The sequence below is a fragment of the Heptranchias perlo genome, chromosome 9 (genome assembly GCF_035084215.1).
Source record: "Heptranchias perlo isolate sHepPer1 chromosome 9, sHepPer1.hap1, whole genome shotgun sequence".
Classification (NCBI taxonomy): domain Eukaryota; kingdom Metazoa; phylum Chordata; class Chondrichthyes; order Hexanchiformes; family Hexanchidae; genus Heptranchias; species Heptranchias perlo.
In genome coordinates, this window is record NC_090333.1 from 36,852,222 (window position 1) to 36,964,732 (window position 112,511).

The 112,511-nt window shown below is 42.0% G+C and overlaps 1 protein-coding gene across 3 annotated transcripts; it reads left to right on the forward strand.

Moving 5' to 3' along the window:
- Window positions 1-17,774: 17,774 nt before the first annotated feature.
- On the forward strand, window positions 17,775-98,760 carry tut4 (terminal uridylyl transferase 4). 3 transcript variants are annotated; one of them, XM_067990199.1, is made up of 31 exons: window positions 17,775-17,862; window positions 25,294-25,443; window positions 26,915-27,681; window positions 34,661-34,824; window positions 37,170-37,286; window positions 37,559-37,736; window positions 38,598-38,686; window positions 39,478-39,529; window positions 41,574-41,643; window positions 43,314-43,440; window positions 53,051-53,170; window positions 53,487-53,717; window positions 54,677-54,851; window positions 56,595-57,418; window positions 62,361-62,511; window positions 65,310-65,390; window positions 74,613-74,716; window positions 77,524-77,581; window positions 77,866-77,969; window positions 78,197-78,286; window positions 80,567-80,680; window positions 82,142-82,219; window positions 85,201-85,378; window positions 86,638-86,685; window positions 86,777-86,859; window positions 89,083-89,198; window positions 90,173-90,333; window positions 91,888-92,003; window positions 92,441-92,948; window positions 95,171-95,338; window positions 98,228-98,760. In XM_067990199.1, the coding sequence occupies exons 3-31, from the start codon at window positions 27,054-27,056 to the stop codon at window positions 98,308-98,310; spliced, it is 5,016 nt and encodes a 1,671-aa protein (XP_067846300.1). In that variant the 5' UTR covers window positions 17,775-17,862; window positions 25,294-25,443; window positions 26,915-27,053; the 3' UTR covers window positions 98,311-98,760. The 3 variants fall into 3 exon arrangements, with proteins under 3 accessions (XP_067846300.1, XP_067846302.1, XP_067846301.1); XM_067990201.1 differs by having other exon boundaries at window positions 95,171-95,398; window positions 98,228-98,313; XM_067990200.1 differs by lacking the exon at window positions 25,294-25,443.
- The last annotated feature ends 13,751 nt before the right edge of the window (window positions 98,761-112,511 follow it).

Here is a 112,511-nt window from a genome sequence, read left to right on the forward strand (position 1 = left end):
TTCGATTCCCAAGTCGAAATCATTAATGTAAATTGTGAACAACGGTCCCAGCACCGATCCCTATGGAACACCACTTCCCACCTTTTGCCAGTCTGAGTAACTACCCTTAACCCCTACTCTCTGTTTTCTGTTTTGTAGTCATCTTGCTATCCATTCTGCTACCTGTCCCCTGACTCCACATTCTCTGACTTTAGCCATGAATCTACAATGCAGTACTTTATCGAAGGCCTTTTGAAAATCCAAATATATTATACCTACTACATTACCCATGTCTACTCTTTCTGTTACTTCTTCAAAGAATTCAGTAAGGTTGGTGAAGCAAGACTTCCCCTTTTGAAATCTGTGCTGACTACACTTTATTATATTTTCGGTTTCTAGATGTTTTTCTATTACATCTTTGAGTAAAGATTCCATTTTCTTTCCTACCACTGACGTTAAGCTAACTGGTCTATAATTCCCTGAACTTGTTCTATCTGCCTTTTTAAATATAGGAATAACATTAGCTGCCCGCCAGTCCTCTGGCAATATTCCCTTTTCTAATGAATTTTTATATATATGTAATAGTGCCTCTGCTATCTCTTCCTTAACTTCTTTTAATATACGTGGATGTAATCGGACAAACTGAGTCGTATCTCCTGGATTCTGAACAAGCTCAAGAGGATTAACCTTTTGTCAGTCTTTAAGTACCTCAACGTATTTGTAACACATAAAATCTTTGAGGTAACCTTAACATTTGACTTCAATAGAAAGGAAAATCAAGAGAGGTGTATAACGGGCGGCTGATCCGATATTGCTCGTTTTACACTATCGACAAAAATTAAAATTACCCCTAGCCCTTTACAGGAAATTCCTCTCCTTTCCATATGTACACCAACCTAAACTATTGGAACAATTTCTCTACAAGGGGGACAGAAAACAACATAAAGGTGAATGTGCTCCCCCTGCCTCTGCTACATGTTGCAGATGCTACCCAGAAAGTGGGCAAGAGTATGCCAGAGATGGCTCCAATTCCCACAAAAAAGTATGGGATAGAGTTTCCATTTTGGGCACAATCAGGAATTTGCATCCAAAATGCACCTGAAATTGCACTCATTAGGTTAGGCCTCATGTTTCTGCTAAAATTCATTTGCATAATCACAAACATAAAATGTTCCATGAACCAGCACAATCAGGCAGTGAAATAGAATGTAATTGTTTCTATTTTTTTCTCTCCATTAAAAAGTTTTCCTTGATGTATTTAAGAGTGGTAACCTGTTGCAGTATCATTAATACAACTGAAAATGGGTTTATCAGCAAAAATAAGCATTTTTAATAAGGGTGTCCAGTCCTCCACCTGTGAGTGACCTGATTTAAAATCAATGAAAATGACTTTTTAAAAAAACTCTATTGCACCATTTAAAAGTTTCATTGGTGCACACTAATCAGTTTCTTAGTAAATTAAATATTTGTTGATATGAATTTTTTTTTAAATGTGCCTACTAGTACCTAAGAAAATAAGTGCAATTTGAAAAGCATTCCCGAACTAGCGGAATCTCGCAATTTCGACATGGGGGTGCAGCCAGTTTTGTGGGCTGGGCCTGATTTGGGTTCATTGAATTTTGAACCAGCATAAGAGATCGGGGAAAACACAAGCGTAAGTGATTTTGGGCATTTTTTTAGTGAACCTAGGTCCCTAGTATAGTTAACATTTTCTAATTTCAACGTAATTTAAAAGGGGTAACTAAGCTAAGGCAAGAAGAAGCCCTTCAGTGACTACCAGGAGGAAAAGCATCCAGCAGAGGAGACAGAGGGGTATTCTGGGAGAAGTCGGCTCAGTCACCTCCACTGAACAGTGGGTAGCAGAAGAACTGGTGTCGACCAACAGGTAAGTGATTGGCTGGTGACTGGTAAGTAGTTTTTCTTTCCTTTTTTTTGACATTGTAGTTGTTGTTAAGCTAACTTAAGGGTTAAGTCATGGCAGGAGATCCCAGACCCGTGTCATGTTCCTCTTGTGGGATGTGGGAATTCAGGGATCCTTCCTGTGTCCCTGGTTCCTTCACCTGCGGGAAGTGTGTCCAGCTGCAGCTTTGACCGCTTGACGGCTCTGGAGCTGCGGATGGACTCACTTTGGGGCATCCGCGATGCTGAGGAAGTCGTGGATAGCACGTTCAGTGAGTTGGTCACACCACAGATAAAAATTACTGAGGGAGATAGTGAATGGGTGACCAACAGACAGAGGAAGAGTAGGAAGGCAGTGCAGGGGTCCCCTGCGGTCATCTCCCTCCAAAACAGGTATACCGTTTTGGATACTGTTAGGGGAGATGGCTCACCAGGGGAAGGTGACAGCGGCCAGGTTCATGGCACCGTGGCTGGCTCTGCTGCACAGGAGGGCAGGAAAAAGAGTGGCAGAGCTATAGTGATAGGGGACTCGATTGTAAGGGGAATAGACAGGCGTTTCTGCGGACGCAACCGAGACTCCAGGATGGTATGTTGCCTCCCTGGTGCAAGGGTCAGGGATGTCTCGGAGCGGCTGCAGGACATTCTGGAGGGGGAGGGTGAACAGCCAGTTGTCGTGGTGCATATAGGTACCAATGATATAGGTAAAAAACGGGATGCGGTCCTACAAGCTGAATTTAGGGAGTTAGGAGTTAAACTAAAAAGTAGGACCTCAAAGGTAGTAATCTCAGGATTGCTACCAGTGCCACGGGCTAGTCAGAGTAGGAATGACAGGATAGCTAGGATGAATATGTGGCTTGAGAGATGGTGCAAGAGGGAGGGATTCAAATTCCTGGGCCATTGGAACCAGTTCTGGGGGAGGTGGGACCAGTACAAATTGGACGGTCTGCATCTGGGCAGGATTGGAACCAATGTCCTAGGGGGAGTGTCTGCTAGTGCTGTTGGGGAGGGTTTAAACTAATGTGGCAGGGGGATGGGAACCGATGCAGGAAGTCAGTGGGAAGTAAAGTGGTGACAGAAACAAAAGGCAGTAAGGGAGAGTTTACAAAACATGACCGGACAGATGGTCTGAGAAAGCAGGGCAAAGACCAAGGGAAGTCTAGATTAAACTGCATTTATTTCAATGCAAGAAGTCTGATGGGCAAGGCAGATGAACTCAGGGCCTGGATGGGTACATGGGACTGGGATGTTGTAGCTATTACTGAAACATGGATAAGGGAGGGGCAGGACTGGCAGCTCAATGTTCCAGGGTACAGATGCTATAGGAAAGATAGAGCAGGAGGTAAGAGAGGAGGGGGAGTTGCGTTCTTGATTAGGGAGAACATCACGGCAGTAGTGAGAGGGGATATATCCGAGGGTTCGCCCACTGAGACTATATGGGTAGAACTGAAAAATAAGAAGGGAGAGATCACTTTGATAGGATTGTACGACAGACCCCCAAATAGTCAACGGGAAATTGAGGAGCAAATAAGTAAGGAGATTACAGACAGCTGCAAGAAAAATAGGGTGGTAATAGTTGGGGACTTTAACTTTCCCAACATTGACTGGGACAGCCATAGCATTAGGGGCTTGGATGGAAAGAAATTTGTTGAGTGTATTCAGGAGGAATTTCTCATTCAGTATGTGGATGGCCTGACTAGAGAGGGGGCAAAACTTGACCTCCTCTTGGGAAATAAGGAAGGGCAGGTGACAGAAGTGTTAGTGAGGGATCACTTTGGGACCAGTGATCATAATTCCATTAGTTTTAAGATAGCTATGGAGAATAATAGGTCTGGCCCAAAAGTTAAAATTCTAAATTGGGGAAAGGCCAATTTTGATGGTATTAGACAGGAACTTTCAGAAGTTGATTGGGAGAGTCTGTTGGCAGGCAAAGGGACGTCTGGTAAGTGGGAGGCTTTCAAAAGTGTGTTAACCAGGGTTCAGGGTAAGCGCATTCCTTATAAAGTGAAGGGCAAGGCTGGTAGAAGTAGGGAACCTTGGATGACTCGGGAGATTGTGGCCCTAGTCAAAAAGAAGAAGGAGGCATATGACATGCATAGGCAGCTGGGATCAAATGGATCCCTTGAAGAGTATAGAGATTGCCGGAGTAGAGTTAAGAGAGAAATCAGGAGGGCAAAAAGGGGACATGAGATTGCTTTGGCAGATAAGGCAAAGGAGAATCCAAAGAGCTTCTACAAATACATAAAGGGCAAAAGAGTAACTAGGGAGAGAGTAGGGCCTCTTAAGGATCAACAAGGTCATCTATGTGCGGAACCACAAGAGATGGGTGAGATCCTAAATGAATATTTCACATCGGTATTTACGGTTGAGAAAGGCATGGATGTTAGGGAACTTGGGGAAATAAATAGTGATGTCTTGAGGAGTGTACATATTACAGAGAGGGAGGTGCTGGAAGTCTTAACGCGCATCAAGGTAGATAAATCTCCGGGACCTGATGAAATGTATCCCAGGACGTTATGGGAGGTTAGGGAGGAAATTGCGGGTCCCCTAGCAGAGATATTTGAATCGTCGACAGCTACAGGTGAGGTGCCTGAAGATTGGAGGGTAGCAAATGTTGTGCCTTTGTTTAAGAAGGGCGGCAGGGAAAAGCCTGGGAACTACAGACCGGTGAGCCTGACATCTGTAGTGGGTAAGTTGTTAGAGGGTATTCTGAGAGACAGGATCTACGGGCATTTGGAGAGGCAGGGACTGATTAGGAACAGTCAGCATGGTTTTGTGAGAGGAAAATCATGTCTCACGAATTTGATTGAGTTTTTTGAAGGGGTAACCAAGAAGATCGATGAGGGCTGTGCAGTAGACGTGGTCTACATGGACTTTAGCAAAGCCTTTGACAAGGTACCGCATGGTAGGTTGTTACATAAGGTTAAATCTCACGGGATCCAAGGTGAGGTAGCCAATTGGATACAAAATTGGATTGACGACAGAAGACAGAGGGTGTTTGTAGAGGGTTGTTTTTCAAACTGGAGGCCTGTGACCAGCGGTGTGCCTCAGGGATCGGTGCTGGGTCCGCTGTTATTTGTTATTTATATTAATGATTTGGATGAGAATTCAGGAGGCATGGTTAGTAAGTTTGCAGATGACACCAAGATTGGTGGCATTGTGGACAGTGAAGAAGGTTATCTAGGATTGCAACGGGATCTTGATAAATTGGGCCAGTGGGCCGATGAATGGCAGATGGAGTTTAATTTAGATAAATGTGAGGTGATGCATTTTGGGAGATCGAATTGGGCCAGGACCTACTCCGTTAATGGTAGGGCGTTGGGGAGAGTTATAGAACAAAGAGATCTAGGAGTACAGGTTCATAGCTCCTTGAAAGTGGAGTCACAGGTGGATAGGGTGGTGAAGAAGGCATTCAGCATGCTTGGTTTCGTTGGTCAGAACATTGAATACAGGAGTTGGGATGTCTTGTTGAAGTTGTACAAGACATTAGTAAAGCCACACTTGGAATACTGTGTACAGTTCTGGTCACCCTATTATAGAAAGGATATTATTAAACTAGAAAGAGTGCAGAAAAGATTTACTAGGATGCTACCGGGACTTGATGGTTTGACTTATAGGGAGAGGTTGGATAGACTGAGACTTTTTTCCCTGGAGAGTAGGAGGTTTAGGGATGATCTTATAGAAGTCTATAAAATAATGAGGCATAGATAAGATAGAAAGTCAAAATCTTTTCCCAAAGGTAGGGGAGTCTATAATGAGGGGGCATAGATTTAAGGTGAGAGGGGAGAGATACAAAAGGGTCCAGAGGGGCAATTTTTTCACTCAAAGGGTGGTGAGTGTCTGGAACGAGCTGCCAGAGGCAGTAGTAGAGGCGGGTATAATTTTGTCTTTTAAAAAGCATTTGGACAGTTACATGGGTAAGATGGGTATAGAGGGATATGGGCCAAGTGCAGGCAATTGGGACTAGCTTAGTGGTATAAACTGGGCGACATGGACATGTTGGGCCGAAGGGCCTGTTTCCATGTTGTAAACTTCTATGATTCTATAACTCACTTACGTTTTAAATTCCTCGATCTTTTGCGCTGGTTCAGCTGATTCCGCTCAGATTGCGCTGGAATCATATATATGCACCAAATTTCTAAATAGCAGGTGAGGCGCCAGGATGCAATATGATTTATCTTTCCCTCATGTTACTATCAGTCACTTATTTATGATGTGGAGATGCCAGTGACGGTGATGTCTGCCTGGTGTTGTAAGATTCCTTACTTATTTATGAGTTTTTGCATCAGTTCATTCGTGGGACATAAGTCAAATACTTACAATGTATCCTGTACGTATATCACAAACAGTAAAATAAAGTCCATAAGGTACTAGAACATAAGAACATAAGAAATAGAAGCAGGAGTAGGCCATATGGCCCCTCGAGCCTGCTCCACCATTCAATAAGATCATGGTTGATCTTCTACCTCAACTCCACTTTTTTGCTCTATCCCCACATCCCTTGATTCCCTTAGTGTCCAAAAATCTATTGATCTCAGTCTTGAATATACTGAACGACTCAGCATCCACAAGCCCCAGGGGTAGAGAATTCCAAAGATTCACAACCACTGAGTGAAGAAATTTTTCCTCATCTCGGTCCTAAATGGCCGACCCTTTATCTTAAGACTATAACCCCTAATTCTAGACTCTCCAGTCACGGGAAACAGTCTCTCAGCATCTACACTGTCCAGCCCTCAAAGAATTTTATACGTTTCAGTGAGATCACCTCTCATTCTTCTAAACTCCAGAGAATATAGGCCCATTCTACTCAATCTCTCCTCTTAGGACAACCCTATCATCCCAGGAATCAATCTAGTGAACCTTTGTTGCAACCCCTCTAAGGCAAGGAGACCAAAACGGTACACAGTCTTCCAGGTGTTGTCTTACCAGAGCCCTATATAATTGCAGCAAGACCGCCTTACTCCTGTACTCCAACCCCCTTGCAAAAAAGGCTAACATACCTGCATGTTAATTTTCTGTGATTCATGTACAAAGACATCCAAATCCCTCTGACTACCAACATTTCATAGAAACAGAGAAACATAGAAAATAGGGGCAAGAGGAGATCATTCGGCCCTTCGAGTCTGCTCCGCCATTCAATATGATTATGGCTGATCCTCTATCTCAATACCATATTCCCGCTCTCTCCCCATACCACTTGATGCCTTCTGTGTCTAGAAATCTATCTATCTCCTTCTTAAATATATTCAGTGACTTGGCCTCCACAGCCATCTGTGGTAGACAATTCCACAGGTTCACCACCCTCTGAGTGAAGAAATTTCTCCTCATCTCAGTCCTAAATGTCCTAACCCATATCCTGAGACTGTGACCCCCTCGTTCTGGATACCCCAGCCAGGGGAAACATCTTCCCTGCATCCAGTCTGTCTAGCCCTGCCAGAATTTTATACATTTCAAATTTCTCCTAAACTCTAGTGTATACATGTAAGGAATCTTACAACACCAGGTTATAGTCCAACAAATTTATTTTAAAATCACAAGCTTTCGGAGATTATCTCCTTCGTCAGATGAATGAATGAAAAGGTTCTCAAATCGCATATCTTATACTATGTTGGGACAGCATCACACCCGGGGGAAAAATTTATATGTTTTTTAAAATTCTCTCTCTCTCTCTGCCATTTTGAGTTTCTTTCTGCCTGCCTGTGTAATAGACACAATGTATATCGAGTGTACTGGGACGTGCTGTTCTCCGTGACTGGCCTGTTTGAATAACAACGACACCTTTTGATTGGTGTGATGCTGTCCCAACATAGTATAAGATATGCGATTTGAGAACCTTTTCATTCATTCATCTGACGAAGGAGATAATCTCCGAAAGCTTGTGATTTTAAAATAAATTTGTTGGACTATAACCTGGTGTTGTAAGATTCCTTACATTTGTCCACCCCAGTCCATCACCGGCATCTCCACATCATGGCTAGTGTATACAGGCCTAGTCGACCCAATCTCTCCTCACACGACAGTCCTGCCATCCCAGGAATCAGTCTGGTGAACCTTCACTGCACTCCCTCTATAGCAAGTATATCCTTTCTTAGGTAAGGAGACCAAAACTGCACACAATACTCCAGGTGTGGTCTCACCAAGACCCTGTATAACTGCAGTAAGACATCCTTGCTCCTGTACTCAAATCCTCTTGCAGTGAAGGCCAACATATCATTTGTCTTCCTAACTGCTTGCTGCACCTGCATGATTACTTTCAGTGACTGGTGTACAAGGACACCCAGGTCCCTTTGTACATCAACATTTCCCAATCTCTCACCATTTAAATAATACTCTGCCTTTCTGTTTTTCCTTCTGAAGTGGATAACTTCACATTTATCCATGTTATACTGTGTCTGCCATGTATTTGCCCACTCACTCAACTTGTCTAAATTGCCTTGAAGCCTCTTTGCATCCTCCTCACAACTCACAATCCCACCTAGTTTTGTGTCGTTAGCAAACTTAGTAATATTACATTTGTTTCCCTCATCCAAATCATTGATATATATTGTGAATAGCTGGGGCCCAAGCACTGATCCCTGCGGTACCCCACTAGTCACTGCCTGCCACCTCGAAAAAGTCCCATTTATTCCTACACTCTGTTTCCTGTCTGTTAACCAATTCTCAATCCATGCCAGTATATTACCGCCAATCCCATGTGCTTTCATTTTGCACACTAACCTATTATGTGGGACTGTATCAAAGGCCTTCTGAAAATCCAAATAAACTACATCCACTGGTTCTCCCTTATCTATTCTACCAGTTACATCCTCAAAAAACTCCAGTAGGTTCGCCAAACACGATTTCCCTTTCATAAATCCATGTTGACTTTGTCTAATCCCTTTGATATTTTCTAAGTGTTTCTATTTCTATTTCTTAGTCTCTCACTTTTTAAAAAGTACTCTGCTTTTCTATTCTTCCTACCAAAATGGATAATTTCACATTTCCCCCCGTCATATTCCAGCTGCCACCTTCTCGCCCACTCACTTAACCTGTCTATGTCCCTTTGCAGCCTCTTTGTGTCCTCACAGCTTACTTTCCCACCTAGCTTTGTATCATCAGCAAACTTGGATACATTACACTCAGTCCCCTATCTAAGTCATTGTAAACATATATTGTAAACAGCTGATGCCCAAGCACTGAACCTTGTGGCACCCCACTACTTACAACCTGCCAACCCGAAAATGACCCATTTATTCCTACCCTGTTTTCTGTCCATTAACCAATCCTCAACCTATGCTAATAAAATTACCCCCAATCCCATGACCCCTAATCTTGAGTAACAACCTCTTGTGTAACAACCTCGTGTGGCATCTTATTGAATGCCTTTTGAAAATCCAAATATACTACATCCACTGGTTCCCCCATATCTACCCTGCTAGTTACCCCTTCAAAAAATTCTAATAGATTTGTCAACGCGATTTCCCTTTTATTTTATTCATTTATGGAATGTGGGTATCGCTGGCAAGGCCAGCATGTATTGTCCATCCCTAATTGCCCTTGATAAGGTGGTGGTGAGCCGCCTTCTTGAATCGCTGCAGTCCGTGTGGTGAAGGTTCTCCCACAGTGCTGTTAGGTAGGGAGTTCCAGGATTTTGACCCAGCGACGATGAAGGATGATATAAGGAATATTTCCAAGTCAGGATGGTGAGTGACTTGGAGGGGAACATGCTGGTGTGGTGTTCCCATGCGCCTGCTGCCCTTGTCCTTCTAGGTGGTAGAGGTCGCGGGTTTGGGAGGTGCTGTCGAAGAAGCCTTAGCGAGTTGCTGCATGTGTATGAATGCATCTTGTAGATGGTATACACTGCAGCCACAGTGAGCTGGTAGGGGAGGGAGTGAAAGTTTAAGGTGGTGGATGGGGTGCCAATCAAGCGGGCTGCTTTGTCCTGGATGGTGTCGAGCTTCTTGAGTGTTGTTGGAGCTGCATTCATTCAGGCAAGTGGAGAGTATTCCATCACACTCCTGACTTGTACCTTTTTAGATGGTGGAAAGGCTTTGGGGAGTCAGGAGGTGAGTCACTTGCCACAGAATCACCAACCTCTGACCTACTCTTGTAGCCACGATATTTATGTGGCTGGTCCATTTAAGTTTCTGGTCAATGGTGACCCCCAGGATGTTCATGGTGGGGGATTGGGCGATGGTAATGCCATTGAATGTCAAGGGGAGGTGGTTAGACTCTCTTGTTGGAGATGGTCATTGCCTGGCACTTGTGTGGCACAAATGTTACTTGCCACTTAACAGCCCAAGCCTGGATGTTGTCCAGGTCTTGCTGCACACGGGCACAGACTGCTTCATTATCTGCAGGGTTGCGAATAGAACTGAACACTGTGCAATCACCAGCAAACACCCCCACTCCTGACCATATGATGGAGGGTAGGTCATAGAATCATAGAAAATAGGAGCACGAGTAGGCCATTCGGCCCTTCGGGCCTGCTCCGCCATTCAAAATGATCACGGCTGATCGTCTAACTCAGTACCCTGTTCCCGCTTTTTCCCATATGCCTTGATCCCTTTAGCATTAAGAAATATATCTATCTCCTTCTTGAATATATTTAATGACTTGGCCTCCACTGCCTTCTGTGGTAGAGAATTCCACAGGTTCACCACCCTCTGAGTGAAGAAATTTCTCCTCATCTTGTTTCTAAATGGCATACCCCGTATCTTGAGACTGTGACCCCTGGTTATGGATTCCCCAGCCATCGGGAACATCCTCCCTGCACCTAGTCTGTCCAGTCCTGTTGGAATTTTATATGTTTCGATGATATCACCTCTCATTCTTCTAAACTCTAGTGAATATAGGCCTAGTCGACCCAATCTCTCCTCATACGTCAGTCCTGCCATCCCAGGAATCGGTCTGGTAAACCTTTGTTGCACTCCCTCCATGGCAAGGACATCCTTCCTCAGATAAGGAGACCAAAACTGCACACAATACTCCAGATGTGGTCTCACCAAGGCCCTGTATAACTGCAGTAAAACATCCCTGCTCCTGTACTCAAATCCTCTTGCAATGAACGCCAACATACCATTCGCCTTCCTAACTGCTTGCTGCACCTGAATGCTTGCTTTCAGCGACTGGTGTACAAGGACACCCAGGTCTCGTTACACCTCCCCTTTTCCCAATCTATCACCATTCAAATAATAATCTGTCTTTCTGTTTTTACAACCAAAGTGGATAACCTCACATTTATCCACGTTATACTGCATCTGCCATGTTCTTGCCCACTCACACGACTTGTCTAAATCACATTGGAGCCTCTTTGCATCCTCCTCACAGCTCACATTCCACACCAGCTTCATGTCATCTGCAAACTTGGAAATGTTACATTCAGTTCCCTCATCCAAATCATTGATATATATTGTGACTAGCTGGGGCCCAAGCACTGATCCCTGCAGTACCCCACTAGTCACTGCCTGCCACCTGGAAAAAGACCCGTTTATTCTTACTCTCTGTTTCTTGTCTGTCAACCAATTCTCAATCCATGCCAGTATATTCCCCCCAATTCCATGTGCTTTAATTTTTCACTAACCTCTTGTGTGGGACCTTATCAAAAGCCTTCTGAAAATCCAAGTACACCACATCCACTGGTTCTCCCCTATTTATTCTACGAGTTACATCCTCAAAAAACTCCAGTAGATTTGTTAAGCATGATTTCCCTTTCATAAACCCATGCTGACTTTGTCCAATCCCGTTAACGCCTTCCAAGTGTTCTGTTATAATATCCTTTGTAATGGACTCTAGCATTTTCCCCACTACTGATGTTAGGCTAACTGGTCTGTAATTCCCTGTTTTTTCTCTCCCTTTTTTAAATAGTGGGATTACATTTGCCACCCTCTAATCTGTAGGAAATGTTCCAGAATCTATAGAATTTTGGAAGATGACCACCAATGCATCCACTATTTCCAGGGCCACTTCCTTTAGTACTCTGGGAATTGATGAAGCAGCTAAAGATGGTTGGGCCTAGGACACTGCCCTGAGGAACTCCTGCGGTGATGTCCTGAGGCCGAGATGCTTAGCCTCCAACAACCACTACCATCTTCCTTTGTGCTAGGTATGACTCCAGCCACGGGAGAGTTTTCCCCCTGATTCCCATTGACTTCAATTTTACTAGGGCTCCTGGATGCCACACTCTGTCAAATACTGCCTTGATGTCAAGGGCAGTCACTCTCACCTCACCTCTGGAATTCAGCTTTTTTGTCCATGTTTGGACCAAGGCTTTCATAAAACCATGTTGACTCTGCCTAATCATATTACGATTTTCAAAGTACCCTGTTACGACGTCCTTAATAACAGATTCTAGCATTTTCTCTACTACTGATGTCAGGCTAACTGGCCTATAGTTCCCTGTTTTCTCTCTGCCTCCCTTCTTTAATAGCGGGGTTACATTTGCTACCTTCCAAGCCACGGGGACAAATCTCGAATCTAGGGAATTCTTGAAGATCGAAACCAATGCATCCACTATCTCCGCAGCCACCTCTTTTAAAACCCTAGGATGTAGGCCATCAGGACCAGGGGATTTGTCGGCTTTTACTCCCATTAATTTCTCCAGTACTTTTTCTTTGCTAATCTTAATTACTTTAAATTCCTCACTTTCATTATACCCTTGGATCCCCACTATTTGTGTCTTTTACTGTGAAGACATACAAAATATTTGTTTAACATCTCTACCATTTCCTTATTCCCCATCATAATTTCTCCTGTCTCTACCTTTACTTTCGCTAGTTTTATTCTATATATATGTGGTATCACAGAATGTGATTAAACTCTAGTAACTTTATACATACCATAGAGACAATTGCATGTTAAATAACAAACATTGGGCAGGAGACTTAAACCGATCAATTTGGACTGTTCATACAGTACAACTATGAGATTGACAGAAGCAATGTGTAATTTGCTTTATTTTAGTTGCATTTTCAAAGCCCCTTTTCTTGCAGCAGAAAGGGCAGACACACATCGGGTGGGTTCTACAACAAGCAGGTGATCCGCCCTATCAGATTACAGTTCAGGCAGTGAAAGTGAAAATGACCCCACATATTACAGCTGGATGATTGTTTCCCAGGTTGGGTTGCTGCTCAGGCCAGTTTAAAGTTGTGCCCACCACGATTTACAATGCAGCCACTTTGGTATACACTGATACATAAGTTTAGTTTATGAACACCAGTAACAAGTTACATTTATATAGTACCCTCACAGTGAAGAATGCCACAGTGCACATTTGGGGGATTGTGAAGGATACCCAGCCAAAGACTGGGGAGGGGAAATTTGAATCAAACACAGCTGAATCCTCCCCAGCCAGCCATTGTCTCAGGCTGAACCAGACTGTTCACAACTTCAGTGTCCTAGCTGAGGCTGAGCTTCCTACCCATCATAATATCCTCTCCATCACTGGGGTTCATTTTTAGAGGAATAGAATTGAAAAGCAGAAAAGTTATGTTAAACTTATATAGAACCTTGTTTAGACCACAATTAGAGTACTGTGCACAGTTCTGGTCTCCATATTACAAAAAGGATATAAAGGCACTGGAGAAGGTGCAAAAAAAATTACAAGGATGATACCAGAACTGAAAGGTTTTAACTATCAGGAAAGACTGAACAGGCTGGGCCTCTTATCTCTAGAATCAGACTGCCTCCAGCTGCCCGGGAGATCGGCAATTTAAATTTCCCCCCCGCCCCACCACCACCTATCCCACCAACCACCCCCATCCCACCAACCCCCCAATCCCACCCAAGCATCCCCCCCACCCCACCCCACCCCAACCACCTATCCCTACCCCACCCCAACCACCTATCCCTCCCACCCCCCCAGAGTATTTGGGGATCTCTGAAATTGGGGGGAGTCTCTGAAATTGGGGGGGGGGGGGGGTGGAGGGTTACTCAGTTTCCCCTCTTGCCATCCCTCAGTTTCCCCTCTTGTCTTGTTCACGGGTGTCCTCCTGGTTCTTGGAACTTAGGAACATAGGAACAGGAGTAGGCCATTCAGCCCCTCGTGCCTGCTCCGACCATTTGATAAGATCATGGCTGATCTGTGATTTAGCTCCATATTCCAGCCTTTGGCCCATATCCCTTAATACCTTTGGTTGCCAAAAACCTATCTATCTCACATTTAAATTTAGCAATTGAGCTAGTAGCAATTGCCGTTTGCGGAAGAGAGTTCCAAACTTCTACCAACCTTTGTGTAGGGGATACGGTAGCATAGTGGTTATGTTACTGGACTAGTAATCCAAAGGCCTGGACTAATAATCCGGAGTTATGATTTCAAATCCTACCACGGCAGCTGGGGAATTTAAATTCAATTAACTAAATAAAATCTGGAATTAAAATACTAGTATCAGTAATGATGGCCATAAAACTACCGGATTGTCATAAAAACCCATCTGGTTCACTAATGCCCTTTAGGGAAGGAAACACTGCCGTCCTTACCCATCTGGCCTATATGTGACTCCAGACCCACAGCAATTGTGATTGATTCTTAAATGGCCTAGCAAGCCACGCAGTTGTAAAAAGTCACAATAAGAATAAAACCAGACGGACCACTAGCACCAGACACGACAAAGGCAAACCAAGCCCAGTCGACCCTGCAAAGTCCTCCTCACTAACATCTGGGGACTTGTACCAAAATTGGGAGAGCTGTCCCACAGACTAGTCAAGCAACAGCCTTAGCCAGCCATACTCACATAATCATACCTTTCAGCCAACATCCCAGACTCTTCCATCACCATCCCTGGGTATGTCCTGTCCCACCGGCAGGACAGACCTACCAGAGGTGGCGGTACAGTGATATACAGTCAGAAGGGAGTGGCCCTGGAAGTCCTCAACATTGACTCTGGACGCCATGAAATCTCATGGCATCAGGTCAAAGATGGGCAAGGAAACCTCCTGCTGATTACCACCTACCGCCCTCCCTCAGCTAATGAATCAGTCCTCCTCCACATTGAACACCACTTGGAGGAAGCACTGAGGGTAGCAAGGGCACAGAATGTACTCTGGGTGGGGGACGTCAATGTCCATCACTAAGAGTGGCTCGGTAGCACCACTGCTGACCGAGTCCTGAAGCACATAGCTGCTAGACTGGGCCTGCGGCAGGTGGTGAGCGAACCAAGACGAGGGAAAAACTTACTTGAACTCGTCCTCACCAATCTACCTGTCGCAGATGCATCTGTCATGACAGTATTAGTAGGAATTACCACCGCAGAGTCCTCTTGGAGACGAAGTCCCGTCTTCGCACTGAGGACACCATCCAACGTGTTGTGTGGCACGACCACCGTGCTAAATGGGATAGATTTAGAACAGATCTAGCAGCTCAAAACTGGGCATCCATGAGGCGCTGTGGGCCATCTGCAGCAGCAGAATTGTATTCCAGCACAATCTGTAACCTCGTGGCCTGGCATATTCCTCACTCTACCATTAGCAACAAGCCAGGGGATCAATCATGGTTCAATGAGGAGTGCAGAAGAGCATGCCAGGAGCAGCACCAGGCATACCTAAAAATGAGGTGCCAACCTGGTGAAGCTACAACTCAGGACTACATGCATGCCAAACAGCGGAAGCAACATGCTATAGACAGAGCTAAGCGATTCCACAACCAACAGATCAGATCAAAGCTCTGCAGTCCTGCCACATCCAGTCGTGAATGGTGGTGGACAATTAAACAACTAACGGGAGAAGCAGGCTCTGTAAACATCCCCATCCTCAACGATGGCGGAGTTCAGCCAAGAATTGTCGAGTGGATGATCTATCTGGGCCTCCTCCCGATATCCCCACCATCACAGAAGCCAGTCTTCAGCCAATTCGATTCACTCCACGTGATATCAAGAAACAGCTGAGTGCACTGGATACAGCAAAGGCTATGGGCCCCGACAACATCCCGGCTGCAGTGCTGAAGTCTTGTGCTCCAGAACTAGCTGCACCTCTAGCCAAGCTGTTCCAGTACATCTACAACACTGGCATCTACTCGACAATGTGGAAAATTGCCCAGGTATGTCCTGTCCACAAAAAGCAGAACAAGTCCAATCCGGCCAATTACCGCCCCATCATTCTACTCTCAATCATTAGCAAAGTGATGGAAGGTGTCGTCGACAGTGCTATCAAGCGGCACTTACTCACCAATAACCTGCTCACCGATGCTCAGTTTGGGTTCCGCCAGGACCACTCGGCTCCAGACCTCATTACAGCCTTGGTCCAAACATGGACAAAAGAGCTGAATTCCAGAGGTGAGGTGAGAGTGACTGCCCTTGACATCAAGGCAGCATTTGACTGAGTGTGGCACCAAGCAGCCCTAGTAAAATTGAAATCAATGGGTATCAGGAGGAAAACTCTCCAGTGGCTGGAGTCATACCTAGCACAAAGGAAGATGGTAGTGGCTGTTGGTGGCCAATCATCTCAGCCTCAGGACATTGCTGCAGGAGTTCCTCAAGGCAGTGTCCTGGGCCCAACCATCTTCAGCTGCTTCATCAATGACCTTCCCTCCATCATAAGGTCAGAAATGGGGATGTTCGCTGATGATAGCACAGTGTTCAGTTCCATTCGCAACCCCTCAAATAATGAAGCAGTCCGAGCCCGCATGCAGCAAGACCTGGACAACATCCAGGCTTGGGCTCATAAGTGGCAAGTAACATTCGTGCCAGGCAATGACCATTTCCAACAAGAGAGAGTCTAACCACCTCCCCTTGACATTCAACGGCATTACCATCACCGAATCTCCCATCATCAACATCCTGGGGGTCACCATTGACCAGAAACTTAACTGGACCAGCCATATAAATACTGTAGCTGCAAGAGCAGGTCAGAGCCTGGGTATTCTGCGGCGAGTGACTCACCTCCTGACTCCCCAAAGCCTTTCCACCATCTACAAGGCACAAGTCAGGAGTGTAATGGAATACTCTCCACTTGCCTGGATGAGTGCAGCTCCAACAACACTCAAGAAGCTCAACACCATCCAGGACAAAGCAGCCCGCTTGATTGGCACCCCATCCACCACCCTAAACATTCACTCCCTTCACCACCGGCGCACTGTAGCTGCAGTGTGTACCATCTACAGGATGCACTGCAGCAACTCGCCAAGGCTTCTTCGACAGCACCTCCCAAACCCGCGACCTCTACCACCTAGAAGGACAAGAGCAGCAGATATATGGGAACACCACCTGCACATTCCCCTCCAAGTCACACACCATCCCAACTTGGAAATATATCGCCGTTCCTTCATCATCGCTGGGTCAAAATCCTCGAACTCCCTTCCTAACAGCACTGTGGGAGAACTGTCACCACACGGTCTGCAGCGGTTCAAGAAGGCGGCTCACCACCACCTTCTCAAGGGCAATTAGGGATGGGCAATAAATGCCAGCCTCGCCAGCGACGCTCACATCCCATGAACAAATTTTTAAAAAGCTGCTGACAGGAAACCACTACCAAAAAATACTCAACTCCAGCGGACCCAACCTTTATAAGGTAAATGCAACAACATTTGTAGAAGTCACGTGATCAAACCTCCAAGAATGACTCCGACCAGAGTTGGCAGGACACAGTTCCCACCCGCTGAGTGTGTGGCAGCGACATCCCAGACTGATCATATTCTCACCCCACATCCACACTTGCGGCACTTTGCAGCTAGAGACCAGGAACATGAGCCCCGGGGGTCTCCCGAAGGGTCACCCCCTAAATATTGTCGCGTTGCCTGTCCTCTGCGCTGCTGAAACCACTCACTCACTCTCTTTCCTCTCCTCCCCCCCCCCGCCCCGCGCAGGCGCGGACCCGTGTGCCGCGGAGGCTCTCGGGACTTGTAGTTTTCTTTTGAAGGGAGGAAAAATTAGAATCTCCAACTGTGACGCCACCGGAAGGTGTCGCTGCGCCTGCGCGTTGTAGTTTTGTTTTGTGGACGGCCTGCTGGTGGTCGGGAGCTTACAGCCCAATAAATAGATGGTGGGACGCGCTGGGGAGCGCCGGCCGACCCTGCCGGTAAGAGTCCGAGACCGAGTCCCGGGCGTGGGGAGGGGGTGCGATAATACATTATATATATATATATATCTATAAAAAACATAATCACCGAGTCGGTCCCGTGTGCTGATCCCGGACAGGGGTTTCGGCGCTTTGGTGTTGGTCTGTTTTTTTTTAGGCCAATGACAGGTTTAAAGCGCTGGAGGGGGTGGGGGTGGTACGCACGTTATTTACTCTCACTTTATCGGCATCCCCTGGAGAAAGCGAGAGCGTTTAACTCAAACATTTGTCTCCCTGATCTAAGAGTGCCGCAGCCACCCAGTGAGCCACAAGTGTTATCGGGCCAGAGGTCGTACTTTGGCCATTTGGTAGGATATGTATTACCGCTGTACACAATATTAGCAGTCCCGCTGCTGTGTGTGGTGTGGTGTGTGTGTTTTGCGTGGAAAGGAGCTCCTTTGTAACTGCGTTGGGTCAATTTATTTTTGTGCACAACTTACTTCCTCTATAAGGAAACCCTATTGAATAATTTTGATTTTTGTGTCCCCGCGGTGGTTGTTGGCACGGTGAGTCCTATAGTAATTCTTTTAAATTTTAAGATGAGCATATTTCTAAACTTAAGTTAGATGTACGTTTAAATGGGACATTAGTATTTTTTAAAAGCAAAAAAACTGGCGATGAAACGCCATTTGAATCAGACGAATCAAAGTGAGCCTATTGGAAAATAAATGTAATTAAAGATGCAGGGTCTTCATAAATAAATCTGGCGATCGCTTATGTGCCAGATCTCTCCTGGATAAAAGGGTGAGATTGAAGTCCCCAAATACAGCAGCGCAATTTGCAAATGATATACATCTATACCTTTGGGGTTAATACTGTAATTTGTACATTCTAATAAAATGCATTATAATGTAGTTGCTCCCATAAATGAGCAACAATATAACCTGTATTTAACTTAAATATCTGGTCCTTCGACGATCAGCATCAATCCAAGGATGGAAAGCAATGCTCGTAGTATATGTATGTTGGCTGTTACACTTGAAAAATTTTGACCCCTTTCTACAGATGATGCTATGATGGGAAGATACATAACAATTATGTTTTTTTTAATCACTTATTTAGGTGTCAGGGAAGAGAGAAGATAGCCTTTTATATCTGTAATCATTGTCTTATTTACAGCAAATATGTAAATATTCTGCAACTGTGGCATATGCTTGAAATGAAATATACAAAAAATGGAAAAGGGATTGACTTTTTGAATATTGCCTGAACAGTATGGTATTTGTTCAGTAATCTAAAGTGAACACCCAAGTTATTAGCACCTCTAAATTTCAATGTCAACTAATTGTAATTAGCTTTTTTTTACTCACTTTGTCACACGCACACTATGCATTTGTGAACAACTGGTGATGCTTTCTGCAGTCAAAGAAAGACCCTCGCTCACTGTCAAGACTCACATATGAATGATGATTATTGTACTGCAATACTGGAGGGTGATTGTGAAACCGAAACTCTGCCAAAGGAGGGGAGGGGCTGTTGTTTTCACAACAGTATTATGTGGCTTGCTCAGTTTCTATATAGAACCATGTTTGCAGCCTAGAATTAAGCCATTTGGCCCCTTGTGTATGTGCTAGCTCTATGCTGGAGCAATCCAAAACTAATCCCACTGCCTCAAGCTCTCTTCGTGATCCTATTATTTTCCTCTCATTCAAATATTTATCCAGTTTTCTTTTTAAAAGATGCAATTATCTCTACCTCAACCACTCCCTATGACAAAACATTCCATTCTCTTAGCAAGCCTCTCTGTAAAGAAATGTTTCCTTAACCTTCCTTCGAGGGTAGTGGGTGTATGGAATTCGCTGCCCGAATTGGTGGTAGAGGCAACTCTTTTTAAAAAGTACCTGGACCTGCACCTAAAGTGCTATAAGCTGCAGGGCTACGGACCGGGTGCTGGAAGGTGGGATTAGAATGGGCACCTGCTTGTTCTTCGAGCCGGCATAGACACGATGTGCCGAATGGCCCCCCTTCTGTGCTGTATCTTTTCTATGGTTCTAACTGTCTTAGTAGCAATTTACTCCCCAACCAAAAGAAATAGTCTTTCCCTAGTCACCCTGCCATAATTTTAAAAACCTCCTTAAATCTTCTCTTAGCCTTCTCTGCTTCAGTAGAAATAGTCCTAGTGTCTCCAGTCTCTTCCCAACCTGGCTTCATTCTGGTGAATCTACACTATGGCTTTGATGTCCTTTCTCTACGGGCTGGACAGTACTCTGGCTTACCCAATGTTTTGTACAAATTTATCATTACTTCTTTATTCCTGTACTCTATACCCTTATTTATAAAACCTAAAATGCTGTTGGTCTTTTTATGGCTTTATCTTCCTGCATTTGCACATTCTGGGAATTATGTATTTGAACTCATAGGTCTGTCTGCTCCTCCACACCCTTCAGCATCTTTCTATTGAATGTATGCTCCCATTTCTGATTTTTTTCCTCCGAAAATATATTATCTCACATTTTTCCTCATTAAATTGCATCTGTTTACCCATTTGGTTAACCTATGGGTACACATGTTTTACCAAACTTCTTACTGTTTGCCAAACCACCTACTTTTGTGTCATCAGCAAATTTAAAGGTGGTGTTCCATCCATCCATTGTCTTCTGCCCTAGAGCAGGTCCTAATTCAAGTCTCACAAGAGGCATGACACATTCGCACGTGCCCCCAATGGACGTCAATCGTCAATCCAGTATTCAGAGCTGGTGCTCCGGTCTCCACTATCTGGAATGAGGCACACACCCAACGCTTCTGACTCAAAGATGGGAAGTGTTTCATGTACCCAATTCCACATCACTATTTACATAACAACTTGCATTTATATAGCATCTTTAACATAGTAAAACAGGAGCATTATCAAACAAAATTTGATACCGAGCCACATACGGAGATATTAGGACATGGAGCTTACTCAAAGAGTAGGTTTTAAGGAGCTTCTTAAAGGAGGAGATGGAGGTAGAGAGTCCAAGAGGTTTTGGGAAGGAATTCCAGAGCTCAGCTGAAGGCACGGCTTAGTGGAGCGATTAAAGTTGGGGATGCACAAGAGACCAGAATTGGAGGAATGCAGAGATCTTGGAGGATTTTAGGGCTGCAGGAGGTTACAGAGGTAGGGAGAAGTGAGGCCATGGAGGGATTTGAAAACAAGGATGAGAATTTTAAAATCGAGGCGTTGCTGGACCGGGAACCAATGTAGGTCAGAGAGCACAAGGGTGATGGGTGAATGGGACCTGGTGCAAGTTAGAATACAGGCAGCAGAGTTTTGGATGAGCTCAAGTTTGTGGTGGGTGGATGATGGGAGGCTGGCCAGGAGAGCATTGGAATAGTCAAGTCTAGAGGTAACAAAGGCATGGATGAGGGTTTCAGCAGCAGATAAGCTGAGACAGAGGTGGAGACAGTACAAAAGTAGATCCTGCACTGACTCCTGACCCTTCAGCATCATATGGAACATATGGTAGATTATTGCCTGAAATGGCATCTTCAGCCAAGTCCTCTCTCTTTCACTTGCAAAATGCTAGTGCCTCTCATGAACTCACGATCATTCTAAACGGTCAACTTATTAAACATGATACTCACCCTGTTTACTTGGGTACCACCCTTGAGAGGTCACTAATTTGCCAAAACCATCTACTTAAAACTGCTGAGAGTCAAAACCCGAAATAACCTAAATACCAAACATTCTGGCTATGCATGGGGAGTAAATGCTTCTACTTTACTCTCATCTGCTCTTGCACTCTGATATTCAGTTGTGGAATATTACGCTCCCATTTGGGCTCGCTTACTGCACACTAAGCTGGTGGATATTCAACTACATGCTACTATGCGTTTTGTGTCGGACACATTGCACCGTACTCCCCTCTCATGGTTACCAATCCTCTGCAATAAGGCTCCTCCACGTCTTCATCATCCAGGTGCAGTAGCAAAATTGGTGAATAGATTTCATGACAAAATCATGTTGCAATTCATTCTGATTTGTTCTATCCATCAACTTTTTAAATTACCCAATATAGGTCAACCTTTCCTGATTCCTTTGACTTTTTCTTACCAACTTGCTGGAATGAAGAGTGGACAGTAGATGCTCCTATAGATATCCGTGCCATCTCTGACCCTATAGACCGTCAACTAAGATTCAACTGGCCACATCGTATTTGGGTGCTTCTCAACTGCTTGCAAATTTGAGAGTCAGTGCACCTCAAATCTTCACCTCTGGGACCTTCGTGATGATTCGATGAATCATGCCCATTAACTAAATTATCTGGTGACCTGCACGTTTTGCATGCTGGTGATGACGGTGCTCTAAGTTAGCTGGAATTATATGCCAACTCTGCATATACTAATTATTAATTGACCCTTGGGATGCACCGCTTCCAATCCGAGCCACACCCAGTTACCCTAACTCTCTGTATCCTGTCCATCAATCAACTTTCTGTTCATGCTGCTATATTTCCTCTTATACAATACACCTGAATTCTTCTGACTCTTGAGCAACACCTTATCAAATGCCTTCTGAAAATCCATATATAAACTACATCTACTGCATTGCCTTTATCTGTCCCTTCTTCAAAAAGAAACTACTAAATTTGTCAAACGCAACTTACCATTAATAAATCCATGTTAGTTGTCCTTGATTAACTGATGCATTTCTAAATTTTATCTTGATTTATGGATTCAAAGAGTTTGCCCACAAATAATAGTACACTAACTGGTCTATAGTTACCTGGTTTATCCTTCTCTCCCTTGAACAAAGGTAGTCATGATGTGGAGATGCCGGTGATGGACTGGGGTTGACAATTGTAAACAATTTTACAACACCAAGTTATAGTCCAGCAATTTTATTTTAAATTCACAAGCTTTCGGAGGCTTCCTCCTTCGTCAGGTGAATGTTTTCACATTTCACATCATTTTCACATCGTTCACCTGACGAAGGAGGAAGCCTCCGAAAGCTTGTGAATTTAAAATAAAATTGCTGGACTATAACTTGGTGTTGTAAAATTGTTTACAATTGAACAAAGGTGTGGAGATGCCGGTCGGTGATGGACTGGGGTTGACAATTGTAAACAATTTTACAACACCAAGTTATAGTCCAGCAATTTTATTTTAAATTCACAAGCTTTCGGAGGCTTCCTCCTTCCTCAGGTGAACGTTCACCTGAGGAAGGAGGAAGCCTCCGAAAGCTTGTGAATTTAAAATAAAATTGCTGGACTATAACTTGGTGTTGTAAAATTGTTTACAATTGAACAAAGGTGTTACATTCACTACTGTCCAGCCAAAAAGCACAATTTGCACATTTATGGATTGAAGAATTGTGGCTAGAGCCTCCATTATCATCATCTGACTTTCAGCAGCCTGTCGTGCATGCTATCAGGGTTCAGTGGCTTATCTACCTTGTTCTGCTAATTTCTTTAGAACCATTCCTTTTCTACAGTTATCTCTGACAATTGTTTCATATCCTTCTAGTATGCCTACACTCTCACTTCCATCATCATTTGTAAAAACCAGTGCATCTTATTTATTTAATATCTCTACTATACCTTGATCCTCCACAGTTAGATTCCCTCCATCCCTGAGTGCTCCTACCCCCTCTTTAACTACTTTTGCTTCTTGTATGTTTAGCGAAGCCTTATCTACTTCCATATTTTCTGTTAGCTTTTTTCACACTCCCTTTTAGCACTTGTAATCTCCCTTTTCACCCCCCCACTGTGCTTTCTATATTCCTCATAATTATCTTTATTATTGTTAACCCTAATTTTTTCATATGCCTCCAATTTAAGTTTCATTTTAGTTTTATTCTCTCTACTTAGCCATACAACTGTTCTTTGATGCACTCCCTTTTCACCTTGGAGGAATGTTCCCTATCTTAAGATGAGCCTGTCTTGCCAGTGACACCCATATCCTGAAAATTACAAAACAATATTTATAGGAACATAAATAGAGGAAAGTAAAAATATTTGACATGGAATTGAAGTAAGACTAATGGGTTTATAGTTGCCTGTGTCTGTTTTGTCAACCTTTTTGAATGTGGGTACCATGTCAGCTCATTTTCAATCTATTTGTACCTCCCCAGTGTCCATTAACTCCTTCATGATGATTGCTAGTGCCTCAAAAATCTCCTTGCTCATCTCTGTCAACACTCTGAGATAAATACCATCTAACCCATGGGATTTATTTGTTTAAAGCCCTTTCAGATTGTCTAGGACTTCAGCTTCATTTATATTGGTCTTGAATTTTGAGGGAGGGTATGTTGTTTATGTCTTCCCTTGTGAATACTTTGAGGAAGTAATCATTCAGGATATTTGCCATCTTGTGCTCATCCTCAGTTTCAAGCCCACTTGCCTCTTCTCTGATAGTCCTCCGGCTATTGTATTACTGAAAGAATTTCTTATTCTTACATTTTGCCTCTGCAGCTATGCTTTTTTCTAGGTCTGTCTTCGCTCCTCTGATTACCCTTTTATATTGTTTCTACATAATCTTGTATTCACCCCGCTGTGCTCCTTCTTCTTTCTCCCTCCGGGATTGGTAGAAGTAATTTTTCCTTTTTATTTTATTTTCAATTTGTTAGTTGATCCATTTAGGATCCTTCTTGTTTAGTCTGAGCTTGTTGATCTTGGGTACGTATTTGTCCTGCATGTCCAGCATTCTTTTAAAGGTCTTCCATTTGTCTTCTATTGAAATGTTGACAAACATCTTCCAATCCATTTGTCTTAATTCATTGATGTTAAATAAAATTAAAGATAATGCTGGAGAAGTTGGACAGTGTGTGCCTGAGCTACGCTGTAATCGCTGGCGACACAGTTAACCAAGAGTTTGAGTGAGGAAATTGTGTGAGATTTAAGTTTTAATAATGTAAGTTAAAGGTGCATTGCACTGGTGTTCTAGCACACAGTGGAGTGGCAAACTGCAAGTTTGTGGCTACGGGTGAGTTCCAAATCTCGAGCATGCTGTCAGGAAGACATACAGTGCAGTGATTTTGCATTTAGGCAGGGTTAACAGATTGTAGTTGTGCACTAAGAAATGATTATGGTTTGACCCTATATATTAGTCTTTTTTTACTGTGACAGATAGCACAACACCTGCAACTCGGTTTCTTCAAGATGAAATTGATTTAGAATCATGTAGATATCAGGCATGAGGAAATATTTAGGAGTAAAAATGCTTCAGTGTCAGAGATTGAAATTACAGTGTAGAATTTCCTAAATCTGTGGTTGAGGAAACTCTGGCAGTAGACTGTCATCTGGAAGTAGGACTGTCTGGATCAGAATTGAATTTAAACAGTGTCTTAATCAAAAATAACTCAACATTAAACATGCTAAAAAAGAGATGTAGCTCACTTTTTAAAATATGAAACTGGCTCAGTTGCTGACCTTCATACACATTATTTTAGCATCTCTCTCCATTTTATTCTAGTGGTGGCGTGTAGAGGTCTCTGTGGCCCTGTGGTTCTGTAATCACAATGAATTATTTTGCTGACCCTGAGCCCAGAAAAGTTGCTGGGAGGAACTACAGTACGAAAGGTTGGCTGCTTCAAATGTATCGGAGTCAGGTTTAGTACTACTGGTAGGTTTCATTCTATTATAGTCAAACTTTTACCACTTTTTAAAATCCCACTTTTTGTTAATCTGTCTGCTGATATATCCAACGTGTCTGAAACAAACATTCACAATTGTTTTTCATAATATAAAACATCTGGTTCTGACTTCTATACTCTCGGCAGTCACAGTATAAATAAGCTTTTTGAATGTAGTTTTATTTTGACTCTGGCTGTTTTGCAACAGCAAATTAGATTACTCAACTCTGGTGTTGAATACACAAGACGAGTTGCAAAACGAAAACTATTCAGGTCAACTATCACTCAACAACCTCAATATTGTAACATTTCTTGTTTTGGGACAAATTTGATTGGATTGACAAGGTACAGCTGAATTTTGATAACTCTTACAGTTGTAAATAAAATAATCTGATTGATGCATTACAATGTTCTAATTCATAGTTTTTTTAGGTATCTCCCCTCCCTATTTTACTCTCCAGAGTATGCATCATCTATGTCCAACAGGATGGGCACAAGTGACCCACTCCCAAGCCTCTGCCAAAACCACAATAATTTGACTGTTGGGTGGTGCATAAGACAGAAACAACTCCTCCTCTGATTCCCCCCCCCCCCCCCACCTTCCTGTGAGGAAGCTTCCCACAATAACATTGCTCAGGTTGAGAAGTCATGGTTTGGAGATTATGGGTACAAATACATTTCCCATCTCTGCTTGGTGCTGCCTGTTGGTGCTACATCATTTACAGAGTTGTATTTTCATTTCCCCAATACACTGTATAATAACCTAGTAATAATGTTGCTCAACAATATTATTGTTGCCTGGAGTGGCTTTAGCAAAAAACAGCTTTTATGCTTGCTTCCAGTAGTCTTGCCTTACAAGTTATTGTTTAAATAACTGCCAATTCAGAACAAATACAGCAAAAGTGGAAAGTTTGTTTGTACCCCTTACAACAATCTATTCAATAAGGGTGTGCTTTCAGATGAAAACTTGTCAATAAGGCCTTATCCTGGAATATTCTTTAAAGTTTTGTAATTAGATTTAAGGTACTTCATAAAGAATTTTTAAATTTACTTTTGAATATCATTTTTATTATTGGTTTTGGAGTTCATGGGGTTTATTTTTAATCTCTTAGTTTAGTGATTCTCCTTAAGCTTTTTACACCATACTCATTCATCCCCTCTATTTATTAAATGAATGGTGTGGGCTGATCCAATTTTGTTTTGGGTAAATTCTTTGTTACTACTGCCTTTTTGTGATTTCGAGATGACTGAAGATGATTAGAAGTACTGATCTACTGCCAATAGTTTTGTTGGGTGCTATGATATGCCAGTTCATAACATGATTTGTAAAGGCTGTTGACCAGAATCTTTATTGCTTGTGCAATTCAAAATTTTCTGACTGGACTGATTAGCACAAGAGTACATCTATAAAAACATCCGTAATCATTACAATCCTTAACAGGTTTTTTATGTTTTTAACAGGAATCCAGCGAAAGCTGTTTGTTCCCTGGGTTATAGATCTGCATCAATCAGTAATTAAGTGACTGACTAAGAGATTTTAATTTTAAAAAGGAAGAAAGTTGGCTCTTGGCAAAAGGAAAGAATACTGAGTGCTGTAACAATGGAAGAAGCTAAAAACATTAAGGATGAAGTGCACATATCCAGAAAATCGCCTCGCCTTGTCCGTGGAGAAGGTATGGACATGAAAGTTACTGTACAAAATGACATTGAACAAAAACCTTCCAAAAATCTAATTGAGGGCACTTCTCGAGACAGTGGCAAAACTGTTTCAAACTGGAACAACAAAAAGTCAAAATGGAATGAAGAACTAATAGAAAGAAAGAACATTGAAAAAACTGCAGATGTGAAATCAGGCAGGAGTAGCAAACAAGACATGCCAAACTGTATGGCTAGTTCAAGGAATTCAGGAGCACGGAATATACATGATCAAGGTCACAGCCAAGGAAGCCGGGCATCAGGTGGGATGGCGTCAGTTGAGAAAATGAAACACAAGCAAGTTAAGACGCAGCAGCAAGCTCTGGGGAAATTTGCAAACTCTTACACTGGCAGTGGTTCAAAGGCAGTGAATGAAAAGGATTGTTTACCTGTGAAACCAAAGGTTGAGATGAAAATGGAGTGTACAGCACAGCCAAACAAGTCTCCTGTGCATACAAATGGTGATGACAGCACTTTGCCTGGGAGAACCATGCAGGATGTTAAAGAAGTAGAAAAGAAGCCAGATGTTCCTGGTAAGGGGGATTATTCTAGGATTATATTTCAAATAAAATATGTAGTTATTTACTATAAATTTATACCATAATTGATGGCATCTTACTAATGAAATTTAAAGTGATGGTTCACTGCCCATTGTGAAAAAATTCCTATCACAATTAGTCTGAGGTCACAGTAATTTCCCAGGACACTTTTTTTTTCAAAATATATTTGTGGTATAAATAGATAAGTGTGAAATACCTAGTTATATTTCACTGTGTGAATGACCTCATCACTCATTCACATTACTGCTTTGGAACAATGGCAGTATATTTAGATATTAATGTGTAATAACCTGTATCATTGGATTGAGTTCAGTGATCAAACAGAGTCCTGTTCAAATGCTGATCTTGGGAACTGGAAAATGCATGAGTTAGCACACTGTACTTTCACTTCTTACACCTGGGTTTGAATTCAGACCAGATTGAGGGGGGCAAGGGGTCTTGTCTCTGACTGTAAGGATCCTATGTGAAATGAGTGAACTGTCTTAACCCAGTTTTTAGTCGACGTGAACCCTTAATTTAGCACTATATTGACAATCTTGCAAAAAGTGGCCACAAGGATGGCTGGTTTGGGAAATGGAAATGATGCTCATACTGAAGTGGGTGTTCTTTTAAGGTTCGGATGAAGATACATTGTTGAGGCAAAGTAGAAGGAGCTTTACTGTGCATCAAAATGCTCTGTACCTGACTTAGGAATGCTTCATGTTGACATTAGGTGCCTGAAATAACTCTGTTATATTCTCTAGCACTAGCATTAATCACATTGAGCACAAATTTCAACAGAGAAAAAATTGACCAGTTGCTTATTGTAGCTAGCTACCAATAGTCATTACAAACATTTCAATGTATTTTGTGGTGAAATAGGCAACTGTGAATTCTGTAAAGCATTAAGATGGGTGTTCCCTATGCATTAACCAGCTCAAAAAGTCCCCAATTTCAACATAAAACGTATTGCAATGTTTGTTACAACTACAGTAATTGAGGAGTCACGAATGTCAGCTAGTGGCTTTGATTTTGAAAAGTGGTCATTTATTGCAAACAAAAATTGTACAGCAAATATGTTTTCACAATATATTGCACCTAAATGTATTCAGATTTCTGGATTATAATATTTACCTTACAGCTCAGTTCATAAAATAACAATATATGGTACTTTTTTAACTCTCTTAATAACACTGATTTTTGGATCAATGTACCTCCACATGGGCTGCCACAGTAAGACAGGAAGAACTAGCAAACAGTGAATCCCTTTGGGATTAGAGCCCTGCATGCCCCTTTGATTTCAAGTCCAAACTGTGATTGACAGATATCATTCCTATTTGAAATGTTTTCAAAAGTGCCCATCTCCCCATCCAAAAATGGAAAGCATGTTTAAGACCATGTTTGAGACAAAATATGATTATCCTCCTACATTTTAGGCTATTGATAAAATCAGACACGTGCAAACCTGAACACAAGCCTGCAAATAAACCATTCATTGTTTCCATGAATGCCTTTATGAAGGGGTGACCCTCATTATTCCTTCTTTGGCTGAGCATTCCTTTTTTCTTATGTCTTTTTGAAGCACATTGGGACACTTTTCTATGTTAAAGGCATTATATAAATGCAAGTTGTTTTCATCTGGCAGATATTGGAATAAAAAGTTAATGCAATCTGGGTCACCATAGCATGTGCATAACATGATTGGCTGCCACAGTAATCAATTTTAAGTGATTATTAAAATAATAGATATTAAAAATATAGTCTATTATGATTTGAAATATGACAAATGTCCCTATCAGTCACACATATCTGCATTAACTTCATAGACAAATGAAGCATTAGGAACATAGAAACATCAGAATTGCTGGACACAAAAAGACCAAGGTCCATCTAGTTCGCCTTCAACCATCCTGGTAGTTGCATGATAAGCGATAATGGACTTGTTGACTAATCATAGCAATTACTCGCTACTAATTAGTCTACAACAGACTAAGACATGACAAGAGGAAAACCCCAGTGGTGGAGAGTTTTGGGAATCATGGGCTCGATTTTAGGAGGGAGGCGGGTTGGCAGCGGGGGGGTCGACTGGGCGCGTGGGTAACGCGCCCAGTGAATTCGGGGTGCTCCGCACGCGATCACAGCCTAATTGAAGGTACTTACCTTGGCTTTCGGGTTTCACGCTGGAAAGCTGCGCAGCGGGCGGACTGCGCAGCCGCATCATAGGCTGTCAGCTGGAGGAGCCAAAATTACAGCATGGAGCAGCCCAGGGGGATGGCTGCTCCCAGGTTTAATGATGCCTCACTCCAGGTCCTACTGGATGTGGATGGGGTGAGGAGGAGGGGGAGGACAGAGATCATCCCCCCACCCCCGGCGGGCGGGAGGAAGCGGCCTGCCTCTGCCATCACGAAGGCCTGGCTCGAGGTGGCAGAGGAGGTCACCAGCACCACCAACATATCACGCACCTGCACACAGTGCAGGAGGCGCTTCAATGACCTAAATAGGTCAGCCGAAGTGAGTACACTTACTCATTCCCCTACACTCCGACTGCCATATCACCGCCCCCACCCCACATTTCCTTCTGACTGCCAACACTACTCTATCACATCACTCCTCGGACCCACTCGAACCTCATCCTCATCTTACCTGCACTTACTCACCTCGCCAGTACTCATCCCACCACTACCACTCAACCTAATCCTCATACAATCTCATGGTTCTATCTCATACTCACCCTCTCATGCATCTCTTTCACGGTCAGCCTCACCCAACCTGCCACTACCTGTGCTGCAGCCACAGGGCATGCATCACGTGTAGTAGGAAGCGTGAGGAAAACGTGCCGTGAGCATGAAGGGGATGCACAAGGGTGTTTGAGGGTTTGTCATGGTTTTTACTTATATTTGATTTCTGGTCAACTCACATAACATATATTGTCGCCACTACTGCCACGTCTTTGCAAATCTTGTCTGGTTTGTGCAATAATGCCCTTTCCTGAGGATCACCATGAAGAACCACACCTGATGCCACCCATTGTGTCACTGCAGAGTGGGCGTAGGTGGATTTGCAGGGCTGTTTTGTGCAGATGACTGAGACACACTGGCAATGTCCCCGGTGGCATCCTGGAAGGATCCGGAGGAGAAGTTGTTGAGGGCAGTGGTGACTTTGACAGCGACAGGTAAGATGATGGTGCTCGGGCCAGCCGGGAGCAGCTCGGCATGAAGGAGGCTGCAGATGTCCACGACTACATGTCGAGTGTCTCTAAGCCTCCGTGTGCATTGCTGCTCCGAGAGGTCCAGGAAGCTGAGCCTCTGTCTGTAGACCCTGTGGCGAAGGTAGTGCCTTCTGCAACGCATCTCTCTGCGGTTGCCCTCCCTCCTGCTGTGCAGGTGGATGTGTCACAGCACTGTGTTGTGGAGCTCCATGTGTCAGAGGTGGACGGCGAGGCTGGTGATGCTGTTCGTCCTCCGAGGAGGTCATAACTCCAGCTATGGCGGCCCCCATCCGGAAGATGTACATTTGAGGGGGTCCGCATGGTAGGTAAATGTGTCTGCACACCGGTGTTGAGGTTGCAAGTTTGTGAATTTTATTGTTGGGAGGAGGGTGGTGCAGGCCAAACTTTGTCCAAAGTGGCAGAGTGGCCTCCTGCAATGAGTGAGGGTCTCCCCCCTCCCCCACAACCTGTCAAATGGACCTTTGCAGCTGCCACAAGCTGGTGGCTGCGACACGTCCATTTCAACTGGGAGTGTTTCCCCCAGTACGGGAATCACACTCAGTTGAGTTGAAAATCCCACCCCTTCCAAAATATCCTACAAATCAGGTCTGCAAACGACCTGAGCTATCTAATCAATTGGTTTAAGTGGGATCCCGCCGGCAATTAAAGCCGGCGGGAGTCCTGCATTTGGGGGCTGCGTGCGCATCTAAGCACGTCACTGGGGAACCCAGAGGTGGGCGGGTTGGAGCCGGGCTCCAGACCCGCCCCGGGAATCCCCGATTTTCGGAACCCCCCCCCCCCCGCCACGATCCCGCTGTCTCAGACGTCCGAAAATCGAGCCCCATAGGTCCAAAGTCACTGTTCCGCCTAAGCTACACTTACCACATGTCATGTCTCAAATTACTCATATATTCTATACCAAAATGTTGTTTTCTGAAAGAAATCATCTAATTTGCATTTGAATGCATCAATACTAATTGTTTCCACGGTCTCCCTAGGGAGCCAGTTCCATAGATTGACCACTCGCTCTCTGAAATATTGTTTCCGCAGATTAATTTTGAATTTACCCCCCTTCAAGTGAAGGCTGTGTCCTCTGGTTCTACTGTTCTGGACAAGGTGAAATAGCTTGTCATGGTCTTCATTATCTAATCCCTTTTAAAATCCTAAAAACAGCAGTCATGTCACATCTGAACCTTCTCTTCCAGTGAGAACATGCCCAAAATTATATAATTGCTCCTCATGATCCATCCCCTCAATCATTCTGGTAGCTCTCTTCTGTATCCCTTGTATGCAATATTTGTACCATGTAATTTCAAGGCCAAAATTCCATATGAGTTATAGGTCCACTTGTTTTAAGCAGATTTTCAAAAATGTATTTGTGTATGATTGACCTCCAGACACAGTTTATTTTATGTCATTTCCCAGGTCCAGGTAGGCTATTGAATGGTGTTATTTGTAGTCATTCAGGGTGAATACTGGCTCTGACACAGAATATTACAGTGCTGCAATTGTGTAAAGAACAAAGAGGAATGTTAGTGTAACTGTAAGAAAACTACTTGCTGAGGATTCAGTGTGCCTCAGTATGAAACTTTGGAGCTCGGAAGCTCTGTACTTTTTGTGGGGGCCTGGAAGTTTAAGCTGCATGCTGGTTTAGTCATTTCTTGGCCCTTTGAGAGTTTCTGCCTTTTTTACTGGCCTGGGAAGTGGCATGTGGTAGTACAGTGCAGGGAACATATGTTGAGAGTTAGAATGCATTCTTTTATCCATTAGCTTGTGTTGGTCGAGCAGGCTATCACCTAAGTTGAATCCTTGCATATGTAATTAGAGTTTTAATGTTCTACTAAACTGAAACAGTAAAAGAGGTTCTTTTTTCTGTACAGCAACCAGTAACAAATTAGAAAGATATTTTAAAATGTCTGTTTGTTTATGTTCAGCCACAAAGCTTGAAGTTCATACTAGCTGCATGCTTCACCACTGAACTGACCAACTCTTGGCATAGATCAATTCCATGTAATTGATCTGTTTCTACATTGAGAACTATCTCCCATAATTTTTAAAGCTCTCCCTGTTCAGTTTTTGTTGAAGTAATGAGTTTGCAGTGATTCAGTGATTGAATTAAAATGTAAAGATAGATCAACAGTACAGCTGCACTGTATCACTGGTACACTATCCACTTACTTTCACTTTATTAAAATGAATAGACAAGCTCGTTGTTTACCCTTTTTTTTCCACAAATGAAAAAAGAAACAAGAATGCGGAATGAACAGAAAAAGGGAACCAGGAAACATGATTGAGTTAAGGAAACTGAGCTAAACGTAATGCAAGAAGTACCTTCTTCACTCTTGCACTCTACATTGAAAATACTGCCATAGTTACCTTTTGATATTGAAAAATGTAAAGTAATACATAAGAATATAAGAAATAGTAGCAGGAGTAGGCCATAGGGCCCCTCAAGCCTGCTCCACCATTCATTAAGGTCACGGCTGATCTTTTTCCTCAACTCCACTTTCCCGCCCAAACCCCATATCCCTTGATTCCCTTAGTGTCCAAAAATCTATCAATCTCAGCCTTGAATACACTCAATGACTGAGCATCCACAGCCCTCTGGGGTAGAGAATTCCTAAAATTCACAACTCTGAGTGAAGAAATTCCTCCTCATCTCAGTCCTATGGCCGACCCCTTATCCTGAGACTGTGCCCTCTAGTTCTAGACTCTCCAGCCAGGGGAAACAGCCTGGGAATACATTAGCATTGAAGTGCAAAATACAATTACAAATTCAATTGGTGCTTCATTAAATATGTTAGATATGGAGAAAAGATGTTAGTATGGTTGTTGATTAAGTGGTGAAAATGATGACAACGTCGGTCATAGAATTTGATTGGAGAATTGGCCCTTAATACATCCTATGTGAACTCCAAGTGACTGTAGGTGCGCATTTGAATCAGCCCCATAATGTTGGGGTGTGTAAATAGATCCACAGAATGTTTGAGGAAACAATGCACTCCAAAGCATTGGTCAGACAATTTTTTTTCCTCGTAATTTATTTGTGCTCATTAGGACCAGAGATGTTCGTACCATTTCAGCATTTATTGTTAGTATCAAACATTCACAGATCAAATGTAGCAGAGCTACAGTGACAGTTTTTTCCCATTTCCTCTATGTGAGATTGCTGATTAGTACCAAAATAGGGACAATTTTACACTATAACCCCATTCCCAATAGGAACTGGATTGAAACTGCTCAAAATCTGCTCAAGATCACAGGTCTTGGGTGAAAGGGTAACGTGTATCCCACTGCACCAACCAGTTCCTAATTTTGTGAGTAATGTTACAGCTGGGGAATGGAATCCTTTTTCCTTTGAGCACCTAGTGTTTGCAGGAGGTACTTCTATGTAAGGTATACCATGATTTGATGCAGAGTAAAGCTCTTTTAACTCTGCCTCAACAATGTACCTGAGCCATAACTTCAGAAGAGCAACCTTACTACACCAGAATAACACTCTTCAATTTTCCACACCAACCTGTGACCTTTGAGTGAGCAATTTAGTGCTGAATTAGTGAGTTATTTTGTGTTATGGTCTCGTGAATTGAAACTACCCAAACTAATTCCACAGAGGATCCTTGCAGCCATCAGGCTGGACTTGTATCCAGGCTCCAGAGATGAGAGGTTTATTTTGAATTCACTGGATATTGATCTTATTTGTCATAGCTTTCGTTTGGGGCAAAAATGCCAATGTGTTTTAAAAATACTATTATATATTTGCAGGTAAAGCAACTGCTACAAATGCGAACAAAGCACATCCTTTAGAGAAAGACAATCCAGAGAGCGCACCGGTGATTGATGAGTCTAAAATGACAGCAGAACAACAGCTTGGACTGAAACAAGCAGAGGAAAGAGTGGAGAGGGATTATATCTCTCGTCTGGAAAAAGTAGGACATGTTTGATTTGCTTTGAAAGTACAATTCAAGTTACAATGGTATTAAAGTTGAATTTAAAACCAATAATGAATAATATTGATTTTTGGACAAGTGTAAATTTTTTTTGGATTTCTGTAAAATAGAATGTATGGCAGGGTTTTTAACAGAGATGTAGTCCTTAATTTAGCATTGTTGGTAAAATAATTGTATTAATATTGTAATGTTATTAATGAACTGTCAAAATTGATTCCTTTTAGAAGAGCCAGAAGAGAGGCAAAAATAAATCTGTTCCAAAGAACTGGTATAGACATGGTGGGCCAAATGGCTTCCTTCTCTGCTGTAATCCTTGATGGTTTACATCAAGCGCCTGTGAGGAAGTGCCTGGCTTCTGCTCGACCCTTCCCCAAATGAGCAAGAATGTCTGAAATTTGGATTTCAACAAGTCAGGATCACAAGTGTCAACCCACGTCCCACAACTCTGGGACTCTGACGCAGTGCATTGCTACCCCAGTGTAGTTGCTACCTAAGATCATTATTTTCAATGGGGCAAACTGATTGGATAACAGTTACCTTTTCCCTTTAAGCCTTCAACCTAATTCTCATTTCCTAAGCAGACAAATGTGAGAGAGGTTCACTATCCCATCTGTTAGCCTGTCTAACCTTTTTGGAGTGACAAACCCAGAAGTGTCCATTCCTTCACACTTTAAAAATAAAATATAAACAAATGTTTGTGAAGAAAGCAGGTACATTATTGATAATTATTTTGATTGAGTCATCAACTTTGGTGAGGTTCTGACAGATTGGAAGCAGGCACATAATAGTTTCCATATTAAAAGAAGGTGGCTTGAACACTGTAGACCCATTAGCCTCAATCAATAATTGAAAAAAATAATGGAATTAATAATCAGAAGCAAAATGGAAGAATATCTGTATGAAATAGGCAACAGTGCTTTAGAAGGGGTAGATCTTGGTATCTTGGCCATGCTCATAGAGACAGTGGACTCCGAGGAGAAAGTCAAGATCTTATAAAAGGAGTTGCACCTGGGACCCGGGTTGATTACTAGCAAATGATGTTCAGTATGGACAAATGCAAGTAACAATAGGAGATGCATGTAAGGAAAGAAAGGACGTCGCAAAGCACTTTATAGCCAATTAAAAGACGGCACCTCTGACAGTGCAACGCCCCCTTAGTACTGCACTGGAGAGTCAGCCTAGATATTGTGCTTAAATCTTTGGAGTGGGGCTTCAACACACAACCTACTGATTTAGAGGCGAGAATGCTACCACTGAGCCACGACAGATGCATATTAGTCTTCAATTGTCTTCCATTACTATTTGAATAGCAATATAAATAGCTTTATTGTAAATCATGTCTGCGTATGGTTTGGTTGCACCATTACATGCTGCAGGAGGTGGTGGGGGAGAACGTGGGAAGTCTTTAATGATGATGCTGCAGCATTCATGAGGTGTGGGGAAGGCTTGATTGACCAGCTGGTCTTTTCCCGGTCTGTCAATTTTGTATTTTCGTATTCATTCATATGAAAAATTGGATAATATTAAGACTCTTACTATCCTGTAATATAATAAAATAAATCCCTGACTGATTATTGAATATGATTTTAGATTTTGCAATACAGTGATTCAGTAATTACATCTTTCCAACTGTGTTTGGTGTGAACCTTTTCTATGATGCCAGTATTCTTAAAAATGTGAAAAAAAGGGGAGGGAATTGAGCTAGTCAAGTGCTTTGTGTTCGTAGTGCTCTAATCTAGGTTCTAGTAGAAAAACTAAGTATTGCAATATTTTAACTGTTGCAATGCTGGTTTTGTAATTTTACCTGAAAGTTGTATCTCATTTATCCAATTTTTTTTTAGAAATTGCATGAACTTATTTTCTGTGAATATATTACATATTTCGTGCTTTATGCCAATTGTAAAAGTGGTAAAACGCACATAGGTTTTGCATTTAGTGATTTTACTGTATGGGTGTGAACGTCATTTTTATTGTCCGCAGTAATGATATTTTGCACGTGAAAATCAAAAGTGATAATTCAATCACGAGAAACAGCTGCACATAATGTTCTAGAATTTTATAAGGGTGCACTTAAGGTTAAGTTACTGTTCACATGCCCATAGAATAGCAACGGCCTCACCGATGATGGTGAGATCCAGGCTTTGTTTCTCTTGTTTGAAAGATCATTGTGACTCAGAAGTATCTGCAGCTTTCTCGTAGTTTAGATCTTTCATTTGATTGACAGAAATACTTGCCATCAAACATTCTTTATATGCTAGTAATACATTATATTATAACATTCCTAGTTGTCACTGAAGCTTTGTTACATTTTTTTTGTTTTAAAGCGTTCATCAGAATATCCTTCATGTCAGTACCTATGCAAACTTTGCCTAGTTCACATTGAAAATATCCAGGGAGCTCATAAGCATATAAAAGAAAAACGGCATAAGAAAAATATTACAGTAAGTGCTTTCATTTGTTGTATATTTGCATCTTATTCTAGAGTGTTTACTTTTTTGCTACTTGCAGTAAGTTCTGTATTAAATGCTTTTCTAAAACGAGTGACTGTTTAAGTCCTATGCATACAAGTTACCCTGTCGGATAAAGTACTTCTATCTAATATGTTGAAGGAAGAATCATATAATGATCTTTTTGATTTTTGAGCTGCGCAGAAATAGTACTGTTAGATTTCAAGGTGTGAATATTTGGTTTTTTTTTCTATCCTCTGCTTTAGGAAAAACAGGAAGAAAATGAACTTCGTAACCTAATACCGCCAACTCCTGACCATGTGGCTGCATTGAATTCTGCCGTGTTACAGGCTGCACAGCAAGAAGGGATTTCTGAGGAGGACTTCCAAGTCCGGAAAAATATCGTAAATGAGATGGAGAAAATTATTCAGCAACATTTGGCAGGTGTGAATTACTTGGTGTTGTGGTTCTCCAACTGGCCACAAACAGATAATGTGTAATAATGCCCACTATACATGAACACACGTTTTCAAATTTGAATACGCAAAGTACTGATTTGCACTGCATGTGTTTATGCTGGTCATCATGTATTGAACTAAGACATCCAAGGTAATGGACAGTTTGAAAGTTAATAGCAGCTTTGATAACTTTAGAAGCAGTGATGCAAGGGCAATAGCACTAAGGTTTGATAGGGAAGAGTGATTGTACCTTTCTGAAGGATCGAGTGAATACAAGTAAACTTCCAAAAAGAGGAATAGATGGACTGGGAATAGGAGATATTGAAAGTGGCATAGGACTGGGGTAAGTTGGCAAGCACACATCTTGAGGACCATGGAAGGGAAACCATCAGGACTAGAGGTCTTATTGGAGTCCAGGAAGCAGAGGATCTAACAGACCTGGCAGAGTTAAATTTGTTGCTGATTATAATAGAGGGAAATTGTATACTAATATTGCAAAGATTAGAGTTGAAGTAAGCCAAAAAGTCAGCTTTCTATTTAGGAATGTAAAGGAGAATCCACAGAAATTATGAGGCACAGTTTTGAACAAGGGAGCACAAGGAGTATTCACTGGAGGGGTCGGAAGAGAGTAGTGGACACAATTATGTTTTTGTTGAAACTTAGACCCGCATTGTGGTGGTCCACTTCAAGTCAATTATAGTGTCCTAATAAACTTATTGGTCATAAGTTTTGCGAGCATCCTACCAACTGAGCTATGGTGGTACTACAAACACTAGAATGTTCATCTACTTAAGATGAGACTAGGTAAATCTACGTTGATTTTTTGTTTTGCTTTTTTGTTTTACAGACTGCTCCCTGCGGTTGTATGGCTCTTGTCTTACAAGGTTTGCTTTCAAAACTAGTGACATCAACATTGATGTAAAATTCCCCTCCCATGTAAGTTGTACAAAGTGTTTTCATTAATATTTTTCAACATGTAAACATGAGTCATATGATGGATATATTTTGTTGCAGGGAGTTAATAACTTCAACCAATATTGTGGTGCCACACGTTTGTACTTTATAGGCTTCGACCTTGGCCATGAAATTATACCCTCATTTAAAATGAAACCTTTTTTTAAAGAAAATCATAATCTCTTCTTACTTCTCCCACTGCTATTTTGTAAATGTTATCTTCAGATCATTTCCCATTCACAAGAGAACATTTTCTCAGGTATTTTCTGATGCCAATCTTGACATATTTGAGAGCTCCACAGCTTGACTTCCCCTCCAAATTTCTTTCATACCCCTGGCAGAGATTGCGAATTGAATGTGTCTATTATTTTGGGGGAGACAAATGTTGTAACTCTGTGTAGCAAACAGAATGTGGAAGTAAATGAAAAGTGTGAAATTAACCTGGTCAAAGATTTGGATGTGTCAGAATCTATGGAAGCTTTTAGGAAGTCTGGATTTTGATTCAGATCCGTGATTTCTGCATCCCTGGAATGGAGTGATAAGAGTTTTTCAGGATCCACAACATAAACATCTCTTGAATGTAATCTGGAATTGATTAACACTGCAATACAATAGCACTGTAAGATACCTAGCTGTCCTATAATGTATAATACTATGAATAAAATGATACAATTTAATATTATGCCATGTACAATGGTTTCAAAATTTTCTGTATGATTCTTTCTCTCTCCATTGTGGGAATTTAGTTTTGTTTATAATTGTTTCTTTTTCAGTTAAATCAGCCAGATGTTTTGATACAAGTGCTGGACATTATTAAAAACAGTTGTAAGTTCACTGACTGCCTTTGATGATTTTATGGTTTGATTATTATAAACCATTGTGGTTTGTGAAGATAGTGGGGATATGGGGTGGAGCCACAAAGTGGTGGGCCATGGGTTCCCATTTATGATCCTCCACATGCTGAGCTCTTCTGATTACGGCCATGCAGATGTGTCAAGTGGAGGCTGAGTGCTTAAACAGTTCCTACTGACCAGTTGCAACATGGCATTGAGCAGAGGTCAATGCCCTTTGTTTTCTAAAGGGAGCCTAGTGTAAGGTGGACTTAAATGATGCAAGGAGATTTGCAATCAAGAAATGGAGCTAATTGTATGATACTAATTTGATGACATACTCATGTAACATTCAGTAATTTTTGTTAAGATCAATAAGAGTTTCCGACTACACTTACAAACAAAGTAAAACGAGCTTATATAATTTTGCTCAACAGTGCTGGCTACATTAATTCTGATTATAGGCATGTGGGAGAGGTTGGTCTATCATTTCTTTTCAGCATATATTCAGATAGTATACATCTCATACATAAAGATGGTCATGATTGTCAAACTAAATGGGCATGAACTCACTGGAAAGAGAAGGTTCAGAGGTGATATGATTGCTGTTTTCATGATTTTAAAGGGACTAGATAATGTAGACCATGACAAGCTATTTCACCTTGTCCAGAACAGAACCTGAGGACACGGCCTGCGCTTCAAGGGGGGTAAATTGAAAATGAATCTGCGGAAACAATATTTCAGTGAAAGAGTGGTCCTTCTATGGAACAGGCTCCATAGGGAGATGGTGGAAGCAGTTAGTATTGATTCATTCAAATGCAAATTAGATAGATTTCTTTCCGAAAATAACATTTTGGGATACAGTATATGAGTAATTTGAGATGTGACTCATTGTAAGTGTAGCATGCTTGGGAGGAACAGATGACTTTGGACCTGTGGTAATACAAACTAAAGGGTACAATTCTAAAAGGAGTGCAGGAACAAAGAGATCTGGGGGTATATGTGTACAAATCGTTGAAGGTGGCAGGACAGGTTGAGAAAGCGGTTAAAAAAACTTTATAAATAGAGGCATAGAGTACAAAAGCTAGGAAGTTATGATATACATTTATAAAGCACTGGTTCGGCCACGACTGAAGTACTGTGTTCAATTCTGGGCACCGCACTTTAGGAAGGATGTGACTGCTTTAGAGAGGGTTTAGAAGAGATTTACTCGAATGGTTCCGTGGATAGAATGGAGAAGCTGGGATTGCTCTCCTTAGAGCAGAGAAGGTTGAGAGGAGATTTGATAGAAATATTCAAAATCATGAAGGGTCTAGACAGAGTAGATAGAGAGAAACTGTTCTCATTGGCGGAGGGTCAAGAACCGGAGAACATAGATTTAAGGTGATTGGTAAAAGAACCAAAGGCGACATGAGGAAAAACTTTTTTACACAGCGAGTGGTTATGATCTGGAATGCACTGCCAGAGGGGGTGGTGGAGGCAGATTCAGTCGTGGCTTTCAAAAGGAAATTGGATAAGTACTTGAAGGGAAAAAACTTGCAGGGAAAGGGTGGGGGAGTGGGACTAGCTAGATTGCTCTTGCAGAGAGCTGGCATGAACTCAATGGGCAGCATGGCCTCCTTCCATGCTGTAACCATTCTATGATTCCGTGATTCCCAAAGCGCTCCACCACTGGGATTTTCTTCCTGTCATGCCTGGGTCTGTTGTAGACTAATTGATAGAGATTGATTTCTTTGATTAATTAACAACTCCATTATTGTTGTATCATTCGTCTACCAGGACGGTTGAAGGCGAACTAGAGGGACTGTGGTCTTTTTCCGTATAGCAATTCCTATGTTCCTAAATAGCCTGCAGTTTTTTTAAAATAAAATTATTTAACATTTAGATCTTATATCAGTTAAACTTTATTTTAAGCTTCCAGTACTATATCAGCTTTGACATTGGATGAATATGACATCCATTATTTAGAAGTAATTCATTAAATCATAAAGACTTTCTTCTTGCATTTGTCCTAATATATTTATAACTTTACTTTCCAGCTTTATATTCAGATGTCGAGTCTGATTTCCATGCCAAAGTTCCAATTATCTACTGCAGGGATATAAAAAGGTTTGTATAAGCTGCAACTGCAGGAACATTTTTATTTTAGCCTTTTCTGAATGTTCATGGAAACTTCTTGCATGTGAATTAGAATGTATAGAAGATACAGCATGAAAAATGGCGAGATATGGTTTATGTTCGACTCTTGGGGATGGCCGAATATGTTGAGAGCTCAGAATGACTTGTAATGGTCATCTTCCAAAGTCCATTCAGGTGAAGGTTTTTCACCTGAAGCAACTACCTGTCTTTTCTCTCTTGGCTCCTGACAAACCCATTGATCATTCTCTTGTTTTCATTGCAGATTTCCAGCATCAGTTTTTTTTTAAATCTCTAGAACATATTCCGTATCGCATAATTGTACATGCTGTATCCTCTTTATGCAGTGAGGATATAATTTATAACAACATGCCTTCAAGATGAGGCTGTTGCTTTCATTCTAATAGGTAATCATGAAGACTGCCTCTCATCTTTCTCTGAAAGTCAATGGCCAATGTTGAAAATCCAAGTTGTCATGCATGTAAATACTCCGAAGCGCCCTGAAAATGGTTGAGGAGAGGAGAATGTTATTTTTATGTTGCCACTTAAATTAAAACCTATTACGCTGAATGCACCACAAGAGCAGGCAGTTTATAAATAAATCATGTCACACCCATCCCAATGGCTTCATGGAAAGTAATTGGGAATGGCTCAGTGGAGGCTTAAAACATGAAGTGTAAACCATATATATAATGTAAACGTGTCTAAATTATACTCAATCCATACGCAGTTCATAGTAAACTTATTGGCTTGGTGGTAACACTCTCACCTCTTGAGTCAGAAGGTTTTGGCTTCAAGTCCCATTCAAAGACTTGAACACATAATCCAGGCTGACATTTGAGTACTTAGTGCAGCATTCCCTTAGTATCAGAGGTGCCTTCAGATGAGACGTTAAACCAAGGCCCTGTCTGTCCCCTCAGGTGGACGTAAAAGATCCTATGGCACTAGTCGAAGAAGGGCAAGAGAGTTCTCCCAGTGTCCTGGCCAACATTTATCCCTCAACCAAAGCAGATTATCTGATTGTGTATCTTATTGCTGTTTGTGGGAGCTTGCTGTGCGCATATTGGCTGCTGCATTTCCCTACATTCCAACAGTGACTACACTTCAAAAGCACTTCATTGATTGTAAAGTGCTTTGGGATGTCCTGAGGTCATGAAAGACATTGTATGAATGCACATCCTTTCCTTTGTACTGTCGCTCAGGTTTTTATACAGATTTAGCCCCATGCACCAAACTGCAACCCTATTGTTAGCCATGAAAACTGTTTTTCTCCTCTCCACCCATCATTGAATGCTCATGTCCAAACTGCCTGGTTCATAGAACAGAGTATGATATTCTAAGCCACAATCATTTCCACATATGCAGAACATATTGTAGCATTATTAGAGGAGGTGCAGTAAGTAGAATTTACTCTCAGGCCATTTTTCCTTTTTCTTCAAATTCTCAACCAAGTCTGGCAGACCTGTCCTCTGGAGGAATGCCCATATCCAGGACTGGGATTCAAACTTGTGTCACTGGTTAAAAATCTAACAATTGGATTTTAACTGCTAGGCCAGCTTAAAAAAAAATATCAGTTTATTCTTTTAATTGCAATATTCCGTAAAAGATGTTTTCAGACTATTTTGTATCCTCTTCATTTACAGTGGTCTGATTTGTAAAGTCAGTGCAGGGAACGATGTGGCCTGCCTTACCACTAATCTACTGGCAGCACTGGTCAAACTGGAGCCTCGACTGATCCCGCTGGTTCTAGCATTTCGGTACTGGGCAAGGGTAAGCAATTTCCTTCTGAATGAAATGTTTTGACCTTGCATAATGGAACCTTAAATTCTGATAATTTGACTTCATTGCTACATGTCTGCAGTTCAGTTTTCTGCCCTCCCTGACTGTGAGCCTGGCTTACTAGTAGCATTCCTGTCTTTGAGTCAGACGGTTAGGAATTTAAGCCCCACTCTAGCACTTGGGGACATAATCTAGATTGAAACTTCATTCCAATACTGAGAGTGCTGCATTATCAGTGGACTTTTGTAATATGTATTGTTCAGTACCACAACGTGCACTACAATTGCCTCCTCAGTAATTATGGAATCCTATTCTATTTTGTTTCTAAAAACCAGTTAGTTAATTCTCTCTGTACTTCTGTGAAATAGTGGATTTCTAATCATGATCTGCAGCTTCTCTAGCAATGGCTTCTCTTCCCACCCTCATGCTGTCACTTCAGGAGCCCCACAAACATCCATTCTTAGCTCTCTCCTCCCTCATCTACATGCTGCCCCTTGGCAACATTATCCAAAAACATTGGTTCAGCTTCCACATATACACTGATGACACCCAGATCTACCTTTCCATCATCCCTTTCGACCCCTCCACTGACTCTGCTATCAGCCTGCTTGTCTAATATCCAGTCTTGGATGAGCCATAATTTTCTCCAACTAAACATTGGAAAGACCAAAGCCCTGGCACTAACTCCACACCCTCAACATTGACTCCATCCCTGTTCCTGGCTGCTGCCTGAGGCTTGAACCTCTTTGTCCTGTTTGGCCCTGAACTGATTTTCCAACCCCATATCCTGTACATCACAAAGACCACCTATATCCACCCCCATAACATTGCCTGCCGCCGCTCCGACATCTCATTTGCTGTTGACCCATCATTCCATGACTTTTTCATCTCCGGACTCGACAATTCAATATCTCTCCTAGCTAGACTCCCCCTTCCACTCCATAAACTTCAGCTCATCCAAAACTGCTGCTCTTATCCAATTCTACACAAAATCCTATTTTCCCGTCACCTCTGACCTACGTTGGCTTCCAGTCCCAGAACACTTACATGGCAACATAGAAAATAGGAGCAAGAGAAGACCATTCGGCCCTTTAGGCCTGCTGCGCCATTCAAACTGATCATGGCTGATCGTCTAACTCGGTACCCTGTTCCTGCTTTTTCCCCATATCCCTTGATCCCTTTAGCATTAAGAAATATATCTATCTCCTTCTTGAATACATCTAATGACTTGGCCTCCACTGCCTTCTGTGGTAGAGAATTCCACAGGTTCACCACCCTCTGAGTGAAGAAATTTCTCCTCAACTCTATTCTAAATAGCATACCACGTATCCTGAAACTGTGACCCCTGGTTCTGGACTCCTCAGCCATCGGGAACATCCTCCCTGCATCTAATCTGTCTAGTCCTGTCAGAATTTTATATGTTTCGATGAGATCACCTCTCATTCTTCTAAACTCTAGTGAATATGGGCCTAGTCTACCCAATCTCTCCTCATACGTCAGTCCTGCCATCCCAGGAATCAGTCTGGTAAACCTTTGTTGCACTCCTTCCATGGCAAGGACATCCTTCCTCAGATAAGGAGACCAAAACTGCACACAGTACTCCAGATGTGGTCTCGCCAAGGCCCTGTGTAACTGCAGTAAGACGTCCCTGCTCCTGTACTCAAATCCTCTTGCAATGAAGGCCAACATTCCAGTCGCCTTCCGAACTGCCTGCTGCACCTGAATGCTCTGTACAAGGACACCCAGGTCTCGTTGTACCTTCCCTTTTCCCAATCTATCACCATTCAGATAATAATCTGTCTTTCTGTTTTTACAACCAAAGTGGATAACCTCACATTTATTCACGTTATACTGCATCTGCCATGCTCTTGCCCACTCACCCAACTTGTCCAAATCACATTGGAGCCTCTTTGCATCCTCCTCACAGCTCACATTCCACCCCAGCTTTGTGTCGTCTGCAAACTTGGAAATGTTACATTTAGTTCCCTCATCCAAATCATTGATATATATTGTGAATAGCTGGGGCCCAAGCACTGATCCCTGCGGTACCGCATTAGTCACTGCCTGCCACCCGGAAAAAGACCCGTTTATTCCTCTGTTTCCTGTCTGTCAATCAATTCTCAATCCATGCCAGTATATTGCCCCCAATCCCATGTGCTTAAATTTTGCACACTAACCTCTTGTGTGGGACCTTATCAAAAGCCTTCTGAAAATCCAAGTACACCACATCCACTGGTTCTCCCCTATCTATTCTACTAGTTACCTCCTCAAAAAACTCCAGTAGATTTGTTAAGCATGATTTCCCTTTCATAAACCCATGATGACTTTGTCCAATCCCGTTAATGCCTTCCAAGTGTTCTGTTATCGCATCTTTTATAATAGACTCTAGCATTTTCCCCACTACTGATGTTTGGCTAACTGGTCTGTAATTCCCTGTTTTTTCTCTCCCTCCTTTTTTAAATAGTGGGGTTACATTTGCCACCCTCCAATCTGTAGGAACTGTTCCAGAGTCTATAGAATTTTGGAAGATGATCACCAATACATCCACTATTTCTAGGCCACTTCCTTTAGTACTCTGGGATGTAGACTATCAAGCCCTGGGGATTTGTCAGCCTTTAGCCCCATTAATTTCCCTAGCACTTTTTTTTTACTAATACTGATTTCCTTCAGTTCCTCCCTCTCACTAGACCCTTGGTTCCCTAACATTTCTGGGAAGTTATTTGTGTCCTCCTTTGTGAAGACAGAACCAAAGTATGTGTTTAATTGTTCTGCCATTTCTTTGTTCCCCATTATAATTTCCCCCATTTCTGACTGTGAGGGACCTACATTTGTCTTCACTAATCTTTTTCTCTTGACATATTTATAGAAGCTTTTACAGTCAGTTTTTATGTTCCCTGCTAGTTTACTCTCATACTCTATGTTTCCCCTCTTATTCAAGCTCTTTGTCCTCCTTTGCTGAATTCGGAACTGCTCCCAATCCTCAGGCTTGCCGCTTTTTCTGGCAATCTTATTGGATCTAATACTATCCCTAATTTCTTTTGTAAGCCACGGTTGAGCCACCTTTCCTGTTTTATTTTTGCGCCAGACAGGAATGAATAATTGTTGTAATTCCTGCACACATTCTTTAAATATTAGCCATTGCCTATCCACTGTCATCCCTTTTAGTAAAGTTCCCCAATCTATCATAGCCAACTCGCACCTCATACTTTCGTAATTTCCTTTATTTAGATTCAGGACCCTAGTTTCGGATTCAACTACTTCACTCTCCATCTTAATGAGGAATTCTATCATGTTATGGTCGCTCTTCCCTAAGGGACTCCGCACAACAAGATTGTTAATTAATCCTTTCTCATTGCACAATACCCAGTCTAGGATCGCCTGTTCTCTAGTTGGTTCCTCAACGTATTGGTCTAGAAAACCATCACGTACAGACTCTAGGAATTCCTCCCCCACAGTATTATTGCTAATTTGGTTTGACCAATCTATATGTAGATTAAAGTCACCCATGATTATAGTTGTACCCTTCTTGCATGAGTCTCTAATTTCCTGTTTAATGCCCTCCCCTACATCTCCACTACTGCTTGGGGGCCTATAGACAACCCCCACCAACGTTTTCTGCCCCTTGGTGTTTCTTAGCTCCACCCATACAGATTCCACATTGTGATTTTCCGAGCCAATATCCTTCCTCACTATTGCATTGATTTCCTCCTTTACTAACAACGCTATCCCACCTCCTTTCTCTTTTTGCCTGTCCTTCCTAAATATTGAATACCCCTGGATGTTCAGTTCCCATCCTCGGTCACCCTGCAGCCATGTCTCCGTAATTGCAACTATATCATAACCATTAATATCTATTTGCACTGTTAATTCATCTAGCTTATTGCGAATGCTCTGCGCATTAAGACACAATGCCTTTAGATTTGTCTTTTTAAGATTGCTAGTCATCTTAGTTTTATTTTGCACTATGGCCCTATCTGTTTTTTGCCCTTGTTTTCTCTGCCTTCTACTATTGCTTCTTCCCTTTCTGTCTTTTTGTTTCTATTCTTGTTTTCCCCTCCTCTATCTCCCTGCTCAGGTTCCCATCTCCCTGCCATTCTAGTTCAACCCTTCCCCAACAGCACTAGCAAACACCCCGCGAGGATGTCGGTGTCGGTCCCGGTCCTGCTCGGGTATAACCCGTCCCGCTTGTACAGGTCCCACCTTCCCCAGAACCGTCCCAATGTCCCAGGAATCTAAATCCCTCCCTCCTACACCATCCCTGCAGCCACACATTCATCTAGTCTATTCTCCTGTTCCCATACTCACTGGCACATGGCACTGGTAGTAACCCTGAGATCACTACCTTTTGAGGTCCTGCTTTTTAATTTATCTCCTAACTCCTTAAATTCACCTTGCAGGACCTCATCCCTCTTTTTTACCTATGTCGTTGGTACTGATATGGACCACGACTACTGGCTGTTCAACCTCCCCCTCCAGAATGCCCTGCAGCCGCTCAGTGACATCCTTGACCCTAGCACCAGGCAGACAACATACCATCCTGGAGTCACATTTGCGTCCGCAGAAACACCTATCTGTTCCCCTTGCAGTTGACTCCCCTATCAATATAGCCCTGCCACTCTTATTCCTCCCCTCCTGTGCAGCAGAGCCACCCGTAGTGCCCCGAACTTGGCTCTTGCTGCTTTCCCTTGATAAGCCATCACCCCCAACAGTATCCAAAGCAGTATATCTGTTTGAGAGGGAGAAGGCCCCAGGGGACTCCTGCTCTACCTGCCTAGTCCTTTTACTCTGCCTGGCGGTCGCCCATTTCCTTTCTGCCTGCGTAATCTTTACCTGCGGTGTGACCACCTCACTGAATGTGCTATCCACGATAATCTGAGCATCGCGGATGCTCCACAGTGAATCCACCCGCAGCTCCAGCTCCGAAATGAGGTTAGCCAGTAGCTGCAGCTGGACACACTTTCTGTACACATGGTTGCCAGGGACAACTGTAGTGTCCATGATTTCCCACATAGTGCAGGAGGAGCATATTACAGGTGCGAGCTCTGCTGCCATGACTTGCCTTAGATTTACACTGCGTTCACCTCTCGGACTCTCTTCCCGCTATCGAGACTCTCCTTTTACTCTCCGCTCACCGCTCGGACTCTCCGCCCGCACTGCGCTCACCGCTCGGACTCTCCGCCCGCACTGCGCTCACCGCTCGGACTCTCCGCCCGCACTGCGCTCACCGCTCGGACTCTCCGCCCGCACTGCGCTCACCGCTCGGACTCTCCGCCCGCACTGCGCTCACCGCTCGGACTCTCCGCCCGCACTGCGCTCACCGCTCGGACTCTCCGCCCGCACTGCGCTCACCGCTCGGACTCTCCGCCCGCACTGCGCTCACCGCTCGGACTCTCCGCCCGCACTGCGCTCACCGCTCGGACTCTCCGCCCGCACTGCGCTCACCGCTCGGACTCTCCGCCCGCACTGCGCTCACCGCTCGGACTCTCCGCCCGCACTGCGCTCACCGCTCGGACTCTCCGCCCGCACTGCGCTCACCGCTCGGACTCTCCGCCCGCACTGCGCTCACCGCTCGGACTCTCCGCCCGCACTGCGCTCACCGCTCGGACTCTCCGCCCGCACTGCGCTCACCGCTCGGACTCTCCGCCCGCACTGCGCTCACCGCTCGGACTCTCCGCCCGCACTGCGCTCACCGCTCGGACTCTCCGCCCGCACTGCGCTCACCGCTCGGACTCTCCGCCCGCACTGCGCTCACCGCTCGGACTCTCCGCCCGCACTGCGCTCACCGCTCGGACTCTCCGCCCGCACTGCGCTCACCGCTCGGACTCTCCGCCCGCACTGCGCTCACCGCTCGGACTCTCCGCCCGCACTGCGCTCACCGCTCGGACTCTCCGCCCGCACTGCGCTCACCGCTCGGACTCTCCGCCCGCACTGCGCTCACCGCTCGGACTCTCCGCCCGCACTGCGCTCACCGCTCGGACTCTCCGCCCACTCTCAGAACTTCAAATTTAAAATTCTCATCCTTGTGCTTAAATCCCTCTGTGGCCCCATCCCTTCCTATTTCTGTAACGTCCTCTAGCTTTATAACCTTCCCTCGAACACACTGTTCCTCTGACCCTGGCTTTTTGTGCATCCTCCCTTCCTTTGCCCCAGCGTTGGCAAGCGTGCTTTCAGGTGCATAGGCCCCATACTGTGGAATTCTCTCCCTAAATTCCTCTGCCTCTCCACCTCCCTCTTCTTTCAGATCTAGCTTAAAACCCAACTCTTTGAATAAGTTTTTGGTCATCCCTCCCAATCTTTCCTCCTTAGGCTTGAACAAAACATAAGAAATAGGAGCAGGAGCAGGCCAATCGGCCCCTCGAGCCTGCTCCGCCATTCAATAAGATCATGGCTGATCTGATCCTAACCTCAAATCTAAATTCATGTCCAATTTCCTGCCCGCTCCCCGTAACCCCTAATTTTTTTTAAAATTCGTTCACGGGATGTGGGCGTCGCTGGCGAGGCAAGCATTTATTGCCCATCCCTAATTGCCCTCGAGAAGGTGGTGGTGAGCCGCCTTCTTGAACCGCTGCAGTCCGTGTGGTGACGGTTCTCCCACAGTGCTGTTAGGAAGGGAGTTCCAGGATTTTGACCCTTTACTTCTAGGAAACTGTCTATTTCTGTTTTAAATTTATTTAATGATATAGCTTCCACAGCTTCCTGGGGCAGCAAATTCCACAGACCTACCACCCTCTGAGTGAAGAAGGTTCTCCTCATCTCAGTTTTGAAAGAGCAGCCCCTTATTCTAAGATTATGCCCCCTAGTTCTAGTTTCACCCATCCTTGGGAACATCCTTACCGCATCCACCCGATCAAGCCCCTTCACAATCTTATATGTTTCAATAAGATCGCCTCTCATTCTTCTGAACTCCAATGAATAGAGTCCCAATCTACTCAACCTCTCCTCATATGTCCACCCCCTCATCCCCGGGATTAACTGAGTGAACCTTCTTTGTACTGCCTCGAGAACAAGTATGTCTTTTCTTAAGTATGGACACCAAAACTGTATGCAGTATTCCAGGTGCGGTCTCACCAATACCTCCCTGTTTTTATATTCTATCCCCCTAGCAATAAAAGCCAACATTCCGTTGGCCTTCTTGATCACCTGCTGCACCTGCATACTAACTTTTTGATTTTCTTGCACTAGGACCCCCAGATCCCTTTGTACTGCAGTACTTTCCAGTTTCTCGCCATTAAGATAATAACCTGCTCTCTGATTTTTCCTGCCAAAGTGCATAACCTCACATTTTCCAATATTGTATTGCATCTGCCAAATCTCCACCTACTCAGCCTGTCTATATCCCCTTGTAGGTTTTTTATGTCCTCCTCACTCTCTACTTTCCCTCCCATCTTTGTATCATCTGCAGACTTTGATATGTTACACTCGGTCCCCTCCTCCAAATTGTTAATATAGATTGTAAAGAGTTGGGGACCCAGCACCGACCCCTGCGGAACACCACTGGCTACTGGTTGCCAGTCCGAGAATGAACCATTTATCCCAACTCTCTGCTTCCTGTTAGGTAACCAATCCTCCACCCATGCCAGAATATTACCCCCAATCCAGTGATTCTTTATCTTGAGCAATAATCTTTTATGTGGCACCTTGTCGAATGCCTTCTGGAAGTCGAAATACACTACGTCCACTGGTTCCCCTTTATCCACCCTGTACGTTATGTCCTCAAAGAACTCAAGCAAATTTGTCAGACATGACTTCGCCTTCGTAAAGCCTTGCTGACTTTGTCCTATTAAATTATGTTTATCCAAATGTTCCGCTACTGTCTCCTTAATAATAGACTCCAAAATGTTACCCACCACAGATGTTAGGCCTTCTGCCTACTACCCTTTTTAAATAAGGGTGTTACATTAGCAGTTTTCCAATCTGCCGGGACCTTTGCCGAGTCCGGAGAATTTTGGAATATTATTACCAAAGCATCCACAATCCCTACTGCCACTTCCCTCAAGACCCTAGGATGTAAGCCATCAGGTCCAGGGGATTTATCCACCTTGAGTCCCATTAATTTACTGAGTACCAATTCCTTAGTGATTTTAATTGTATTTAGCTCCTCCCCCCTGCCCCGAGAGCCCCCTGTTTGTCCAGTGTTGGGATATTCTTAGTGTCCTCTACTGTAAAGACTGAAACAAAATATTTGTTCAGCATTTTTGCCATCTCCATGTTTCCCACCATTAATTTCCCGGTCTCATCCTCTAAGGGACCTACGTTTGCCTTAGCCACCCTTTTTCTTTTTATATAACTGTAGAAACTCTTGCTATCTGTTTTTATATTTTTTGCTAATTTATTTTCATAATCTATCTTCCCTTTCTTGATCAATCCTTTCATTACTTTTTGCTGTCTTTTGAAGACTTCCCAATCTTCTATCCTCCCACTAAGTTTGGCTACCTTATATGTCCTTGTTTTTAGTCAGATACTATCCTTAATTTCTTTACTTAGCCACAGATGGCTGTCATTTCTTTTACACCCTTTTTTCCTCAGTTGAATATATATTTTTTGAAAGTTGTAAAATAACTCCTTAAATGAACACCACTGCTCATGTACCGTCTTACCCTTTAATCTATTTTCCCAGTCCACTTTAATCAATTCCGCTCTCATACCATCATAGTTTCCTTCATTGAAGCTCAGTACGCTTGTTTGAGAACCAACCTTCTCACCCTCTAATTGGATATGGAATGTAACCATGTTATGGTCACTCATTCCAAGGGGATCCTTAACTCGGACATTATTAATTAATCCTGGCTCATTACACAGGACCAGGTCCAAGATTGCTTGCCCCCTTGTAGGATCAGTTACATACTGCTCAAGAAATCCATCCCTAATACACTCAATAAACTCTTCCTCAAGGCTGCCCTGCCCAATTTGATTTGTCCAGTTAATATGATAGTTAAAATCCCCCATAATTATAGCTGTTCCCTTATTACATGCCCCGACTATTTCCTGATTAATACTTCCAGCTGAGTTGCAACTATTAGGAGGCCTATATACTACGCCTGCTAGTGTTCTTTTCCCCTTATTATTCCTTATCTCTACCCAAACTGTTTCATTATCCTGATCCTTTGTCCCAATATCATTTCTCTGTATTACAGTGATTCTTTCCTTTATTAACATGGCCACCCCACCTCCCCTTCCTTCCTGCCTGGCCTTCCTGATTGTTAAATACCCTGGCATATTTAATTCCCAGTCGTTGTCACCCTGCAGCCATGTTTCTGTAATGGTCACAAGATCATACCCATACGTAGTTATTTGTGCCGTTAACTCGTCCATTTTGTTACGAATGCTACGTGCATTCAGATAAAGAACTTTCAAATATGTTTTGTGACACTTAGTTCCTGCTTTTTCCTTTTTTAACGTCTGTTTTTCCTTGCATCTCTGTGAAGCGCCTTGAAACACGTTCCGCATTAAATGTATTATAAATGTTATCGTCCACTTTCATTTTGGTTCATCAGCAGACATGAGGATTTGGAACAATTCTTCTCTGCCTGATTTTTAGAAACATTTATGTTGTAATAAGCTATATCTACAATCACCTATTTAAAATCCTTTCTCATTTTAGGTGTGTCACATCGACTGCCAAGCAGAAGGTGGCATTCCCTCCTATTCATTTACATTGATGGTAATCTTCTTTCTTCAACAAAGACAAGAGCCTCTTTTACCGGCTTACTTGGGCTCATGGGTGAGAATCATAATGTTTTTTCTATGACGAGGGCTCATTCTCCTGTTTTTCTTTGATATTCATATCTGACCCTATTTAGCTGCTTATAACAAGCATTAAAAACACAAACTCACAGCTAACGCTTTCCTAGATTTGTAGCAACACATATATTTGCACTTGCTGCATATTTACTTGGGCACCTTATCATCAGTATCTATGTTTTATTGTGCAACTAATACAACAATTATTTTTAAACCATGTACAGCAAACTGTCCTCCCAGTTTTTATTTTGAGCCACAAGAGAAAATTCACTTGTCACTATTTTTTGTAATCCTAGATTGAAGGCTTTGACTTGAAAAAAATCGATGAGTACCACCTGAAAGGAATACAGAATGATGAATATGTGTTATGGGAACACAGACCAGCAAACGCTGGGGAAACAAAAAACACAAACAATGGAGAAGGCAAAAACTCAAATAAAGCCGATCACAGGAAATCTTCAAACAAAAAGACAGAAAGCACTGAACCTAATAACCAAAGTAGTTCATTGAAGGGAAAACAAGGCAAGGTAAGTGCAGTATATTACTCTTTTTTTTATTTTTTAAAAAAGCTATACTATTATAATTTGTGTAATATTCTGTAATCTTACTAAGGTTTTTGATACTTCTTGAGCAGTTGAAGTGTAGAAGTTTAGTGTAAAATTATCTTGAATGTTATTTTGCTATAGTATTAACTATGAAGTGCTTAAGTACACAATTTAAGTGTATGATCTGGGCAAAATTGAATTGATAAATATATCCATGTATTAAAGGATTAAACTTCCAGCCCGGATGGTTAGCAGTGCAATTCCAAGTCTCAATAATATTCACACTCGTCTTCCCCACATTAGGAAACTTTTTGAAGGTTCTTGTTTGGACAGCTAGATGGAATACTGCTTCATCTCTGAAGAGGAAAGTGTAACAAAAGTAGCCTACATCATTGAAGCTCTCTATAGGTTTAAGTTCTGTATTACTGGGTGGTAGCTGTGGATAAGGCCACACTCCATCCTGCTACCTTAGGGGAAAAGTGTTTGAATGGAAGAGTGGTCAGAATGACAAATATAAATGAGAAATAAATCCAGTTAGCAGAAGTGAAAACAATGAGCATAGATAGAATATATGGCTTTGGCTTTTTACTACTCCCTGTATGTAGATATTTTTATCCAGTATCATAAACCAGTAAGTACTTAAGTTAAATTAACTTTCTAATTACCTCTATTGCAGATTGACTCACAGTTGATCCTCTGTTTAAAAAATATATATTTTTAATTCTGCATTTTTTTATTGTACGGTTTCTGAGATTTGGCCATTGTAGGGTCTAATTTGGAGTAACCTTCTGATACCAAATAATTTTGCAATGGAATTGGTTTCATTTGTTAAGTTGACTAAGCTGCCTAGTACTGAAAACTTAAACTGACTTTTTAATCACACAAAGACCTGAAGAGACTTCTTATAAATCATTTGTTGACACTTTCTCTTTCCTTCTTAGGCTGCATTGAAGTTTGGTTCATCACATCAAGTTTCTCTTGGACACCTCTGGCTAGAATTACTGAAATTTTATACTCTAGAGTTTGCATTGGAAGAATACGTCATCTGTATACGGGTAAAAGATCTTGTATCAAGAGAGCATAAAAACTGGCCGAAAAGGAGAATAGCCATTGAGGGTGAGGTGAACATATACAATATGTGTAATAAATAGAATGCTTGGTAAACTTCAATCTCCCAAATGATAAAATTTAACAAAATGTTTTTGGGGCAAGTGAGGTGAGGTATGGAAGGGTACTCATTAAGATGAGAGATGTCAGTGCCAGTGAATGGAACCTTTAATACTACTTCCAGTCCTTGTGGCACAAATATCAGCTTGGTTCAGTGGTAACACTCTCACCTCTGAGTCAGAAGGTTTTGGGTTCAAGCCTCACTCCATGACTTGAGCACATAATCTAAGTTGATACTTCAGTGCAAAACTGAGCCAGAAGGCAACAGCAACATTTTATTTGTTAATGGTGGCTTAAAATTTATTATTAAAGTCACATAAGTGAAAAATGTTTGTAAAATGGATTTCTCTCTTACTACTTCCCCTAGGAAGAGCCTCTGTCAGTAAAATGTGCTCATGTGGCTGGGGTGATAACTGTACTATCAGTGCACGCAATGTTTGTGTCACTATGCTCATCAAGATGAAAAGTAACCATTTCTGGTATATAGAAAGAAGATATGGTGCAGAGACCCTATTATTACTATATCAGTATGCTTAAACTTAATTTACTGCACCACTGGGGCATTTGTATTTCTGGGTGAGATGCTGAATTTGTACCAACTACGCTAAGCTTTAGGGTAATTTTTGAGCACTGAACTTGTAATGGATACTGATTTGCAACTGACCTATCTCCTTTCATAGCGGCACAGTGAAAGACAAAGAGAACGTTTGGGGGTGAAATTCATCTCTGGCGGTAGCGCAAAACAGGAGATGGTAAATCGGCCGCCCGATTTACACGCCGCCCAATTTACTTTTCCATGAACTTTAACGGAAAATAAAATTGGGCGGAGTGTAAAACCGGCTGCTGATTCGCTATCGCCTGCTTTGTGCTACTGCCCAAGAAAAATTTCACCCCCGCTTTGTGTCTGTGTCTGGCCTGCAATTAAAGCCTGCTCTGAGAGATATGAAGACCATGTTTACTCAGTGTGCTATCAGTGCTTAGCAGAGGAAAACATTACGTTGTTCCAAGATGGATGTCACTAAAAGCTGTTTTATTTGTATTTTTCTCCATTTAATTTTTTTAATTCTGCTATCCTACCCTTTTCAGGTTTTTCTCCCAATTCCACATGTCATTCCCTAACTTGAAAGTAATAGCAGACATGGCCATTGCTGTGCAAATCTTGTGCTGTCTGGTGGGAGTTGCATTACAGTGACAGGTTGGCACTGCCTCTGACTTTCATTTTTTTCACATCTTATGAAGAATACCCGTATCTTTGTCTTTCCTCAGTAGGTCTGGTGAGATTCAGAGCTTACCCTGTGGGAGTCGACTCGTCCTGTCCCTCCATATCACCAGAATTGTAATGTGTTGCCTTAGAAAATATACTGAGATCTCAGTAGTAAACTCTTCACACCACGTATCTCCAGCATCAAGCATAATACACAGAAGTTGAATAATTTGAACTGAAGTTTCTGCTCTTCTAGAGCGTATCTTTCTTTCCGTTTACTGTTTTTAAATAAACAGATGTTACAAAAGTTTTTAAAAAAATCCTAAACCATCTTCAGACTAAGTCACAGTGACAACCCTGCAGTAGTATCTTAAAATCTCTGAAAGCTGTGCTATAAATGCAATTGAATGTATTTTTTTTAAGTGCACTTGATGTATAAGGAAAAATGTTGGGCATATAATTGCTGTGTTAACTTTTTTTTTAAATAGACCCCTTTGCACTAAAGAGAAATATTGCTCGGAGTTTGAACAGCCAGATGGTGTTTGAGTATATTCTGGAGCGATTTAGGACTGCATATAAATATTTTGCATCTCCTCAAATGAAAGATGGGATCAAGTTAAAACCAGATGCTAGAAAAAAAGGGAAAGTCAACAATAAAAAGCCTGTAAAATCTGAAGAACGTTCAGGGAACTGTTGTTTGCCACAAAAGGGAACTGCAATAGAGAGAGATATTAAAGAATCTTCCAACGATGGAGAAATGACAAATGGAACCAGTGATTTTGGAACACTAGTATATGCTAACGCAAGTGTTGAATCTACTGAAGATGTTAAAACAGGTTTTGAGCATTTGGAATCGAAGAGTGTTTCTTGTTCCACCAGTGGCATTGCAGTGAATTTGATAAAATGCGATCTGGGGAAACCAGAGACAGGCAACTGTACAAGAGATCCCAGTGAAAGATTGCTCAGATGTGATTCAGTGGAACAATCCACTAGAAGACTGGAGGTGTCTGATTCTAAAGAGAGTTGTTCAAAGCAGGCAGAGCTGGAAGAGTTAGGACATGGGTCCAGCAATCTGGAAAATGTGATGCCACCAGCCAGGTTGCAGTTGCTTAGACATAAAGATAGTTGCAAACTAGGAGTATACTGCTCAGAAGGAACAAATTGCACTGCCAGTTGTGTTTCAACTACCTCACAGACTTGCACAACAGAAACAGAAGTTCCTGGCTACACTGTTATCGATGACACTGAGACTGCATCAGAAACAGGGGAACTACATTATGTCTTTGAGAAAAACATTCTAACAAATGGAAAGGCAAGTTATCCTTTAGATTTGCTTGAACTGAGTTATGTGTTATAGTGCATACTTTAAAAAAAAATAATAGTACAATTCTTAGAATCATCCTTGTATCTAAAAGCAGCAATGCCTCACTTCTGTAAGTTCAAGGAATGTTCTAGGATAAGACCCTATAGTGGGCTTATTTAGGAGTACACATTTATTGAGAAAATATGTCCCTGTATTTAAAAAAACAATTCACAATGGATAGGCTCCCAATTGAAACTGCAGTTGTAAGCCTCCCAAAACTTTGGACGCTTGATGTGATGTTTCTGAATTCAGTCTATTCCCCCCCTCCCCCAACTCTGGTGCTTAATTATTTTTAATAAAGAAGTGACGGTGCTGGCAACCAGCATTGAAGTATCATGCCTTGAAGGTGGGCCTCTGAAAGGCCACACAAATAACAGCTCTGGTTGGGAGGCTTAGACATTTTAAGAAGTTTTGATTAAAGTTTTGTGGTTCTACAAAATGCATTTTTTAAACAGATATATTGAAATATAAAGGTACTGCACGAATTCATATTATTTAAAAATGTGACATACCTAGACATTTAATTGATTTTCAAAATAGGTATACTTGGGGATAGCCTTGTCTTAAATTGCTTCTTAAATGTATGAAAGGATCACAACAACAAACTCCTGTTTAGATTTCCATGTCACACTTCAAAATCTGACTAGAAGGTGGATAATGATCTGTGCATATACTCTGATTGAATGCACTCTCATTAACCTTTGAGACCTTATGGTAAAGAGATGCCTTGCCAGACTGGCCACTTAGCTCGAGCACAAATTGCACATCTGTAAATGCAGTAGAAACACTAAAATAGTATGAATATATTTTAGAATATAGTACATTTACAATAGTTCAAAAATGTTGAAAGTGAAGCCTTTTTAATTTCAATGAGGTTTGCATCTCTACACTTAAATCATTTGCATGATTTTTATCAATTGCATTTAATATTCTTAGTTAATACTTTGACTACATATATAACCCAGTTTTAATTTCTTACCTTCATTTATGGTATGCAAGAAGACAGCAGCCATCATGTACTGGTTGGAGATGAGTACTGGATTGAGTGAGGGTAGGCCACCTGGATGTTTGTGTAACATGCATGGTTGAGAGACTGTGGGAGATTGGCTTAAGGAGTCTGGGTGGACAAGGTTGGAGGGATACTACAGCCTGGAGTTGATGTCTGAGAGGGAGCAAGTGGAGGGTTGAGAGAGAGAGTTGGCTAGTCTGAAGTTACGGTTTTGGAGTAAAGAGAGGGATAGAGGACTTGGGAATTCTTTGGAAAAAGGTCTGGGAGTAATTGGGGAAGGGCATTGGAGGAAAAGACCAGGGAAGCTGAGCACTCTGGGGAGGAGGGACATGCAGTCTAGGAGTTCCGGCTGGGGCTTTCGAACACCTGGGGCTCGATTTTTGGCGTCGGGTTTCCGGCGGGTTTCCAGCGGGGGGGCCCGGAAAATCCCGATATCCGGTCACGTGACCGGATCGCGACGAAATCCCGGCCACTTCCGGGTACCGCGCTGACGTGTGGGAATCCGCGCGCAAACCCCGCTGGTGGGAATCCCGCAGGCAATTAAAGTCAGCGGGGTTCCACTTGAGAGTACTTACCTTGCTTGTTGAGGTGAGTTAATGAGCTGAATCAGCTGTCAAAAGAGGAAGTGTGGGATTTTAGGTTCAAGGCAGTGAGCTTCACACACTGGGGGAAACGGTCTCTCTCCAACCAGGCGTGTTGCAGCCAGCAGCCTGTGGCAGGTGCCAAGGTGCACTCCACGGGGGACAGCCCTCACCCACGCAGGAGGCCACCGCGTCACATAGGGCAACCCCTGCCCCCCACCACCCCCCGCCAAGCCAGAGGACAGACCGACACGAAACCGCAGCCCCAGTCCGAGGAACCACCCACCTACCCTGCACAACCCCTCAGACCAACACCTGCCAGATGGGTGGTGTGTGGACACCCTCGGAGGACGAAGAGCATGACCAGCCCCAGCAGCCTCGCAGTCCACGCCGTCCGCCGCAGAGACGTGGATCCCCCCAACACAGTGTTGTTGCACGCCCACCTGCACAGCAGGAGGGAGGGCTACCGCAGAGAGAGACGCATCGCAGAGGGCACTACCCTCGCCACAGGGTCCACAGACCGAGGCGCAGCTCCCCGGACCTCTCCGAGCAGCAGTGCACAGGGAGGCGCAGATTCGCTCGACATGTAGTCGTGGAGATCTGCAGGCTCTTTCATGCCGAGCTGCTCCTGGCTGGCCCCAGCACCAACTGCTTACCTGTCGCTGTCAAAGTCACCACTGCCCTCCACACCTTCTCCTCCGCATCCGTCCAGGGTGCAGCCGGCTACACCGCCGATGTCTCTCAGTCGTCTGCGCGGACGAGCCCTGCAAATACACCTGCACCTACTCTGCAGTAACACGATGGGTGGCATCAGTGGTGGGTCCTCATAGTGATACCCAGGAGCGGGCATTATTGGACACAACGGACAGGATTCGCGGAGACATGGCAGTGGTGGTGTCAATATAATGTGTGCTGTTTGTTGCTCTGAAATTCAATATAGGTAACACCCATGACAAACCCTCAGACACCCTTGTGCACCCCCTTCATGCTCACGACACGTTTGCCTTACGTTGCCTACTGCACATATGTGATGCATGCCCTGTGGCTGCAGCACAGGTGGTGGCAGGTTGAGTGAGGCTGGCCGTGAGGGAGATGCACGAGAGGGTGAGAATGGGATGGAGCAATGAGATTGTATGAGGATTGGGTTGCGTGTTAGTGGCAGGATGAGTACTGGCGAGGTGAGTAGGTGGAGGTAAGATGAGGATGGGGTTTGAGTGGGTATGAAGGGTGATATTACAGAATAGTGTTGGCGGTGCCGAAGGAGATGTGGGGTGGGGGCAGTGTTGTGGCAGACGGTGTGTAGGGGAAAGACTTCGTGTTCTCACTGCGGCTGACCTACTGCGGTCATTGCAGCGCCTCCTGCACTGTAAGCAGGTGGGCCATATGTTGGTGGCGCAGGTGACCCCCTCTGCCACCTCGAGCCAGGCCTTCTTGGTGGCAGAGGCAGGCTGCTTCCTCCCGCCCGCCGGGTGGAAGATCTGTGTCCTCCCCCCTCCTCCTCACCCCATCTGATGATACCTGGGGTGAGGCATCATTAAACTGGGAGCTGCCTTCCCCCTGGGCTGCTCCATGCTGCAATTTGTCCCATTGGTTGCAGCATCTGTCAGTGGAGGACTGTCCCTTTAACTAGAGAGCCTCCAGCTGACAGATCGTACTGCGCATGCGAAGCCCGACCGACGCGCAGGCCAGCGCCGTGGACCCCGGAGGAGCAGGTAATTGATTCCTATTAGTGGGTTGCCTGCTACGATCGCGCGGACAACCCACTAATTTCGCCGAGCGTGTTGACCACGCTCCCGGAGGACCACGCGCTGGGAACCCGCAGGCCTGCTAAATTCGAGCCCCTGGAGTGGGGAGCAGAAAATGTTTAGCATGCGAGAGCACTTGAGGGGACTGTGAGCAATAATGTAGCAGAGCTGGAGTCAATGAGCACTCAGAAAAGGGGAAGCACTGAGTGCTTATGGGGGAGTGGGGGGGGGGGATGGCACTGCGCACTCTGAAATAGGAAAGGAGCACAGTGTGGCTGTGGGGATTGGAGTGACTGCAATGGCCGAGAGAGCAGAGCAGTAGGATTTTTGGGCTGCTGTCAGCAATGGCGAAATCCAAAATAGCAAATCTTAGAAGGAAAACCAGCGTCACATAGCAAGGGAAAAAAAGGAAAGCAAAGAAAATCTTGGGAGGATTGCCAGTACCTAAAGATTGGTATTTTATTTATATTTGGTGTTGGTTTATTGAAGTAGTTATTAGATGAGTTAGAACTCCTTGTGGAATGCCTGCTGGGGGCACACAGGAGGGAAGCCCAGTGGAAAAAAGCAAATTGCAGTAAGGAACAATGCTCAAGTCCCTAGGGAGGTGAGCTTAATGGACTTCCAACAGGCAATTTTGTGGGTAAAATTTAGCTGGCTTTTGTGAATTATGTCAATTTTATGTTTTTGTATGTTTATAATTGTTACTTGAGTGTATATGGTCAGCTGGTTGAGGAAAGCATGGCCACTAAGAGAAATCAGAAAATATTAATTTTACTTCATTTATAATCAGTAGTTTTTCCTAATTACCTCTCTATGCAAATCAGCATGGTTAACTTGACATTAGTTATTTGACCCAATCAGTGAAGGGTCTGGACATTTTGCATGTTTGACTCTTTGTAAGTCTAATAGTTAGAAGTATATTTTCTCATGTGTTATGGATGCAAACTAAAGGCAGGAACTTTATATAAACATGTTTTTGTATTAGTTTTAGAATGTGGTGTTATGCTGCAAAATGTGACAGTTACCATATATAAATACTATTGTTGCTCATGGTGAATTGAATGTTTATGCTGTTTGATAATGATGGGAGCATTGCATCATGTAATGTACAATGCGTTAAAACAAATTACCTGCAAATTTCATACAGTAAATATGATTTGCAAAGTTTTCACAAAAGACCAATGGTTATTACCTAATATAGTATGAGCTGCATTGTGATCACTTTTATCAGATAGTACTGATAATTATACCATTGAAGCACTCTGGGAGGGTTTTGGTCTGGGAGCTTAGGGTTGGAGGAGGTGCACTCTAGGGTTTGGCAGCACTCAGGTTGGGGATAACTCTCTCCCTTTTGTCTCCATCCCTGTGGGGAGGCACCTGGGTACAGCAGCACAGCTGACATTGGCAATTCAACATGTAAAGGGACCATCACTTGATGATGGAGAATATTGGTGCTTCATCTTATTTTGATGTATAAGTATAATGGCAGTCTTAAAAGGGTAATAATTTATTCTTCAGATTATATAAAGTTAGTAAATGTTTCCTGTCGTCTTCAGCCCCCCACAATTGTGTGCAGCATCTGCAAACGAGATGGACATTCAAAGAATGATTGCCCGGAGGACTTCAAGAAGATTGATTTGAAACCTTTGCCACCTATGATAGATAAATTTAAGAAAATTCTTGATCTAGTCTGTACAAAATGTTATGGTAAGTTCAGTGTCATCATATAATTAGTAACATAAGTATTGGATTGAATAATGTTCTGCACTTATAGAAAATGGTCTACCATCTTTACTTAAGTAGAGAAATATTGAGCCAGTAGTCGTGTATTACTTGATTTGTTACACTTGTGTCAGAAGTATATGATTCATATGTCACTATAACATTTGTAAATCATGTTAATTTCATGTGGATGAATCAAACCCAGTAATGTTCCATTATCAGTGCAGTATTTTCCATATACAAAGAGCTGATTGATGGACCATTACTGAGTTACTGGAAGTTTGATGGAATACAAGAAGTTGTGATACTGCAATGAGTTATGTAATGGTACTATACAAAAGCTTGTAATGTTGAGACTATTTCCTGAACTCTGAATTTGAGCTTTCTCTGCCTTTGCTGCTGCTTATGAAAGCGCATATTTCATAAAGACTGAAATTATGAGACTATTTTCTGTAGCAGAACTGGCACTAACACTCTTGTCAAAATATAGTATTCCATTCAATGCACAGGCTAAGATTAAGACTTTAATATTTTATATCTAGATGTCCTGATGATCTGTGTTTGTTGCTTTTGTAAATGAATATAGGGAAGATTAAATCCTCCAATTTTCATTATTAGCAGGTAGTAATTCTTCCTCATTTATTTATTCTCCACATATCTTAAGGGTAGGTCCCCTTGCCTTGCCTGGGGATATAGGAGGAGAGTCAGAGAGATGATCTACCTCTTAAGATTCTACTCATTGCCTCACCAGATGTGATGCTTCCCAGCCCTTGCATTCTGTAAATAACATGGTTTGTGGTTGTTCCATTGTGGAAATGTTTTAAAAATCTTTTTTCACTTTCTTTACTGGACACATTGTGAGTTCTATTCTATTAGTAGCTATAACTTCAGTAGTTATCTTAGCATCATCTTCAATTCATGTAGGTCACCAAGTACCATCATTAATGTACCTACTGTACTACAATATTTTCTTCTTTTCCATTGAAGCAGTGTTTTGGTGAAATTGAAACTTGTCTTCAGGGTATGCTTGTTCTAACTTCAAATTCAGCAAATCCTCTTGGGGAGCCTTTCAAACTGCTACTGATGGTAGTGACTTGTCCATACATTGCCTTTCCATCAAGCATAACCTGAAAGAATGTGCAACTTGTCTCAGCCTCTCAACGTATTCACTGTGGAAACAAAAATAAAAGCAATGGAATATTATTCTCAAAGGCAAGAAACTTCATTTGAACACCACATGTACAGCAGGAATGAGCCTTTGGGATCGAATTCTGAAGCCAAAGCTAAAAAGAAGCACAAGTGCTCCAGCTCAGAGAAGAACATAACTAGCAGGTAGAAAACTAGGTATGAAGACTGAATAAATACAGGCCATTAGGCTCTGTATAGTCTTGTTCAATCAGGATAAGAGCATCAGTCTTATCTGTGATTTGGGAATTTTCTAACGGAAGGTCTCGACTGTAATGCTGAGTGGTGCCAACGCAGTCTTATAGTCTTCCAATCTTAGAATGCAGACACTGTCGAGGATTCCTTCCAAATCTTCTCCAACTTCTGTCCTGGTGATTTCTATTGCGCTGAAAGCACATCCGACACCCATTGTTCCAAACAGATCCTTGATTTTGACAACTTTGTCCCTACCTTTTGTCCAAGGTTCAGCTGCATATTAAGACATACACTGCATCTAAATTGCCTCATATGCTCCAAGGGGGTCACCTGATGTTGAGGTTGGAGATCAGAAAGCTTCATTGACCAAAGTCAGGAGCTGCCCTAAAGTCAATCTTTAGGGTATCCTTATGGGGTAATTTCAACATTTTTACTAAACATTGGTGTTCTTCCATGGCCTTGTTCACAATAAGTCACAGGATACAGTATATTACAACATGCTCCTCTAACCCTGACAGCAAACATTCCTTGTCTTCCAAGCAAAGCCAGAGATGTTCCCTACCAAATAAACATTTTTATTTCCTTCCACCCCCATTATTTGCAGTCTTCCTTCCTTCCATTCCCTAGCTTGAGCTCCAGCGCTGATGAAATAAAGCGAGAAGTTTCTTTACTGTAATTTTTTTTTCAGCAGTAGTGAGTTTGAAAATATATTTTTCAAAAGTTGAGCTGAATGAACAGCTGACTTTTTACATATTTCCACAGCACTGCAGCCTGGGGAGCAGAAGTAGGACTGAGGCCCAGAACGAAGCACAAGACAAGGATAAACCTAGGCTGAGCAACAGATGACATGCACAGCTTGTGGTGGGGATGGGTGGGAATACAAACCGGATCTATTGTAGTGGCAACCACATGGAAAAAGTAGCCTTTGAATAATGTTTTTGGTAGTCATTTTGTTTCTTCCAATTCATAAAGATTGTGTGATATGTGTTAGCTGATTGGAGGCTGGGCTCTCACATTTCATGCCTTATTGGTTAACAGTAATATCAATAAAAAGTATTGGACTAATAAAATTCAAGAAAACTGACCCAGGCACGACATTCACTACAAACAGAAACCTATTATAAGGATTGACATTACATTTGGCTTCCAAAAGAAGATGGACTTCTTAGAGCACCAATCCTTAAAGGCTGGTCTTAAATCATGGACTGTGCATCTCTATATTTTTGTATTTGGAGGATAAATAAATGAGGAAGAAACATTAGCTATCATCAGTATGCATCTGTAATCGTGTTTGTAAGTAAACCCAACTAATTGTATATAAGTATGTCTCAATATTACTGACTTTTTTTAGTCGCATAAATAAAACCTGATGAATAACTAAATGGTAACACGTTTACCCTTAGATGAACTCTCACCTCTGGAGGAGCAAAATAGAGAACAAACCTTAGCAAGTTTGGAAAGATTTATTCGTAAAGAATTCGATGGTAAGTTCTAGATAACAAATGCTTCTCAGTTGATCCCATTTATTAATGCACTACTTTTGCCACGCAATGTCAGTCTTAGCCCTAGGTTAGATATAGCCAGCTTAGTTTTATAATAAAACTTACTGCAAAAGCATAAGAAATAGGAACAGGAATAGGCCATACGGCCCCTCGAGCCTGCTCCGCCATTCAATCAGATCATGGCTGATCTTCGACCTCAACTCCACTTTCATGCCCGATCCCCATATCCCTTGATTCCCTTACTGTCCAAAAACCTATCAATCTCAGCCTTGAATATACTCAACGACTGAGCATCCACAGCCCTCTGGGTTAGAGAATTCCAAAGATTCACAACCCTCCTGAGTGAAGAAATTCCTCCTCATCTCAGTCTTAAATGGCTGACCCTTTATCGTGCGACTATGCCCCCTAGTTCTAGACTCTCCAGCCTCTCAGCATCTACCCTGTCAAGCCCCTTCAGAATTTTATACTCTTCAATGATATCACCTCTCATTCTTCTAAATTCCAGAGAGTATAGGCCCATTCTATTCAACCTCTCGTCATAGGACAACCTTCTCATCCCAGGAATTAATCTAGTGAACCTTCGTTGCACCGCCTCTAAGACAAGTATATCCTTCCTTATGATAAGGAGACCAAAACTGCACACAGTACTCCAGGTGAGGTCTCACCAAAGCCCTGTACAATTGTAGTAAGACTTCCTTACTCTTGCACTCCAACCCCCTTGCAATAAAGGCCAACATGCCATTTGCTTTCCTAATTGCTTGCTGTACCAGCGTGCTAACTTTTTGTGTTTCTTGTACAAGGACACCCAAGTCTCTCTGAACACCAACATTTTCCAGTTTCTCACCATTTTAAAAAATATTCTGTTTTACTATTCTTCCTACCAAAGTGAATAACCTCACATTTCCCCACATTATACTCCATCTGCCACCTTCTTGCCACTCACTTAACCTGTCTATATCCCTTTGCAGACAGTTTGTGTCCTCCTCACAACTGACTTTCCCACCTAGCTTTCTATCATCAGCAAACGTGGATACATTACACTCAGTCCCTTCATCCAAGTCATTAATATAGATTGTAAATAGCTGAGGCCCAAGCTCCGATTCTTGCGGTACCCAACTAATTACATCCTGCCAACCTGAAAATGACCCGTTTATTCCGACTCTCTGTTTTCTGTTCGTTAACCAATCCTCTATCCATGCTAATATATTACCCCCAACCCCATGAGCCCTTATCTTGTGTAACAACCTTTTATTGTGGCACTTTATCGAATGCCTTTTGAAAATCCAAATATACTACATCCACTGGTTCCCCTTTATCTACCCTGCTAATTACATCCTCAAAAAGCTCTAATAAATTTGTCAAACACGATTTCCGTTTCATAAAACCATGTTGACTCTGCCTAATCGTATTACGATATTCTAAGTGGCCTTATACCACTTCCTTAATAATCGATTCCAGCATTTCTGATGACTGATGTCAGGCTAACTGGCCTGTAGTTCCCTGTTTTCTCTCTCCCTCCTTTCTTGAATAGCAGGGTTATATTTGCTACCTTCCAATCTGCTGGGATCATTCTAGGATCTAGGGAATTTTGGAAAATCATAACCAATGCATCCACTATCTCTGCAGCCACCTCTTTTAGAACCCTCGGATGTAGGCCATCAGGTCCAGGGGATTTATCGGCTTTCAGTCCCATAAGTTTCTCAAGTACTTTTTCTCTTCTGATATTAATTACTTTAAGTTCCTCGATCTCATTAGCCCCTTGGTTCCCCACTACTTCTGTTATGCTTTTTGTGTCTTCTACTATGAAGACAGATACAAAATATTTGTTTAACGCATCTGCCATTTCCTGATTCCCCATTATAATTTCTCCTGTCTCAACCTCTAAGGGACCAACATTCACTTTTGATACTTTCTTCCTTTTTACATACTTGTAGAAGTTCCTACAATCCGTTTTTATATTTCTTACTAGTTTACTTTCACATTCTATTTTCTCCCTTATCAATTTTTTGGTCGTCCTTTGCTGGTTTCTAAAACTCTCCCAATCCTTAGGCTTACTACTCTTCTTGACAACATTATAGGCCTCTTCTTTTAATCTGATACTACCCTTAACTTTTTTAGTTAGCCACGGATCGATCACTTTTCCCATGAAATTTTCATTCCTCAATGGAATGTGTATTTATTGAGAACATTGAAATATTTCTTTAAACAATTGGAGTATTGTGTCCAGTTCTGGGCATCACACTTTAGGAAAGATGTGAAGGCCTTAGACGGTGCTGAAGAGATTTACTAGAATAATTCCAGGGATGAGGGACTTCAGTTACATGGATAGACTGGAGAAGCTGGGGTTGTTCTCCCTGGAACAGAGACGGTTGCGAGGAGATTTAATAGAGGTATTCAAAATCATGAAGGGTCTAGACAGAATAGATAGAGAGAAACTGTTCCTATTGGCAGAAGGGTCAAGAACCAGGGGACATCGATTTAAGGTGATTGGCAAAAGAACCAAAGGTGACATGAGGAAAAACTTTTTTGCACAGCGATTTGTTATGATCTGGAATGCACTGCCTGAGGGGGTGGTGGAGGCAGATTCAATCATGGCCTTCAAAAGGGAACTGGCTAAGTACTTGAAAGGAAAAAATTTGCAGGGCTACGGGGATAGGGCAGGGGAGTGGGACTAGCTGGATTGCTCTTGCATAGAGCCGGCACGGACTCGCTGGGCCGAATGGCCTCCTTCCGTGCTGTAACCTTTCTGTGATTCTATTCTATAATGTTTGCCATTGTTTATCAACCGTCATACCCTTTAATCTAATTTTCCAATCTACCTTAACCAACTCGCCCCTCATTACCTATGTAATTGGCTTTATTTAAATTTAAGACTCTAGTTTCCTACTTAAGTACGTCACTCTCAAACTCAACGTGAAATTCTATCATCATATGATCACTCTTCCCCAGAGGATCCTTTATTGTGAGATTACTAATTAACCCTGTCTCATTACACAATACAAGATCTAAAACAGCCTGTTCCCTAGTTGGTTCACTGACGTATTGTTCTATGAAACCGTCTCAAATGCATTCCATGAACTCGTCCTCCAGGCTAACTTTGCCAATTTGATTTGCCCAGTTTATATGAAGATTAAAGTCCCCCACGATTACTGCATTATCTTTGTTACTAGCTCCAATTATTTCATGATTTATACTCTGTCCAATGGTATACCTACAATTAAGGGACCTATAAACTACTCCTACCAGTGTTTTCTGCCCCTTGTTATTTCTTTTCTCCACCCATACAGATTCTACTTCCTGATCTTCCGAGCCAAGATCCTTTCTCACCACTGTCCTTATGTCATCCTTTATTATTAGGGCTACGCCCCCTCCTTTTCCATCTGCCTGTCTTTTCTAAACGTCATGTATCCAGGAATATTTAGTTCCCAACCTTCCCAACCCGCCTCCAACCCACCCATTTCTGGTTTTCACGGGGGCGGGACGAGGGCCGGACGGCCAACCCGCTCCCAGGAGGCGGGTCGAGCCTTAAAACATTTCAAAGAGGCTTCAGGCCTCCATTTTTAACTAATTCCCCATTTCAACCCCGAGGGGCCGGGATTCCCAGGCCTTCTGTTTTACGCCTCATGAAAGGAAGTGAGAACGCTGGAGACTGCAGGTAAGTGCCTAGAAAGGAACAGCATGTGGGCCCAGAGGAGCAGGACTGCTTCCCCCAGGCCCAACAAGCCTACCTGCACCGCCACCCCCAACCCCCGACCCTCCCTCAACGATCGCTGACCCCCGATCCCTTCCCCCCACCCCGTGACTGACCCCCGATCCCATCCCCCATGACTAGCGACCCCGATGCCCACCCATGCCTCCGTCTCTTTTTCCCCCCCCCTCCCCACCATCCATGCAAACAAAGATTTACCTGAAGATGTCCTCTCCCTGGCTGGTCTCCTGTCCGACCGAGACCAGCCTGTCAATGAGCCGGTCAGTCGGACAGGAAACCAACAAAAAAAAGACGTCCTTACGTCAAAATCATGTGGATGTCTGGGAAACTCGTACTAATTGACAAATTGACCCCTCCAACCCCCTTCCCGGCTTCATTTGAAAATTGAGCCTCATGTCTCTGTAATGGCTATTAGATCAAACCCATTTATCTCTGTGCAACTAATTCGACTATATTGTTACGAATGCTCCGTGCATTCAGATAAAGAGCCTTTAGTTTTGACCTTATTATTTGTTGTTCTATTATTGGTAAACTCTCTGTCCCTTCCTGCCATACTCTGCTTATCTTTACCCAAATCACTATAATGCTCTGTGGCCTTGACTTTTCTCATTAGATTTCTAAATTTCCCTTCACCTGACCCCTCTCCCCTCCCCATAATTTTTTTTAGTATAAAGCCCTATCTACACCCCCAGTTATTCGATTCACCAGAACACTGGTCCCAGCCCTGTTTAAGTGGAACCCGTACCAACTGAACAGCTCCCTCTTTCCCCTGTACTGGTCCCAGTGCCCCATGAATCGAAACCCCTGTCTCCCACACCACTCTTTGAGCCACCCATTTAACTCTCTGATCTGTTTCCCCCAATGCCAATTTGCCCATGACTCAGGTAGTAATCCAGACATTATTACCTTTGAGGTTCTGCTTATTAATTTAGACCCCAGCGCCTCAAACTGTCTCAGCAGAACCTCATTCTTAGTTCTACCTATGTCGTTGGTTCCTACATGAACCATGACAACTGGATCCTCCCCCTCATGGTCCAAGTTCTTTTCAGCCACGAGGAGATGTCCTTAACCCTGGCACTGGTGTGAACTTGTCCACTTGGAAGTAGAGGTGAAAACTTTGGAATGAGCAGTTGCATACCATGATGTGGAACTACCGGATGGGCCAAGTAGTGTTCCTCATCTTTACTTTGTGACTTTGAGACCTAGATGTAAGATTAGACGCAACAGATTTAGGACAGATAGCAGGAAAAACATTTTTACACAAGAATTGTGAGGTTATGGAACGCACTACAAAGTTAACAATTGAGGCAGAGACCATGCCAACATTTAAGGATAGGTTAAATAGGTGGTTCAAGTAGAGTGGAATAAAGGGATATGGGAATCGGATAGGCACCTGGGATTAGGACTGTTGCTGTGTGGTAATTTGTGTCTAATTCTGTTTAATTACTACCCTAGCCCCCCCCCCCCTGCCGATGGTTTTCTGACCCTTGACTACCCCCCCATTCTCCTTTCCCACCCCTAATCACCCTCCACTCTCCTTGTCTCTGATCCCTCCCCCTTGTATTCTTCTCCCTCTGCCCCCCCACTCCAACTTCCCCTGTGCTCTTCGTCTCTATTCCTCTCCCCTCTTCCTTTCCCCGAGCCCGCTCCCTCCCCTTGCCCTTGCTCCTTCCTTTTCCTTTTTTCCATTCCCCCCACCTGTCTCATTTCAAAATGCATTAAAAAAATTCTATGCCACGCTCTGTCTATGGGAAATCCACTAAAAGTGTTAACATTTGGATCTATACCCATTACCTCTCTGATAGAGGTATTTAATTTTAGATGTTTTGCTTATGTTCTTTGTGTCCTAACATTGTGTGACTGCCTCCCCTAATATAAATGTTATCCATTGCTATTGCTGTTTAAGGGGAGCAGGCACAGTAAATGTTAGAGAAATATATTTGAAGTATTAATTTTATGCTGGGCAGGAAGATTTATAAGAAATATTTTTTAAAATTTAAAACCTTGCATACGTTTGCCTAACATGCCGACTCGATGCACCTCCCTGTCCTTCATTGAACATGAACTCTTATGCACTTCCTGTTAATAATATCCATGGGCCCCATACCTTCACTTGATTCCTTTCATTGACCATGACACTTAAATTTACTAACTTGTGCCGTGTTCCCCCATTGACACTAATATTTATTTCATTCTCAACGATCCTTCACCTATTGCAGTGGCTCCTAGCATTGATGAAGAGCACTGAATAAACTTTCCACAGGTATTCAGAATGTGTCTGTTGAACCTGCCAAGAGAACTGTTATGCAGTAAAAGTGACTATTGAATCATAAAATGGTTACAGCACAAAAAGAGGCCATTTGGCCCGTCGAGCCCATGCCGGCTTTCTGCAAGAGCAATCCAGCTAGTCCCACTCCCCCGCCCTTTCCCCGTAGCCCTGCAAATTCTCTCCCTTGAAGTACTTATCCAGTTCCCTTTTGAAAGCCACGATTGAATAATAATATCCACCCCCTTAGGCAGTGCATTTAAGATCGTAACCACTAGGTGCGTAAAAAAGTTTTTCCTCATGTTGCCTTTGGTTCTTTTGCCAATCACCTTAAATCTGTGTCCTCTGGACCCTTCTGTCAATGGGAACAGTTTCTCTCAATCTACTCAGTCTCGACCCCTCATGATTTTGAACACCTCTATCAAATCTCCTCTCAACATCCTCTGCTCTAAGGAGAACAACCCCAGCTTTTTCAGTCTATCCACGTAACTGAAGTCCTTCATCTCTGGAAATATTCTAGTAAATCTTTTCTGCACCCTCTCCAAGGCCTTCACATCTTTCCTAAAGTGCAGTGCCCAGAATTGAACACAATACTCCAGTTGTGGCCGAACCAGTGTTTTATAAAGGTTCATCATAACTTCCTTACTTTTGTACTCTATGCCTCTATTTATAAATTGTAAACAATTTTACAACACCAAGTTATAGTCCAGCAATTTTATTTTAAATTCACAAGCTTTCGGAGATTTTCTCCTTCCTCAGGCAAATGTTTCAAGATCTCCTTGAAGCCTACGCATTTATACATATCTCCGTTTCTCTGTGCAGAAAATCTCCGAAAGCTTGTGAATTTAAAATAAAATTGCTGGACTATAACTTGGTGTTGTAAAATTGTTTACAATTGTCAACCCCAGTCCATCACCGGCATCTCCACATCTATTTATAAAGCCCAGGATCCCGTATGCTTTTTAACTGCTTTCTCAACCTGCTGTGCCACCTTCAATGATTTGTGCACATATACCCCGAGATCTCTCTGTTCCTGTACCCCTTTTAGAATTGTGCCCTTTAGTTTATATTACCTCTCCTCGTTCTTCTTATGGAAATGTATCACTTCACACTTCTCTGCGTTTATATTTCATCTGCCACTTGTCCGCCCATTCCACCAGCCTGTCTATGTACTCTTGAAGTCTATCACTATCCTCCTCACTGTTCACTATATATCCAAGTTTTGTGTCATCTGCAAATTTTGAAATTGTGCCTTGTACACCCAAGTCCAAGTCATTAATATATATCAAGAAAAGCAGTGGCTCTAGTACCGACCCCTGGGGAACACCGCTGTACACCTTCCAGTCCGAAGAACAACAGTTCACCACTACTCTCTGTTTCCTGTCACTTAGCCAATTTCGTATCCATGCTGCCACCGCCCCTTTTATTCCATGGGCTTCAAGTTTGCTGACAAGCCTATTATGTGGCACTTTATCAAACACCTTTTGGAAGTCCATATACACACAACATCAACTGCATTGCCCTCATAAACCCTCTCTGTTACATAATCAAAAAACTCAATCAAGTTAGTTAAGTACGATTTGCCTTTAACAAACCATGCTGGCTTTCCCTGATTAATCCACACTTGTCCAAGAGACTGTTAATTTTGTCCCAGATTATCGTTTCTAAAAGTTTCCCCACCTCTGAGGTTAAATTGACTGGCCTGTAGTTGCTGGATTTATCCTTACACCCTTTTTTGAACAAGGGTGTAACATTTGCAATTCTCCAGTCCTCTGGCACCACCCCCGTATCCAAGGATGATCGGAAGATTATGGCCAGAACCTCTGCAATTTCCACCCTTACTTCCCTCAGTAACCTAAGATGCATCCCATCCGGACCTGGTGAATTATCTACTTTAAATACAGCCAGCCTTTCTAGTACCTCCTCCATCAATTTTTAGCTCATCCAATACCTCAACTACCTCTCCTCTTTTACTGTGACTTTGGCAGCATCATCTTCCTTGGTAAAGACAGATGCAAAGTACTCATTTAGTACCTCAGCCATGCCCTCTGCCGCCATGCATAGGTCTCCTTTTTGGTCCCTAATCGGCCCCACCCTTCCTCTTACCACCCTGTTACCATTTATATGCCTATAGAAGACTTTTGGATTCGCCTTTTATGTTAGTTGCCAGTCTATTCTCATGCTCGGTCTTTGCCCCTCTTATTTCCTTTTTCACTTCCCCTCTGAACTTTCTATATTCAGCCTGGTTCTCACTTGTATTATCAACCTGACATCTGTCATATGCCCCCTTTCTCTGCTTCATCTTGCTATCTGTGACCATACATCAATATTCTCCCACTCTCTCCTGCTGAGATCCACTAATAAGATTTCCCAGGTCCACCAGAGACTTGGTCTGCTGAAAGTTATGTCACAGTTATATAAAGCTCTGGTTAGACCCCATTTAGGGTACTGCATTCAGTTCTGGGCACTGCACCTCAGGAACTATATATTGACCTTAGAGAAGGTACCGCGCAGATTCACCAGAATGATACTGGGGCTAAAAGGGTTAAATTATGAAGACTAGGCATAGTCTATTCCCTTGAATATAGATGATTAAGGGGTGATCTGATTGAGGTGTTTAAGATGATTAAAGGAGCAGATAGTGTAAATGGAAATAAACTATTTCCTCTGGTGGGGGAGTCCAGAACAAGGGAGCATAACCTTAAAATTAAAACTAGGCCATTCAAGATTGATGTCAGGAAGCACTTCTTCGCACAAAGGGTAGTGGAAATCTGGAACTCTCTTCCCCCCCAAACAAGCTGTTGAGCGTAGGTTGAAAATTTCAAAACTGAGATTGATGGATTTTTGTTAGGCAAGGGTATTAAAGGTTACAGAAGCAAGGCAGGTGGATGGAGTTAAGATACCGATCAGCCATGACCTAATTGAATGGTGGAACAGGCTCAAGGGGCTGAATGGCCTACTTCTGTTCCTATGCTAAGTCCTAGACCCAACTGGGATATGTAGTCTGTTGATTTTCTCCCTGCCCCCATCCTTGTCCTCCTCCTCTCTGTCTTCTCCTTCCTCTTTCTCTTCCCACTCCCTCTCCCCCTCCTTTCTCCCTTGCTCTTCCCTTCCTCTCCTTTTTAACTCTCTCCAGCTCCTCTTCACCTCCCCTTTCCTTTGCAGTGTTGTTGGACAACACCAGTATCAGATATCGCTAACATTTATACATAATCTTTTTTGAGTGCAGACAAGGCCAGACTGTGTTTGTTTGGGTCGTCTAAGAATGGATTTGGGTTTCGTGATAGCGACCTGGACATATGCATGACTTTGGAAGGCCATGAGACTGCAGAGGTGAGATCTATTTTTAGGGTGGAAAAACACAATTGAATTGTGAAATGGAGAGGGGTGACCAGGGCGGACTGGCTCCCCCTAAAGGCTGCGGGTTTCTCGGGGAAAAGAAGGGGGGAACGCCAATAATACAGCACTATAGAACCATCCATGAGGGCACTCGGAATTCTCCCGATTTCCCATATGGCCAGTTCGTCCCTGAAGGTGAGCTTTCAGTTTAAAGTCGATGTTCTATACTAAAAGAATTGAGTGGGCACTTTTGAGCCAGCTGGTTATCTTTGTCATCTGTTAGCAAACCCATTGGCCACCCGTCACAACCAACCAGACAGCTAGTGAAAATAACAATTGCATTGGCGTGAATGACATTGCAAAGCAGTTTCAAAGTGCCCATTTCTTTCTGTTATGTGCTTACCAGCCTTCTCAAGTCTACCAAAAGATCAGAAGCCATTAATGAATACTAGTGTGTTTGTGGCAGGCTTCTTGAAAGATTGCATTCTTGTTCAACATAAAGCGAACAGAGGAATATTTCATTGTATTGTGAGACAATTTAATAATTCTGTACTTTTTTTTAGGTCTAGAAAGATTTAATTTTACACTGTAGTTTCCACTGCCTCATAAGTCCAAGTTGCCCAGAGATCATCGTCGCTGGGTCAAATACCTTTTTAACAGCATTGTGGGAGAACCTTCACAACACAGACTGCAGCGGTTCAAGAAGGCGGCTCACCACCACCTTCTCGAGGGCAGTTAGGGATGGGCAATAAATGCTGGCCTCGCCAGCGACACCCACATCCCATGAACAAATAAAAAATAAATAAATATATAAAGATTTCACTTTGTTGAAAGATTTTTAAAAATATATATTTTTTTAGTAAATCTTCCTTTTTAAGTCTTTTTTTAATAAAATTGCAAAACCATTTCAGATTATTTTTATTTTCTTTGCTCCAGCATGGCACGAACAATGTTTTTGTCCATTTATCCTTGATAGATTTATCAGAATAGTTCCCCACCCCTAGTCTATTATCAAACTCAGCTCTTCTTCCTCTGTCGTTTGCACATTAAAGTTGTGTACTTGGGTTTGATTATGTGCTTGTGGTTTTCCCCTAAATCAAATCAAATCAAATCAAATCAAATGTTACTTTTATTGATGCCAGCTTTTTATTTCCAGATTGTTTGTTTTTAAACTGAATTCACATTCTCAAACTGTCATGGTGGGATTTGAACTCACCTTCTCTGGATTATTAGTCCAGGCCTCTGGATTACTAGGCTATTAGCACAACCACTACATTGCGGTACTTCCTTGCACTTCAATTATAAGGGTTAATTTTAAGAATGTCGGACTGTTCTTAAGTGCAAGCAGAATTTTCTAATCAAACTGCTATTAGATCAAAATTGCCCCAGTAGAAATTCATATTTTCCCTGTTAATTGATCCAAAGTTTAATGCGTCCTGGTATCTGTTCTTAACGGGGAAATATACTCTATTGAATTTCCCCTTAAGTCCTCGATGTTAACGAGAGATGTCTTGGTGTTTTCTAGTTATCCCTTGTTAACACGTTAATCTGCCGGTTGAAAGAAATAGGGGAGCACTCATTTTCTATAGAACTTTCCGTCTTATGACACTATGGAGTGCTGCTGCCTCTGCGCAGCAGTTCTAAAGCAAACTGAACAAGGAACAGTTGAGAGAGACCAATAACAGGTTTATTTCTCTTTATAAAATTTAGGATTTTGTGACAATTCCCCTTTAAGTCGTTTGTTTTCAAGTGACCTGTAAAACTGATTCTAGTGTTGAAATATGTTTACTGTATCACAAATTGGCTCAGTTGCCCCTGCGGTTATTTCCATGGGATGGAAACTTTTGAATTCAAACCTTATCCAGTGAACGTGAGTTCATTCTTGATGCTAACACTGAAGTGTAAAGTTAAGGGGATATAATATTATTGGAAACACCATTCTTTGCATGAGTTATCTCTGCCTGTCCTGTGGACAATAAAGATTCTAAAAGGTTTTTTTCGGGGCGAGGGGGTAGTAACACCAGTGTCTTGATCTCTGTTTCCCCCAGACACTCTCCCAGACCCAACTGTAAGCCAACATTAGACTATCCTGGTGAAATATTTTGGAACTTTTAATGGGTAGTTGTCAAACAACTCAACAGGGGTATGAAATTGATGTATGCTGATTTTTAATCAGTGCGTGAAAAGGCTATCGAGCAGTTAAACAAAACATGTGCAAGTGACCAGCACATGACATACCTATCGATCATTGCACAAGGTCCCTTATTTCAATGTAAAACAATTTTGCGTTTTAATCACCTTTTAGTCCCCTATTCAAGTATATCATCTTAGATTACCATGATGCACTACATCTTGAAATAAAATCCATCCTTAAGGAAATGGGTTATTTTTAATAAGAATATAATGTGATCTAACAAAATTCTATACAGGAGTCAAACTTGCTTCTGAAATGAATTTCCTATAAATATTTGTTATTGCATTAATGATTGTATGTTACAAGAGCTTTTCCACAGAGTAAAACAAATAGTGGCATAGGAGATTCGATTTTAAACTAGTTCTAGCATCTGACCCTTAAGTCTTAATTTGCTGTATCACTAAAGCATTACACCACTGGATGATGAACCCCTCAACCATGTTAATACAATAAATGTGGTTGAACAAGCTGCATACATTTGCTGGATGGGGCCTGTTAATATTATTTTGGAACACACTGCACTCATTACAGCTGTAAATGTCACTGAAGGCTTTTCTTTTGCTTTAAACTTGTTTCTCTAATCTTAGATGCATTTGTTTTCTTACAGAAACTCAATTGCAAAGAAATAATTGAAGGTCTGGCAAAAGTTCTCAAGAAGCATCCAGGTAGGTGATTTGTTTCAGATAAGAACATTAAACTTGTGAAGAAATTATCTATATAATCTTCATTAGTGAAGTCATTAAGTTTTTACTACAGCCTGCATTTTATTTGCATGAATGATTACACTTGAGTCTGCTGCTTTTCAGTTCTTGTTTTGTTGATGGTAAATCTATATTGATCTTTATTTTACAAAACAAAATTTAGTTCATTTAGATCAATCTTCTGCAGTTAAATGAGGAAAACAATGTACCAATTCATGTTCAGCAATGAATATCTCCTATTTTGATAGGTTTGAGAAATATCTTGCCCATAACAACAGCCAAAGTGCCTATTGTAAAATTTGAACACCGGCAGAGTGGTTTGGAAGGAGATATCAGCTTGTACAACACTTTGGTAAGGAAATCTGAACACTTTCCCTACAAATATACTTGAGTCCATGTTAAGTATAGAAGTCTGTAATTTGTACAAAAGTTGAACATTATTTAGTAAGTAATTCGGTCATTAAAATTATTATAAAAAAATATGTAAACATGATTTTTATGTGTGCGTTTATCTAATGTGAAGATGGTATTCAATCTGTGATGCTGCAGTGCTGCCAGTAATAACTCTGCTTTTTACAGGCACAACATAACACAAGGATGTTGGCTACATATGCTGCTTTAGATCCTAGAGTAAAATATTTGGGATATACCATGAAGGTGTTTGCCAAGGTAAATTTACAACATAGTTTAAAAGTATTTGTCATAGATTAATCCTATCCATTGCATTTTGAACATGTATTACAGTACTTGTTCTGGGATTTTGTGTTTGTGTTCAAATTAGAATAAAAGGTAGAAGGATGATTACTAGATTGGAACACCCCTTGTGCTGTGCTGTAGCATAGGACCAGAGCTTGCACCTGTGGTTCCTCACACTGAGAATTCCTAATTGTGACGATCTCATCAGGGAGAGGCGCTGAATGGGAGTTTGGCATTGCCAAAGGGATAAAGGCAATATTGAAGAGTAAGGCAACCTGCACCACTCACATGCACCTCTTGTTGGCTAGTTACAAACTGTCAAAGGCCTGGGATCCTGTCTTGTCTTTCAGGTGTAAGGCAGAAGAAAAATAACTTTGAAATAGGGCAAAAAATAATTTCCAGTTTCACCCATTTGATTAGTAGAATAGCATTTAAATGCCACATTAAAAAAAAAATGTAGTTTTCTTTGTAACTTATGTTGAACACCAATATAATTCTGTAGTGAATTACTGTAAAGAGCAGTATGATTTATCACAGTGCTGTACGCCAGCTTTCATGATTCAGTGTTACAATGCTATTCATCAGAAGATCTGCATACGTATAAAATAGCAATGAGATCACTAGCACAGTTTAAATAATATATATTGTAGTAACAATTTCCAGCCTACTGAGGTGAGAGAAGGAGTGAGTGTGAGCTTGCAGGCTTCTAGGTATGTGGACATTTGCTTAACATATTAAAAAAATTAAAGAAATAAACAATATGACTGTTTTTGCATACAGACAGACTTGTACTCAATAGAATGCAATAAATAATGGAATTCAGCAAATGCCTTCAGCCTTCTGATCTTATTAAGTCTTAGCTTGGGGGGAGAAGAAAGGGCCTTTTGCAGACGTAGATGAGAATCTATGATTAATGATTTTAATATATTTTAAAATCTGATCATAAATAAATAATTTTTGTGGCACATGTATTAATTTGATGACTACCCAACCTCTTGACTTTAAATCAGTACATAACTGGGAAAATAAAATTGCAGTTTCAATTGTGTGAATTTTAGCTTCTATATTTATAGCTTCTGCTTTAAAGAAGATATTACAGAGCTCACCATCTATCATTTTTTTACTGCTTGGTGTCATTTTTTTCTTCATTAAAATTATTTCAAAAAGGCAATCATGAAACAGAAAAATGGCTAAACATTTAATAATTAATGGTAACGGTATAAAAAATTTTTTAAAAACAATTTGCAAAATGAAAAATGAAATGATTTTTTACATGGATGTACTGTAGTATATATTCTCAAAGTAACATTTACAGAAAGACACATTAACATTAATTACACCGTTTATGTTCATACAGCAGTTTAACATGCTTCAGGATCACTGGGTATGGGAAGGGAGGCAGAATATCCAGGTGCTCATGCACAGAAACTTGTTAATTCTAGCCATGTGATTTATATCAATTATTGTTAATTGTATTCAGGTGGTGCGTATCATTTGGGGACTCTCTTGTATCTATTTATATGAGAGCTTATCTAAGGTGTGGGTAATGTGGATCTCTGTGAATAAAGACTTGGAAGCAACTGAAGACCAGGCTCTCTAGTATTCTATCCTTCACTACCTGGCTATCCAATTTATTACAACACTATTGTACCTTTTGTAAGGGTGTTTTTGGGTAATATCACTCTTGCTACACAGCTGGAGACCATTGATGGTGTACTCCCTTGGTCTGTCTGGCATTGATTGTTCCTTTCCTCTACAGTACATTGTGTGATTTGTTAGAGAATACTTCCTGGTAAGGCATCCAGGAGGATGCTCTGGACTACATAGTACTTTCCCAGCTGTAGGCAGAAGTCATACACCACATGCTTTTATTGGGATATGTCGACAGTGCTTAATCCATGTTTGTGGTGGAAGAGCTGGGGTTTTTCTGTAACAGGAGGTGCATCTTCTCGTTGATAGGAGTGACGGTTGCACTATTCTGTGCATCTCAATGGAACATGCAGCATTGGCAACAGGACTAGTAGCCAGGGGAATGGGTCTGGGGGGAAGTCAATGCTGGTCAAAGTCCTTGCGAACTTGGATTTGAGGCAGGGCCAGAGCATGTCCACGTTCTCTCCAGTATTCATCTGATAGGGTGGTGTGAAATCTGTGGAGCATAATTTCAAAAACAAATGGAGCATTCATGAATCATAGTATCTGAGCAGTATTTTGTTTTCAGTATTCTTTCTAACTGAAAAGATGCACTTTTTGTAGCGCTGTGATATTGGTGATGCCTCAAGAGGAAGCCTGTCCTCATATGCCTACGTCCTCATGGTGCTCTACTTTCTACAGCAAAGAAAGCCACCAGTTATACCTGTTCTTCAAGAAGTGAGTATTAATGTTCTAATGTAGCAAAATTTAAATACTTTTGATGGTCTCTTGCATTGAAATTTTGTGTACAAGTGCTGCCCTGTCAGTGTCGATGAAATATGTATCTGCTGAATGAATATATATCCACTGAATTGTTGTAGTTAAAGGGAAGGGAAAATGTAGAGATTACATTTTTTTCAAAGTGCTTTTTTTTAATTAAAGGAAATTATATTAATGTACAGAATTTTTAATACAAATGTCAGTTTTAGCAGCACCATGGAGGCAATCAAATAGTCTCTCCCTCCCTGCTCGGCCATTCTAGTGGCCTTAATTATATGGGTCATTTCCAACCTGTAGTGTAGTTTTCTGGGGTTTTTAGCAGTTTTGGGACAGTCAGAAGTTCCACTCTGTGCTTTTTCCGAGAGTCACTTTGGGAGGATTCCTGTAATTGATATAATTGGAGAGAAAGGCTCTACCTGAAGTCTCTCTTTCAATGATAAATGTAATTATTTTTAATAAAAAGTCAAAGGAATATTTGACAATAATATTTTCTTCTATTTTGAAACAAAAGGCAAGTACTTTGAACAATATGTGCTCCATTCATTTTCTTCCCTTTTGATGCTTATTAGCTTGATCTAACATGCTTTTCACTATGTTCATCCACTAAGGACATTAACTGCTTGTACCATTCACTGTTAAGTCATCTTGATGCAACCACCACAGCAGAATGTTTTTGGATGAGTAGTTCCATTATCAGGAACTAGAAAATAATTTGTAAAAAAAAATGATGTTTTTCATAAGATTTTGTTTTTTCTAAGAACGTTACTGCCTAATTGTAGGGTTCTAAGCTTTTTGGATCTTCTGGCTAACTTGACTGAAAGCTTTCAGCCTGTATGGGTACACACCCACTTGATTCTTGAAAATAAATTATACAGTAAAGTTATGGGTAGTTCTATCTATGACTTTAATATTGAAGATAAGCCTTCAATACTGATTAAACATCTAGTGTTGTTGTGATCTTGGAATATGAAGAATATCTTTGTTTCAACTAGTGTAAATACTCAAAAACTATTCTGCCAATCCTCCAATACAGTTTATATTTCCAACAGAGTGCACAGTTTAATTGTAGTTTGAGAGTTGCTTATTTTAAGAGTTGGAAACTGTTCTTCGGTCCGGTGATCATAGTGGTTGATCTCTTTTGCTTCTGTTTATGGTGACACCATATTTTAGAGTGCAGCGATGGCAAGCAGTGCTGCTGTTGATGGCATTGAAGAACAGCAAAACAGCAGCCAAATTCAGTGATGGGTATAATTATGCTTTGTGAGTATCAGTGCCAGTATTCTGGAAGAAATTAGTGCGATACACAAGGTGGTGGAGGAGACTTTATCAAATTTAGCATCCAAAGCACTGGGGCTGTTATTGTGCATGTTATTTTTTCTAAACAGAACATAAAAAGCTGAAACCAATTTTTTGTTGTAGATTTTTGATGGAAAAGAGGTTCCACAGAGAATGGTAGATGGATGGAATGCCTTCTTCTTTGGTGATGTTGAAGAACTGGTAATGTAGTATTTTTGATTCATTACTATATATTTTAGCTTGAAGGTAATGTAGCTGATTACTGGGATTTAAGTTCGGGAAGTCCTTTTCAAATTGTTTAGAATCATAGAATTTTACAAGTACAGAAGAAGGCCATTCCGCGCATCGCATCTGTACTGGTTTTTTGAAAAAGGTAGGTAGTAGAGAAATTGGATGGGATAAAAATAGATAGAGGGACTAAAAAGGTTGGCAGCGCCCAAAGTAGAAAGGTCACCCGGTACAGGTGAGATGCATCCTAGGTGGTTGAGGAAAGTAAGGGTGGAAATTACGGAGGCGCTTGCCACAATCGTCCAATCCTCCTTAGATATGGGAGTGGTGCCAGAGGACTGGAGGATTGCAAATGTTACATCCCTATTCAAAAAAAGGGGAGAATGATATACCTGGCAACTACAGGCCAGTCAGCTTAACGTAGGTGGTGGGGAAACTTTGAGATATTAATCCGGGACAAAATTAATTGCCGCTTGGAAAAATATGGCTTAATAAAAGAAAGCAAGCACGGATTTGTTAAAGGCAAATCGTGTTTGACTAACTTGATTGAGTTCGTTGATGAAGGAATGGAGAGGGTTGATGAGGGTAGTGCGGTTGATGTTGTGTACATGGACTTTCAAAAGGCGTTTGATAAAATACCACATAATAGACTTGTTAGCAAAATTGAAGCCCATGGGATTAAAGGGGCAGTTGCTGCATTGATACAAAATTGGCTAAAGGACAGAAAGCAGAGAGTAGTGGTGAACGGTTGTTTTACATACTGGAGGGAAGTATACAGTGGTGTTCCCCAGGGGTCAGTATTGGGACCACTGCTCTTTTTGATATATATTAATGTCTTGGACTGCGGTATAGAGGGCATAATTTCAAAGTTTGCTGATAACATGAAACTCGAAAATGTAGTAAATAGTGAGGAGGATAGTAACAGACTTCAGGAGGACTGATGAAATGGGCAGACATACGGCAAATGAAATTTATTGCAGAGAAGCGTGAAGTGATTCATTTTGCTAGGAAGAATGAAGAGAGGCAATATAAACTAAATGGTACAATTTGAAAGGGGGTGGAGGAACAGAGAGACCTGGGAGTGTACATACACAAGTCTTTGAAGGTGGCAGGACAAGTTAGAAGGCTGTTTAAAAAAGCATACGAGATACATGGCTTTATAAATGATGGCATAGAGTACAAAAGCAAGGAAATTACGCTAAACCTTTATAAAACCCTTGTTGGAATAATGTGTCCAATTCTGGGTTACCACACTTTAGGAAGGATGTCAAGGCATTAGAGAGGATGCAGAGGAGATTTACCAGAATGGTACCAGGGATGAAAGACTTCAGTTACGTGGTGAGACTAGAGAATCTGGTGTTCTCCTTAGAGCAGAGAAGGTTATAGGGAGATTTGATAGAGGTGTTCAAAGTCATGAAGGGTTTTGATAGAGTAAATAAGGAGAAACTGCTCCCAGGGTCGGTAGAGGACACAGATTTAAGAGAATTGGCAAAAGAATCAGAGGCAACATGAGGAAAAAGCATTTTATGCAGTGAGTTTTTATGATCTGGACTGCCCTACCTGAAAGGGTGGTGGAAGCAGATTCAATAATAGCTTTTAAAAGGGAATTGGATAAATGCTTGAAGTGGAAAAATTTGCAGGGATATGGGGAAAGAACAGGGGAGTGGGACTAATTGGATAGCTCTTTCAAAGAGCTAGCACTGGCACGATGGGCCGAATGGCTTCCTTCTGTGCTGTATGATTATTCTTTGATCTGCTTAGCCCTTTCCTCATACCCTTTCAGTTTTTTCTTTTTGAAATATTTATTCACATGAATTCTCCTTCCAACACTTTTTCTGTTAGGATATTCCACGTTCTAACATTTTCCTGTATTGGAAAAAATTCTCTCCCCTTGTTCCTTTAGTAGTAATAAATTTATGCCCACAAGTTACTACCTCATTGACTAATTGATAAATTTCCTTTATCAATAAACTCTGTAATTTCCTCAAAGAACTCTATGGAATTTGTTAGACATGATTTGCCTTTTACAAATCTGTGAAATACGGCCCTTTTTAATTAACCCATGTTTTTTCTAAGTATTAATTTTATCCTGTAATAATATCTCTGGCAATGGGTAAGCTTCTAATGTCAGGTTGACCAGTCTGTATTACCTCGTTTATTCCCTTCTCCCTTCTTGGCAATCCTCCAGTTCTCTGGCACAGTTTCCATATCCAAGGATGTTTGAAAGATTGTGGCCAGAGCCTCTATTTCCTCAGTGACTTTCCTCAGTATTCTAGGCTGCATACCATCAGGGCCTAGAGCTTTTCCACTTTGAGTTCCACTAAGTTTTTCAGCACTAACTAACTTTTTTAGTGCTACTCCTTATCTACAGTTATTCTTTCTGATTGCTTCACCTTCTCTTGTACCCTTTCCCACTATCGCACCGTTTGTTAAAAACAAAGGCAGAATGCTACTTTAGCATCCTTGCCATTCCTTCAAATTCCACAAGATTTCCTTTTTCATCTCTGGTCCTACCCTTTAACTATTCTTTTATTTTTATGTATCTACAAAATCCTTTACTATTTTATTTTATTTTCCCTGCCAATCTTTTCCATATCTGGTTGAAATTTACTTTTTGCAGTCAAGTACCTTTATCTTTGATTGTTCCCTCTCCCTTTCAATTTTTATATTAAACCTAATTATATTATGGTTGCTGCTTCCTAGATATTCCACCACCGTTATATTACCTACTTGCCCCGCTTCATTTCCTAGAACTAGATCCAGAACTGCCTCTTGTTGGATTGAAAACGTACTAATCATGGTCAATCACATAAAGGTAGTGATAGGTCTTTAGATCGGGGAAATTGTACTAAATTAATTTGTTTAAGTGTCGTGTTTTACAGCTGAAAATGACGACCTTTTTTTCTTGTATTGTACTGAATACCTTTTCTAATATTTCCTGTCACTTGCCTTAGAAAAAAAGGTTGCCCGAACTTGGGAAGAACAAAGAATCAGTGGGTGAACTTTGGTTAGGCCTGTTGCGATTTTACACTGAAGAATTTGATTTCAAGGAATATGTTATCAGCATCAGACAGAAGAAGCTTTTAACAACGTTTGAAAAGCAATGGACTTCAAAATGCATCGCTATAGAAGGTATTTAACTTAATGAATTTATTCAGTTGTGGATTCTCTGTGTCATGTGATACAGTGTCACTAATTACAAAAACAGATTCTCATGCATTGTTCGAAGGACTAAAATCAATTTGGAACTTGGGAAGACTTTGCATTCCTGTCTTTATACAGAGCAGCTGTAATTGTTATTTGCAGTGACTATACAAACAGCCTAATTTTTGCTTTTGAACCCCAGCAACAACCATTATCATTATAGACCAGACTAGAGCATCGTCCCCGATTCCCTTGATTACCTTCCCCCTACCCCCTCAATTTATGGCTAATGTTCCATCCCCTGTTGCTTTCTCCTGAAGGCTCATGGCTATCACTTTGTTTTTGCATCCATCTAGGAATTGATTAACCATTTAATATATTATATGCCATAAAACTTTGGGTTTTGCAGTTGCTTTTTCTGAGCTTTTTTTTGCCCTATTTTTATGTTGAGAACATGGGTAGATGGTAGGAGCAAGAAAAGCCTAGATCTAGCTGACATATCACTTAGGTCAGCGTGTAGTATGCACGCGATAATTTTTTTCTCCTTCTTCTTGTTCTTCCAGTACAAGCTATCTTTCTTCTTTGCCTAACCTCACAAACCATATCCTGCCCAGAAGGATGGAAAGTTGTTCTATTCCTAGGCTACTGCCGGTGCTGCTCATTAGCCAGCTAGCAAGAGATGCTTAAAAGCTCCCTGAAGTAATATGCCTCCCAGCTTTCCCTTTCCTTGTAGGAAAGTGTCTGGCCTCCACTCACTGTCTCTGCTGACCAACATTGGAAACTCTTTGGAGCAGAACATGTGCTTTCACTGTCTCCTCTTAGTTGATCTTTTTGATCATTTGTAATGAAGCCACCTAACATTTTGTCAAATATTTCAGTTCCCCATAATGTAATCTTCCCTTTTTGCCCTTGCATGATAGTTAATAAACAGATAGTATTTTCTGTTAGTTATTAATTTTCTTCATCACCAATGTTGTTTGTAGCTAAAACAACCTAGTATTTTTATGTTGCTGTTGTCAACTGATCATGTATGAAATTTCACATTGGTGCATCACTATCTGAAAGAAGTACCGATGAAATGGATGAGAGTTACAAAATTATTAGAATATTCTGAGGTCTTGAAATTCAAATCTAGCCTCACCATGGGTAGTATAAATTTCTGATAATTCTGTGATAGCATATTGAAGGGAGTTAATACCATCTTAAACCCTTAACAAGATGCAGTGATGCCAGAATTTGTTTTCCAGATCCTTTTGATTTGAATCACAATCTTGGTGCTGGAGTCTCAAGGAAAAGTAAGTCCTCTTTCATTTAGGCTGATCCCAAGTTTTTTACATCAAAAGACAATGGGCTTAGTTCTGATACAGATGTTTGCTCTCTTTGCAGTGACCAACTTTATTATGAAGGCTTTCATTAACGGCCGCAAATTATTTGGTACACCTGTATATCCACAGCCTGGCATGGAAACAGTATGTGTATACAATTTTTTTTACTCGACCTTCTTTCTTGTAGATTGAATAACACATTACATATTAGTGACTATTAATATCAAATACAGCTATTAGAAAATGTATCTATGTCAGACTGTATTGTGCATAGTGTTTGTATGGATTTTACCCAGTGAAAGAAGGCTGAATTGATGATGCCATGAGGTCATCTTGTTTTTTTTTAAAAATCAAATTCTTACATGTAAAGCTCAACTAATTTTTCGATGTGGTAATTACTGACATTTTGTTGCCCATTTCAACCTATTTTTCTCACAGCTGAAGTTAGATATCCTTGAGTTGGCAATTTCAGCAAGGGTCTTGAGATCCAGATAAATGATGGGAAGGAGGGAATATCAGGGGATGGAAGTTATGGAGAAAATCATGGTCATCTAACCTCCACTACTGGAGTCCACAGTCTGGGAGGCTGCATAGATACTGATATTGGATTGAAAAGAAACAAAGTAAAAGATACTGAGAAAGAAGAAAAGGAAAACCTGGAGGAAAGAAGCAATATTGAGCAGCAACAGAAACTTGCAGCTATATAGCACCTTTTAGTGTAGAAAAACATGCCAAGGTGCTTCACAGAGGCATGAGGAAAAATGGATGCCAAAGCAAAGAATGCAAGGTTAGGAGGGATGATGAAAAACTTGGCTAAAGAGGAGGGTTTTGAAGAGGCTCTTTAAAAGGAGAAGTGGGGGGTGGAGAGGCAGAAAGGTATAGGAAAGGAATTCCAGAGTATGGGCCCTGGGCACCTGGGCTGTGGGTTCTGAGAGCCAGTACAGGTCTGCAAGGACAGAGATGATAGGCGAACAGAACTTTTTGTGGGATAGGTTACGAGAAGCTTTGGATGAGCTGAAGTTCATGGAGGGTGGAGGATGGGAGGCCGACCAGGAGAGCACTGATGCAATTGCGTCTGGAGGTGCGAAAAGCATGGATGAGGGATTCAGCAGAAATGGACTGAGGTAGGCGGGTGAAGTTACATTAGTGGAAGTAGGCAGTCTTTGTGATTTAGAGAGTATATGGGGTTGGAAACTCCGCTCAGGGTCGAATAGAATGCTGAGATTGCGAACAGTAGCTAGGGAGAGGAATGAAGTCATTGGCGAGGTCCAAAGAAAGACAATGGCTGCGGTGGAAATTGCTACTCGTTCAAGATTGGAGTTAGATAAGCAGTCTGATAGCACAGAGGCTGTGGAGGAGTAGAGGCAGTAGTGGGAGGTAGAGCCGAGTGCCATTAGCATACATGTGGAAGCTGACCCCATGTCTGTGGATATCGCATGTAGATGAGAAAGGGGGGCAAGGATGGATCTTTGGGGGACTCCAAACTGACCGGAAGAGAAGCCATTGCAGAGATGCTGTAGCTACAACTGGAGATAGGCGAGAGTGGAACCAAGCGAGGGCAGCCTCATCATTCTGGACAACAGTTTGAGGAGGATGGTGTCATTGATTGTGTTGAAATCTGCAGAGATCAAGGAGAATAAGGAACATGATGCATTACAGACATTTAGAGTATGTCATTCATGACTTTGATTAGGGCCGTTTCAGCTGAAAGAGGGTAGAGGGATATGGGTGGTGAGAAATACAAGGAAGTTGGTCGGAGATGGCCTTGTTGGTGATCGAGACAATGGGAGATGGTGAGGTCGCGGGAGTAGGAGAGCTTGTATGGAGGGAAATGTTTAGGGAGGGCAGTTAATTTGAAGGAGAGAGGACAAGGGGAGTTGAGATGGAGATTGAAGTCTTCCCCCGGTGAGGGAGAAAAGAAGGGAGGATATCTTGGGTTAGGGTTTGCGGGGAGGGGGGGTTACAGGCGAGGCGAGAGCACTGGAACAGGCTTAGGTTCTCTGAGGAGTAGGTGCCAAAAGAGTAGGAGATGCCAAAATGTGACTTGGTGATTAGAGGTAGGCGTGGAGGTTTCGTTAAGCAGAGAAAGTTTAAAAAAGGGTAGAAAAAAACACAGAATTAGAATGAAAAAAGCTAATGAGATAAAGCAAGTGAAAATTAGAGATGAAGACAACAAACTTAAGAACTGAAGAAAGCAAAACCTCTTTTTTTTAAATTTGAGATAAGTAAATTTGCTGTTTCAAACTGTTTCTATCCCTTTAGATTTCGTGTTTGTTGCTCAGTGAACAAATTCTGTTTTTTCAGGGGTTATTTATATCCATGATCATGTGATCAATAAAATTGAAATTGTGAAAATAACTTTTTTAGGATTACTTTTTCGATTCGAAAATCTTGACTGATGGGGAATTGGCACCGAATGATAGATGTTGTCGTATCTGTGGAAAAATTGGACATTACATGAAAGACTGTCCAAAGAGGAGGAGGTAAGAAATAACTTGCATTTATATACCACATATTTCATATCCTTAGACAATCTCCAAATGCTTCACAGCCAATTAATTAGTTTTGAAGTGCAGTCACTGTTATAAAGGCAAACGTGGCAGCAAGATCTCTCAAACAGAAAATGAGATAACCGATGGGTAGGAGGGAGAGGTTTAGGGAGACATGAGAGCATGGTTTTGCCTGAATGATGGAAGTTGGCCACAGGGAGAACTCCCTGTTGCTCTTCAGATAATGCTATGGTATCCCTTACATCCACTTGAACAGGCAGATTGGGCCTCAGTTTAACATCTCATCCAAAGCACGGTACCTCTGACATGTAGTGCTCCCTGAGTACTACAGTGAAGTGTCAGACTAGACAATGTGCTCTAACCCTGGAGTGGAGCTTGAACCCACACCTTTTGACTCAGGTGAGTTTGCTCCCACTGAGCCAAGCTGACACTTTGAATTGTTGAAGTTTTCAACTGGAGTATATGATCTGAGAAATGGCCTTTTCATTGCTCCTCTTTTTGCCAAATCCCAACAAACAGAAGGTGGGCCTGCGGTGGGCCAGCAGCATGGTTTTAGAACTTCTAAAAAAAATTGTATTAAGGTTTTTTTCTCTCTCTCCCTCTCCCTTTATCTCTGTATCTCTCCCTTTCTCCCCCTCCCCCTTTCCTTTCTCACTCACTCCCTCCCTGGTGATGGTAACTTAATTTTGAGTATATGGTAGTTGTCCAGCTGCTAGTTTGATTCAATTATTTTTTTATATTTTACAGTAAACCCTGCAATACTGGATGAAAAAATTCCAGACTCCTGGAAAACTATACTTTTTGCTGCCCTGTTATTTTAAATTTGTTTTTATTTAAACGACATGCTGCCAAAACTGGGACAGGTGGCAGCCCAAAATTCACCCTTTGCTTGCTACCATTTTTAATTTAAAGGATTGTAGCATTGATTGTATATATGTTGTGTTTAGAATGAAGAAGAAAGAAAACGAGAAAGATGAAGAGAAGGATTCAAAGGAGGAAGAAAAAGAACCAAGAGAAAAGCGATGCTTTATCTGTGGTGACACTGGTCATATGAGAAGGGACTGTCCAGAATACAGATCAGCCCGACCACGGAACAACATTGTGCCTGGTAATCAAACTATTTGTTTGGGGGCAAGAGATGTATCTGTATTTTGTCTTATGACTTTTTGCGCGCACTAAAGTTAGTAAGAACTGTTGTTGTTCCCTCAAAATCTCTAGAAAAAAAATTTTAAAATACAGTTTTTCAGTGATGCAATGTGTTGATACAAAGAATAACAATGCAGGTTTGTGCCTGTAATTCTTCTGCTTGCTGTGCCCAATCTTGGTAGTACTATTAAGGAAGATCAAAGGCAGATATTCTTTTTCAAGCGGGACAGAAAATTGGAGAGTGAGTCACCCCATGCTGTTTTCTCACTTCTAGGAAATTCTAAAACAAAGGCAACTTGCATATATATAGTGTCTATAAATTAGAAGACACACAGGTCACTTCACAGAAGATGGATACCAAGCAGTGGGGGAAGAGTTAGGAGAGATGACTTAAGGCATGACTGAAAAAATAGTTTTTTAAATGTGAGGGAGAGTAGTGAGGCAGAGGAGATTAGGAAATTATAGAATGGTATTGCACAGGAGTTGATGGTCTCTTTGCCTGTCTTTGTCCCAATGTCATCACCAAAACAGCTGGCAGCAACTCTTCTTTAAAAAGCCCATTCTGGATCTCTCAGTCCTCTCCAGCTATGGCCCCATCTCTAACAGCCCTTCATATCTAAAGATTCTCAAATATGTAATCATCATCCGCCTTAATGCCATTACTCCCATCACTCCCTGTTTGAATCTCTTCAGTCCTGCTTTTACCTATCCCAAATCACTGACACCGACTTGGTCAATGATACCAATAATCTGTGCAGCAGACAGTGGACTTTATTTCTCCTTGACTTCTCTATGGCCTTTGACACTATTAACTACTCTCTTCTCCACCCAAGTAATTCCATTCCTACCTTTACTGCCCTAGGATTAAACTTCCTGGTCTGTATGTAACACCCCACATGATGCATGTGGTGTGTTACATTGCCTACTGAACCTTCTGGGTAGAAACAGATTACAGTTCTTAGCCCTTTAACAGCACTAGTAGAAATAAAATTCCATATTGATAGGGATAACTGTGCATAAAGAAATTAAGTGAATAGAAATGGGTACATATTACATATATTGAAATAGGCCAGCATTGGGGTAGTGGAATGATGTACCATTTTGGAACTTGAGACTTTTATGCAATGGAGTGGCGGAACATTGATTGAATTGCTCTTCCTTGCATGGCAAGTCCCCACACGAAGTGACGCGGGGCCAGGCATTTCCCTGCAGTGAGAGAGAGAAATTTGAAGGCCTAGTTATCCTGAGCACCATTAACATGACTCTTTGTTACCAGCCTATTAGTGCAAGGCTCAAGTCCATTCTTTTCTTCAGGTGAGGTGGTGTAGTTCAGGTAAGATGATGTAGCAAGGCATGATTTTAGTGGAGAATAAAGAAGCAATTACAAAAGTAAAGAAGCATTAAGTAATAAAAACAGTGCAAGAATTCAATAGTAGCAATATTATTCAATATTAAATATTCATTTGTAGCTGCTGTATTTGGTATCTCGACAGAGATTGTGTTTTTTATCTTATAGTTCCTCAGGCTACACGGAATCTGACCAATATACAGACAATCGCAACTTCCCAGCCATCAGCTTCACATTCAGGACATCAGGATTACCCACAACGCACCAGGCAGCCCTCAGAATGTGTGAGTAATTTGTTTTTGGTGCTTTCATAAAGTATTATAGTTGCACAGGGTTTCCTCCAGCATAAAGAGACCCTACATTGAAATTGGCACGTGTCGTATTTTTCAAAACAAATATTTTAAAGCATGCCACCGTGGATAAACCCTTGGTTGTATCTGAGTTAAAATTAACAATATTACATAAAGGTGAACAGTGTCACAATATGGAGGAATCTCTATACTTTACAGCTAAACAGTTGTGACATATTTGTATTTGAAAATGGTTTGTCAGATAAATCCTTTTAGAATATTATCTTTTCCCCCACCCTTCCCACACACAATATTTTGTAAGTTATTTCCTCCCCTATTAAAACAAGGTTTAGTGAAAGAATGTTAGAAACTGGAAATCCGTTTACTGCAGCAATAGTTTGTCTCATTGCTTTTTTGTTTCTAATTTTCAGTCAGAACCACATCAGACGCCTCCTTATTCTCCTCAAACTGCGCACCAGCAATTAACACCAAATTCATCTCAAACAGCTTCTGTGTCCCATACACCGACCCAACAGGCTGCTTCTCAAAATAAGCTTGCACAGACACTTGCTCAACCAACCCATCAGGTTCAATTGCCCTTGTTTCCATATGCTCAGCCTCATCCAGGTCAGTATTCCAATCTTCACAGCCTGGGCCTAATTCAGTCACACCAACCACAGCACCAGGTACAAATGCCCACTAATTCTTGGCCTGCTGTCCTTCACTCTGCAACTGGTAACCATCCCAACATCACTTTCCCTATGCGGTCTAGCAGCAACACAGCTAATCCCAACAGTATGAATCTCAATGATCCTAGTATCATCTTTGCTCAGCCTGCTGCCAGGCCCCTGGGTATCTCCAACACTCCTCACGATGGACAGTGGCACAATCACATGACTCGCAGCACACTAGTGGGAAATGGCACTCTGGGAACTTCAGGTATCTTTCTTTTTCTCATTATATTAATATGTAGTTATTATTCTTCTAATGTGCACTGTAATGGACATGCTTAATTTTAGTTTTATAGTTTTTACTTTCAACAGGTTTATAGTACATGTACTTATTTTTTTATGTCAGGTACTATCAAGTAAAAAATTCATTCCTTTATGACTAGGCCACAAATAACAAACGAGGGTAAGATTATCAAATGTAATGATAAATGAGCTTAAAGATGTGCAGCACTGTTGACAATTTGTGATGCAGCACTTCCCTGTTGGTAAACGCTACACTACAGAGACCAGAAGATGCCCAGCCTGTGCTGAATTGGCTGTTTTCGGTTGGGGTAGTTGTTGGGGTGCTACAGTTACCCTTGGAAGCTGGCTGGCTCTTCCCCCCCCCCCCCCCCCCCACACCCCCCACCCCTTTCCATTCCAGGGCCACTGATTTGGATACAGTGACCCCTGCTGAATATGCGCACTTGTATGGATGTCAGGTGAGGACAGGATTGGTTCAATATCTTGTCTATGCTGTCTATCTCACATGTGAAGAATGACACTGTAAGGTTGCTGGCACCTGCAGAATCCTACACTAGCAAGAGTTAGTGTGTCAAGAGAGGAGGGAAGAAAATGAGCAAAAAACTAAAAATGAATCATGCTTTTGGGAGAACTTGCGATTTCTATATGCATCTCATACTGCAACAGTAGAGAGCCAGTAGAGTAGCAAAATACAACCGTTTACTATGGACAATATTTTGCAACTTAGATTACAAAATTACAATATAAATTACACACACACAAATATCTAGTGTCACCATCAGTATTCATTTCATAAAAGATTATGACCGACATCAAGCCCTTTGTGTTTTTTTTCGTGAATGTTTCATTTTTAAGGGATCCCAACCATAAACCTCATTGCAATAATTATTATTACATGTCCACATGTACCTCCAACAGAAACAAAAAAGGAATAATTAAGGATTCTGGGCTGTTTTTGTAGAGTAGTTTAGCCTGTAATTTTACTCTTCCTTCTCATTCCCCTCTCTTTTTCCATCCCCAAATAACTCTGTTTATAGTTATTTTGAAAGTCAACCGTCAATGACAACACTTTTAGCTCATTATTACTAATATAAATTTATCTCATGAAACCCTATTCATTGGTTTTTGTCGAATTGAATTTCTTTTTAGTACTGTTAATATTTGACAAAATTTTGTTTTTAACAATATGTTGAAGTAAAGTAAGTACATCTTGGGACAAAATGTGTTAACAAGCTACCCTGCTACGAGGTTTAAAAAATTGTGCCAGAAATTGCTGTGAGTGACGAACGACCCGCACTTGCCGCTCCTTACGTACTAACTTACCCACATTGTTTCCGCGGTCTGTCCTGCGGGAACCTCCTCTAATGCGAACCTGAATAGAGTCCGGCGTTAACTCCCGCGAACCTAGGACCTATGGGGCCGACGAGAGGATCGCGCTCTCCCCCAACCAATCAGATTGCAGCATCGTTGACAAGCCGCGAAGAGTCAAAACCAGGAAGTGCAAGCTGCAACAGTAAAAACATCGTAAAATCAGTTAGAAACAACGAAATAGAGAGGGTAAGAAATATCAAATTAAAAGACAGAGATAAAAGAGATACAAAGAAAAAGTTTTAAAAATTTAAATATTTAATTTTTTTTAAAATGTCCAACAACTATTAAAATCGCAATGAATCAGACGCCACATTTTTAAAATTTAATTTTCACCAGTGAGGTTGTTTGGCAGTCATTAAGACTTAGCTGTTAAAACTTGGTTTGGACCTGATATATTTGAGCATTTTTTTTTTGTCTATTTTAGTGGGTTCTTTCTGCACGTTCCAGCGACAAGTTCACGCTCCTCCGTTGATTTCAATGGAGAGCCAGCCAGTGAGCTGACAATCCACGGAGCTCTCTCATCGCAGGCGAACCAAGAAGAGCAAGTTCCAAATTTCTGCGTTTGACTGCACATGTGCGGTCGCCGGAACTTGCCCTTCGATTTGGCCTTTAATAACAGTGAGCGCTGTTCGGTTCACTGTTATCTTAAAAGCAGTTTCTGTCTCATTATTACAGAGGATACAATACTACAGAAGAATTACATGCAGTTTGCAAAGGGGACAAAAAAATGCACTTTACAGGCTTCTTTAATTTTCATTTTAAGCAATTATTTCTTACAACAAACATTTTGTCTTTTTTTCTTCCACTGAAACATAGATCAAAGGTTTCAGGGACAATTTGCAAAACTAAATCCTCCACCCATACCTTGGGAGCATCATCCTCTTCCTCATTTCCAAGCACCGTGGCCTTACAGAATGCCTCAGAACTTCATTCAACAGGGAAATACGAACTATCCTCAGCAGAACAAATCCTACTATTCTCAAGGTACCAATAACAGCAAGCCATTCTGATCAGAAGTTTAACTGTTGCAAAGTAATAAGGCAGGTAAATAAAGGAGCATTGCTTCTCACTTTATATGTATCCCCTAGAGTATTGTCGTAAATGGTTTTGAGAACAGGAAGTATGCCCTATACATTTTAGTGGACCCTATGTACATTTCACCCAAATTATAATGGTCCTTGGGAGCCAAGAATTTTTCATGTTAAATCACAAGTATTAAGATCCCTCAGTTCTGTGATCCAGGATTTGATGGATTGTAGAAATTGTGCTTCTAGCTGAATGGATGGAAATCCTTGAGCACGTTAGTTCTGTTCTCTTTCTCTCATCCCGATTGATCAAGCCTTTCTGTGATACTGTGCATATGCACTGTATAAATTGTGATGTGGAAGCTTATGATAAACAAGTCCAAGACTGAGCAGATCCGACAGGACAGGGAATAGGAGGATCAAATCCCATGAAAAGCTGTAGAATTTTGTAGACTGAGCGAACTAGGTCTTGCTGCTGGTTCAGTTGGTAAAAGCAGCATGTAACTGAGCCATACAGACCAGAAGGTCTTAGGTTCAATTCCTGGCATGTGTTGGGTTGGTAGATCCTAGCCAGGTGGCAGTATGCCTGCTATAATTGACCTCTGCGCCCCTGAGCTTAGAAGGGGGTAATTTTCCAGGGCTCTCACTCCTGACTGCTATCCAGCGAACCTTACTGGAGTGTGCATAATAGTGGACATCGAGTCAGAATATGACCAGGCTTGGCTGTGATGCCTGCCCATGATCAAGTAGCCTGCCAAAACACTCTGTCTAGGTTCACACATGAAGAATGACCACTTGTATAAAGTATTGGAAGTCGAATGGTGCTCTTGGAACTGTACTCCAATAGAAATCAATGGCCGAGAAATTGGTTTTGTGCCGGAAACCGGCGCGGTGGACAGCGTGCCTGGAACCTGCGCCCAAAAAGTTGGGCTCGGGCCTCATATCCATAAAACTGACCAGCAAGCTGCAGACGCAAATCGGGAGATGCAGCTCGTCAGTCGGGGCCTTTGTAAAATCGGCCGGCTTGGACTATGTGCTGGCCTTCAGGTAGGTCCTGAGAGGGGTTGGGCAGGAGAAAGCGGGAGGGTTGGGGTGCGCCATGGGGAGAGTGTCCCACAGTCCCAAGGAGCACTCCTGATCCTCCTGGCTCCATATTAAGGTAAGTTTTTTTTTAAATGTTTTAAATTATTTGCCTTTTCATCGCTGGCCTCCAGCAGTTCCTTTAAGGCCACTGGTTAGGGCACAGTAGACCCAGAAAAACTGTGCGGAGCATGGGTGCATGCCCCTCCGGTTTCTGCCAATTTTGGGAGCTGGGCCCTAAAAGAGGCGATAGGCCCTGATTAGCATATTCAAGAGACCGAACGCTTTTTTTCAGGCAGGTGCCCTGGACGCTTGGAAATTGCCAGATTCCAATTTGGCAGTCAGCGCACTTCCGGGGTGGGGGGGGGGGGGGTGGGGGGATCGGGCGCAGGATGCCACTGCTTGAAATTCATCCCCTGAGCAGTCATTTAGCGGCCATCTATTGGGTGCAACATGGGCCAATTTCTTCCCCAGTGCCTTCAGAAGAGAGGGAGGGGATTATTGGCAAAAAAAAGTCTGACAGAACATCTAACTTGAAAACAAACAATGAGGAGTAAATGTTGGTAAGGATGGAAACAACATGGAGGAAGAAAACTGTGAAAATACCAAGAAAGGAATAGAAAAAGTATTAAACAGATTAAAGAGTAATCAGAAAAAACCACGGAAGAGAATGCAGCAGGAAAATAATTTTGGCAAGGAAGGAGAATTTCCTTTAAGAAAAGTAAGGACATCAGCTTGAGAAAGCTAGAGGGAGAACCTAATGTAAAGTGTAGCTTTTTAAAGTTTGTGTCCTAGAAGCAGTTTTTAAACTTGTTGTGGAATCTAGATGTTGTTCCTTCTGTCCTTCCAATTAGATGTTGAAACAAGGACCCCATCTAACTGTTCCTATGGTTCAGGTGTTAAAGATTCCCTGGCACTATTCGAAAAAGAGCAAGGAGTTATCCCAGTCTCCTGGGCAATATTCTCCTCTCAACCACCACAAAAAGCAGATTTACTTAGTGAAGATCCAATTACTATTCATGGATCTTGCTATGTGAAATTTGGCTGCTGTATTTGTCTACTTAACAACAGAGACTGCACTTCCAAGTAATTTATTGTGTGATAAATATTTTGGGTTGGTTCTGAGAGTCATGGTAAGGCACTGTATAAATGCACGTCTATTCACTTGTTCAGTCTTTTTTATTTCTATGCACCAATGAATTAGGTAGAGGTTCTGTTCGACCCAGTGCCAGATTTGGGTGAGGGGAAGCAAAACTGGTGCATTAGTTCCTAATCCAATGCATCTGTTCCCCCTCCCCAGTTGTATACACAGTTAGATCAATCATATCTGCAAACCATGAGGACTGAAACAAATGGAGGGGGTGGGGCATAAGGGCAGAACTTGCATTTATATAGTGCATTTGACATCCTTAGGATGTCCCAAAGTACTTCACAGCTAATGAATTACTTTTGAAGTGTAATCAGTGTTGTTATGTAGGCAAAGAATGCAGCTAAATTCACAATCAGCAAACTTGAGTTTCTCATCCATATAATGGCGAGTTCCACAGAGCTTCTTTCATGTGTGCAAAGCAATTTGTGTGCACCTGCAAAGATTGAGAGTTATGTCCCATTCATACGTGTGTGAAGATTTTTTGAACATACTATTGCAATTGAAGTCATCTTCAATTTTAAGTTGCTGGAAACACCATGCGTACCATGTTTACATACTCACAATGTAGATCTGAAGTCAGTGTGTCTGTAAAACCTGTGAATGTTCCTATTTTGGCAGGTCCTACGATCCACAGTAACCAGCGTTTTCCAATCATGCAGCAAGGAAGAATACGGATGAACTACATTCAGCAAAAGAAGTGACTTAAATGGAAATCCACACCATAATATACAGTTACAGAACCTTATTCATCTGGGAAGGGGGGAGGAGGAAATTATTTTAAGACTGTTTTTAAACTGTATGATTTGTACATAGACCAAACCTGATTGTAATTTTTACTAGTTTTTTGTCGTGATGCATCACAATGTGACTTATGATACAGATCACATCTATTTTAATGCCTCCCATTTTTGAAGGTGGGGTAAAATCATTTTTTTGTTTGAAGCTGATGGAACTGTGTAAAAAAAGAAAACGCTTTTAAAAAAAAAACTGGATTTATTTTCTCTGTTGTATTCATACTTTGGCTGCCTCAGACTTTGTATATGGTTCTTAAAAAAAAAATGAAAATATGGTTTAAAGATGGTCAGCTGTATTCAGAGCAAAAGTATATAGTGCCAAAAGCCTTTTAAAAATAAACTGTAGCTTTTTAATAACCTGGTATTTTACTGTAATTATTTGCCTTCTGAACTTCCAAAGTTTAGTGCATACAACCTTTAAAAGGATCAATTTCATCCATTCTGTATTTCATGCCGTGTCAACAGTGAGAATTGTTATGAATGTTTCTCAGCTGCTGAATTGAATATTACATTGAACTTAAGAAATATAAGTTGCCAGTGAAAGGCAATTAGTGAAAAACAAACACCAGCTCTGTCTCCCAATTTCATCCCACTTCTCCTGAAACTCCCTCTTCAAATCCTTCCAGTCTGGCTTCTGCCCTTCTGACAGCACCAAAACAGCTCTAACCAGTCACAAATTACATCCTCTGTGATTGTGACCATGGTGCATTATACCTCCTCCAACCAGTCAGCAGTGTTCAACACTTGACCATGCCATCCTCCCCCAATGCCTTTCCTCCATCATCCAGCTTTTGGGACTGGCCTTCACTGCTACCTATACAAACGTATCTTCAATGGCTTCTACTCCCTCCCTTGCAGCTTCACATCCAGAGTCACACAAGAATATCTTGCCCCTTCCTCTTTTTCATTTACATGCCCCTAAGTGGCATTGTTTGCAGCTTACACATGTATGCTGATGACACTCGGCCCTACCTCTCCACAACCTCCCTTGACCCCCAACTTACCTTGTTGCTGTCAAACTGCTTATTTGAAATCTGGTTTTGGATGAGTCTTAATCTCCTCCAGCTAAACATTGGAAAGACAAAAGCCATTGTCTTCAGCCCCCACCATAAATTTCATTACCATGCTACTAACTCCATCCCCTTCTTGTCTACTGTCTCCGGTTGAAGCAGACTGCAATTCCAGCATCCTGTTTTCAACTCCACAGCCTCCCTATCACAAAGAATCCCTACTTCCACTTATGTAACATCACCTGTTTTCCACTCTTACCTCAGCCCGATCCATCTCTGAAGTCCTCAGACCTGCCTTCATCACCTCCAGACTCAATTACTCCAATGTTCTCCTGGCCGGCCTCCCATCCTCCATCCTTCATAGGCCTAGTTCATTGAAAACTCAGTTGCTCCTATCCCACACCAAGTCCCATTTGCCCATCACTCCCCATCTTGCTGATCTACATTGGCTGCCAGTTCCCCAAGGGCTCACACTTAAAATTCTTGCTCTGGTTTTTAAATCCCTGATTCTGAGGAATGAAGTGAGGCAAGGGGCACATGTTTCGGGGGGGGGGGGGGGGCATTTGGAAAACGGTGATCACAATATCGTATGTTTATAGTTATGGAAAATACAAGGAACAATCAAATGTGAAAATACTCAACTGGAGGAGGACTAATTTCAGTGAGTTAAAAGAGGATCTGGCTCAGGTGGATTGGAATCAAAGATTGGCAGGTAAAACAGCAAATGAGCAATGGAAGGCCTTCAAAGAGGAGATAGTTCGGGTACAGACTAGACACATTCCCACAAGGGAGAAAGGAATGGCATCCAAAGCTGGAGCTTCCTGGTTGACTAAAGATACAGAGGTTAAAATGAAACAGAAAAAGGAGGCTTATGATAAATGTCAGGCTCATAATACAGTAGAGAACCAAGCTGAATACAGAAGGTACAGAGGAGAACTGAAAAAGGAAATAAGAGCCGCAAAGATAGTGTAAGGATAATTTAGCGGTCAACATAAAAGGGAACGCAAAAGTCTTTAATAAACATATAAATAGCAAAAGGTTAGTCAGAAGGAGAGTGGAGCCAATTACGGACCAAAAAGGAGATCTCGTGAAGGCAGAGGGATGGCTGAGGTACTAAATGAGCACTTCGCATCTGTATTCACTAAAGAAGAGGATGCTGCCAATGTCACAGTAAAGGAGGAGGTAGCAGAGAAATTGGAAAGGATAAAAATAGATAAAGAAGTATTCAAAAGGGTGGCAGTGCTCAAAGTAGAAAAGTTACCCAGTCCTGATGGGATGCATCCTAGGTTGCTGAGGGAGGTAAAGGTAGAGATAGCAGATGTTCTGACCACAATCTTCCAATCCTCCTTCGATATGGGAGTGGTGCCAGAGGACTGGAGGATTGCAAATGTTACACCCCTGTTCAAAAAAGGGGAGAAGGATAAACCCGGCAACTGCAGGCCTGCTAGCCTAACCTCAGAGGTGGGGAAACATTTAGAGACAATAATCGGAGACAAAATTAATTGATGACATCCAGCACGGATTTGTTAAAGGCAAATTGTGTTTGACTAACTTCAGTTCTTTGATGAAGTAACGAAGAGGGTTGATAAGGATTGTGTGGTTGATATTGAGTATATGGACTTTATTAACGACTTAGATGAAGGCATAGAAAGTCTCATATCTAAGTTTGCCGATGACACAAAGATTGGTGGCATTGTAAGCAGTGTAGATGAAAACATAAAATTACAAATTGATATTGATAGATTAGGTGAATGGGCAAAACTGTGGCAAATGGAATTCAATGTAGACAAATGTGAGGTCATCCACTTTGGATCAAAAAAGGATAGAACAGGTTACTTTCTAAATGGTAAAAAGTTAAAAACAGTGGATGTCCAAAGGGACTTAGGGGTTCAGGTTCATAGATCATTGAAGTGTCATGAACAGGTGCAGAAAATAATCAAGAAGGCAAATGGAATGTTGGCCTTTATATCTGGAGGACTAGAGTACAAGGGGGCAGAAGTTATGCTGCAGCTATACAAAACCCTGGTTAGACTGCACCTGGAGTACTGTGAGCAGTTCTGGGCACCGCACCTTCGGAAGGACATATTGGCCTTGAAGGGAGTGCAGCGTAAGTTTACTAGAATGGTACCCGGACTTCAAGGGTTAAGTTACGAGGAGAGATTACACAAATTGGGGTTGTATTCTCTGGAGTTTTGAAGGTTAAGGGGTGATCTGATCGAAGTTTATAAGATATTAAGGGGAACAGATAGGGTGAATAGAGAGAAACTATTTCCGCTGGTTGGGGATTCTAGGAGTAGGGGGCACAGTCTAAAAATTAGAGCCAAACCTTTCAGGAGCGAGATTAAAAAACATTTCTACACACAAAGGGTGGTAGAAGTTTGGAACTCTCTTCCGCAAATGGCAATTGATACTAGCTCAATTGCTAAATTTAAATGTGAGATAGATAGCTTTTTGGCAACCAAAGGTATTAAGGGATATGGGCCCAAGGCAGGTATATGGAGTTAGATCACAGATCAGCCATGATCTTATCAACTGGCGGACCAGGCACGAGGGGCTGAATGGCCTCCTCCTGTTCCTATGTTCCTAAAAGGCATTTGATAAAGTACCACATAACAGACTTGTTAGCAAAATTGAAGCCCATGCGATTAAAGAGCTGCGTGATACAAAATTGGCTAAGAGACAGAAAGCAGAGTGGAGTGGTGAATGGTTTATCAGACTGGAGGAAGGTATACAGCGGTGTTCCCCATGGATCGGTATTAGGACCACTGCTCTTTTTGATATATATTAACGACCTGGACTTGGGTATTCAGGGCGAAATTTCAAAGTTTGCAGATGACACGAAACTCGGAGATGTACCAGTGTAGATGAAAACATAAAGTGAGGAGGATAGTAACAGACTTCAGAAGGACAATGACAAACTGGTGAAACAGGTAGACACATGGCAGATGAAATTTAACGCATAAAAGTGTGAAGTAATGTACTTGGTAGGAAGAATGAGGAGAGGCAACATAAACTAAATGGTACAATTTTAAAGGGGGTGCAGGAACAGAGAGACCTGAGGGTGTACGTACACAAATCTATGAAGGTGGCAGGACAAGTTGAGAAGGTTGTTAAAAAAGCATATCGGATCCTTGGCTTTATAAACAAGGCATAGAGTTCAAAAGCAAGGAAGTTATGCTAAACCTTTATAAATCACTGGTTAGGCTCCAGCTGGGGTACTGTGTCGAATTCTGGGCACCACACTTTAGGAAGGATGTCAAGACCTTAGAGAGGGTGCAGAGGAGACTTACCAGAATGGTACCAAGGATGCGGGACTTCAGTTACGTGGAGAGACTAGAGAAGCTTGGATTTTTATCCTTGGAGCAGAGAAGGTTAAGGGGAGATTTAATAGAGGTGTTCAAAAATAATGAAGGGTTTTGAGAGAGTAAATAAGGAGAAACTGTTTCCAGTAGCAGACGGGTCAGCAACCAGAGGACACAGATTTAAGGTAATTGGCAAAAGGACCAGAGGCGAAATGAGGAGAAATGTTTTTAACAGCGCTCACCGTTATCTATGTGCAAATTGGACAGCAACTTCAGGCAAGTTCACATGCGCAGTTAAACGTGAAAATCCGGAAGTTGCTGCCCTGTCCTCCATCAACTCTGTGAAAATGGCATCTCGCTGTCTGACTCACCATTCAAATACGTTGAACGGCGTGAAATTCCTGTACTTGCATGATAGATTAGGACTAAACTCGCCTCAGAAAGTTAGGGCTTGTCCATTCCAGTCTAAGTACCCTTTTAACAATGTGATAAGTCTTAATTACTGCCAAACAACCTCTCTGGCACTGAAAATTAACTTTTACAAGCATGTGGAGTCTCATTCCTTCAGTTTTTAATTGTTGGAGATTTTTTTTTAAATTTAAATAATTTTTTTTTACTTTTTCTTTCTTTCTCTTAATCTAATCTTTCTTTCCCTCTGTTTATTTTGCTTTCTGTACCTGATTTGATATTGAATTCACTATTCTAACTTACACTTCCTGGTTTAGACTGCAATGTTCATTAACAATTCTTCAATCTGATTGGATACACTTGCTTGCCCTGTTCACACAGGTCCCAGATGCCCTATAGAGGGCGCCACAGTGTTTGGCTCTCCCACTTACAGCAACTTCCAGTGCAAAAGCTCATGGAAAGTCTAATGGCAAGAGCAAGTCTAATGAACGGCAGGGGCCGTTTGTTCACTGCTCACAGTAAATTCTGGCCCATAAACTTTCAAAAGGGAATTGGATAAATACTTGAGGGGAAAAGTTTGCAGAGCTATGTGGAAATGGAATGGGACTAATTGGATAGCTCTTTCAAAGAGCCGTCACAGGCACGATGGGTCGATTGGCCTCCTTCTCTGCTGTATCATTCTATGATAGCCTTGCCCTCTTCTAACCCTGCAACCCTCTCCAAACTCTCTGTTCCTCTGACTTCGGTGCCCAGTGCAGCCCCCTTCCCTTTGCACCACCATTGGTGATGTCTCTTTAGCCACCTAGATCTCACTCTGATATTTCCTTCTCTAAAACCTTCTGCCTCTTCAATTTCCTTGCTTCCTTTAAGACCCTCCTTAAATTCCGGCCTTTTTGGCCAATCCTTTGACAATTTTATAATTTAAAGGCACATTATGGATGCAAGCTGTTATATCCGTCAGTTGATCAAATTCTCACCCACTGAAAAATCATTTCGACTATTAATAACTACTGTAACCTGCTTCTAATATAGTTGATTGTTGCTCATGTAATCATTGAGCTTTCTCCCTGTAACTAAGTAAACAGATTTCCACTTTTTTTTAAGAAAAGTTCATGAATTGGATGTCACTGGGGGACAAAAACAAATTCTTTGCTGTAATGTAAAATAGAATCACTCCTGCTACATGACAAACATGATTTAAAAACTTGGAAATTAGCAGAATGCCTATTTGTTGAAATAATATGATTGGAAATATATTGGACCGCACTTTAACTATGGGAAAACTAGTGATTGCCTAAAATGAAGGTATTGGGGGACAGATGAACTTGAGAATCCTACATTCTGAAAAGCCTAGTACTGCCGCTATAATTGTTGAATCCCATCCCATTAAGGCACTATTTTTTTTTGTCAACTGGGTACCTGACATGCATATCGTATTTAAGGCTCTCCAGCCCAAACTCCTAAGAAATCCACATAGGTAGAGCTCCTAATTCCCCAATATGAAGTGCACAATCTTCCTGTATGGAACTTCCATCACCAGGCATGTCATCTTTGAACCACTGCGATGCCAAAGAGAGCTCACTTATCTCCTTCCCTCCCACACCCGGCCCTAGAAGATGGTCACTTGTCGGTCATAGGACAACTGACAAAACTGAGGTTTGAGTCCTTAGCAGGCAGACAGCAGATACCAGGGCCTGGTCCAAAAGGCAACACAACTCACCATAAAATGTGAGTGCATTACCAATATTCTTCTGACTGCAACATGGACATGCTCTGTACTCCATCAAATGGAGATTCCAGTAGTTAGAGGTGTGGAGCTTCAGCAGTAGCGTCTCTGAAACCCAGTCCTGGTTAAGCAGCAAACACTGGATATGTGACACCCAGGTACCAGTATGAATCAACAATTGACACAGGTGGCCCTTGCATCTTCCAATCAACACCTTTAAGATTTCCTTGAGCTGTACCAACCAAAGGTATTAAGGGTTATGGGCCAAAGGCAGGTATATGGAGTTAGATCACAGATTAGCCATGATCTTATCAAATGGCGGAGCAGGCTTGAGGGGCTGAATGGCCTACTCATGTTCCTATGTCCCTATAACACTGCACTTGGGGACACCCACTATCATATCCAAAAATACCAGTCTTGGCTCAATGGCAACACACTTGCCTCTTGAGTCAGAAGGTCATGGATTCAAGTCCCACTCCAGAGACTTGAGCACATGATCTAGGCTGACACTTCAGTATTAAAGGAGTGCTATACTGTTGGAGATGTTGTCTTTCAAATGAGACGTTGAACAAAGGACCTGTCTGCCCTCTCAGGTGGACATAAAAAATTCATGGTACTGTTCGAGGAGGGAAATTCTCCCGCTGTCCTAACCAACATCTATCCCTCGACCAACGCCTATCGCAGATTATCTGGCCATTTAACTCATTGCTGTTTGTGGGGCTTTGTGCACAAATCGACTACCATGTTTCCTTACATTACGACAGTACTTCATTAGCGGTAAGCACTTTGAGACATCTTGAGGACTTGAAAGGCATTATATAATTGCAACTCCTTCCTTTCTTCCTATTGAACTAATTAAACCATTGGTCAAGATGGTGAGTAGCAGGCATTAAATCCCCATGAGTGTACAAACAACTGAATATGATCTGTAAAAAGAAACATCACAGTCCTTCCAGAAATGCTTGGAAAAAATGCAACACTTTATTGATGAAGACTTCAGATAGAATTTGTGAAAGCAGACAATTTAGCCTCACTCATTTTTCAAGAGAGAGCGTTTCATTGTTTCTTATCTACCTTTACACCAATCTTGGTCCTGGAATGTACATAGTGGATAAAATCCAAGATTTGATTATGTACTGTCACAACTTCTGGCATCTTTCTGACTGCCATGAGGCATTAAGCTGAAAGTATCATGAAAATCAATCAAAGCAATGTAAATGAATTTCCCCTGAGCTTTGTAATGCTGTGCGATCTCCTAAGCTACAACCTTCCATCCTCATTCCTTAGAAGACCGAAATACAGCTTGTTCTTTTCTGATTACACTATGGATTTCCAAAGCATCTGATACGTGTACTACGACAAGCCTTGATGGGCTGGAACTGCCTATTACTTTTCTGGCAGACTTAAATTTACCTATTTATTATACTTTCCTCCTCATGAGTCCTCCCAGTGCTATCTGCCTGAGGATTGTAAAATTAGACCCGTTTGCTGTACTCCCTGGTTATTTCCCCACTACCTCCTGCTTCACCCCTCACTCCAATCACACATGTGCTTCGCATCTACCTGTACCATTCCCCCACACCGAGGAACCCCCAATAGCCATGTTCCTGGCCATGACCAGGAACAGACTTGAAATTGCTTGAGCTCTTACAGCACTTTCACTATGATAAGTAACCCATGACCTCTACCACATAGAAGGACAAGAGCAGCAGGCACATGGGAACAACACCACCTGCACGTTCCCCTCCAAGTCACACACCATCCCGACTTGGAAATATATCGCCGTTCCTTCATCGTCGCTGGGTCAAAATCCTGGAACTCCCTACCTAGCAGCACGGTGGGAGAACCTTCACCAGACGGACTGCAGCGGTTCAAGAAGGCGGCTCACCACCACCTTCTCAAGGGCAATTAGGGATGGGCAATAAATGCCGGCCTCGCCAGTGACGCCCACATCCCATGAACGAATAATTTTTAAAAATCAGTCTTCTGCATGGGGGCCAGAATCCCAAAAGGACTTCTCCAGCCTTTTATTTAAAGTGCATACAGAACATGCTACTGAATAATCACACTTCAAAAAGTAGTCTTCTTCAGCTCGCTGCTGGGGAAGCACATTTGTAGAGCTGGGGGGAGGGGAATGGGAATATCATGAAAGATTATAAGCCAGGACTTTCCTTTATCACTCTTCCACCCTCCCTTGGTACCTGTCTTTGTCCCTTTCTGCTACCATCTCTTGTCGCTGCCCCTAATCCTGAGAAAATCCTTATTGCTCTATCCTCATCTGTAACCTGGGAACCAGCTTGAAGTTATAAACATTTATTGCACTTTTAATACAAAATCACAAGGTACTTAGGGATGAGGAAGGACACGCGACCCATCTTAATTCATCCATCCCATTGCTGCAGCAAATTGTTTGTTAAATTATTCCAGGGTTTTCTCCTCTCCTACTCTACCTGGAAGACCATTCCAAGTATTGAAGAACTTCCAGATATCCTGAGAATAAAACTTACCTTTTATTATTTTGAATTTGTGTTACATTGTCCTCCTCTCAGTTTAATTTGTAGTATTCTACATTTACCTTTAACATTCTCAATCGATTTTAGAAGTTTCCAACCACAAACATCCCATTCCACTGACCGTAGTAACTCCTCCTTAATGCTCCCACACACTATGACCAACGACACACCTTACTCCCATTTCTGCTGGACCCTCCTTCCACTTCCACACATCCAACGGACCATTCTGAAATCTCAAAACCCCCCATCACTACTCCAAGACCAAAGGGTCAATAATCTCACCCACACCTTTCCACTCCTTCCACAACCATACACCACCCTGCCAACAGTATCAAATCATATCATTCCCCCTCCTCAGTGTTTCTACATGCCGTCCACTTACCTGAAACAACATACTACCTAGAGAAATGCTACAGATCCTGGACTTTTTAAAAAATGGTAAGACATAAAATTCAATAAACCATATAATAATCATTAAAAGGGTTTTGCAATTCTTCAAAGATGTGGACATAATCACATAATTTCTACATGTAAGTAGTGATAACGATAACACTCCCAAAATGGACCACACCTGGGGTACTGTGTACAGTTTTGGTCTCCTTACCTAAGGAAAGATATACTTGCCTTAGAGGGGGTGCAATGAAGGTTCACTAGATTGATTCCTGGAATGAGAGGGTTATCCTATGAGGAGAGATTGAGTAGAATGGGCCTATATTCTCCGGAGTTTAGAAGAATGTGAGGTGATCTCATTGAAACATATAAAATTCTTAGAGGGCTTGACTGGATAGATGCTGAGAAACTGTTTCCCCTGGCTGGAGAGTCTAGAACTAGGGGTCATAATCTCAGGATAAGGGGTCGGCCATTTAGGACTGAGATGGGGAGGAATTTCTTCACTCAGAGGGTTGTGAATCTTTGGAATTCTCTACCCCAGAGGGCTGTGGATGCTCAGTTGTTGAGTATATTCAAAACTGGGATCGATAGATTTTTGGACTCTAGGGGAATCAAGGGATATGGGGATCGGGCGGGAAAGTGGAGTTTTTTTTTTACTCGTTCAAGGGATGTGGGCTTCGCTGGCAAGGCCAGCATTTATTGCCCATCCCTAATTGCCCTTGAGAAGGTGGTGGTGAGCCGCCTTCTTCAACCGCTGCAGTCCGTGTGGTGAAGGTTCTCCCACAGTGATGTTAGGTAGGGAGTTCCAGGATTTTGACCCAGCGACGATGAAGGAACAGCGATATATTTCCAAGTCGGGATGGTGTGTGACTTGGAGAGGAACGTGCAGGTGGTGTTGTTCCCATGTGCCTGCTGCTCTTGTCCTTCTAGGTGGTAGAGGTCGCAGGTTTGGGAGGTGCTGTCGAAGAAGCCTTGGCGAGTTGCTGCAGTGCATCCTGTGGATGGTGCACACTGCAGCCATTGTGCGCTGGTGGTGGAGGGAGTGAATGTTTAGGGTGGTGGATGGGGTACCAATCAAGCGGGCTGCTTTCTCCAGGACAGTGTCGAGCTTCTTGAGTGTTGGAGCTGCACTCATCCAGGCAAGTGGAGAGTATTCCATCACACTCCTGACTTCTGCCTTGTAGATGGTGGAAGGGCTTTGGGAATCAAGAGGTGAGTCACTCACCGCAGAATACCCAGCTTCTGACCTGCTCTTATAGCCACAGTATTTATGTGGCTGGTCCAGTTAAGTTTCTGGTCAATGGAGACCCCCCAGGATGTTGATGGTGGGGGATTCAGCAATGGTAATGCCGTTGAATGTCAAGGGGAGGTGGTTAGATTCTCTCTTGTTGGAGATGGTCATTGCCTGGCACTCGTCTGGCACGAATGTTACTTGCCACTTATCAGCCCAAGCCTGGATGTTGTCCAGGTCTTGCTGCATGCGGGCACGGACTACTTCATTATCTGAGGGGCTGCAAATGGAACTGAACACTGTGCAATCATCAGCGAACATCCCCATTTCTGACCTTATGATGGAGGGAAGGTCATTGATGAAGCAGCTGAAGATGGGGTTGGGCCTAGGACACTGCCCTGAGGAGTTGAGGTAGAAGATCAGCCATGATCTTATTGAATGGCAGAGCAAACTCGAGGGGCCATATGACCTACTCCTTTTCCTATTTCTTATGTTTATACTTAGTAATAAAAATGTAATTTTACTTATTCTATCACTATAAATCAAAGGTCCCAATAATATATTGTGCATTACAAAGCATAAAACAGTATACTCTCTGACTCACCCTGAGCAACACCAAAGGAATCTGCTTGTGCATAAATATCTTTAGCTATACTCAGGTCTAGGCTCTCCTTGCATCTCTAATGACCCAAGGCGCTTCACAGAGGTTTATTTGGATAAAAATTGACACCGACTCAAAAAAGGAGATATTAGTAAAGGTGACAGAAAGCTTGGCCAAAGGGGTAGTTTGTAAAGAGGGTCTTAAAGGAGGAGGAGGCAGTTGAGAGGCAGTGAGTTTTAGGGAGGGATTCCAGAGCATAGGGCCTAGACAGCTGAAGGCACGGCTGCCAATGACGGGGAGAAAGTTTTGGGGAATGCACAAGAGGACAGTGTTGGAGGAATAGAGGAGGGTTGTAGGGCTGGAGGAGGTTACAGAGATAGGGAGAAGTGAGGCCATGAAGGGATTTAAGCACAAGGATGATAACTTTAAATTTACGGTCTCGGGGACTGGGAACCAATGTAGGTCAGCAAGCAATAGGGTGATGGGTGAGCGGGACTTGGTGCAGGTTAAGATTCAGACAGCAGAATTTTAGATGAGCTGAAGTTTATGGAGGGTGCAAGTTGGGAAGCCAGCCAGGAGCGCATTGGAATAGTCGAGTCTGGAGGTGACAAAGTCATGGATGAAGGCTTCGATAGCAAATGGTCTCAGGCTGGGGTAGAGATGGGTATTGTTACAGAGATGGAAGTGGGCGGTTTTTGTGATGGAGAGGATATGGGGATCAAAGCTCAGTCCCGGCTCAAACAGGAAACCGAGGTTGCCAAGGTGGGAAGTAAATCTTCGGCAAGGGTACACGGTTTATGGCAGGGGTGGAAGATGATGGTTTTAGTCTTTTCAATGTTTAACTGGAGAAAATCACAGCTCAGTCAGGACTGGATGTCAGACAAGCGAGTAACAGTCATGGCAGCCAAGTCTTACATCATAGTCCAGTACAGCACTTGGTGTATATTTGCAGCATTCTCTTATTTTAAATATCAACCACCTCAACATGAATAAGAATTCAAATACAAGCACCATTAGTTCAGAAATCGTATTTAATGGCTTAAACTGCATAAACCACTGAAAAAGTGTTAACTTTACTTTTCTTTCTCCTGCCACTGGTACCTCAGTTAGTTATAAATCCTCTGCCTTGTTTGTCACAGCCCACTCTGAGTTTGTACTTCTATGGGAGCAGGGTGAAAAGTGGAAGTCCCATGATGCATCTCTCTCTCTCTCACTCTCCCTCACACACACACAAAACGAAAGGTGCGAGACTACATACATACACCAGACTTTTAATGGTATGGACAAGTCATTAAAAGCTCCTCTGCTTCAGCATTATAAATGCTATACTGATCACTTATAGGAACCAGGTTTAGATACAAGTTATGCCATGGCAGATTGAGTCAAAAAGCAATCTTGTACCATATCCATTAAGGAATTCTGAATTTAAGAACAAACTTGCATGTATTTAGTGTCTTTCAGGACCCCATCGCACTTCACCATTAACTATTTTGAAATGTACTCATTGTTGTAATGCAGGGAAACACAGCAGCCAATATGCACACAGCAAGATCCACAAACAGCAATCAGATAAATGACTAAATAATCCTGTTTTAGTGATGCAGGTTGAATAATAAACATTGATCAGGACATCAGGAGAACTCCCCTGCTCTTCTTCGAATAGTGCCATGGGATCTTTTACATCCACCTGAGAGCAGATGGGCCTCAGTTTAACATCTCAGCCAAATGATGGTGAGGAAGCACTGCACTGAAGTGTTAGCCTATATTATGTCCTCAAGTCTCTGGAGTGGGTCTTGAACCCATGATCTTCTGATTCAGCAGCAAGAGGTTACCACTGAGCCAACACCCGTTGGATTGATTAAGGTCACCCATTATTATATCTTTCTTGTCTTTAAATACCTATTTATTTCATCATAGCTTATCCTTCCCAGCGAAGTGTATCAGACCCCTTTTTAGCAATAAGTTTGAGGTTTGAGAGGGGAAAAAAATAAAATCTTATCAGGTTGCCTGTGTTCACAATTTGCTTATAACTGAAGTAGACAATTCAAATATAGGGGAGAGGAGAAAAGGTCAGAACCATATTTCAAGACTAACGAAGAAACCAGATAATGACCACAATCGAGTGACTGAAGGTGGGTTTTATAATAATCTTGCTTATATATTTAACAGCTTGCTAGAGTCAGTGATTGCTCCCATAGATTGGAGGGAGGCTAATGTACCAATATTCATAAAGGGCAATTAGTCAGAGCCAGAAATTATAGGCCCGTTAGCTTGACTTCAATTTTAGACAAGTTACTAGAAGGGATCATTAGAAATAATCTGTTTGACCACCTGAATAGAAAAGGAGTTAATTGTGATTCACAACATGGCTTACAAACGTGGGTAGGGCTAACACCAAGCACATATATACTATGCAGGGCTTCAAACTAGTTTGTTGAGCGGGAGAGAGACCTAGATATTATTGTGCACGAGACACTAAAGGTTCATGATCAGTCCTGCAAGACTATAGTAAAGGCTAAGTGCTGGGATGTATTGCTAGGGCAACCAATATAAAACAAAAAGCACCATAAATATCCTTGTACAAGACCTTGGTTAGGGCTTATTTAGAATACTGTGTCCGGTTTTGGTCCCCTTACATGGTGGGTGATTTTGAGGCTCTGGAAAAGGTTCAGAGCAGGGCCACTAGATTGATATCACAATAGGATGAGAGAGCTGGTTCAGTTTACTCCAGAAAAGCAGATACTTCAAGATTTGATTGAGATTTTTAAAATAGTGAAGGGATTAGACTGTCTGTGCGGATAGATTAATTAGATAGGTAGGAAGAACTAGGGACATGCGTCCAAGTTACGTAAGCATAGAACTAGGTTCTTCTTTTCAGACGGTCATCGACCTCTGCAACAAGTTGTCAGCTCATCAGTGAGTGCAGA

Bases quoted from the DNA above. Each gene is read 5' to 3' on its own strand.
- tut4 (XM_067990199.1), top strand. From the start codon at position 27,054: ATGGAAGAAGCTAAAAACATTAAGGATGAAGTGCACATATCCAGAAAA. The intron at 74,717-77,523 runs GTGAGATCTATT...GTTTTCTTACAG, and splicing joins AAGGCCATGAGACTGCAGAG to AAACTCAATTGCAAAGAAAT. The intron at 90,334-91,887 runs GTAATCAAACTA...TTTATCTTATAG, and splicing joins ACGGAACAACATTGTGCCTG to TTCCTCAGGCTACACGGAAT.